This window comes from Gymnogyps californianus, chromosome 13 (assembly GCF_018139145.2).
Source record: "Gymnogyps californianus isolate 813 chromosome 13, ASM1813914v2, whole genome shotgun sequence".
Lineage (NCBI taxonomy): Eukaryota > Metazoa > Chordata > Aves > Accipitriformes > Cathartidae > Gymnogyps > Gymnogyps californianus.
In genome coordinates this window covers 19,697,381-19,809,305 of record NC_059483.1, presented here as the reverse complement: position 1 = coordinate 19,809,305, position 111,925 = coordinate 19,697,381, and the positions used below count along the sequence as shown (strand labels likewise).

Here is a 111,925-nt window from a genome sequence, read left to right as displayed (position 1 = left end):
TTTGTTCCTTGCACTGGGGACATTATGTTTTCAAACATCAACAAGTATGATCTTTGTGAAACTGCACTTTCATGGACTTCCATTCAGTAGCACAAAGATTCAAAGGAAGGTGAATGACACCATAATAAGTCACATAATGACCGGAATAGCTGCAATAAGCACAGACACAAGCGCTCGTCCAAATTCTAAGTGGATCTTTTTTGCCAGCACGTTTTGAAGGGGATATGGTTTGGCCAAGTTGCTGCTGGGGTGTGGGGGGGAAGGGGTTGAATGGGACGAGATGGCACCAAGCTGACCCACAGCAGCACCCCTCACCATGGGTAAAACAGTGCTGGCCCAGGGAACTAACACCATGAAAAAAAGCTTCCCTACAGCAATGGGCAGCTGAGAGGACACGCACCCTCCACACTAACCTCCCAGTGCTCAAACTCTGCCATGTGTGCTCAGGGCCCTGCTGCTGCAGCGCATTCCTCGACGCATGCTCCAGACCAGCCTGGGCATGATGTTGTCCACCGACTGGCGCTGCTTCCCTCCCTGGCACCCGCTTCCCTCCTCCCTTGGGGAGGTGCACGTGCTGCTGGAAGGAGAATAAGTTGTGCTGGTTACTCCCAGCAGAGAGAAAAGGCAGAAGCAGTTGATCGGACGAGGGGTAATGGTTTTAAACTAAAAGAGGGTAGATTCAGACTAGATATAAGCAGTAAATTTTTTACAATGAGGTCATGAAACACTGGCACAGGTTGCCCAGAGAGGTGGTAGATGCCTCATCCCTGGAAACATTCAAGGTCAGGTTGGGCAGGGCTTTGAGTAACCTGATATAGATGAAGATGTCCCTGCTCACTGCAGGGGGGTTGGACTAGATAGCCTTTAAAGGTCTCTTCCAACCCAAACCATTCTATGATTCTATAGCATTTCCAGTTCTGGAGGGGGGATCTACAGCTTGCCATGATTGTGCTGGCACGTATCCAGTGTCTGCTTCTTGCACTGGGGCACACAGGGCCGGCACCGGCCCCGGGAAGCTGAAGTGGATCAGCAACACGAAGACCAACCCAGCTGTACGCAGCGCTGCCACAAGCACTTCTCATCACCTCCAGGAGCACGGTTCTGCTCCAGGCATGTGTTGCTCAGCCCATTTGCAGCCTGGAGGAGGCCAGTCCATCCGGCTGTTAAAGCACACCTCGCCTCCCTGTGGAGCACTTGGGTGTGCTGCAAGGAAGCTGGGGAACGAGAGCATTACATCGCCGGGGGACAGAGTCCCCCATCCCACACAATGGAAGGATGGCCCAGTCCAGAAATGGCAGAGAGCTGCGTAACAGCGTGAAGCTCACTCCCTGGAGCCGCCTCCAGTCATCACCTTACAAACCCCGCTGTTGCAGACAACCCCGGTGAGCAGCTCCCATGCTGCAGGGTGCCTGTCTGCCTACGTACCGCGTGACTTCACATTGCATCATGTCGGGCTTCATCTGGAGGGAAGGAGAAGATCAGTCTGAGGAGCTGGAGTGCCTGCACTGGGGTGGTTTGGATTCCCATCAAGGAGGGGCAGCAAGAGCAGGGTCACCCCAGCGCAGGCAGTGCCCTCGCCCACCAGGGTACAGTCCCACCGAGCAGGGCCGGTGTGGTGGCAGGGGCAGGTCCCACCAACAAGCTGGTGACAAAGCTGCCTGTACCATTGGTCCAAGGTCCATCCAGGAGATGGGGCTGCCTACATCAGCCTGAAGTCCATCCAGGAGAGCAGTCTGGACTCAGCACGGACCTACCTGCAGTACAACTCAGGAGGGGGCTCATGGCCCAGACCTGGGCTTAAATGGAGCCCCCAGCCCAGCAGGCAGCGAGTGAGTGGGTGGGTGGGTGGGTGGGGGTCCAGGTGAGGCCAGTTAGTGCCCCCAGGGCCCCAACACCCTCCTTGGCCCTGCTGGGATCTTGGGCAGCTCCCTTGGGTCCTTCCTATTGCTGGGGCTCAGGAGAGGGGCTGAGCAGCTCTCTAGGCGTAGGGCGGTTAGACAGCAAAGTCCCTTTTCTCCAAAGCCCTGTTGAGGTGTGCCTGCTCTAGTGCATTAATTTGGCTCAGGGGTGCACTTCTGAAACCGATCTCCCAACTTTCCCCACTTTACTGCACTTTGGATTGCGTCCTGGAGCAGTTCTGGAGAGCTCAGGCTTGGGAGAGTGTCAGCTGGATTCCTTTCAGATGAAACCAAATCAAATCTGCTCCAGGAATGCACCTCAAGCTCCCCAGCCACTGATGGGCGTTCAGGCTACAGCATCAGCCCAGAGCTCCTCTGGAGTAAAAAAAAAAACCCTTGTAAATGTATACTACATACATTCAGTCCTTGGATGTATGGGTCTGCTCCCGCCGCACTGTGCTTGTGCATAGCCATCGGAGCCCAAATCCTGCCAGATTTCCCTCTCCATAACATTTCATGTCTTGAGTCGCTTGTGAACCAGAGCTTTCCTTTCGAAATCCCCGCTGCCAGGCGGCAGTGGGACGGTGCCTGCATGCCTCCCATCCCCACACACCCCGCTGCATTTTGGTTTCCCATTTTACAAGAAAAAAAAACCCCAAAAACCGGAGCAAGGCGCGCCCATGGGCCGCTTTACTATCCCACCCTTATTAGCTGTGCCTTGAGTTGCGGGAATGAACTATTCCGGGGAAAAGCCGAATACTTTCCTACGCCTTTCTGCAAGCCCGGCAGCCCCCGGCCACATAAATCCGCTTACCGCTAGATGGCAATTGCTGCTCGCGGATCCCGGGCCGAGCAGCCCCGGCTGCGGGCTGAGCCCAGCGGGACAGAGGGTTCGCCAGCAGCCTGGGCTGGTTTTATGAATGAAGGGCTGCCCCCGGCTGCCTTCCAGCCCCCCCGGCTCCTCCCTGCTGCCTCCAGCCTCCAGGTACCTTTGGGTTTGTTGGGGGCGAGGCGCTGGAGGCTGCTGGGCTGGCAGCAGGGTGGGCTCATCGCTGCTGAGATCCCGCAGGCTCCTTGGCGGGTGAGTAGCCGAGAGATGGTTTTGATTGTTCATAAGCTTGGCAGCCCAAGGCTGGACTAGGCTGCCTCGTTTCTCTCCCCGGGAGAGGCGGCTGGGGTAGCGTTCCCAGTGGGAGCAGCTCAGCCCGGGTGGCTGAAGCAGGTCTGACCCGCTGTAAACTCGTCTGCTTTTATGGTCTGCTTCGTTGCACTTTATATCTGTGTGCAGAGCAACTCATGAGTGACTTGTCTTTTCCCAGCTCCTACAGAGAGAGCGGAGCTTATTCTGCCGCTCAGTTTGCCATAGTATGCAATGAAAAGTTTGTGGTAATAATCTTTTATGGTTATATCTATTAATGCCTTAACTTGGATTCTAGGAGGTTTTATTGCTATGGTAAAGCTCTCTGTCTCCAGAGCTGTTTTTTTCTGGGGCTCCTTGACTTCGATGCTCTGCTTTGCTGCTAAGGTTTAACAGCCCAAAAATCCCATATTGGACAAATTGTCCTAAACGCCTAGCCCATGCTGGGGACTTTTCCACTGCTCAAAGACAGCTTTGTCAGATTTCCCCCACCCCCCAGATAAAAATCAATCATTTGCCTCTGAGCGGTTGTGACAGCCTTGGTCCGAGGAGAAAAAACAGTCTCCCTGGTCCGTGGGGGGAATTGTCCCCTGCTCGGGCTGCATGAAATCTGTCGGGACAGGGAAATGGTACTTCTTCAACCTCCCTCTCTGCAGTGCCTCAGCTCTCAGAAACCTCGAGACATACAATATAGCAGGCAGAAAAGAAGCAGAGCCTGAGAAATGCCGGGTGCTCTCCAAAGGAGTTGTTTAACTAATGATCCTTCTGCTTGGAAGCATTGCAGAGCCTGGATAGGGATGGCTGGGAGTTGGGATGCCTCAAGCGTCTTGAAAGCGATGGGTGGATGTTTCAGCACAATGGGGTTGTGATACTCAGGGTGAGGGTGGGAGGGAGAAGACTAAATGTTTCTTTATGTCTAGAAAAAAATAACAAAGCACTTGACAAACTTAAATTAAGACAAAGAGGGTTATTTCTTCCTATCCTTGAAATAAGACACCTCTGGCATGAATTACAGCTCCTGAAAGTGTGCGGCAGTCCTACACGGCAGCCAGGCAGCCTGGCCAAGGGATGCACTGACCACTGGCAATCATCAGGAGGCACCTAACAGGCAGGGCATAGCTGGGCTTCGGTAAGCCCCAAGCCTCAGGTTGCTGCCATGGCTGCGTTTAGTTAAGCAGTGTATTGCCCATAAGGAACCGCTGCATTCATCCGGCCGCCGAGCACTGGCACGAAATTTCTGCTAAGCTGGAAACCAGCATTTTTTGATGCAGCCGTGTGCCCAAGGGAAGAGGGGAAAGTGCTGTAGGAGAGTTGCTCACAGAATTGCAGCTATCCCGCACACATGCCGGCCACGCGACCCGCGCGCAAGCCGCGGGGAGCTTTCTCTTTGCCAAGTGGAGCGTGTCCCAGCTTTCTGCTGGCCGGGCCTCGCACAGCCTTCAAAGGGAGGGGGGTCTGGCAGCCCCGATGGGTCACTGACTTGACATGATGGGTTGCTGTGACGTATAGATTTCTCCTGCAGAGTTAACAGTATTGAAAATGACAGAGACACAAACACTCCTGTGATTTATGAGCCGGGGATGGGGAAGTCAATCTGAAAGCCAGGGCAGAGATATCAGCTCTATAAGAAATATGGGAAGAATTCATCCCTAATCTAATCTCACCAAATTCCACAAGGATGCAAGACAGGGATCGTTTGCTCCGGTTCCTTAGGTTGAGATTTAAACAGGAAACCCGCAAGGATGTAAGTTGTTCTCCCAAATACCAATGTGCTTGTGCGTGGAGGCCAGAGAGGGGGTGCCACGGTCTGAGCCATCTCGGCTGGCTAGATGAGAGGCAATGCCAGGCTGAGGGGCTGCCAAGCAGCGCTGAGCTCAAGCAGAGGGAGCGGGAGCCAAGCCCGAGGTCCTCGGCAGGACTCACTGCTAACGATGCTCTTTTGCCAAACCAAGCCCTTGAGCCAGCAGGGCTGGCAGATGTTCTCGCCGGTGAGGGTTTCTGGCTGCCTCGCTCTCTGCTGTGCTCCTGTGACACCCTCTCAGGGGCTGTTTACAGCAAGGGTGAAGATTTATTGTAAACCTTGGCTCCCGGACTCTCGGAGCTGCCTCTTCCTCCAAGTTTGGTCTATCCCCACTCCAGCTGGGATTACAGTGAGAGGCGGCTTTGAGAGCATGGGGTAATTAGGTCTTTACAGGCACTCGCTTGCGTAGTTACAAACCTGGTGTTGAAAGCAAAGACAAAGATCAGTCAGCTGAGTAACCCCCTGGCCCTGGGGGCAGCTGGGAATGGCTTTTGGACGGGGAATGGGGGGACATACCCAGCCTCACCTGCCCTCTTTGAGGAGCCCTCCTCTGGGAGGAGGTCTGCTCAGGAGATCCCACTCCACCCTGCTTGGGGTGGCAAGGAGCTCCTGCAGAGGACAGGCTGCAACAGGAAAGAGGGTGAGAACAGCGTTGCCTGGTCTGGACTGGGTCTCCAGCTTTGGTCCTCTCTGCTGCCTGCGAGCCACCCATCGCTTCCACGCCTACTTCTCAATCCTGCCCTGCTCACAGCAGCTGGCTGTACCGTCTCCGACTCTTTTTGCCTGGGGAACTGAAGCACAGAGTGGCAAAATGGCCAGCGTAAGGTTGCAGAGCTGGGCTCACGGCACAGGGGACCAAGTCATTCTGCCTCCCTAAAGACTAGATTATCCCAAATCACAGCCATAAACACCCAGCATCTACTTGTAGCTAGATGCCAAGGAATGACAGTGATTTTGTGGTACCCAGGAGGGAGCACTCCATATTCCTGGCAGAGGTAAGCCTTTATTATTCCCCCATGTGGGCACTGTAGGATATTTGGGCTCTGCCAACTCCACACTCAGTGACCCCACGTTCCCCCCGAACCACCCCCGGCTCCGCTGTGCCTGCAGGCACGCCACGCGCGTGCTGCGGGCCGGCACAACCCAGCTCCGCCAGCGGGATGGCATGGCACGGAGCACAATGGTGGCCAACGTCACTCCCAGTAGACTTGGGAGCCTGCCCAGGATATGGTTTCCCTAAAACAATGCCGCTCACAAGCACACGGCCGTGTGGGGTTATTGTTCTCGTCTCGCGCGCTGGCGAGCTGCCATTTATTGTGCGCAGGAACTACTCTGCTTCTCCCACCGTTGAGTTCAGGTTTATTTCCCTGTTTTCCAGGAGGAGACCACTGATGTCAGCTAATTTGGCCTGAGCACTTTGTAGTGTGAAAAAAAAAAAAAAAAAGGCTTTCGGTTTCAATCTGTCCATTGTCCACTGAGAGAAGAGCTGGTCTTCCCACGGTGCGTGCTCCCACACAGGCGGGTGGTGACAGCTCTGCCACCGTGTGCTGGAGTGACACGCTCGCTCGTGCATGGGTGGTGGTAGAGTCAGGCTTAGTGCTGAGCTGGTCTGTGCTGTAGGAGGATGAACTGCTGTTTGGAGGAAGATGGGACACTTGGGGTCAATCCCTGCCCTGCTACGGTTCCTGTTTGGCCGTGGGCAGGTCACTTCTTAGTCCATCTGTGCCTCAGCTCCACACTGGAATAACGACAGCCACGGTGGCCTTCCACAGCGGGATGCTGTGCAGATGAGTACACGGAGGACTGAGAGGCCTTCACACGCAATAGGGGTTGGGCAGGAAGGGTGTGTCCTGGGAGCAGTGCCTTGGGCGTGGTACGTGGCAGCGGTTGCTTCTGGGCTGCACTGGCCAGCTGGGGATACTGGCAGAGGGAGCCGTGCCGTGAAGAGGTGCCTCCACTCGGGACCATCCACTGGGCTGGGTTATCTCTGCTTTGGCTAGCCGGTTAAACGATTGCAACAAGGGGAGCTGTCTGCCTTCTTAGAGCATGCTGCTGCCAGCAGTCGCCCTGGTTCCCCTCGGCAGCCGACCAGCGGCTGACCTGCCCCAACCCCTGACAGATGTGCCTTCATCTTCAACTCAGCCTGGAGCTGACCTGGTGTCTTCTGGGGAAGAATGAATGAGCAGCCAGCTGGGGTGAACGGCCCGGCGTCCATCCGCAGTGCCTCTGCCGGTCACTGAGCCTAGGAAATACCCTGCACAGAAGCTGCAGCCTTGCTCCAGACAACTCCCTTCGCCACAGCAGAGCTGCTGGGGTGGGGACTGCGAGGTTGCTCAGCCACTCGGGAGCTCACCGCCAGGCAAAGATGTGTCCCTTGGCTCCCCGAGCAGCGTGCCGGAGCGGAGGGCAGCCCATCGAGGAGGCTGCTGGAGCGTGGTGCTCTGCAGGGGTCCAAGGCTTGTAAGCCAGAGAGTTTACCCGGCAATCCAGGCTGTAATTACCGAGGAGCCCAGCCAAGAGGCTCTGAGAAGAAGCAGATAACAGTGCAGGCGCCCTCCATCCTCATTAAAATACTTTCTCCGGCAAAGCCCCCACGCCTGCCCAGCCTGTTCCAATTAGTGCAGTGGGCCAGGGAGAGCAGAGAGCAGGGCTCCCGTTGATGAAAAGAAAACATTGCAGAGCTTTCAAGTGTCGGGGGAGGCGGGCGGCCCCGGCTGGGACAGCGAGAGGCCCTGGGAGTGTGACCGGCAGCTGTGTCACTGGCTGGCAATGGTGAAGCGGATGAGCCGGGTCACTGAGCAGCGGAGCAGGTGCTGCACAGCCAGCTCCCGCCTGGAATGGCCCTGGGATCATAGCTGGGGAAATGCGGTGAAGCCAACAGCTCTCTGAGAGGTGCTGAGCATCTCTGCCCAATAGGTCTGGAGGTGGAAAGTAACAATCCCACTGTGAATGAAGAAAATGCGTGTTACAAATTGTGCAGGTTTGCTGCAAAATGCCTTGGCAACTTAAGGTAGCAATAGGCTCTGGCTTGGGAGTGCTGGAAAAGACTGCAGCCTGCCTGTCCAGGGAGCAGGGATGCTTCTGCGCTCCCCAGGGCTGGTTCTCTCATGAGACACCCCTGGGGATGGAGCCGTCTCCAGCCCTTGGCTCTCTGCTGGGGGACTTCAGAGAGGCCCCCTAGGATGTTGCTACGTGCCCACCAGGACCCTGACCAAGCCCACCACTTCTTTTCCAGGGTCCACCAAAGGACCAGCAGCCCGTGACACTAGGTGATGGCTGAGCCTGCCCAGGTTCGAGCTGGTGACCCAGAGCTGGCAAGCTCTGTATAAAAACCCTGGGTGTCACCCAGCCCCCCTCCCCAGCAGAGGCTTTTCAGCCAGCCTGCGACAAGAAGCATTAGTAAACCTGTTCCTGGCTAGAGTCCATGCTGACTCCTGGCCTGGGAGCCCCTGCCAGGTTTTAGCATGTGTGTGATTCACCCAGATCCAGCTTGGAAAGTCTGAAGCCCAGAGAAGGGCTCCTGAGTGGGGCAGAGCTCCCGAGCCTCCCGAGGGCTGTATTGAATGTCAGGCCATGTGGCGGACAGGTGACACGGGTGGGTTTCAGCCGGCGGGCAGCATCGTGGTATAAATGGCTCTGAGGAATGCGGCGCTGCCTCTGGGGACTCCTGAGGCTTTGGGGAGCTGGCCTGGCAGCGGAGCGGGCAGCACCGAGCCTCTTCGCTACCTTATTTGGGTACTTTTTCTCTAACACGACATCAGAGGGTGGCAAGCCCCTTCCCAAACGTGAAAGAATTTCAAGCTTCTCAATTGCATGAGGAGGCAGGTTGGGAGTTTAATATGCCAAGTCCATCCAGAGTTTAATACACCAAGTTAATCTGGAGTTTAATACGCCAAGTCAGTCCTGGCTGGGCTGAGATGAGCTGTACGGCTGCTGCCCAGCGTCAGACACACTTGCTCCACTCTTATCCCACCTCCCTGACCCTGCGCTTTGTCTGGGGAGGAGCCCAGCCTTCTTCCTCTGAATTGGCCTCTGTGCCGCTGCCAGCTGGCATCCTGGTGTGGTTTGCCCGTGCCGGGAGCCCTGGCCTGGGCAGCATCCCGCAGCTGCTGGCCTGAGCTGGGGCTTGGCAGCAGGACCTCAGCACTGCTCTGTGCTGGGGATGCAGGCACGAAAGCTGTGAACAGAGGTGGGGAAATGTGGCGCTGGTACGCAAGGAGAGAGCCGGAGGGTGTGTAGAGTCCTAAGAAGTCCCTGCCTGCCTAGGTTTTCCCTGAGGTATATTTGCCCAGACTCAGCAGTCCGGTGGCACTGGAAGCTGCCTGTACTCTGGCAGCATTTTAGGTGAGAGCAGAGTTGCAAAGTGCAATTGCGCTGCATCTCCATCTGGCTTTCTCTGCACCCTGGACTTGCTACCTCCCTGGTGCTGCATGCCCTTGGGGTGAATTAGAGGCAGGAATGGTGGAGGTTCCTCAACTGGCACTACCTGGCTCAAGCAGCATGTTCAGGAACACCAAAAAGCCCTGTGGGACTTGCTGCCTGAAAGCACAGGCCAAGCCAGCCCATCACTGTGCCCGTCACCGTGCAGTGAGACAAGCCCGGCTGCTGGGCCACCTTCCCAGCCCAACGCCCGAGAGCCAAGCCAGAGAAGGCTTCACCTCTCTCTCTCAGTAGCAAGGGAAAGGTAGGGGCTGAGCCAGCAGCCCCCCGAGAAAGGGATTAGCAGGATGTTAAGTGAAGCCAGCTCCTTATCCCTTCATAAACAGTTATTAATATCCTGGCCAGCCTTGAGCTTGGTAATTCCCGTTTGCTTTCAAAGGATGCGGTCCCAACCGGAGCATACCTTAAGCTACTGAAACTTCAGGGAGATGAACACTGTTAGAGGAGATGCTGTATTTGCTCTTCCAAATGTAAAGATTTACTAAAGATAAGGAGCTGAGCCTGGCTCCCACCTACCAAGGCCCCAAGCAGAGAGAAAACTCCTGTCTGCACAGCAGGGCAGACAGCTGGGCTCTGCCGGGGTCCGGGGCAGCGCTGACGGGTGGGTTCACAGCCCGGGAAGGACACCGCTTTGTCCATGCAACAGAGGAGGAGGAAAAGGAGCTGCAGAGGCTAAGGTCTGTGTTTGTGCGGCGGCGCAGCTGGCGTGCGCTTAATGTGACATGCCAGGTCTCAGGGACCAGGAATGGTCCCTGACAGGGTCCCTGACCCTGATGCTCTGAAGTGTCACCGCAGGCAGTGAAGTCCCCCTGATACCACCCAGACCACAGAGCTGTCCCTGCCCCATCGCCGTTATCAGCCGGTACCCGTTAGCAAGGAGCCCCCCTGCCTGGCAGGGGTGATGTGCCGAAGGTCCGCGATGTGCCGGCAGCAGCTGGGACTCATTCCTTCCCGCTCGCGGCGCTTGGCACGCTTCGGCAGTGGTGGTTGGCAAGGAAGGGTGATCTGGGGCTAACTGCAATTGTGGGCTTTAATCTCAGGAGGCGGGAGTGTAGGAGGATGTTGGGAGATGTCCCGGCTGGAAGGGAGCCTGCTGGCCAGCCTTGCCATGTAATGGCAGAGAAACACAGGCAAAGCTTGAGCAACCTCAGCCTTCTGCTGCTGTTCAACAATTCCTCCATTCAAACCCCCCAAAATCTGCTCCCCCTCGATCTCTGGGGCTCCGTGTGGGCACGTGTGACCTGTGTTACTGAGGGATTCACTGAAACCCTGCCATTTCTCAGGGCACACCGTGGTGCTGATGCCACCCGAGATCTGGCGCTGGCTTTTGCGGTCCCAACTCTGGTGTCATGCTGCAGGAGCAACACGTCTTCCCCCCACAAACAGCTCAGCACCACAGGCTTCCCCAGTGTTGGTCCTGCCCTGGCCAGGCAGCTCTGGGGGAAGGCAGGGGGGGAGCCGAGGGCCCGCCCCGGTGGCTTTGTCCTCCTGGTTGGAGAAGGACGACAGCTGCCTCTCCCTGCAGCTGCTGGGGCATCCATCATCCTGCGCGGGATGGAGAGGAACAACCAAAGCCCTGGGCTGAGCAGGGAGGGTTTCTGTGCCTGCGTGGGCAGGAAGGGGGGCAGGCAGCACCTTAGGAGGAGGGACAGCCACGGGCAGGGGGGCACGCCAAGGCACACGACCAACAGCTCCAGCTGTGCACGCTCCCTGCACACGTGGCCCCATGTTTGCACGGCACAGACCACGCGGCGTGCACCCAACTAACCTGCAGATGCGCGTGCAGGGACGAGCACCCGGGCTGAGCCGTGGGACGGCACGGGAGAGGAGGAGACTCCCTGATGGCAGGGCACGGCTGTCCTGTCTGCTGGACCTCCTTGCCTGGCTTTGCCCCTCAGTTTCTCTGCCAGGGTGAGACTCCTTTCTCCCGGCTCCCAAAAGTTGCAGAGCGGTACCTGCCCTCCCAGGCAGAGAGGGGACTACCCGCACCCAGGACTTCTGCGGCAGGAGGCAGGACAGTCTCAAGAGCGTGGGGCTCGGGTCTGGGAGCCAGGGCTTGGCTGCTCGGGAGCCTCGGGCAGTGCCAGCCCCATGGAGGGGGTCTCAGCTCCCCAAGGCTCTCCCCTCTCACAGCGAGTTCTAGCACGGCGTTTCCATCCCCCCGCGGGGAGGGTCACTGCGGCTGAATGCTGACACCAGAGTGCAGCCCCTCTCCTCCCCCCTGCTCCTTTCCCTTGAGGTCCCCAGCTGCTGGGGGCCAGTATTTCACCTCCTGCCCATGGCCCGGCCAGCCCCGCAGTGTAACTGAAGAAGGCACTAGGCTGCAAATGGCGTGTGGGGATTAGCTGGGACACAATCGGGGCCTGTGAAAGTGGTGGAGCACATGGCGGGCTGCGCTGGGCAAGGAGGCAGCACGGGGGGCTGCTGTTAGTGCCGCAGGATCGCTGAAGGGCTCGAGTTCAGCATGCTCTTCCCTCTTGGGAGATAACCCGTAGCCTGATAAATCCACTGCCAGGGCCCTTCCCCCTCTGAAATTTGGGCTGTTTTACACTACTCGCGGCATCGCAGCAAACAGGTGTTGTCAGGAGGAAATCGGTGCTTTCACGGGTAAACAATTCCCTCCGATACCCGCATGTCTCAAACAGAAGGGATTTGTCTTTTCCCTGTGCTGCTCAGTCTCCAGCAAGACTTTACAGGGGACTTTGTCTCCAAAGGAAAAATTCAGCATCATGCCATGAAACAGTGACTCTAGATGACAGCCCAGAGCCTTAAACCTCTTGGACTTCTGCAGGTTACTGGTGGAAGGGGAGGGAGGGGAGGGCACAGGGTGACCGCTGGGACCAGGGCATCTGGTGGACTGCTGGCACAAAGTCAGCCCAGCGTCGCAGTGTCACCACCCATGCCACCTACACCAAGGCACTCCTGGTGACTGCCAGCCCCCCGAAACAGGGCTGCAATCACCCACGTCCTTCCCCTCAGGCTCTGTGGTGCCCGGAGTATGAAATCTTAACCCCCAGACGTCCCCTCGCCCAGCAGCCTGCCCTCATCAGCACTTCCCTCTCCAAACTGAGATAGAAATAGTTGCAGCTCCGGACAGTTGATTATTTAAAGCTGTCGGGAGTGTTTAATTTAACCCTGGATTCATCATCCGCAGCTTGTTTCCATCCACTAGACACCCGCGCTCCCCCTCTCAGTGTAAACTCTGCCTCTGCTGAGCTGTTCACCTCCAGGCAGATTTGGGCAGAGGTTTACAGGCAGGGGACGTGACCCTGCTGCATGTTTCCCCCAGTGTCCCTGCTCCAACTGGCACAGCGAGGGATGCCCCCACGCCAAGGGCTGCAGGCACAGCTGGATCGGGAGCTGCTGCTGGGATTTTAGCGGTGTGTCAGGAGACAGATGTGCCGAGTCCCTCACCGCTGCCTGGGCATGACCGGGGGGGAGCTCCGAAGTCTTGGTGAAAGAATGACATATAGAGGATGCCTTTCTTACTGGAAGTTATCCTCCAACAGTTCTTTCTTTCCTTGTCCACTGCAAGCCCCTCCAGCAAGATCCTCACCTTTTCTGACCCTGCATCCAGCTCTGCCAGGGCTCTGCGTTCCTCCTGTGTGTGGCTGTGGCTCCTGCCACCATCAAACCTGCCTTTGGCATCCCCAGGGTGAGGAGACAAAGTGCTGGTGTAACCAAGCCATACATGGGAGCGTGCATGCCTGCCCCACCGCCCCGGCCCATGCTGCAGGCATGTGAAGCATCCCTAAAGCTCGCCCCGTGGCCATGCATGAGCGTGTCCCAGAGGCAGGAGCAGTGCCCTGCCTGCCATCCGCAGAATCCTGACCCACCCTGGCATCCCCTGGAGCTCTGGGTCGTGAAAGTTTCCTCTCAGGGCTGGCTTAGCCCAAACCTAAGCCTAGCACAGGCCCTGCTCCATTTATAGAAAGCTGCAATTAGAGGTCAGCGTTTTCCCGAGTCCTGCAGCAACAGAATGCACATTGGCAAAGAAAAAAAAAAATCCCTCTCAAATCCTAGGCACGTCCTTGCGATGACCCCCGGGATAGCAGTGCTTGCTCAGGCCATGGCCACAAGTCAGCAGGACAGGTCTGGGAGACTCTGCTGCAGATGGCTGAGCTGAAACGGGGAAGCTCGGGGAAGACGGGGAAGAGCTGAAATTGCTGGAGCATCCCCAGCACAGGAAAGCCGCTCGTCACCTCTGCCTGCTGGGAAGGTGTTTGTGGGGGAAGCGAGGGCTGCGCTGCCTGTTAGCAGGTCCCCAGTGTGGCTGGTAGGGTTCCTACCTGGGAACCCCACCTCTCCACAATCAATCTGTCAAGCAATGAGCAATTTAAACCTAGCTAAACCCATCATGTTTGTGGTTTGGGTTTTTTTTTCCCTAGGCAGTGGTTAACCTGTAGAAAAGTCTGCCCAGGAAAGGGGTAGATGTGTTGAGAAAGCAGCCCCAAAAAAGTCTAAAAAGAGACTAAAGATGGCACAGCCACCACCCGGAGGTCACATCCAGGTCCCAGTGTGGTGCCAGGCCTCCTGGGACGGGGGAAGGCTCCAGAGCAGGAGCAGGTTGTGCTGGCCAGAGGGAGAGCAAGGCAGCAGCAAGGGCAGGGAATGGGCAGGAGAGGAGCTGTGCCGAGGGGCTGCACCCCAGCGCGGCGATGGGCTGCTGCCTGCTCCCTGTCTGCTGGGAAGGAGAGAAACCCCAACTCCGCAAGCCCGAAACCTCCTCCCTAAGCAGAGCCGAGTGCTCCTTCTTGTGGAAGGCAGAGACCAAGGCAGTTGGAAAGGCTTGGCTGCACCATCCCTCCTACAGCCCTTCGCCAGAACGGCAGAAATCCCCTGCTCCTTGCACCAAGAGCCTCTGGCCAGGAATGAGCCAAAAAGCTCATTTTAAATCTTTCAGCCATGGGACTGGAAGAACTTGATATGCAGCAAGAGGGGGAGTTAGTCAGAGCTGCCATTTAGGGACATTTATAAGCAGGGAAAAAGCATCTAAACTGCCTGAATTAATTGCTGAGAGCTGGCAGGCCAGCCCCGCTCCCCATGGGAGGTGTGGGAGCTGGCGGACAAGGCCATGAAACCCTCTGCGCCTCTGAGGGCGTGTAAATGTAAGAGAGTCCTTCCAGCCTGCAGCGTCCCGAGCCAACGGATGCTGGTGGCCTTGGAGAGGTCTGCGGTGACCCAGCAATTTGCAGAGCTACCGGCCAGAGTGATGTATCATGTACACACACAGCCACAGCTGATGCTGAAGAGGTCACAAAAGTGGCATTTATGGACAGCGCTCCAAAACGTTAATCCCCCCTTGACTAAGAGGGACAAGATTTAACCCCGAGCTGAGATAAGATGAATATTAGGGACCCCTCACCAGGCTCTGGCCCAACACTGGGGTCTGAGCAGATATTTAGCAGAGGATGCCCAAGCTCTGAGAGCCTGTTGGAGGGTGTACTACTCCCCAAGCACTTGTCGCCTCTTCCCTCATGTCAGTCACCTCCAGGGTGCTCAAATCCAAGCACTCCTGAGTACCACATGCCGTGGGCACACCGGTGTCACACTGCACACCTCCCCTAGGCAGGCTGTAACAGCTGGTCTTCTGAAGTCCCTGGACATGAAACGTTCTGGAGCTCCCGGGTGGCAGCTGGGGCAGCGGGTGAGCAGGTCTCCCAACCATAGCTGCCTTTCCCAGTACCCAAACTGGCCCTGTGAGCACCAGCTGCTCTGCCAGCTCCTGGAGGTGGAGGGTGCAGGGTGTCCCAGTGGGGACCGGCGCGGCTCATGGCAATGGAGATGTTCAGAAATCCTCCTCACCCTACCAGAACCATCGATGACTGCTGAGGCTGCGAGGACAGCCCAGCCAGCGAGACGCCCGCCTCCTTGGGCCCCCGCTTTCCTTCCCAGCCTGGCCGGTTCGGGCTGCACGAGCTCCTCGAGACAAGCCTTGTCTCCCCCCGAGCCCGCGCTCCCCAGGGAGGGCTGGGCCCCAGCCCCCTGGCAGCCTGCAGGTGCTCTGCTCAGATAAACGCTGACGAGGCGCTTGCGGCGGGCGCTGCAGGGTCCCCAGCCTGTGCCTCGCCGCCCTGGCCCGGCATGCCGAGCTCGCTGTGGCTGTGACCTCCCCCCGCAGCAGGCTGCACAGCAGCCCCGGCTCATTTTGCAGCGCTGTGGGTGTGCGGGGGGCTGGCCACTTGCTCTTGGTGGCTCCTCTCTGCCAGGCAGCTGGCCTGACGTCTTCTGGGGGACGAGCTGCCTGCAGACCTGCCGAGCTGTCACTCCCCGTCCCCCGAGCACCCTCCCCAGCCAGGGGCTGGCAGGACGGTGTCCTGACCCGCACGCAGCCCGCCACGGTGCAGCCTTCCCTCTTTTCTGCTTGCAGCTGGCAGTGGAGGTGGCATCTCGGCGCTGGACCATGGTGCTGTGAGAGCAAGCTGTCCTCTCCCTGCTGCCGAGCTCCAGAATGCACGCTGCCCCCGGCTGCAGGCTGCCCCTCGCCGCGCTCCTCCTCTGCCTCCTCCTGCAGCAGCCGGGCAGCAGCAAGGCATGGAAGCAGCACGCCCCGCGCCTTCGCCTCGCCTACAAAGGTAAGGGTGGATTTCCTTGGGGTCTGCACCTTGCTTGGGAGGGCTGGGAGAGCGTCCTGCAGGCAGGGAGTGAAGGGGGCAGGCAGGGCTCAGGGGAGGCAGGCAGTAGCCCCGCGGTTGTGGCTGCAACATCTCCACATGTTGGGCCCTCGGGATGTTTCACGGATGCAGCTCCAAGCACAGCCCCTGAGGATGCTGCACCGGCGCTGCTGGCATCGGAGAAGGGGGCTGAGCAGGGAACGCCCTGCGCTGGTCCAGTGCGACACTGGGACCAGCAGGGATGTCTCCTTCTGCTCAGACTCACTCTGGGCATCTTACGGTGTGTCCTGGGCTGGAGCTGACCTAGGCAGCCCCAGGGGAATGTCCCCTGTCTTCACGCTCACAGTGCAATGGGGACACTGAGCCCCAGGCAGTGCTGCCAGCCCCTTCCCCTGCCTCCCACCAGCACAGTCCTGCCCCACCTCAGCCCTTCTGCCTTTATCCGTCCTTTCCTGCTGAGGAGAGACTGATCCACCGTGCAGATCATTTCCCTGCTGCACTTTAGCCTTCCCCCCTGCATCTGTCTCGTCTGTTTAGATTATGAGCTCTTCAGGGGAGGCACAGTTTGCTCTTCTTGTGCCTGATGCAAAGGGGGCCCTGCTTTCGGTGATCTGAAGGTGCAACAAGAGCAGACTGGCAGGTAGCACAGTACACAGCCCAACAGAGAAGTGCAAAAAGGGAATCTCTAGGGAAAGGGTCTCTGCGGGGGAATGACCTGAGCAGTTAGAGCAGACCCCTGCTAGCCTGGCAGCTGGTCACCCTGCCGTGGACCTGCAGCATGGACTTGGCCAATTTACCTGCTTTCAGCTTCTCCTATGTGAAAAAGAGCAAGCTGCTTTGAAGAACAGGCAGCTCAGCACGTCCCTGGTGCTGCCCTGGACATGGCAGTTGCAGGGCTCAACCAGCCCTTCTCCACACCTGTGAGGTGGCAGTGCAGCTTTCCCCTGGGCATCGCACTCAAAGCTCTGGGGCCATCCTCTTGGCCAGCTCCATCGCCCTGAGAAGCTGCTCTCCGGGCAGGGACAGCCAGCAAGGTGGAAGATGCCCCCAGCTTGTGGCTGGAGAGGGCTGGACCTCCCAGGGACGCAGGATATCCCTGCGGGGAGATGGCCCTGCTGATAGCCCAGCTCGGAAACACGGCGCAGGGTCTGCCTTTCCTTGGAGCTGGAGGAGGCAGAGCAGGGCTGCTAGGGCAGCAGGAGCGCAGAGGGACTGCTGACTTCAAAGCCCTACGGTATGCTGGGGCCAGACATGCCAAAAGCCCTCAAGTCTTGGGCAGAGGCAGAAGAGGAAGCTCCCAGCATCAGGAGGGCTCAAGGACAACGCGAACAATGGCAGGGGATGTGACTCACGGACAGCACGGGGCAGGTTCAAGGACACAATGCCTTGAGAAGTTTAGGTTTAAAAACCCCTAGGAAAAAAAAATAAAAGGAGGCCTTTGAGAGTCTGTCTATGGGATCAGCCTTGCCCTCAGATCCCAGCATGGGGGCGGCAGGCAGGGCCCTCGGCGGGGTGGGGGGAGAAGATGCAAGCAGGCTTGCGAGAAGGAAATGACAGCGCCGAAGGCTGGGAGAGCAAAGGAAGGATGGGGCACGGGGCATGGGGCCAGGAACAACAGCAGCGGCTCCCACCCTGCCGAGGAGGCGAGGAGGAGGTTTATAATAGCACGCTGTGCGAGAGGCAGCGTCCGGGTAAGCTGGGTCAGGCTCGGTCAGCCCTGATGCCGCCCGGAGCTGAGCCTCTCTGTTTTCTGAGGCCATACAGCAGTGCAGCTCTTCAGCGAAACCACAGCACGCCTCCCAGCTCCTCTTACTGTAATGATCCGGGGCAGGCACAGCTAGGAGTTGGCAAATGGGTCTTCTGCCAGCCTTTGATCTGCAGCCAGCCCAGCCGGGCAGGATCCAGAAGCCATCACCATGCAGCAAGTGCTGAGGAGCGCGGGAGGCTGGTGGGTCTCTGGTTATCGGCACGAAAAGCTGCACTGGCACGTCTCTTATCAGCCAACGGCAGTGAGGGGCTGGAGTCTGATTTAGTGCCAAGCTTCCCCTGGGCTTCAGGGATCTCCTCCATGCTCTGTTCTGTCTGATGGCTGGGGGAAGGGGAGAGGACAGCCCTCCGGCACAGCCCGGCTATGACCCCAGGAAGCCCAGGGTCGCCCTGCACTGAGGGTGCTGCAGCTAAGGGGCAGGCGGAGATGATGGATGGGACAAGGCGGTTACAGTGGTCCCGACCATAAAGAAAAACACCGTGGCCTTGGGAGATAATGAACACAAAGGAAAGGATGTTTCTCCGGGCTCACCCGCGCAGCTGCTGCAGAGACCGCCTGGTTCCCTGCCTCAAGGGCCAGGCTTTGGATCAAATGCCTTGTGCGTATAGCTGGACTGGAGGCAAGAAGAGGCTGGTTTGTGCAGAGCAGCTTCCTGCGTACAGGATCTGGATCTACAGCACTCGACGTCCCCTTGGTGAGGGAGCAGAACCGTGCCACAGAGTCAGGCTCACATCCTCGTGGTCACTAACCCTGCCAGAGGTCTCATGGTGCAAGTGCAGGGCAGTGAGTCCTTCCTGGGTCCTCCCACGTACTATCACAGCAGCAGGGAGGGCTCCTCCATCATCCTGCCTGACCTTGTCCTCGGATGGGGCTGGGGCAGGTCAGAAGGTGACCAGCGGGTGACGTTCCCTGGGACCAGCCTTGTCTCCACTCTGCTTAATTACACTCATGTACTGGATGAACCTTTGACCTTCCCTCCCACCCCAACCCCAGTGCCCTGCCTGACATTTCCCCCTGGATCAGGCAGGTCCCGGGGCGTTGGCAGACACAGGAGCGGGGCGATGCGCAGCAGCCCGCTGGGGACCCAGTGGTGACAATGGCCCGCAGGCAGGGACAGGAATTCAGCTGTTAATCCCATTCAGCTGGTGGGAAATGGCTTAGCAATCTGCTTCCCCGTATCCATGGCACCCAGAGGAGAGCCCTTGGGCACCTGAGGGTATCGGGGAGTGAACTGGGGCTGTGCACAATTTTTGTGGGAGCAGGACGAGGGCCAGGGGCTCCCTGACACAGCTGGGAGCAGCTCCTGGCAGAGGAGGATTTGTGTCCCGCAGTAACTGGAGCTCTGACCCCGGAGGAAGGGGAGAAGGAAACGCCAGCTGGGAGCGAGCCTGGCTGCGGCGGCGTGGATCCGGGCAGGGACCCCTGCCTGCTGTCTGTGGCCCAGCAGGTCCTTCCCCCGCAGGGACCAGCGACGTCAGTGGCATTTCCAGCTCGCAGGCGCTGGCCTCGCTTCCCCTCTGCCCTGGAAACGGGGTGGAAGGAAGAGAGATGCAACCTCCTGGGTCAGCCGGTCCCCTTTGAACGGAGCCGTGCCCGTGCCCACGTACACCCCACCTGCGCCCGGGGCCGCACGTCCGCCCACGCTCCCATCCACCCAGCCAGCACTGGCTCCCCTGGAGAGCTTCCCTCCCTCAGTTCCTGGCACACTGCTTCAATCCACATGATTTTGGGTAATTTTTCAGCCTGGGTCTTACAGATCACCCTGGCTTTCCAGCCGCACTCCACCTCCCTCCAGACCCCATCCAGCAGCAGCCCATTTCCATCTCCCTTTCCCACAGCCCTATTTTTGCATCTTTCCCTGCACAGCGCCAAAGCCAAGAGCAGCCTTGCCAGTGTAGCCAGTCTTTACCCTATCCCTAGCCAGATGCCACCACTTTTGAAGAAGAAAACGATGTGTTATGATTTCTGGAAGCTCTAAGGCCCGCCTCGGTGCCGGTCTCCCCTGCCTTGATCCCTGGGAGCAGGCGCTCGCTGGCGTGGCAGCTGCTGCGATCCCGTGTCCGGTGCAGCAGCCGCTCCTGCTGTGCTGGGGGATGCTCGCCCCGGCAGCCAGCCCCAAAACCTGGTGCTGCACGTCACGGACCGATGCGGGCCCTGGGGATGTTGTTTCAGGAGTGGTTAACCAAGAGTCAAGAGCTTATTGTCCCTCTCGCACACCCACGTGTCCGCAACTGTGCCAGAGGGGCCATGCTAGCCGCCCCCGGGCTTCTGCACAGGAGGAGCTACAGCCTGAACAGCAGAGCCTTTCCCGCTGCCCTCTCTGCACTCCCCACAGAGCACGCTGGGTCCATGGCACACTTTCCCCCTCGGCAAGGTGGCTCTTCCCTCCAGCACTGCCAAAGGGGTGCTCTTAAAAGCCCTTTTTCTGAGCCAGTCTAATGCTGGGTTCAGGCTGTGCCTCAGGACATAGGGGGGAAATGTGGGGCAGTGGGTGCAGGGTCGGAGTGGCACCCGGGACACAGCTGGGGACTTCCCTTACAGGCTCCTTAGGCCAGGGACGGACCATCCATCTGTCTGTCTGTCCCGGCGCACCCATCTGCCTGCTCATCCCTGTGCTTGGGGTAAAGCCCAGCAGCCAACAGACCCTTCACAGACTGAAAGGCTTCAGGGTGGGCAGAGGAGAGAGGTGTCCAGACTGGGCTGTGGCGGCTGTGTTTCCATACAGCCTTTCCTTGGAGGGATGCTTTGCCCCAGCAAATAGCCAAACCCCTTTTTATGTAAACTCTCTTGATCTGAAGCCCAGGGAAAACAGGCTGGGAGTTACAGCAGGCAAGTCTCCTCTGTTCTCAGCCCTCTCCCCACGATTTCGGGGTGCAGAGGCTTTGGGGCTCCAAAAGCTCCTCTGGAAGGCAGGCTGGAAGCTGAGCAACCTGGGCTCCTCGGGCTGGACCACTGTCCTGCCCCGTGCCCAGCAAACCAGCCCAGCCCAGGGCAAGGTCAGGGTAGTTTTCCTCTTTGTAGGGGTGACTCACTGTTTCCTCCAGGTAGGCTCATGGGAGGAGGCTTCATGATGAGCTTTAGGGCACTGAGGGTGATGTTTTTCTGCTAAGGCAGTGGCAGGAAAGTTGCATTCCCTTGGGGCAGGGATGGGTAGCCAGAGCTGTCCCAGAGAGGGGGAGCATGGGGCCTCTGGCTGCTTGTTGTGTCGCTCATGGATGGGTTTCTCTTTCTCCTGCCTTTGCTCCTCAGATCTGCTGAAATCCAACAGCTCTCGCCTCTTGCTGGCCTCAGGGGATGGGCTGGATTTCCAAGCCCTCTTGGTGGATGAAGACAGGGCCTGGCTGATGGTGGGAGCAAAAAACCACATCTTCCTGCTCCACCTGGACCATCCCAGCAGAGAGCCCGAGAAGGTCAGTGCTGGGAGGAGGGTGTGAGCGCGACCCTGGCCAGGCTGGCCCCTTCCTCTCCGGGAGCCGCTCCTCGTTCCAGTGCCGGGGTGTGGAGGTGGATGTGCTCAGAGCTGGGCTGCTCTAACGTCACCGGGGACACATTTACACCAGGATGTCTCAATCAGTGGGGTCAACCCATCCTGGCGGTGTTGAGCCCCGCTGGGACAAGCCAACGCTGGGAGGGACAGGGCAGCTTGGCCAGGAGAGGAGACCTGGGTGGAGCCCGGGCACGGATGGAAGGGCAGTGCCCGGAGCCCTGCTATCACACCTAGTCCCTGCTGCTGCTGCAGGAGCTAAAACAACTCCAGCAGCGAGTCCACTAATGTCATCCCAAGACATCCTGCTGGCGGGGTGCGCAGCTCAAGCCCAACAAAAGGAAAGCCCATTAAGGCGCTGCAGCCTGGCGTTCCCACGGGCTGGGATCCAGGAGAGCCTGCCCACCGACTGGGCGTGCCGTGGCCCACCCAGGCTCTGTCCCCACGCCAGATTTGCTCCGAGCCTATTTGGCAGGCTGCCCGCCGAGCTCGGCCGGGCCCTGGTGACCCAGGGGGGTGTCAGACCCATTGCAGAGCAGCCCCACGTCCTCGCCGTGTCCCTGAGCCTGGCAGCACCTTTTGGCTGAGCCCATTCCCACCGGTGCCCATGGGAGCCAGCCGACCCAGGCAGGCGAAGGAAAGCAGGGGCTGCATTGGTGGGCTCTCTGTGTTGCAGATTTTCTGGCCAGCCTCCAGGGAGCAGGTTGAGCATTGCCAGCTGGCGGGGAAGAACGTGGAGGTAAGCAGGGCTGGCACTCCCCGGCTCACGGCCTTTTGCGGTTTGCCATGGATATTAAACACCCACATCACCCCGAAAGGGAGCGTGGGGTCTGCCTGAGACTAGTGTGTTGAGCCAGCTGGAGTTAAGCTCAGCTTACTGGCTGCCGGGGGAGGATCTGGCTGGGCTCCTGCATCCTAAGCAGTCATGCCACGGGGCTGGGTACGAGTGCCCAGACCTGGGCTCCGACCACTAACAACATCTCCTCTTGAGCAGACAGAGTGTGCCAACTTCGTCCGCCTCCTCCAGCCCTTCAACAGGAGCCACGTGTTTGCCTGCGGGACCGGCTCCTACCAACCCGTCTGTGCCTTCATCCAGCTGGGAGCCAGGGGGAAGGTGAGGGACACCCTGGCCAGCCACGTCCCCATTGCAGAAGGTGGCAAGAGACCTCCAGCACGTCCCCGTCCTCTTCCCCAGCGAGTTGGGGGGGAGAGGGCCTCGGAGCCTGGGGAGGGTGGCCGGCCAGCCTAGCACAGCCTCTGATGCCTGCATGGCCTTGCAGCACACGGCAAGAAGCAGCCCTGGCTTGGCAGTGCCAGGGTGCCCCATGGGGACGAGACCAGGTCCTGGCAGCCCCCTTGAGGGACCCGCTCACCGCAGAGCTGAGCACACCAGCCTCCTTCCCACTCTTCTCCACATGCCCAGCTTGTTTCCAGCCTCCCCCTGGGCTGACATCTCCCCTTTGGCTCTGGCAGGGTCCCGGGGCTCCCCCCATGCGGTTGGTGACCCACTCCTTGGAATCGGGGAGAGGACGGTGCCCGTACAGCCCCCACGAACCCTTCACGGGACTCCTCGTCGGTAAGAGGGAGCGGAGAGCAGAGGCAATGCTGGAAGGTGGGAGCGCTGGGAATGGTCTGTGCTGGGAGGCAATGGCAGCGGTGCCTGCACCCCTGCTCTGCTGCACGTGGCTGCGGTCCTGAGCTGGTGCCCGAGCGGGTGCGAGTGAGAGGAGCCATCCCGTAGAGCCCGGTCCTGCCCTGCCTCACCCCGACCTCGCGGTTCCTGCACAGAATCACGAACGCAGGGTGTAGATCGAGCGGCGCACACATGGAGTTGTGTGGTGTTACCAGCCTGCCCGCCTCGTACCAGCGCTGTGGAAGGGCTAGGCGGGCTGGGGGCTAGAAGCCATGCTGGGTCACGGGTCTGGAGGAGGCTCCCAGCCAGGCTGTGCCACCTCCACCCTCCCCGAGACTCTGAGGACACAGGGGAGTCCTGCCAGGGTACCTCCAGCAGTGGCACCCCAACCCACCCACGCCCCCTCTGACCCCACAGATGGGGAGCTGTATTCGGGCACCTCCAGTGACTTCATGGGCAGCAGCGCTGCCTTCTTCCGGACCTGGGTCCACGGGGCCGAGCAGAGCTACATCCGGACAGAGCAGAACCAAGACCACTGGCTGCACGGTAGGAGCGGGGGGACCCACGGGTTGCGGGGGGCTCTGCTGCCTGCTGGGGGGAGGCTGGGGCCAGCACTGGGTCCAGAGCTCAGCGGTCTGGCCGCCTTCTCCTCTCCGGGGGGAAGCACTGATGAAGCCTCTGGTGGGACCCATGCTCCAGCACGCACTCTGCAGCCTCAGCACCAGGAATGGGGCTCTGCCTTCCGGGTAGCAGGGTCTCCATGGGGCACCCTGCGTACCTTCAGCATCTCACACTGCTCCCAAGGGCTTTCAAGAGCAGTACAACAGGGTCAGGTCAGGGCACAGGGCCATGTTTTGCTGTTCCTTCCCCCTGCAGAGCCCGCGTTTGTCGGCGCCTACGCCATCCCTGATACCTACAACCCACACGACGACAAGGTCTACATCTTCTTCCGTGAAACGGCCATGGAAGCTGGGCAATGGGAGAGGCGGCACATCCATGCCAGGGTGGCCCGGGTCTGCAAGGTCAGTCACCCAAAGACCAGCATGCCGTGGCTGGGTGTCCCACCAGGTGGGCTTTTACCTCCTCTGGGCCAAGGGGCATCCCAAGCAGGGGCCAACAGCAGGACATGAGGGTGTCACCGCACACCTACCACAGAGCAGAGGGCTCAGGGCTGGGGGTGTCCTGCTGCGGGGACGGAGGAGCGCGCGGTGGCGGGGGAGGCTCGGAGAGGCTGGACTGAGCCCGGCTCTTGGTGCCCGGCAGAACGACGTCGGCGGGAAGCGCAGCCTCATCAACCGCTGGAGCACGTTCCTCAAGGCCCGCCTGGTGTGTTCCATCCCTGGGCCCCAGGGCACCGAGACCCACTTCGACCAGCTCGGTGAGCGCACAGCCCGGTCTGCAGCCGGGAGCAACACTGCTCTGCCACGGCTGCTCCTTCCAGTATGCCCCAGGGAGGTGGGCATGGCATCGAGGATGCCTGCCTGCATCCCCTGGACTGGCGCTCCAGCTCTGGGTGCCTCACCTCCACCCCTCTCTTTGCAGAGGATGTTTTCCTCCTGCGCACCCGAGACCCCCAGAACCCCCTTGTCTTCGGCCTCTTCACGGTCTCCAGGTGAGCAGGGCTCTGGCTAGCCCCTGCGTGGGACAGTCCAGCCCCCCCAGCCCCTCGCCAGTGCTGCCCCACAGGGAGCCCTTGGGGGGGAGAAGGGCAGGACCAGCACCCAGCTGGCAGAGGAAGGGCCACCGGCCATTTCACTGCTTTCCCTGCTGCTGGTTCACCAGCCCATCTGCCAAACCACCAGGTTTGGCATCAACACAGCCAGCGGTCCCCCAGGCTGGACTGGCTGTGCCAATGGTTTCCTGTCACCCCCTGGGTGCTGTGCACAACTCTGGGGCTGACAGGGAACAGCGTGGGCTCAGGGGTGCGGGCATGCATACGTCTGGTCCCCATGGAGCAGTAGGGACACTGACAGCCCCGTGCTCCCCCCGCAGCGGTGTCTTCAGCGGCTCTGCCGTCTGCATCTACTCCATGGCTGCCGTGAGAGCTGCCTTCAGCGGTCCCTTTGCACACAAGGAGGGATTCGACTACCGCTGGGTAGAATACAAGGGCCGCGTCCCCTATCCCCGTCCCGGCACGGTAAGGGGCTGGGGAGCAGGGTGGGGGGCAGTGGGACAGGCTGGCCTGGCCCTAATGCAGCCCCCCGTGTTGCCACGCAGTGCCCCAGCGAGACGTACGACCCCCTCCTGCAGTCCACCAAGGACTTCCCCGACGAGGTGATCAGCTTCATGCGCACCCACCAGCTGATGTGGGAGCCTGTGTACCCGCAGGGCCGCCAGCCCGTCCTGGTGAGGGTCAACGTACCTTACCGGCTGCGGCAGCTCCTGGTGCACAGGCTGGAGACAGAGAGCCGGCACTACGACGTGCTCTTCCTCGGCACAGGTGGGAACTCACCCCAGCTCTGGGGACGCTGTCACCACAGGGCAGCCTGTATGGCACACCGGTCCTGCCAGCTTGGGTGGCTCTGAGCCCTGACAGCTCCTTCTCCCGCTGCGTTCACAGATGAAGGTAAAGTCCTGAAGGTGGGGCTGGCCGGTGGGGTGAGCCGTGGCACAGAGGTGATCAGCCTGGAGGAGATCAGCGTCACTAAGGTACGAGAGGCCAGGGCTGGACCACGGTGGCTGGACCACGCAGCCTCCCCTCGCCCCGTGGCATCCTCCCTGCAAGCTCCTGCAGCAAGTCACTGGCCTCTATCAGGGAGGTCCCTCGCCTCCCTGCTGGTGGCTCCCACCTGCCCTGACCAGCAGGCGATGCTGTTAGCATGGAGGGGAGTCAGGGGGACCGGAGCCAAGTCATGTCCCCATCCAGTCCCTGGGGGGCATGGGGGTGGCACACCGGAGCCCGACCTACAATGGGAGGGCTGAGGCCAGGTTTGAAAGCACGGCTGCCGGGCAGGGCTGCCCTGGGCTGCCCACACCGAGCAGGGCCAGCTCAGGCTGCTTGCATGGACAAGGTGGAGCTGGGACCAGGGACCTGGGCCATGTCCCCAGCACCCTGCCACCCTGGGGTCCCAGCCCCACTGGCAGGCTGGGGCACCCAGGAGGGACCAACACCGCTGCAGCACCCTCTCCTTCCCCTCCAGGTGCCCTCTCCCATCCTGGACATGAAGTTATCACCAAAGCGGGTGAGTCCTCCCTCCTGCTTCTTCCTAAAGCAGCCAAGGGACAGGGCACAGAGGGCAGCTGGCCCCAGCCCCTCTGCCTGGGTCCCTTGGCCACAGGGCTTGCACACTTAGGCAATGGGCTCCTGCCACGGCAGTCTGGGGGTGGCAGGCTCTGCCCCGCACTCCCCCTGTCTCCCAGTGCCTCCACCCCTGCATGGGGCAGGGAGCTCTGTTCCCCGGCTAGCCCCGGTCTCCAGCCGTGGGTACTGACTGCCACTGTTCTGCTTGCCCGAGCAGCAGGAGCTGTTTGTGAGCAGCACCCATGGGCTGCTTCAGCTCTCCCTGTACCGCTGCGAGCTCTATGGCAAAACCTGCACCGACTGTTGCCTGGCCAGGGACCCCTACTGCACCTGGGACAGCAAGACCTGCGCCCCTCACCTGCTCACTGAGAAGAGGTGAGCGTCCACCTGGGCCAGCCCTGCTGTCCCCCTGCAAAGGGATGGCATTCGGAGCAGGGAAGGGCAAGCCACTGGCCCTGGAGGCTTTACCTGTCAGCCCAGACCCCTACTGGCACCCTGCCGGGCAGCGCCCCAGCCCTCCCCAGTCCCCCCAGCCCTCCCCTTTCCCCTGGGTGCTCTGCCATGGAGGGGTCCCACAGCCCGGGGTGGATGCCACCCCACAGCCCTGTCTGCTCTCCCACAGGCGTGCCCGCTGCCAGGATGTGCTAAAGTCTGACCTGCTCAGCCAGTGCCAGGACACCGCAGAGGGTGAGCGCCAGCCCCAGCCCCTCTGAGGAGCCCCAGTGCAGGCAGCCAGCTCTGCCTGGGGGCCAGCAATGCCCCGGAGGGTGGGTGGCATGGTGCTGGGAAACCAGTGCTCGCCAGCTGCACCAGCACCGTCCGCCGCAGACCCTGTGCTGCCCACCATATGCTGGATGCTCCGTGCTGCCCTCCCTCCCTGCCTGTCACACAGCTCCCACGCAGGGTACTCACCCCTTCCCCTGTCGCGTCCCCCATGCAGGGACCGCTGCCATGGAGAAGCTAGTTTTTGGGGTGGAGAAGAACTCAACCTTCCTTGAGTGCCTGGCACGCTCCCCGCAGACGACCGTCCGGTGGCTGGTGCGGCACGGCGAGGAGACGGGCCTGAGTGAGGTATGGGGGACAGGGCGACAGGGACGGGGCGCAGGGGTGGCTCAGTCCCCAGAGACTGACCCACAGTGCTCTGCCTTTCCCCCAGGTCAGGAACAACGGCCATTTCTCGGTGCTGGAGCAAGGGCTGCTGATCCGCCAGCTGGCGAGGGAGGACGCGGGCACATACGAGTGCCAGGCGGTGGAGCACTCCTTCTCCCGGCCCCTCACCAGATACAGCCTCCGCGTCATCAGGCATGAGGCCATGGAGGTGCCACCTTACAAACGGAACAAGGGCCCCGAGCTAGGAGGGACCCACCAGAGCCCCCGGCCCCGGATTGACCTGCACCCGGGCTACAAGGGCTTCCCGCGGGCCCTGGGGGCACCGGGCACCAGCCTGGATGTCTATTGCAACGCCCTGCGGCACCAGGAAAGGCAGCGGCAGAAAGCCTGGCACCAGAAGTGGCAGCACCCGTCCCCGGACAGCAAGAACGGCCGGGTGCGGAGGCACCCCCAGCCCCTGTGAGGGGGGCAGAGGGAGCTGGGGCCGCCCACAGCTCCCTTCCCGGTCTCTCCAGGGCCCTTCTCGCACGCGGGCATCAGCTTTGAGACACCTCTCAGCTTCCCGTGCAGAAAATGCCTCGCTGTTACTACCTCAAACCCTGCCAGTCCCTGCTGCCTCTCCGTGCGCCCCACCAAGCATGCCGGGGTGAGGGCACGCAGCCCACACCGGCTCTCCGAGACTCAAAGATATTTACGCCCTGCAGAATATTTATTCTCCTTGTTTTCCCCTGGCCCTTAATGACAATCGTTATCAGCAGCAATAATAAGCACAGAGGACAGAGAAAGGAAACAGCCAGCTCTCACAAATGGTTCCCTGACACCCAGCAGCATCCAGCCCTGCCATGGACACCCGTGCACCCAGCTTCCCTCCCCTCCGGAGGCAGCGGGCTCCTCACTGCAGCCCCAGCAGCACGGTGCCCCGGCGGGGTGCTCACCCGGGTGGCTGCGGAGGTGTCAGCAGAGCCCAAATGCCGCTGAAGGCAGCGGGGCACGGCTGCTTGCTGAGCCTGGGCTCTGGCAGTGGGGCACCTGGGGTCTGCAGAGATGCCCATGGCCAGCTCAGCTCCGATCCACTTCAAACCACACCGCTTTTTTAAATTTTGACATTTATTTTACCAAAAAAAGAGAGAAACAACAGGCAGTTATACCAACTTACAATTTATTATTTTTTTAAAAAATGACATGAAACACAAGTAAAAATAAATACATCATATAAACAACAAATTGTTCAAAGTCTCTGTTCTGGGAGATCAGGCGAGCACATCCCGTTTGACAGAGAGAAGAGGGAAGCACATGATCATGCGTGGGGCCAACCGACCAACCCACCCTGCTAGCGATACTCCTCTTTCCAACCACAAAAAGACAGGCCACAAACTAAGGCGGTAGTAAAAAAGAAAAGAAAAGAAAAAAAAAAAAAAAGAACCCCAAACCAACAGAAAACCCAAAATGAGACTCAGTGATGGATTCCTTCAGGCTCCTGTGGATCTGCCAGAGACTCCAGCTCCGAGCCGGGTGCAACCAAGGTGGGAGCCACAAAGCAGCCGCAGGTAGCGGGCGGTGGTGGTGGTCCAGGAGGCGGCAAAGGTTGCTCTCCCTCACTCACACCGTTGTCCCTTCGAAGGGAGTGCTTGCTCTGAGTTGCAAGGAGCCATCATCTCACTGTAATCTAGCTGGACTACGTTCCCCTTTTAACCTCTGCCCCCACCCCAGCCCTCCCCCCGGTCCTTCCAAGACTGGATTAACAAAATTCATCCCAGAGTGGTGAGAAACACCAGTTGTGAAGGTATTTGCTGTACTTGTCCCTGTTGGCCTGGAAGCCACCCACAAACCAACAGCAATTCTCTTGCATTCAGCCATTTACTGACATCATTAAGCCAAAATATACATTATTTCTAGCGAAGCCCCTGTGGAAATCCCATCCTTTGCTTGCCGGAATATTTGCTTTCTGTGAGTATCTGCATCCACCCCACCAACCTCCCAGGCACTCCGGGGGGCCAATGTGCAGCAGATCCTGCCCAAGATGGGCCAGGCTGGGCTGCGTTGCCCCCACCCCGCAGCCCCCCATGATACCCTGAGAGCCACGCCAGCGGAGGGGCAACAAGACCACCAAGACCGGGGCACACAGCAGCCACAGCCCTCCCCATGCCCGCGGCATTATGTCCCGCAGCGGTACCCAGCCTTCGCCCGACTGTCCCCAGGAGTGGAAACCTCCCACCTCAGGGAAGGGCTGAGGGCTGGGTGCCGATGCGGAGGGCCGCTGGCTGTGCCCGAGGCCCCTGCGGCTCTGCCCCAGCCTCGGGGCTGTGCTCAGAAATCTTCCTTAGTGTCCAAAAACCTCAGCAGAGAGTCCTGCACTGCTGTCCTCAGTGTCACCCGCAGCCCCGCCACGCACTGGCAGCTGTTCCGTCAGGTCATTTGGAGACAGAAATTCAGTAGCAAAAGAAAAATTTAACCCGTGCAGGGAAAGTCCCTGTTTCAGGCTCAGGAAAACCAAGACGGGACCCTCTGCAGCAGAACCAGGTGCTGAAGAGGAGAAAAGTCTGGGGAGGGCAGATGAGGGGGAGAGGGAGTCCCACGGGAGAGGAGTTTTAGGGCTCAGAGAGGTCCCCCACTCGGAAAGCCCCTGGATAACCCGCATGCCCTCACGGCTTCTGTGGGGTGGAGGAAATCCTTCCCACAGCACCGTGGGAGAGCAGGTGCCTCCGGTCACCTTGGAGCAGCCCCAGTCGCTGCCAGCCCCCACGGGAGCCCCATGGTCAGGGCGTCTCGGCTGTGTCTGCAAACCACCTCTCAGCCGAGGCTCTGACGGGGCCCAGGGGACCCGGCCCCTGGTTAAGGGGGTGCTCACGGCTGGTACACCACCCCGCCGTGCTCAGGGAGGGCGGCTGGGGCTCCCCTCAGGCACGCCTGGGCACCGTGCTGCAGCTGCCCGGAGCCACGGATGTTTGCCAGCGAGAGGAAGCCCGTCGCAGCGGGTCGCATCCGGGGGCAGCCGCACCACGGGAGGGTGGCGAGGCGTCTCCAAGCTGCCATGGCCACGCAGGAGCCAGGAAAGACCTCGCCCCGGTGCCAGGAGGTTAACGGCCAGCCTGTGGCACAAAGCGTGCGCCCTGCGGCAGCTGAGCACCAGCTGCCTCCAGCTCCTACGGCCACAGGGCTTGGGCTATGCCGGTGAACCATGGGAGGACATCAGACAGCAGCATGGGGATGCACCAGGGCCTGCTCAGGAAGCCCCGAGTGCTCTCCTGGAGAGGCAGGGAGCAGAGAAAATGGTGTGCAGTCACAGGTAACCGCATCCAGAGCCACAGTGCCAACTGCCCCCAGCCGAATCTTCATGCCTTGTCCCCGCACAGAGCCACAGAAAAGCCCCGCTCAGAGAGGACTTGGGAGGGTCCCAAGTCCCGGATGAACCCACTACCCTGACCACCACCAGTGAGGACTGGGGCTGCGGCAGGGCTCTGGTGAGGGTCTGCTCACGCTCCGGCCTCCCACACGCGCCCGCAGGTCTCAACACTTGCTACTCTCGACAAGGAAAGCCCTTGCCTAGGTCCATTCCCCAAATCCACCGGAAAACTGACAGCCTCACAGGGACGCAACGGACATCTGGGCAAGCGCGTCATACAATCAGTGTCACAGGGTTGTGCATGAGGTGGACACAGAGAGCACAGGAGGGCATGACTCACAGATGCAGCACTGTCAAGTCTTTGGAGAAACTTGCATGAACACCACCAGTTAATTTGCTTTGTTACTTTTGTGGGGGGGTTTGATTTTTATTTCCATGGTGCATCCAAAGACAAGTTGTCCAGCAGTTTGCTCAGAACCCCTCGGTTTTCAACTCCTAGGATATGTTAAAGAAGAAAGCACTATTTTAATGTTTGTTTTTTTAAAAAAATAATTAAAATAATTTGCATAGCTAAACTGTTGATCTAAGGCTTCTATGAATGGTGTGGTTATGTTTGACAGACAATGTCCATTAAACAGAGAAAGACACTAGGAAAGCCCCATAACATTTTTTATTATGTTTTTGTAACACATGCGTGCACACACCTCCCTCTCTCTCTCTCTCTCAGGAAGGGAGATCCCCATCTTCCAGTGCCCCTTTGATGGAGGATGTCAGGACATCCTGCCCTTTCCTACACCTAGTTGGTCCCAGCAAACACCAGTGACTGCAGCTTCCACAGCCGGAGAGGTTCCCTACAAGCTACCACCGGTCCAAGGTCCCGGCCACACTCCAGGGACATCCCACACAGGCGAGCACATCTCCTGCCTGGTGACACCCAGCTGTGACACAGAGGTTCGTGGATTTCAAATCTCCATCCTAACGCGTTCACACAGTCACACACACCAAGTCCAGCTGCGCTTGGGTAGCCCAGCCTCTCCTTAGGAGCCCTAGCACTGAGGCGAGCAGCCAGCGTGTTTGCTGTCGGGGCCAGGGCCAGCCGCTGCACGCGTGTGGCAGAGCAGGGCTGGGCCGGGCCGAGTGCTGCTCCCTGCATGGGGAAAGGTGCTTCCCCGGCAGGAACTCTGCCTTCCCAACTCCGCATGCCTCACAGCCCTCCTCCTCCTCACTGGGAATGAGTGCAGGAGGCTTCCACACGTGCTCCTCCACCTGCCCCAACACGACGAGAGGACTCCATCCTCCCTCCCGCTGCTGCAGAACAGCCGGAGCAGCTCCTCCCTGCTCTGGCACGATCCTCCGATGGGGCACATCCAGCCAACACGACACGGGTCAGCTACAGGCAACCTCCGCAGCTGGCCCTGCTTCTAGGCTATGCTTTGGTCAACCAGCTGCTTCTCCCCACACAGACAACCCAACAAGCAACCACTGCATGATGGAGGCCAGCATTTTATTTTTTTTTTTAATATGGAAATTAATTTAAAAGTAGAAAGAAAGAGTCCCCCAAACAATAAATATTACGCCTTCATGAAATAAATTAATGTAGAGGTTCTGTGCAGGGGGAAGTTGCTCCAATCACAGATTCAAAAGCAACCGGCACTGGGTCCAGTGTCCCCTCCCAACCTTCTCCACTGCTGGCACAGTGGAGAAGCAGCAGCGGGCCCACCTACCCTGGATCTCCTGGGCCACGGCGGGGCGAGACGTGGCTTTCACACAGCCTGGCAGGGCTGCGGAGCCGGGGAAGTCACCAGGATTCCCCTCCAATGGCCGCGGAGACGTCTGGGATTGCTCCACTCATCTGGCACACAGAACCACAGGACCAACCTACCTTGGACGGGGCCCTCCAGAAGGGCCCGGGGGAGTCCCCCGCCAGAGCCCTGCCCTCCTTGCGGCGGCAGGAGCCTGCCTGGAGCCCTCACACTAGTTTCATGTGAATTTGAAGAGGATGACAAATTGTTTGTGGGGTGTTTTGTTTCTTTTTTTCTTTTTTCTTTACATCAATCCCCCCCCACCCCCGCCCCAACATACACGACGTAGAAGCCCCCCACTCCCTCCCCACTAAAAACGCTTCGTCCCCAACCTCTGCTGGAGTCGCTCCCCCGGCCCACACCTCCCGGAGTGAGAGAAGTTCACAGATAAGGCAGTTCGTGTGAGAGGGAGCTCAGCCCTGCCAGCGGTCAAGCCCGTGCCTCCAGGCCTGAGAAGGGCAGTGACTCGCAACACCAAGCCTCCCCCTTCCAGACAAGACAGAGAACAGAGACAGACAGACAGAGCATGGGAGGGAGGCACTCCTACGGTTTGCATTGCTGCTTCCCTCCTCCCCTGGCTCTTGCTCCCCCGGCCCTTGCAGGTCCACTCTATAACCCTCCCATCCCCCAGCCCCTAATACATTTCAGATCCTTGACAGCTAAAAAACAACAAAACAAAACGAAAAGAACAAAACAACCCCCACGCCACACCCTTTGCATCCTTCTCCACCGGCTGCCGTGGCCCAGAGGGGAAATCCTGACTCCCAAAAAGGTCCTGCAACTTTTGCCTCCTGGCAGAGCTGAGACCGAGCAGGAGCTGGGCCCATTATTTCCCTGTGATCTCTATAACATCGTCGTCTTTGTCCTCGTCATTAGAGCTGCATCCCACCTCTGGAACCTCCTGGGGTTCAAACTGAGGCACCTGGGACCGAAGGAGGCCCCCGGCCGGGTAGCCCGAGTGAGGGGACATGTAGCCAGGGTAGGCAGATGCCATGCTCCTGGGAAGGCTGCTAGGCAAGACGGGGGCTGGGAAAGGAGCAAACATCCTGGGCTCGGGCAGGAGTGACTGCGTGAAGGGAAGCGAGTAATTGGGCAGCACCCCCGTCAGAGAAGGGTTTAGCATGAAAGAGGGGACGCTGGCGGTGGCTGAGGTAGCAGCAGAAGAGCTGGCGGTGCCGGCTGTCAGCAGAGGGTCAGTAGTCACAGGGAACACCAGAGGGTCTGGGAGTAAATTGGACAGCTGGTAATAAGAGGAGCCAGTGCCCATGTACAAGGAGTTTCCTTGTTGGGAGGCAAATGGATGGGTTAGGTTGTGGTTTAAAGAGACAGGAGGCATGGCGAACCCACCAGAGACGGGGTACCCGTGTTCGTACGGCTGCACGGACGATGGCAGCTGGCGCTTCTTCTGCTGCCTGCGGGCTTGCTCCTCCGGAGCCGACGGCGAGGTCGACTTGCGCTTGTTGCCCCGTAAGTCTAACACCGAGTGGGCATCGACGTGCTGGCTGGTGGCCGGCAGGGCTGAAGACACGGAGGGAGCCATGCAGTGAACCCCCACACGCTGCTCGGCTCCTCGGGCTGCTAAGCTGGGCGCGTTGTCCGTGCGGGCAGGGTGGCCTTGTGCTGCGTTGGTGCTGGGAGAGCTGTGCCGGGACTCCCGGGCAGCCGCTGCCTCCGCGTACTGCTGCAGCTCGCTGATGATCTCGGGGCTGTCAGGGGATATGGGCCGAGTGAGCTCCTCCGCGCTGGGGAGCTGCGGTGATGAGGCACTGTGTCTGCCATTGCTTGTGGACTCCAGTGAAGAGCTCTGGGAGCCTGGAAACAAGGAGATGGAGCAGGTGAGAAAGACAACCTTGGAGAAAAACCTGGGGGCCAAGAGGCAACAGTGGAAAGGAAGGTGGGGATATCACGGGGAGATTGTGGGGTCAGCTGTGAACACAGGCGTGATGGAACGCGGCCAGGGAACACCGCCCCAGACCCTCGGGTAGGAAAGCACGTGAGCAAGCCCCGCACAGAGCTCACAAGCCCCCCTACCTGAGGCAGCTGTCCGACGGTCTTCACTGCTCTTTGGCTTCCCAGTGGTCCGGATAGCAAAAATCCGCCCGTCGCTGGTCCGGATATACGTCCCTGGAACAGAGGCAGAACAACTTCATTCATGGTTTCCAGGCTCAGCTTAGGACCCTGGATCCGTGAGCCCGCGATGCTGCCTGGGCAGGAATAGGACAGCAGTGCTGCATAAGGCCAACCCACAGATCATGCAGGGAGATCAGTGGGGGGCTTCTGCCCCCTTCCTCACTCCTCACTTCCACCCCTTCAGCTTTCCTGGGTTGGAGTTCACCCCCTCCCAATGTGCTGCCAGCGAAAAATGTGGAACTTCATGCTTGGGACTAAGTTTGCTCTGGGAACACCAGGAAGTGTTTGGCTGCCCCAGTACACGCAGTGGGCGTTGTGAGAATGAGACACCCAGCCACAAAGTTCAACAGCTCCTCTCAGAGGCAGGAGCAGCCACAGCTGCAATAGCCCTGAAGCATCAGCTACAACAGCACACCCAAAGCATGGGCTGCAACAGAGCCACTGCAAAGTCGAGATCTTCTCCCCTTCTTGTTTCTTTTCCTCTCAAGGGACTGATTCATGCTTTTACATCCTTTTCTTTGCTAATTAGCATTGGCTAGGACCCTATCCACAAGTCTTACCAAGACAGAGAGACTTACCTTTTGTCCCTCGGATGATGTGGATGCTCTCACCAGCACTGATTCTTGCCTGTACATCAGTGGATGTGTTTGTACCCGGAATCACAATATCTGGCAGTGGGGGAACAAACAGAACAGTGTCTGTGAAATTACATGCCAGCCACAGTCAGGAGTGGGGAAATGCACCACCAAACCCCTTTGCTTGCAGTGCAGTTGTCTCTCCATGCGCCGTGCTAGAAACAAGCCCTGGATTTATTTCTGAGCAGCACAGGAAGTCAGCAGAGGCTGCAAGAATCAAAAGCCACGCTGCTCTGGCACAGTAACTCCCCTATCCCAACACAGACAATTGGCAACAGTATTGCAGGCCCTCTCACGAGGAGTTCACTCCCAACAACCCACCAGGCCCATGCCCCTTGCACACCTGCAGGGAAAGTCCTCCAGGTACAGGGGAACCACTCAAATGCAGAGAGGCAGTATCAGCGGCTCTGATGCCCGTCTGCCCACAGCCCATGTGGGCATCAACAACTCACTCTGTTCCTCAATTCACCATGGGCATCACAACTCAACTCACTGTGAGCAGCAGCAACTCACCTGTGGTGGTGACAATCTTCTGCACAAAGACACCAGCTCGCTGTAGATAGTTGATGGGGAAGTTGACAGCGGGGTTGGAACTTGAGGTCGATCCTGCACTGCCCATGGGGACATGCCGGGGCATCATAGGAATGGGGGTGGATTGAACTGGGCGGACGCTTGCCACCGGCTTGTCCTCACCCTTGAGGGCGGGTCGCCTAGTGAGGGAAGAGGGAGGAAAGTGCAGTGCCCCCACTGACAGGGCTAAGCGTTCTCTGCCCCCTCATTTCATGTCTACAGCACGGGAAGAAGGGGAAGAGGCAGGTACTCACCAGTTCCTCTGGCTAAAGGCAGGGATGCTCGTCAGACTCTGGTCACTGGCTGGGTAATACTGTGCGTAGGACGGCCGGGTGTAGGGGACGGATGCTCGCTTTTCCTCCTCATAGCTCTTCTTGGCTGCTTTCTTCTCTGCCTTGGTCAGCTTGTGCTCCTTCCGGTCGATCAGCAGTGATTCATGCTGAAAAGGCTCCTGCAACCCCACAGCACTGAGGTTGTGACACCAACACACCACAAGAGGGAACCAACATGCCCCAAATGGCAGCCACCTGGTCCCTGCATCAGCGCTGCCTCCATCCCAGGCTGGAGCAGGGAAGAGGGGAGTTGGGAGGCAGAGCTGGTCATGGCGAAGCATGTGTGGGGCAACGCTGTGGGCAAGGCTCAGCCTGAAGAGTCAGCTAAGCCATCGCTCACCATTGCTAAGCCTGCCTGGCCAAGGCCATCGCTTACCATGAGCACACAGCAAAACCCACAAGCCTGGGCGAAGAGCGCAAGCACGGAGCCTGCCAAGGCGTCACCCAGCCAGCAGAGTCCCATGGCACCCAGCCACAGGCCCACTCTGCAGCACCACCCTACCAGTAAAACTCTTCACAACACAGGCAAGTGCTGGCTGTCAGCTTTGTTTTAAAGCCACCCCCAGGAAGAGAGCTGGCAGCAAGCTGGGATATGCCACTGCCGCTTTGCCGTCCAGCACCAAGTTGAAGAAAGGGGTGCCCTACAACCTGCCCCCAAATCTGTCCAGGACAGGTGTGACTCTAAATGTGTAGAAGATATTGCAGGGAAGGGCAGGGCTCTTAGGGCCCTCTCTAGAGGATTTTTTACCTATTCCTACCAGCACACAGATGTGTCCTTCTTGGCACCATGTCCCCATCACACAGCCAGACTCCTCCAGACCTCCTCCTGCCTGTGCAGTGCTGTGCCAGCAAGAAAGCAGGTTGGTCTTACCTTGGTGATGAGGTGAGGATACTTGAGACAGGCTAATTGTAGAACAGACTCCTTCATCTTGCTTGGATTGAGGGAGAGCTGAGCAGGGTCGGATTCCTCTTCCACAAAATGCAGCAGGTTCTCCACCTCCCGTCGGGTGAAGTTCAGCACAGGGTTCAGATCATCCACCACCCGATCTGGAAAAGAGAGGGAACGGAGTGAGCGGAGAAGGGAAGAGATGGGTAGGGCTGCCTGCTGTCCTTCCTACACTCCTGTCCTAACAGAGCTCCCTCCTTGCAGTCTGCACAGTCCTCAGAAGCCTTCTGTAAATGTCAGGGCAGGGAGAAAAATCATCAGCCATGTTCAGAGATGAGCCTGTTTGACCAAGTCACGCTGACAAATGCCTTGTGCTCCAGACTGCACAGCATTGCAGCGCAGGTCACTGAGCTCCTGTCATGCAGGAACATGAAGCTAGCTACAGATGGTCCGCCACGTCACATCGCAAAGCTGAAAACATACAAGCCCTGGGACAGACCTGCAGCCACATCAGTACATGCCCTCCCACAAATCCCACCAAAAAGGCTCAAGTTGATAACCAGGTGCTGAAATTTGCAGAACTCTGTTGAGAAAAGCTCAGAAAAGCAGGCACAGTCCCTCCCTCACAAGAGCCTGAAAGTTTTCCTCGGACGTTCCTTCCTGCACACAGGGCAAATGGGAGCACATGGAGAAAACATGTATATCCAGGACTCCCCTGGGAGCCAAGCCAGCTGCCAGGGGACTCCACCTCGAGTGCAAGACAGCATACTGAGCTGATCATGCTAGGCTGCTGCCTCTGGAGTTGGGTTTCGAGACAAAGAAGGACACAGGCAGCAGAACTCTTTGGGTCACCACAACCCTCGCTGCATGCTGTACGAGAGCAGCTTGACAGCTGGCACAAGCCAGCACAAAAGATACTTTTGGTACAAGGGCAGGTCAGAACGGAATGAATTAATTATTCTTGGCTCCTAAGTAAGCACTATCAGTCAAAGGTATCAATATATATTTTAACGTTGCTATTTTTCCTCTCTTGCTGCTGGAGAAATGGAGGTACAGAGCTATTTAATAAGTAATGCCCAGTTTAAGACAAGTAATGCCCAGGGCACAGGGGAAAACAGGATGACCATCCCTCAAGTCTCCAGTCTCTTGTAGCAGCCAGGAGAGCAGCAGGGAAGGTAAATAGCACTGCACTGGACTGGTAGCACAACCCTGCTGCAGGATGCTATCTCTACAACCCCTACTGCTCTGCCATTAATTTCTTATGGGATCTCATATCACTGCCAACTCGTAAACATCAAACATAGCCCTAGGATAGTGTCCCTGTCACTTCTTTGGCTGTCTGACTTTCAACCTTAAAAAACGAAGTTACGAAAACCACAGAAACAGGACTTAAAGGAGCTAAAAGGAGTGAAAGCCAAGAGTGGAGTGCCGTGTCCATCCACACTTACCTGACATGCCCTGCTTGGAGATCTGACGGTCATAGATCTTCTTCTCAAGGGTATAATCAGAAACCAGTCTGTAAATGTGGCACGGCTTCTTCTGCCCATAGCGGTACACTCGGCACACGGCCTGGGCGTCATGGCATGGGTTCCAAGAAGCATCAAACACCACCACTCTGTTTGCTCCAATGAGGTTGACACCCAAACACCCAGCACTGGAAATTAAAGGCAAATTTCAAATTGCTGCCTTGGCCAATTTTCAAAGTCCTAGACAGGGACAGCCATCATAGCCAAGAGTCCATGAGGTGTCTATGGAAAGTTCCCTCCAGTCATACAGGCAACTTCAAACCCATGTTTGGTTTCCAAGACTGTTGTTAAGTTGTTGCAGAGGACTAAGGCTAAAATCCTACACCCCTAGGAATTCAGAAGCAGATGGCACTATCATCCCATAGTGTCTTGAGAGCACGTTACAAAGGAAGTTAAGAACTGAAAAACCATGTGCATACAGAGCATCAGTGTGAGTCCTCCACTGTGCCTTTCTGCTCCAGCCAACTTACCGTGTGGACAAAAGGAAGAGCCAAACAGAGGTGTTGCTGGGGTCATTGAACTGGTTAATCAGTCGTTCCCTTTCCGAGGCAGAGGTGCTGCCATCCAGTCCTGAGAAGGAAATTAAGGACACATTTAAAAGCTCTGTATGTTTGGGGGAATCCCATCAGAACAAAACCACTTCCCAAACACTGAGCTTTGGCACTGGTTCCCAACCAGTTCTAGGTCTTCCTCAAGTCATGCACTCCAGGACTTCAACAGGACCACTCTGTACCTCTAATTTACCCAGCCAGGCAGGTGCAATGCAGCCAGCCAGGTTGGGATTTGTTCAACTGAAAGATCAAGCAAAACATTACTCAAGCTTGGCAAGGCCAAGACTGGGAGTGCTACAACCTACCTAGCCCATTGAGGCTCCGTATTAGGCAAGACAGACAGCAAGCAAGAGCAGCAGGCACAAAGGCCTCACGTATGCTGGAAGCGTGAGGAACCAAGAGAAAGCAAAATTGTGAAAGCCTTTGGCAAAACCCCATAGACTGGATGTGAGCACAGAGAGTACTGATCTAAAGGAGTGCAGGGGGGTGTCACGTCTCTGTTCCTGGGCAGCAGCTTGCTTCTGGCAGCTCTGCAAAAATCAGGAACACCATAACCACCGCTCCTCTCAGTCCTGGCCTGTAAAGTAGCCACACAAAGCAACAACCCATGCCAGAACAAGATTTAAAGCTGGGGAAGAGGGGAGGAGGAATTCACAGCCCCGAGCTAGTGAAAGCATTCCACAGTGATTCTGGTTTGGGAAGCAAGATCTAGAAAATAGCCAAACAGGAAGCAAAAAGTATCTTTTACAACTTAAAAAAGCACTAGCGTGTAAGTGAGATGTTAAAGATGTCTAACATCTTCTGAGTAAGATGTCAAAAGGAGGATTTAGAAATTATCAGTTAGTTGCTATCAAACTGACACTGTCTTCCCAAGCAACTAAAGTAAGAACAATCTGAAAGAGACTTCATGAGAGGAATGCTTCAGAAGAGCATTTTCACACCCAGGGACAACTACAAGAAGATGGTGGGTGACTTTCAGGCATTAGTCCGTCACAGAGGATCAAACAGTGTCACACCAAAAGAGAGGAGGATTGGCTGCACTCACTGTAATAGTTGATGTTTCGGACCCAGTTGTGAACTCCTCCGTCTGAGCCTGGAGGACTCGGCATTGGTCTCTTTGCCAAAAACTCTTCAATGACGGATAACGTGGACAAGCTCTGGCTGCAAAACCAAGATCTCTGTTCAGGAGAAAGCCCCCACAGCAGCAAAAGTGGAGCATCAGAACTCTTCCCAAACCATGACAGCATTGACGGTTGTCAAACCCTGTTTGTGGCAGCACACCTCTCACTAGTAAACTTGATAGTGGCAGAAGTATAAAATCCATGGAGGAAAACCAGGATCTAATACAACAAAGGAGAAAAGGGGAACTGCCACACCACTCACCCTGTGTAACAACCTCCTAGTACTAGGAGGGGTTCAACTACTCCAGCATTTAGTGACTGTAGGATCAGCTGTTGACACTTTGCTTACCTGAAGACCAAGATCTTGTCTCCAAGCTTCACACTTTCCTCAATTAGGTGGAACAGTAACACCATCTTGGGTGAGTTCTCCAAGACTCCCGTCTGGTAATTACACAAGATGTCTTTGGCCTACCGAGAAACGGGAGACTATTACAGGTGGAGTTGGTCATTCCCTGTTTAGTTCAACAATCCTGTCTCAAGGTGAGAGAAATAAGTCATTGCAGAGAGGTTATATACATCCAGCCAGGTTGAGGTGACAATGTTACTCCCAACTACTGCTGCCACCTCCCATTTCAGAAGCTCCAAATGAAAAACTTCTTGGAGTACGGATGAATGAGCATCCTCTTAACCTCTCATGACTACCTACTCTGTCTCAAGACCTCTCCTCCAGCCCACTAGATTTACCACCATCTTATTTAGATTAAACTTCACCCTAACACCTTTTTTAGAATAATAAGTCCACAGCCTGTTTGGTCAGACTAAAACAATGGTATAAAAGAGTGCTGCCTGCACTCCTGCCTCATGAGAGTCCCCAAACCCCTACCCAGCGTCATGCAGACAAGCTTATCAAGATACTCCGTGGTAGAGAAAACGTAAGAGAAATCCCCAACTCTTAAAACAGAGGAGTCTTTTCTTTGCTCTACTTCAGAAAACTGCCCTAACAAAAAGAGGTACAGTCTTTCAGAGTAAGTATCTAGCCTATGTTTATCATAACTCTCCAAATGAAGAGTTCTCCAGCAGCGGTACTCACCCACTCATAAGTAACGACCTGATTTGCTCTCTCCTGAAAAGGGTTGAAGCCAACGCTCTGAAGGAACTTGCTATTGGTAGCTTCTCCAATTGGTGATGCCAATGCATTGCTCTCTGTTTTGACTTTAATTCCCTGAGGCTGGCAGCGGGAATTAGTACTTGCTGTGCCAAGGTCATCCACATCCAAATCCTGCTCGTTTGCCAGATTCTCCTTTTGCAGAGCTTCATACAACACATCTGGATGGTTCCAGATCTGAAGGGGTAAGAAAAGAAAGTGGTTAGGCCTGCGCTGGCCTGCTGCTTGCCCATGATTGTGGACTGAAAGCCGCCACAGCTATTCAAAGGAAAGAACTAATACTTCGATCATCTCCTCACCATCCCCACATGGAACTGTAAGGCACTGCAGAGAAAACCAGTCTGACTGCATTAAGGTAGTGAAAATAGAAAACATGACTCTGCCATGACACAAGGTACAAACCATCTTAACCAAGGCTCTCCTGACTTTAAAACTGCCCAATTCTCTCCTTGAGAACAAAACAGAAGGCCACTGTGCACTCCACACAGCACAAACGCAGAGGAAGCTGCTTGTTTGCATTGCAGCAGGTAAATGTTTAAGGTATCAGCCCAGTACTGATGGCTGGTGGTTCAGCTGATTGCTGCAGGTTTCTTGCACAAATTTGAAAAAGACGTTTAACATCCCTGCACCCCCGTTCTGGAAGTGGGGATTAACAATGCTGCTGGGCCATTGCAGGGCACTCTGGGGAGAGAAGATGTGCCTGGCCAACCACACTTTTACCTCCTGTTTTGACTCATATTCCTGCCTTTCCCTTACATACTAGAATATTTCTTTGCATCTCCTGCCAAAACCTACCTTACAACAGACACAGAAAGCTTTCAGTGGGTTCAGTCCCAGCCAGCCACTGTTGCCTGCATCTCGGAACCGGTTCATGAACTCTGTATAAAGGGCCCGCTGGATCTTTGATAGACGTACCAAAATGACGTGTTCTTCCTTAGATGGGAGCTGAACCTTCAGCACATTGTGCCCTCGCCTGTGGAGGAAATAAAGAGAGATAAATAGAGGGAAGGGAATTTCCCCATCTGATGTCTCTGTGGCTGCCTGTAGGGTAAGATTTTGACTTCTTGCCCACCTGGCTGCAGGGAGAAAGACCTCTAGTTGCATGCTTCTGTAATGCACGACACTTCTGAGATACTCTCCCTGCAGCCAAATACCAACTGTAAGCACAGTTACAGAGATCTCAAATGTTACAATCTTCTAGCACAGGTCACAGTGTTAAGAGGGTGATGAAAGTCCTGTTTTCCATGGCAGTTGAAAAACAGAAGACCCAAGGTCTCTTTTTAGCCCTGCCAATGACTAATATGCTCCATCCAAATCACTGGTCCAGCATCTTAGAACCCTCATCTGAGAAACAAAGCTGATTTGTTTCCAGAGTGGTGGAGACACTGTCACTTTTCATAACTGAGGGTTCATGAAACACTTTCAGATCCTTGGGTAGAGGATGCCAAAAAGCGCACATCCAAATTAACTATTAAGACATCAAAATAAACCTGCAGTCACTCTGGTGCAGTTAGAGGTGTTGTTCTCCATTATCAGAGTCCGTGGTACCAAAGCAAACCAACTTTATTTCAACCCCCAAGGCAAAACAGAGCCATAAGGACCACTTTGCAGTTGACAGATTGAACAAGACAGAGATTCTGAGAGAAATATGGAGCTGCTAACCTAAGAATCTCCTCTGTGGTCTTCTCTGTATCCCTAAGATCCTCCCACAAAGACAGATAAGGTACCTGTTTAAAACTCAAGCCTAAGAAGCTGGATCAATGGGCTGAGGCCAATTGTATGAGATTCAACAAGGCTAAGTGGCGGGTCCTGCACTTGGGTCAGTGCAACAACCCCATGCAACGCTACAGGTGTGGGGAAGAGTGGCTGGAAAGCTGCCCAGCAGAAAAGGACCTGGGGGTGTTGGTTGACAGCTGGCTGAATATGAGCCGGCAGTGTGCCCAGGTGGCCAAGAAGGCCAAGAGCATCCTGGCTTGTATCAGAAATAGTGTGGCCAGCAGGACTAGGGAAATGATCGTCCCCCTGTACTTGGCACTGGTGAGGCCGCACCTCGAATACTGTGTTCATTTTTGGGCCCCTCGCTACAAGACAGACATTGAGGTGCTGGAGCGCATCCAAAGAGGAGCAATGAAGCTGGTGAAGGGTCTAGAGCACAAGTCCTGTGAGGAGCGGCTGAGGGAACTGGGGCTGTTTAGTCTGGAGAAAAGGCTGAGGGGAGATCTTATTGCTCTCCACAACTACCTGAAAGGAGATTGTAGTGAGGTGGGTGTTGGTCTCTTCCCAGGTAACAAGTGATAGGATGAGAAGAAACGGCCTCAAGTTGCACCAGGGGAGGTTTAGATTGGATATTAGGAAAAATTTCTTCACCGAAAGGGTTGTCAAGCACTGGAACAGGCTGCCCAGGGAAGTGGTTGAGTCACCATCTCTGGAGGTATTTGAAAGACGTGTAGATTTGGTGCTTAGGGACATGGTTTAGCGGTGGACTTGATAGTGTTAGGTTAACAGTTGGACTTGATGATCTTAAGTGTCTTTTCAACCTAAATGATTCTATAAGGAAGCAAGACTAGCTGTACTGCATAAACTCAGCAAACAAGCAGGCTAATTTGGGAAGAAGGAGCTGTTTGCACAGACTACACTGTTAAGAACTCCTTGTGGACTCACCGCTGCACAAAGCCTTCCAGCAGGCTATGCAGGACATGACTGCGATACCTCATGAGACGGACATCTTGAGGGGTGCTGTCAATACACTGCCCATTCAGGATAGGGCGCTCAAACATGTTGCTGAATTCCTGCCGTGAGCCTAGAAAGTCAGGTCGGACAAAGTCTACCATGCACCAATACTCAATGAGGTTGTTCTGGAGCGGGTAGCCAGTCAGCACCACCCGCCGGCGGGAGCGGATGTTCTTCAGGGCCTGCGAAGTGCTGGCATGGCAGTTCTTTATCCGGTGTCCCTCATCACAAATAACCACATCTGGGCCAGGGCGAGACAAAGCTTTCTCAATCCCTGAGGACAAGGAACATTAAGTGTTAGTTAGAGATGAATAAGACAAAGTTCTGGTTGTATATGGTCACCAACTTCACAAAAAGAAAAAGAGGGGTAGTTCTGAAAGACAAAAAAAGCAGTATTCATGGGTGGCAGAGAGTAAGGCTGATTCAGGAAATAAAATGTGACCAGACACTAGCTCCGATTTAGCATAATGTGGTAACGATCAGACATAACTGTCCCTTGATTTCTGCTCAATGACCTGCATTACATCAAGTTGGGTGTCTTGCATTAGATCAGACTGGCAAATCTCACACAGACAAACCCCCAAGTTCAGTGTCCTGACTTCCATGCTTACTTGCAGCTATTGCAAGAAACAAAAGACTCAAAGCTCAACAACCTTCAGTCTCCAAAGACACAATCCTGCCCAGCAAAGTTTGATCACATCAGCGATGCTAAAAGCAAGTTATAGGTTGTTTCCCTGTGCTGCCAAAGTTGATAGCCAGCTGGACAACAGGATCACATTCTCTCTCGCGGACTGGCCTCCCACCTTTCAGAAGCTCTTGCTGCCGGTCTTCCTCATCCAAGTCAATAATGACAGGGCCAGCTTGTTTCTTTGTTTTCTTCTTCCTGCCAGTGGCAAAGGACTTCTTCAGTGAGAGGAGACGGTACATCTCATATCCCATCAGCAGCACACCACCTTCTATCACCCAGTCATTCACCACCTTTGCACGCGCAGCTGTTGTCCTGCAAAACAAACAAACAAATCAACCAAACAAACTGTAAACTTTCTCTCCAGTTTCAGCTTGAACCACTGGATTGGAGTCTGCTGGGAAAAAAGACTCATTCAATTAATTGAAGCACTTTCTCGCATCAAACCAGAGACAGGAATACAAGGAAGTTTCTTTAGGAGACGATCTGGTACGGAGGAAAAGAAAAAAGCCTTTTTATGTGCCATGGGTAGCAGGGTTGAGAATGACAAATCCTTAAAGGAACTGAGCTGTAGAAGTTTGTCATGTACAAAAGCATATCAAACTTGAGAGCATCCTTTTTAAAGAGCTGTTGAGGATACTGCCTCTGCAAAAACCATTTTCAGAACAAGCTGCTAATGCACGTGGTTGTAATCGTCTAGTCGTTTATCCCTTGTTGTTGTCTCTTCCAATGCTAGTGTCCCTCAATTATTCCTTCCCTGCTAGCCTACTTAGAATTGGTTCAGATCAAGACGCTGTCCTCGCTCAATCCACCCAGAGCACATCAGATCCCATCCAATAGTAAACACATGCCTGGAGTAGCATCAGCAGATTCAAAGTACATTCCACCCAGAAGGTGAAGACCTCAACAGATAAGTGTATAAGCCGATGAACTGAGAGTTCCCTAGGACCACTACACTGTCCTGATCCATGCAAGAAAAATGACCCAGAAAGAAGCAGAGATTCACGAGCCAAGAATACACTCCACACCAGGCTGTAACTGCAATCACTGATCTCTTCTTTCTGGACAAGGAGGTTTTGTATAACTTGCCAGAATCCCTCAAGGACAACACAATTCACAGAAAGTCACAGTGTCAGGTAGAGGAATCCCTAAGTGTGTGAAAAATCTCAGGGGAAAAAAACAACCCACATTTAAAATACAAGAGACACGTGGTATAGGGGGCACATGCCTCAGGAATCCCAGGACACTGACAGAACTAGCAGTGTACCACCAGAAACAAACCATAGCACTTCTGCTCCTCTCTCTAGAAGTAGCTCTGTCTCTGGAACTGGGTTCTGGATCTCAGCATACATGGAAGAACAGAAAGGTGCGTCAGCAGTGTGAGAAGGAAGTATAAGATATAAATATTGAATGAAAGAGACAGTAAATCTCTCACAGGTACCAAAATCCTCCCCTCAAGACAGCATCCACAACAAATGCAGAGTGGGAAAGATCTGGGAGCTGAGGGCACAGAATTAGCCCAAACTAAACAGTCTGCAACAGCAATTCTGATAACAGTTCCGTAAGACGCAGTCCAAGAGCTTAAAAGGGCTTTTACTGGCACCTACTTGTGTTCATCATTCAGGATGTGGACTTTGAAGGTGCGGGGCTGGACCTCTTTGGAGTTATAATCAGCAGGAAGGTTTTCAGGTGCTGGGAGCCACATGTTGAATTCTGCTAGCCAGTTTTGGAGCGTATTCACCTGAAAAAGTTAGCCATGGAAGGATTAAAAACCCAGTTGAGTCACTTGGGATTTTAAGAGCGAAAATGAGAATAGGGAATGACACCCAGCTGTGCCCAGACAGAAGGAGCAGACCACAGCAGGGAAACTCAGGGACACAGGGAATGAAAGAGGGAGAAGAGCAGCAAGGGTATGACAGAGCTTGACGTGTGACGGGACACTAATTGATCTTCTCTACGCAAAGAAAGAAGTAGTGCAAGGAAGCCCCTCAGCCAGCCCTTCACGTGGCTACTTACAGGACAATGGCAAGAACAGTCTTTGCCTCCGTGTGCCGAAAAAGTACGTCCAAGAAAGAGATGACCTGTATGGTCTTGCCCAGGCCCATGCTATGTGCTAAAATACATCCAAAGCCACTGCTGGTTTTAAATCTCTCCAAGGACTCGACCAAGTTGTCATACAGGAATCGGATTCCACCAATCTAGACAGAAAAGTAGAAAAGGTATTAGAATGGTGGAAGAAAAAAACAAGATGGGTATGTATTTACAGAGTGGCAAGCACATTAGGATTGCATAAACCATGAAAATATAAAGGGGATGTTTCAAGTTCACTACAGTAGTCTAATCTAGGGAAGGCTCAGAAAGTCAATATTTTTAGATACTCATAAAAATTCCTGAGAATATAACAATAACTCAAAATTCATTTGTAGCCAGAGAATCTGAATTGGGGTTGATTAGTTTGTTTATAAATATAATTCTATTTTTAAAATGTTCATCTAAATATACAAAGGTCTGATGATAACAATAGCCAAAGTTATACATAGCCCTGGCCTTCCTTTAATTTGTCCTTATCATTTGACTGTCCACAACAGCCACCACCACAACCAGACTGGTCACAGAGCTCACCAAAGAAGTTCTGCTGAGATTACAAGGCAAGCTTGCCTGAACTCATTGCATTTTCGAGGCTAATAAAGCCTACCTGATGAGGTTTTACTGCACGTGCAAGCTGGGGAGCCAGGAAAATGTCCTCCTCATTTGGTGGATGATTTATGTTGACAATGACTTGCCCCAGAGCATCTGACTGATTTAAGGCATCATTCACATGAGAGCCACTGCTCTCTTCACTGCCATCCTCCTCCCCTTCATTGCCAGAGTCACTGCTGTCCACAATTTGCAGGGCATCATCCTCTCCTGAACTCAGCTCAATCACTTCTGTAAGTAACCAAAACAGGAGAGAATAAGGGTAAAGGTTAACTTGACATCAGGGTTTATCATGCATGGAAAAAAAATCGTGTAAGGAAAATAAGATTAGCACCTTTTGCAACTCCACACTGGCCAAATGACCTACTCTGAACAAGCAGGCACAATACAGGCACATATCAGGCCTCTCAGATCAGCATATAAAAGCATGAGTTTCCCTGAGTTTCCCTATGTTTCAGAGAACATTAATTTGGGCTGATCCAAACAGAACATGAGACAGTTTCTGTAAGTGTTTTATGTTCTCTTAATTCCCAAACCCAGTGTCCTGGTTTCGGCTGGGATAGAGTTAATTTTCTTCTTAGTAGCTGGTACAGTGCTGTGTTTTGGATTTAGTGTGAGAATACTGTTGATAACACACTGATGTTTTAGTTGTTGCTAAGTAGCACTTATCTTAAGTTAAGGATTTTTCAGTTTCCCATGCTCTGCCAGCAAGCAGGTGTGCAAGAAGCTGGGGGGACAGGTGGCCAAGTGGCCAGGACAGCTGACCCGAACTAGCCAAAGGGATATTCCATACCACAGAACATCATGCCCAGTATATAAACTGGGGGGAGTTGGCCAGGAGGGGCGGATCGCTGCTTGGGCATCGGTCAGCAGGTGGAGAGCAATTGCATTGTGCATAACTTTTTTTTTTTCCCCCCTCTTTTTTTTGTTATATTCCTTTTCATTACTATTATTATATTTCATTATTATTATTGTTAGTATTATATTTTACTTTAGTTATTGAACCATTCTTATCTCAACCCATGAGTTTTACCTTCTTTCCTGATTCTCCTCCGCATCCCACTGGGAGCGGGGTCGGGGGGAAGTGAGGGAGCGGCTGCATGGTGCTTAGCTGCTGGCTGGGGTTAAACCACGACACCCAGACATGCATTTTATCTGTTGATACAATGTCTAAGGATCACCAAGGAAATCAGGCAGAAGTACTCTACTGGAGTGGTAATAAAGGAGTCAGGTTAGATCCATTTGGGACAGGGGACACAAAAACCACTTTCAGTTGCAGATCTGAATACTTAGGATGCTCCTTTTATACACAGCAGATGATGCCGCATCTCCTGTAAGCATTCTTCAGCAGAGCACTAAGCAAAATTAAGTGCATTTATAAAGCAGAAGTAAACACAAGTTCACAAGAGTGCCTGATAGGCCATTTTATAAATGTCAGTTTAGAACTCAAAGGCCAGAACTGGCCATATATTTGGAAACCAACAGGCCTACAAAAATCTGAAGTGATTCACTACTGGAGCATCTGACTAGATGAAAACAGGAGACTTGTGGCTAAATAAACAGCATATTGTGAAAAGACCAGGCTGAGGCAATCGGTCACTTACCATCTTTAATGCTATTCTTTCCTTTAGCATCATCTTCACTGCCACTGCTGGTACTATCTAGGCAGATCACTTCCTCAGCCAGGACCTGAGGGGGGAGCTGGGTAGCCTCTGCTGTTCTGAAAACGATGTCCCCTACAAACATAAATTACAAACAATAAGTAATTCATAATAATGGGGAAGGAGACAAAACTGTTCAGAAACCAGACAGTATTTCCTTCCACTTTTGCTCCCATAACTTAGCCCTGGAATTTCCCATAACAGACTCTCACTGTCTACAATACTGCTATGACTCAGCTTCCTGGGTCACAATCTCCTCCTTTCTCAATATGCCGAAACAATAGCCCATTGCTGATGGCACCCTCTCTACTGCATGCCCTGGCTGGTGCAAACTGACCATGCAACATGCTAAAGTCCCTTTTTCTTTCTTATTCTCTTTTTGGGGGGGTCTCAGAAGTAAAAGCTGTTTTTCTTCCAGCAAAGAAAGTACCAGCTGCTGAAGGGATGATGACTGCCCTTTGTCAGTAGGGACACTGTAATAATTACATCCCACATATCATAAACAACTTTTGCTGATCAAGACCATTTGTATGTTTAAGTATTGCCATGTGGGGAGAGAGGCTAGCTAACAGGGCCAAATAAGCACCGCTGCAGTGACTCAGCAAGCAACAACGTTCTTCTGGGGCTGCAACCTACTCTGCAACAGTTAAAGTGTTTTAAATAGCTCTTATTCCTTCCCCTCCATGTAAAAATGTTTTGAACACTTGCACTTAAGGGAGAATATACATTCTCTCAAGAGGCAAAGTCAACTCAAGAACTTCTTACCCCCGACACAACTTCCAACTGCACTTCTCTGCCCTTTACACCAGTCTGAGAGGCTGTGCTATAAACTAGATCACTGAAGTGATCCAGGTTAGAAGACAACGCAAGATGACAAATTCACCGGAAGACAAGGGTAATGCTTAACCATTTATACTGCCTGCTATTTCACTGCTTGCTGAAACATGCAAGAAAGGACAAGGTTACATCATGAACATACGTGCATCCAGTCTAACATCATGAACATATGTACACCCAGTCTATTGTTCCACTATCCCTAGTAGCAGACCCATGCATTACCAGACCATTCACAGTACAAATATGATCTGGACCAAGGACATCATATTTCTGTCAAGTCCGTTGGTTTAAGCTTCCATACCAGCTGGAAAGACAAGAGACACCTGTTCCAGCATCCTGCTTACACACAATTAACTTGTCAAAATATCTTCAACAAAAGTTACCTGGCACCTTTCACCATGCAGCCACAGCATCTTGATTCAGAACTAGCTCAGAAGTGGAACTGACTGCACTGAACCAACAAGGGGTTTGGAACTGCCGTTTCAGAAGTTTACACTTGAAAGTCTAAGTGCAGCACAGAATCATAGAATGGTTTGGGTTGGAAGGGACCTTTAAAGGTTATCTAGTCCAACTCCCCTGCAATGAGCAGGGACATCTTCAACTAGATCAGGTTGCTCAGAGCCCCGTCCAACCTGACCTTGAATGTTTCCAGGGATGGGGTATCTACCACCTCTCAGGGCAACCTGTGCCAGTGTTTCACCACCCTCATCATAAATAATTTCTTCCTTATATCTAGTCTGAATCTACCTTCTTTTAGTTTAAAACCATTACTCCTTGTCCTATCATGGACAAGCATGACACTACCTTCTTCTTCATTCAGCTTCTATCCTTAAAAATCTTGCTTCGGGTGGCATCTCCCGCTGCTTACCAGGAAGAAACTCTAGGGGTACGGTTGGTATAGTGGCTGGATAATCCTTCCGCTGCTGCTCTAGCCGTTTCCTTCTCTCCAACTCTTCCTGCTGGGCTGCTTTTGTCACGGCTTCCAGTTGGTCCTCACGCAACAGCTTCCTGAACACAGGAGCAAACAGAGAAACGTGATTTGGTTACACTCAAACAATTTCTTCCAAAAATGTGAATGGCTGTACAGCTGGCTCAAAAGACGATTGACAAGCTCCAGGTAGTCTGTCAGCTACACAGACTAGGAACATCATTGCCAAAAGCCATAGACAAATTCTACAGCTATTTCAAGACTGTGCTTCCCAGCTACAGGTAACACTACTATTAGTCAAGGAAAAGACAAAAGTTTGACAGAAGCAAAATAATGAAAGGAGGAAAAATGTGAGGGCGTAAGTATATACTTAAACTAGGTTATCATAGACTAGTTCTTCTATCTGAAAGGATGTTATTTATTGCTATGCAGTTTATAAACAGAAAATGCAAAAAGTCATGCAAAGAAGATACATGGGAAGAATAGGCATCAATTCCCCCACAAAAAGTCATCACCCTGATTCTCCTCTGACACAGTACTTTCAGGAACTAGGACCTCTAATGGCTTTAACAATTGTTTCAAAGGATGCTTTCAAAGCACCTTACATTTACGGGTAATTTTCTTTACTTCCAAAAGTTACTTTCCCCCCCCTTCAGTTTCACATGTGCATCCCTGGAAATGAAGGCTCTTTTGCCAGAGGAGAGGTGCAGTACAAGCAGTGGTAAAATCCAGCTCCCTCAAACTAGCCTTTAAATCCACCCAACCCCACACTGCAGGGACATCTCCTCCATCCTAATGGAGTCTCAGTTTCCAAGGCCTACTCAATGCTTATTCCTTCGGCTTTAAGAAAATCAATCTGCACAAGCTTAAATATGAACCAAAGACCACCAGCACATTACATACAGTGCAAAAGAGCCACTTGCTGCCACAGGAGTTCCTGCTCCATTATGACTCCTCTGAGCATTTTAGATCCCCTTGAACAAAATTTCATAGTGAATTACCACCTCACAACCTGTCCCAGAATATATGTGGTGACTTACACAATCAAACAATTACTGCTTTATAAAATCCAGGTGAAATTGATTTCCAACATTTCAGTCACCAGTCACAGCATCAGCATTTCTGCCAACAAGTACCCAGGACAGTAGAGGGACAGACTATATTTTAGGCTGTTTGCAATAGGATCCTCATCAGCAGATATCCAAAACTGGATATTTACTTAATGGTGGTACTGTTTTTCAGTTACATGTCTTAAAAGCCAGCAGCAAATACACAATTTTTGCAATATATTCCATAACCAAATATTCGCTCTTCTGAAATACCAAACAAGTCTGCACCCACATGCAGCACTCCAGTCTGAGATCATACTACTCCCACTGGTGAAATCCTAAGGTTTTGGAAAAGAAAAGCCATCTGGTTTGCCAGCAGTGGCAAAATGTAGCTCAGAAGCAAGGTCCAGAGATTCTGTTTTTACCCAAAGGGCTATATAGGACCCTAGTTCTTTCTGTCCTCCTGCTGCTTACCTTATGTTCCTCCGCATGTGAGACGGTTTCTGAGCCCTCTTCTTTTTGGTGTCCTCAGAGGCCAGGCTCTTGTGCTGGTTCTGCAAGAGTCGCTCTGCCCGCTCACTCTGAGATGAGGTAGTTGAAGTAGAGCGCTGCCATTCTCCATCCTCCGTGTGTTCAACATGGTCACCGCTGAACACAGCTTCCTGGGGTTGGTCTGAAAAGACAAGGAGGTAATGACATGAGAACAACTGTGCCAGGCTGGCAGCTGGCTTTTACATGAGCATTCATCAGGATTTGAGCTGAATGGGAACCAACAATCCCTATTCTCACTCGTTTGCAAGCATGTTCTCTGAGGGTCAAAACTGGGGTCCTTTTCGACAGCCACTCAAAGAGTGTTAAAAAGTTTTACAGTGAATGGTCTGTTCCCAGTGAAAGCCAAGACTAAACCACTCAACACAGCCCAAAAGTGTCCTGACAAGAAAACAAGGCAAAATTATTTCAGTCCACGTAGAGCACTTGCTGCCCCTAAGGGCCTGTTTTCCTACAGGGGCCCAAAGAGCCCTGATTAAAACAAGGAACTCAAACCTCTTTTTCTTTGTTTCAAAGCATTCAAGTGGAGCAGAAATTTCCATTTAGACAACACCTGTGTAACCATGTTCCAAGTCAACAGAACATACCATGCAAGAGGTTATCTGGTTGAAACACTGGGCCATGGCTTAGCAGGCAGCTCAGTGGTTTTATCACCGGGCTCCACTCTCATGATTTAAATGGTAACTTCTGGCAAGCTTTTTTAAAAACAAAAAGTAAGTGGCAATATTCTTTCTACTTTATAAATCACACACATTCCTTTTTCTCTGCATTCTCCTATTTTCAGACTTCCATTAGTGGCTGATTTCAGTCTTAAAGCACTATGTGAAATGACACCTTGTTCTATGTGACATTTTGCTCTTCAACAGGCTGCCAGTGACCAAGCTAATGCTTGCAGAGCACAGAAAGGAAATGTTTCTGTTCAAAAGCTTCCCTTGAAGTAAACTGTTTCTGACAAGCCTTGTAATAGCTTCTTTGAAGCATCTTGTCTCCTTGTGTCAGACAAAGAGATACCCTGAACCTCATCTCATAATCAGCTTTCTTGCTTATACTGTGTATCTGAGCTAATGACTGAACTGCAATGACACTTAGACAGAACTTTGAAGGAAAGAAGGAAAAAAGACATCAGTGCAAAAGAATGTGGCAGATGAAGTAATACAGAACCAACAAGCATCACATTGTGACTCCGTGGGATCTGGAGACAAAGAACATCCCTTCTCAAAAAGCTGGGAGCTTAAATGAAGGATGCTTCAGTACAGCACATTGCATGTACAGGCACCTGTACAGCTGCCACGTTAATATGTCTATTAAATTAAGCTTACCACCAGTATCACCTCTTAAAAATCAAGATGACGAGAACTAGATTCACACCTTGGTCAAAAGCACCAACTTTGCAAGCTTCCTCTCCAGACATCCCACCAGACCTGCCCCACCATTTGCTCGAAGTCTATGTCAGAATCCATTTAGGACTTCAGGGCTCACCCCACCATGGACTAATAGCAGCAGAGCAGCTCAAACATTTGGGTGAACATCAGTCCCAGCAAGTCCTACACATACTGGAAAAACAGGTATCCACAACTTATGGGATGAAACAGATCTCATGATGAATGCAAGAAAGAGTTATGTTGCATGTGAAGATAAAGGCAAAGGGGATCGCTGCTACAATCACGGTAGTTCTCCTACCACAGGCAAGGTCGTGGAGCCCTGTCCTCCCACCATGCCTCCTTAAACTTACAAGCTCAGATATCACGCATCACATTCACTTGCAGAGAACTGTGTTGGGAATAAACCCAGTTTCCCAGGCTTCCCAGACAACAGCTCTGCTATTTGAGCTACAGACACATTTTAGTCACATTACCTGCAATTCTTCAGCACTGTTTCCTTCCCCCCACCCCTCTCGACTCCTGGTTATATAACTAGATCAAAAGATTGGATGAAATAGGGCAAAGGGAAGCAGGGAGGCTGCACACGTGATCACATGCTCCCCGATGAGTCATTAAAGCAGTGACTATCCCGGAGACAAACACTGCCATGGTTACACTGCTGCCATCGCACCCTGGGCCCAGGGGACCTTGACAAGGCATCAGAGAGCACAAAGTCATGCTTGTTCGGAAGAGGAAGCATTTCTCTCCCCACACCCCAGCAATTACCCACGTCACCTCCTTTGGCAGCGACTCTGCCACCTGCACCATGCCAGGAAAGGGTGCCTTCAGGACGAGGGTGATGCTAACAAAATCCAAAGGCTCAGCAACCCAAAGGCGAGGCCATTACGTGTCTCCCCTGTATGTTTTCATATTTGTTGTGCTATCCCTATGTAGACCTATTCCACCTCTGCATTTTACCTTTTCTTTCCTCTTAATCATATGTAATACAAGCTCTGGTGAAACCTACACACAGCTGGATCAGACAGTTTTTTCGTAAATATAATTCTCATCTGACCAGAAGCCTGAAGCCCAAAATCTGATTATAAATTTGGTCCTGCACTGAGTACAGGCCCCCATCCGCCACAGCCACGTCTGCTCAGGCTGGTGTTTGTCCTGCCAATACAAGTTCTGAGGTGAGGAACACAATCTGTGCCTCAGCCCACATTCCTGACACATACGCATCTAGATACTGAGATCTCTTCCACAGTAGCGACAGTACCAAACATCACACTGATTCAGCTGCAGTGGGATTCAGAGGACAGCCAGCTTCCCAAGGCTGGTCCCATCCTTGCCACTACAATAAAGTTGCTTTTCACAAAGCTTAACTAACACAATGATAAAATCACAAGTCTAGCCATGCAGCAGCTCCCACCACACCTGTGACATGAGCTGGCAGTTACTAGCAGGAATTGTTTTGTTGCTGTTTTGTATTAAACTCCTGATTGTGTACACAGCCTAAATCTTACCGCATATGAAAATTGAGGCTCCTCACTGCAGCCACGTGGCTGAGCTCCAGCACAGTGAGCTCCAAGCTGTGTAACTGGGACCCACACCGGGACAGAAATGCATTAGGAAACAATAACTACACACACAAGAACCTATTTTGTACAAGAACAGGTTTGGTCTTTGGGTTCGAGGGAGTGTGGGAACAGCCTCGTTGAACAGGTCCCATCAGGTAATCAATGGAATAATTCCTGCCCCAATTTTGCCAAGCCTACATCTACAACAGAAATGCAATTATGGTTTTGTAACAGGAGCTCAACACGCTACGCTGACATGGCTATACAAGTAGCTTTTTACACAATACAAAAATTCATCAGCCATGTTTGCATGTTGACAACTGCCTGATCATGCTTAAGCTGTTAACGCACTCTAGGAAGACCTGGGCAGTTATCCACATTGCCTCAATGAGAAAAATGTTGCCACCAGCCCATGGGTAACAACTCAGCGTAGCCTTGCACAGGGAGATCAGCCACATATGCCCAAGCACAGCTGGGCAAAAGAGCAGGCCCAACTCCGCTCAGCAGAAGACAGCCATGGGTCAGTCATGGTCGCCGATGAGGATGTAAACCCATCCCACACTTACACACTGTGGGCATTGAGAATCAGCTGGAACACCAACTGCTGGGTTCACACCAGCTCTGTTGCATGTTTTGCACTGCGCTCACCAGAAGAGGCACCAGATCTACAAAGTGGGCTTCCTGAGGGTAGTGGTGGATAGCATCGATGCAGACAGTGAGCTTGTCAAGCAGCTGCTCCTTCAGGTGGGCTACAGCTCTCCGTCTGAGAGGTCCCCAGGCAGTTCCCACTGGACCTCGGTTACAGACACCGGCACACACCCAGGCACTCTGTCCTGCAAGGTACCCTGAACGCCAAGAGGGGCATGACTATCCTTTCTCATGCACTTTAGAGGTTTAAAACGTGCCTGCACTATCAAAACCCAATAGACCTGATTACAGCACGGCTCTGGTTTGTGCTGCAGACCAGGGGTTGCCAGTTTTCTTTGCTCAATAAGCAGCAGCAATCACCGCCCCCAGCTATACATATAAGCAGGGGGAGGTGTTTGGCTTCTCGACCGACACTTGCGTATTACGGTTTAGAAGTCTCTGTAAAGAAAAAGAGTCGTGACTGCTCTGTATAACTCTGCTTCAGATGCTCCCTATGTGGTGTGACTGCCAGAGCTGCCCCTAAACACCGCACACAGGTGTGACTCATGATGCATAACATAGCAAAAGATTTGTCCCACAGTCGGGCACTTCCTATTGCACCCAAGCTTATAAAGTTCACCTCATCACCTCCTTCTTGCAGAATACTCTCAAACTTCCTTTAAAACAGCATGGGGTGCAGCCTGGAGAATATTCTCTAGCATCTTCGATTCAGCAGTGAATTGCTCTCGACACACACAGCCTGCTCTGCAAAGAGGCTCAGGTTGCTGTGAAGTGTCATGAAGCAGCAGGTACATTTTTTTGAGGTGTGAGATTTCTGTGACTAACAGAGTCTCCTCCTGACACCAAGGTGTGTGAGAAACAGCGTTATAGCTGCATCCAATCTCCATGCTCCAAGGCAAACCTCAGTAAGTCCAAGTGTCTGCGCACACACAAGTAAACATCCACAGCTCAGCTCTAGCAACAGTTCAACACTCCTAGGAGTACAGAACTTGCTGTTCAGGATAAGACCCGAGGGTCCCCTGCCTGAAGCCGCTGCACAAGAAGGTCCAAGAGACCCCTCAGTGGACAAAATGCTGTAAGATCGTTACTTCCTTGCCTCCTCAGTTACCAGCTAGCTAACATGGCTAGGTGGGGGTACACCCTCCTCCTGGGAGGCCAACTTCTCTGCCAGGGTAACTCCAACGACTCTGAGGAAGGCATACCACTGAAAACTAGACACTTGTTTATTTCTAGAATCATTTCACTATGGAAACTCAGATTACCAAATAGCACTATTTTGCTGAGTCTTTGGGCCTTATTTCCTACCCTAAGGACAGGGATGTGCATGCATGGTGAGGAAGGTAGCTGCACGCAGAGCAGCGAGGAGTTAATTCTTGCTTTGGGACCTCTCTTTTGTCCTGCACACAGAGCAAGGAGCAGTTAAATATTATTGCAGGCATTCTGGAAACTTCCATGTAGTTTGTGAGCAATAGCTTGTGAGAGACTAGCTAGTACTAGCTAGTACTACTACAGCCGGTACTGAGCTGTCAAAGCAAGAATGGGAGGAGCACTGAGGGATGGCACAAGAAAGACTAATTGCGCAGCTCCAGCTGCAACACTCGCAGTCACTGACACACTGAACTACAACTGTGCCAAAGGCTAGAGAAGCGACTCTGCAGAGCAAGCCCGACTGCAAAGGCACTGACAGCCTGGAAGATGTTCTCTGGGGTTATGTGATGTTTTCCCAGTGCACTGGAGAGGTGTGTAGGTGATGCCAGAGTTCAACTCGACTTGGCACCTGAAGAACAGCACTTTAACTGTGGCACAGCAATCATCTCAGAGGCTGGCAACAGCCAGAGTGCTCTGGCTCATCCTGTATTCAGCTGTGGAATATAAATTAAATATTTTCAGAATATTCTTTTTCTGTATGCAACTGGTGCAGCTGTTGCATGGATGCCGTGCAAGAAGGGAGGAGAGGTATCTGCACAGAGCACCCTCTCATAGAGGCGGCATTACAAAAACACTTGAGCACCCCAAGGCTGGAGGCAGGAAATTCCTTGTGAAACCTCTCAAGGACGGCATAGGCGAAAGCAAGGGGGAAGCTCGGACTCCCTTCCTCCAGGCCCTACCTGTTGCAACGTCCAGGAGAGCCACAAAGCCCCCTCCCAGGGCTTGACACACATCAATGCCTTGTTCCTTCCTCCCCAAGCACCGGGAAAGCCACCCTGCAGGGGGGACGGAGGGGCACGCAGCCCCTCCGGGACTCGGGGCCGTAGCTACTCCCTGCAGCCGCTATCAGGGCAGCTAATTAGCAACAAGACTTTGTTCTCCTCAGAAAATAATCGGGCTCAGTCTTCAACGGCAGGACGCCCCTCCCAGCCACAACTGCTTAACAAAGCCCTAATTATGTAAGCATTGTATAACCCGGCACACCTACCCCCCCGCGCCGCAGCACCCGCTTGGCCGCGCTCCCCGCCAGCATGCCGGGGCCCAGCGCACCAGGGCCTCTCGGCCCTCTCCAGCCGCGAGCGGCCGCCCACTCTCTGACAACATGAGAGCCACCACCGAGCCGGGATCAGCCTTTTGTCTACACCGGTAGTTTCTTGCATGCATGGGGTACTCCTGTGCTTGTCTGGGTGCCCCTCGTGGACGTCCTCTCCTCGCCAGGGCCACGGCTGCAGGGAGCTCCCAGGCCAGGCGTGCTGCGCCCCGGCCAAGAGGGCAGCCACGCTGTGCACCTCGGGCAGCGGGACCTGCAGCCCCCAGCCCCTCGCTGGATGCTGTCCCCGCTCGACTCCAGCGAAACGCAGCCCACTGATCAGAGGAATGACCGATTTCCACCATTGCTCTCGCCCCAGCTCTGCTGCCGGCTGCAACGGTTGGTGTCCTGCTGAGTCACAGCCACGGTACTACGAGACACAAAGGCATCTTTCGGGCTGAGCCTGCCCAGCCCCAGAGCTTGCCTGCTCCCTGGGGAAGCTTCTCTCGCCTGTCAAATGGCACTTACATCAGCTCTAACATCTTCATTCCCCTTGCTGGTTTATCTAGGAGTTAACCACCTCAGTCAGGTCTGTCATTCATACTTGTCACTGTAACCAGATACAGAGACTGTCATATTGGTATAACAAAGAGCGCTGCTTGAAGTCTGAGTAACACATTTTTCATTTCTCTAGGTATCTGCAAAGCGATCAGTCGCTGTGAGTTCAAGACACCTACATGAAATCTGCAGATTTCTGGTGAGAGATGGCAGGCTGCTTCCATCCCCAGCCCAGGACCAGAGGACGGACAGGAGAGACGTGATACGAGCTCTGAAGAAAATACCACCAGCACAGGCTCTGTGGGCCAGAGCACAGGGATGGAGCCAGACCAGGAACACACAAAAGCCAAACCCATCTCTAGACTCCTTCTTGGGCAGGAAGTAAGCCCCAATCAATGGAAAACTTTAAAAGATAAATTATAAGGCAGCCCTGCCCTTCTTTTTTTCCTTCAGAGGTCTTTCAGCATATCAGTTACTCATGAGGTTATGCTGCAGAATAAAACTCCTTTCTTGGCCTGAAAGAATCCCTCAGGAACAACAGGCAAGCAGAATTGAAGGGCAGGAGCAAGGAAGATACTACCCAAAAACCAAAGGGAAAGGAAGCAGCCAAGAAGTGCTGAGAGGCAAACTGCAACATCAAACAGCCAACTCTGGTGACAGACAATGTATCTTCTAGCGCTGGGGTTATGCAAGCAGAACCAGGCCCCAAATACCCAAGAGCTCTTGCTCTGGCCAGGCCTCAATGCTGCGGATGCTGAGACCTGGGTTACATAAACACCAAAGAGCACTTATATAACCATTGTATGGCACGGGCTTGCAGCCACCGGCACCCCGTGCCACCGGAGCGCGGCAGGTAGCTGCTCCGGCCAGCCCTGCGCTAGGGCAGCTGCACCCTGCCCCTCTGGGACCTCGCCCCCATCCCTGCACAAGCCCCCGAAATGCAGCCCAGGAGGGGTGCCCGTCAGGTTGTCCTCCCTCTCGCAGGCGTCACAGAGGAAAGGTTGACGCTTACTCCGGAGCACGGGGCAATCTCATGTCCGTTTCCAGCTCCACAACACTCAAAGGAGGGTTGTGAAATTGCAAATCAAACATTTTCATAGTGCTTTGAGATGGCAGGAACTGGAGAAATACAGAACACTGCTACCTGGCATCCCTCTTCTAGATATATAATCAAAATTACTTTTCCCAATAGAAGTCCTCAAACTTAAAATGTAAACTGCCTCCTCCTCACGAGCCCCCCCTCTCTCACGCAGACACTGCGGGCATTAGTCAAGACAGGGAAACAAAGCCAGGAAACGCACCCGTTAAGGCAGCGAGTGAAGCAGGGATGGGTTACATTTGTCCTTTAGCTGGGGGTGTGCAAGAGCAACCGAGTTACATAAAACTACTGCACCGGAGTCAGGAAGTGTTTCAGGCTCGAGTGCTGGGAAGTTTTCAACAAGCTGCGTGTAGCAGGGAACTGAAACCTCCCCTTTCTGGTTATCCCAGTTAACTAGTAACCCTGAATATAGTTTTGCCAGCCAGATTACAAAAATTACCATAGGGATCTAAACCACAAGTAACCAGATTTAACCGCCAGACCTTATTTATTTTCACAACAGTTCAAAACTTAAAAAAAAAAAAAAAGAAAAATCTGGTCTATTCTATTAAGGTGGATAAATATTGATTTAAGTAACAAAGACAAATTTCCCCTCCAAACTTCAGAAAATAGATGCATACGGGGGCTTGACATGTTCCCAGTACAGTGATTCCAGCTGGCTACTACCATGACTCTTCTAGGGATAAATTTCAGGGACTAAGAAAAGAGGACGAGTAGGGGAGCAAGCATTCTGCATTATGCAATGATTACATAAGCATTAGTTTACACTAGGTAGCTGGGAGTTGTGGTATTAGCTTTATACCAGGATACCCTGAGAGCAATGAGAAATAATAAAGAAGGGATTATTGCTGCCACACGCTTCCAAGGCCACCAAAATGGCAAACAAACAATGAGCACAAGCCGAACTTTAATCTCGGCCTCAAGCCCTCACCATAGCTTCATTCAGGACCTGTTAACAGGGAGGGGGGAAGAAGTCAGCTGATACTCACTCCTAATTTAAAAGAGCAGCATGGGAAATAATCCCAGCATAAAGCATCCTTCAGCATCTGAGTGCTCATTTGTTGTTGCTTATGATGGCAATGGTATAAGAGGAGAGATTCCAAAATTATAATACCTGGCATTTGCACTCTAGTTCAGTGTCAAAGGAGTTCACAAGCATAACACAGTCCTCACAATAACCTGTGAAACATCCTCCTGTCCATCTTGCAGAGGAGGAAACTAAGGCAGAGAAATCAGGTAGGCATCAGTGCTGAGTTACTCCCAAGTTGTTGGCTCCCTGTCCTATGCTCTGACCAACCGGCTCTCTTTCCTCTCCTTAAATATAATTTCCTACTTGGAAAAACAAAACATAGTTGTGGATTTTTTTAGAACTGTAACAAAGCACAGAACTTCAGCTGCATTCCCTTTTTCTGCTTCAGTCACTGAAGTAATTTCAGAGGAATTTTTAAGGACTCTATTTAATGAGGGAGGTATCACTTGGGAGAAAAATGCAAATTGTTGAGTTTGAGCCTGTGTGCCACCACATTCCACTGGCACTTCTCCCATCAAGTGCAGCCAGAAAAGTGACCGAGAGCACTCGAGAAAGCTAGTAAGACCAGAATGAAATACTGTCACTCAAAGAACAATCTGTTTCTAGTTTTCCTTTTCAAAATATTGGTGCTGCTTTGTGTGCTGCTAAAGGAGTTTGACAAAGGGCTGCAAAGTTGTTCATGGCAATCAGACTCACAGAAATTGAAGCCACGATGTCACAAGGACACCTCCATCCAAAATATGTAACACCCCAAAAGCTAAGCACATTACAGCCTGGGAAAAAAGCAAGCACCAGTTCCTTCATAAGATTGCTAAAATTACAACTGCCTCTATGGTCAAAAAAGAAGCATATGTGTATATGGGGAGGAGACAGGGCTCTTTAAATAAGAGGCATTTTTCTTGTAGGGCAACAGGGGGATAGGTAGTATACTGCAACAAACCTTGATTTACTAGCTGGTGGGTGCTACCATAAAAATAATTAAAATCCTCTCTAACTTTCCAGAAACATTTATAAAATAATAAACAGATAGCACAGTACTGCATATACAAGTGCTTGCTACTTTGAAGACCCCAAAGAAGCATTCAGGCACCTAGAGTGAGAAAAAGCCATGTAAACCAGAAAGAAAAAGAAATACTGACCAGTGGTTGAAGCACAAAGGCAGGGAACGACATGATGTGTCAGTTCTGCCCCAGACCCACTCTGTGACCTTGTGCAGTTTTATCATCCTCTCTGGGGACAAGAACGCTATGGAGAAGTGGCACGGAGACCCTCCTGGATCCACGAGCCAGAGCACAACCACGTTAGATCAGTTACAAACGCTTCCTCAGAGACAATTTTCCCACTGGTAGAGCAGACTGTGATAAACCTTGCCCCAGACTTTATCACTTGACGAGCGATGCTGTAAAAAGAGGAGTTCATTTGCACCCTTGCTCTCTTACGGTTGTACATATGACCCCAAAATACCTTTCCACCCAAAATTTTTGGAAGGCCTCTAACCTTGCATTCTCCCTCCATCTATGATCTACAGTCTCGTTTCCAAAAGCATCTTCCCCTCCCATCTTCTCTTTTTATACCTATTATCTAGACTGAGTTATATAAGCCACTTGTATCACCCAGATTCCTCATTTATCCAAACTCATTTTATGTCGCAATTCCTTTCTCTTCTCAGTTCACACTCTCCCAGAATTAGCTTCTTTATCCTGACACCACAACCAGAGAAATAAGAAAGCAAGAAAAGATGGATTTTTTTTTTTTTTTTTTTTTTGCTAGAATCCACCCCTCCCACTAATGGACAACAAATACTGCATGGCTTATTTCCATAAAAACTCCTCATGAAGACCACACTGCACTGGACTCCTATAATAAACCAGGAACCCAGAGCTGGAATTCCTGGGGACCATTTTTCACCAGCCTATTAAGTTCATAGCGTGAACTTTGGAGGTATTTGCCACATGAACAAGGTGGAAGAAGCTTGGTGTCCCTGAGTACCTGACCTCAAAGTAACAAGTTAAATCACAAATTTAGAAAGTTCTTCAAAACTGAACAAAGTTTTTTCTCCAACAGACAACGTCCTCTCACCAGCAAGCAAACTAAGTGGCAGCCATCCCAAAACTGTAAACTCATGTTACGGTTTCACCAGCATCTTCCATTTGATGGAGAGGGGAAGAGCCAAGTAGCTCTTAGTCTATTAGGCACTAATTAGGGGATCTGGAGCAAGCACCAACAGCTCTGCCTGGTGCCCGCACTGTTGCCCGGTCAGCAAGTCACCAGATATTTCACTGACAAAAGAAGCTCTCAAAACTCTTATCGAGTAGGCTGTTGGGGGAAAGTATACACAAAAAGTTGAAGGTGGTGGGGGAGAGGACACTGAATGTAAAAGCATACTGATATTAACAGCTGCCTCCTCTCTTGCTAAAAATTACTTTAGCAGCTTTACAATATGACAGCAGCAGAAACAATAACAGCCAGACCCAGAATGTCACAGCACCAAAGTCTTCAGAATTAAAAGCACAAAGAAAGAGTGAGCTTCCTTCTCATATCCCCTCCATCAAACCAACAAGCACTGCAAGACTCTGAAAATCCAACCATTTCCATCCCCGGCCAGGTAGGGAGCAAATTAAAACCTGAGCCCCTGAGTCTCGGTTCCTGATGCACTTTGCTAGCCACTGAGTAGGGTGCTCCTGCGCAGGGGAGGGAGAATGAACGGTCTGTAACAGGAAAGCAAGAGGGAACAGAAAACAGGGCGGGGGGAAAACCAAACAAAAAGACACAAAAAAACCAACCTGTGTCCTACCTGGAAACTGCTGAGACTCATCCAAGAGTAACATGCTGCTCAGTGCACTGAGGCAAGACCTCTGCCCGCAACTCTGCCCCAATACTTGTTCAATGTGGCCGCACGCTCTCAGCCCCTCTGCTATTCTTGTCTCAGGGTCTTCAGGACAAAAGTTTCCAGTCACTCCCGACAACTCGTTATCTCTGCCCACAGCCCAGCGAACACTAAATCCACTCTCACTGGCTGTTCAGTTCGCAAGCGGGAAATGTCTCCTGATAAAACAGTCCAGGGTACAGGCAGGGAAACCTGCACTTACGGTTTCTGAAAATAACTTTGGTAAATAGCTCCTAGTGCTTGAATCCACCCAGCCAGTGTGACGGGAATCAGTACGCATATATCCTCCCTGCACCCAGCCGAGACGGACCAGGGTCACTGTTATATAACTAGTTAAATATGCCTCGTGTTCAGCCTAAATAAAAATTGTCACTATCTCCTCCCCTGCCTGGAGAGTCAAACAACACAGCCCTGCCCGAGGTAGCTGCTGCTCCACTGGGGACCGATGCCTGGAGCTGCGCTGTCCGGCCGGTTTGGCTTCGGTACGTGTTCCCGATCAGTGGGAGCAACCTCAGTTACGCCTGGGAAAAGAGTTTTAAAAGAGAGAAGAAGAGCAGGGAGGCTGAGTGGGTGTGTACGGGGGAGGTCTCTCTCCTCTCTTTCCTCTCGAGTGGCAGAGCTGCATGCCGTTCAGATCGGATCAGATCCCATTCACTCAGCCCGTGATCCAGTTCAACTAGTGGCAGAGACCAAGACTGAGAATAAAATAAAAATCCTTACATAACCATTCAGGCTCTGGCGGGGCCCCGCACAAGGGGAATCCCAACAGACAACAGGACGTTCAGAGCAGGGGACACACGGGACCGTAACCCCGCTTCCAAGTTTCACAGCACAAAAGGAAAAGAGGGGGGGAATGAGTTGCAAAAATAAGTACAGCCTTTTTGGCTTTGAAAATAATCTTGGTATCTGTGATTTTATGAACTGTTTGCATGATGCCTGCTACCTTCCAAGAAACCTGGACAACCAAGGCTGAAACCTGCGTAATTCAATGCGAGCTGGTAACCTGTTTGCACAATAATAGGCGAAAGAGCATCCTGTTTGCTTCGTTAAATCAGCAGCTCGTGCAGCACTGCTAATCCGCAGAAGGCTCTCAGTGCAGCAAATGGACTATGAATGAGATTTCCCAGTTTTTAGGAAACAAGCTGTCAGAACTTGTGATGTGCAAGCTTATTCTAAGCGAGCCTTCTTCCCCATCATCCATCTGCACCAGAAGGACAGGTACAGGAGAGAATAAGTACGTTAAAGCTGTGGTTGAACCCCTAAAGGCTAGCCATCATGCCTAACCTTCTTCAGTGCTACAGAGACTTTTTCCATGCCCGATTCCCTTCACAAGCATACCCAATGCCAGTAGCAAACAGCAAACCTGGGCTGAGAGACACATAATGAAATCAGCTCACTCCTAGCGAGCATTTGTCCATGTAACAAAGTCAACTCTTTGCTTGAAACAACTGGCAAGTGAGAGTTGGGAAAACCAGGACAGGCACAAGAAGCCTGAAGCAGGCTGTGTCTGAACAGCCCTGGCACAGATCTGCAGGACTCCAGGACAATGAGCTGCACTCATAACAGTTAAAGGTTGATCTAAAGGTCTGCAAACACAGCCAGGGCAGAGCCCAGTTACCCTTTGTGCGATGCCAGCCATTTTTATTAGACCTTTCATTTGAGAGGGTGGTAGGTCGCTGTGAATGCTTGCTACCATCAAAATATCCTCATTGCTTCAGGTTACATCACAACTTTGAAACAAACCCAAGGTGTTATTTTCATAATTAGAGCCATATAAATTTTACCAAAGAAAAGATGAACTGTATTAAAATTAAGAGGCTCAGTAACAAGACAGCCTTTCACCTATGTCACAGATTCAAATAGCCTTGCTGGTACACAAGAACATACAGTGTTTATCAAGGGGGAAAAGAGGGACAAATATATTAAGAAAAGTACATAGCTGAGGATCTTGCCGCAGGCCTTATAAGGACTTTGTAGGGCTGGAATAAATAACCAAACATGATCTCAGCATCTGACCTAACAGATTTATGAAACTGGGAAGAAAGATTTAAAGACAAATATTTGTGTAAATACAATTGGGTACTTTCCAAGGCATGCTTATTACAGCAATCAAGCACAAGGAAAATGGAAGTTCAATACACTGGGGGAAACAGGCGACCTATACCTGTCCTTCTGCACACAGCAATAGAAAGGGAATTTCTTTCTTCACCTTAGCGTGCAAAATGGAAAGGAATTTTTCTAGCTTTTCTACTCACAACAGCCTACTGGTGAGGCCATCACTGTTAGCCATGATAAATACATATTCACACAGCCAAGAATTAGATCTGCCAGAAACAGACAGTTTATAAAATGATCTCCTCATGGAAGGTAATCTTGTTTTAGATAAGCCCATTTATTGAATACCTTTTCTGTGAGGCCAGCCTTGCCAGTAAGGAAGAATGTTCTCCCTCCCCTACAGGGTCTGAAATCTTACCTAGCTGTCATACCTCACCTACCTCATGCTCAAACCACAAGCTCTTTGCAATTGCATGACTGTGCTATACATCAGAAGAGGCTTCTCAAGAAACTGTTGTCACTTGAGGTTCCCTTGCAAACAACATAGGAGATTCCCCTGTTAAAAAAAAAAAATCACTATGAAGTCTGTATTTTCATAGAATATCAAGATAAACGCCCTTCAGAACATGGTTTTTATTCAACTGACAAGTCTTTTCAGCAGCAATGTCAGCATCCCTGAACACTGCAAATTCATAAGGGTTAAAACTCACACCTAAATCTGCCTACACACAGAAGAAGCTCGATCGTAAAGTTTTTCAGGACACTAGCTCCTCTGTATAGCAGAGAACATTGGAGATGGGGGGTGGGAGGAAGTCAAACTAAACTCAGTTCAACTAAAAAGTTTCAATAAAATATCCCAAAACATATCACAAGTGACTCTCCTTCCCCATCCCTTCAAGCTGGAGTAGCTCCTTCCTCATCCTTTCAAGCTGGAGTAGCTCCTTCCTCATCCCGTGCCTGTCCTCTACCTTGAACCTGGTTCTCTCAACCCACTGCTCCCCTTGCCGAGCTCTGCAGGCCGAGCAGCTCTGGGACTGCCCAACGTTGACCTGATCCAAGCCCACCAGGTGCAGCACGGGTGAGAAGCACCCGATCCATAAGGTGCCACCATGCTCTTGGTCCCTGTAAGCTAGGGTGGTTCCCTTCTCTTCAATGACTGCCCTCTGTGCTGGTCACCCTCATCGCCGCCCTGCAGAACAGAAGAGACCTTCCTTGCCCATCCTCAACTGCTCCACGTTGCCTGTGCAGTCCCTTCCCCATCCTACAGCTTTCTCACAGGCGTGCTCCACATCCACCAGCTGGTTCTGCACACCCCACTGATCTCCAACAAGTAGAGAAGCTGCCTACAAATCCAAATTATTTTTAAGTTATTAAACACAAACTAGGCTTGACAGCCAAATTTCACTCTTGATTATCAGCTGCTAGTAGCACATACAAATATCATTAAGGCCACTTTCCCCGTCCTGTTTTCCATGTAGTTTTAGTAACATGGAAAACACACAAGAATATCAGGTTTGAATTCGTTATGGTATAAGACGGTGTTTATCAACCTAAAACCGTTCAGACGGAATCAAACTCGAACTCCACAACACTATTTGTTGGCAACTGAGTATTGCTGAGCTTTGAGAATCATTTGCTTTTTAAACAAACACTGCACTGTAAACAAAAACTCTTTCTGAGTAAGATCTAAACCAACCATGGAAAACCAGGAGTCTTTCCATTGACTTCAGTGAGTTTTGGACTGAACCGTAAGGCATAAAATTTGACCAATCTGTTTCTTCTCATTTTATTTGTATTTATATAAATCTTGGTTTATTTTCTTTCCCACACTCATCTAAATCATAACGGGGGGGGGGGGGGGGGGGGGGGGGGGGGGAAGTTGTACATAATGTAACAAAAATCTAATCACACAAAATACAGGTAGGGATGAAATGCAGTGCCTTCTGCAAATGCTTTTCAGACTGTCACCGTGGCAAAACATATACTGCTTCAGACTTCATTCCCAGGCTTTCAAAGGTTGTTTAAATGTATTGAAGAAAACAAGCTGTTATTAGACAAGATGTAATGATTTTAAGTCGAAGGCTTTATATCATAGATATTTATCATCACCTTAATCAAAGCTAAATCCATTAAGTTACAATCCCAGTTATATTCAAGAAACTGATTCTCATCTCTTCCTATAACTTGCTACATTTCTGCTGCGGAGGATGACACAATGTATTTGTGCAACATAGAAGAGTAATTTTGTACAACTTTAATTTCATTCCAGTTTTCATCTAAGTGCAAATTTGACATAAACCACAAGCTAAGAGTACACAAAAGTGCCATTTTAAAATTGCTTCCAATAGTTCAAGTATTTAAATATTTTATGTAGATGAAGATTACCTACAGATGTTTTAATTGCAAAATTTGTTTTGACAGAGATTTAAACGAGAAGTTTCTGTTCACCTAGCCCAAAAAGATTTTATCTTGTAGCTTTCTCCTGTCTCATTCCTATTTGCATATTTGCAAGTGAAAATAATGTCTTCTGACTCCTACTTAGAATTTTTTTGAGATCGAGTCAGTGAACTGCATGTTGAAGAAAATGTAAACAGGCCATTTTCAACATCTGTAGTACAAACTACTGTTATTAAAATAAAAAACGGGTATTGCACCTAAAAACTTTGATCCAAACAATGAGCCAGACACTTCTGCAGTGTTGCAGTTTTCTATAAAGCCTAAGCAGGAAATTAAAACGACAAATAAAGCAAATAACTGTGATGTTATATTGTGTTTTAAAATCTGAAGAATACTTCTAATTTAATTAAAGCAGTTCCCCTCCTTCCAAACTTGCTGCTGCTTCTTGGCTAAAAATATTACACTTGTACAACATACAGCTACATGCACATTTTATTTAACCAGTCATTAAAAACAGCACAATACCAGATAAATTAAGGAAAAATGAAAATAAGGACCCCTTGCATAGTTAAAACTCAAATGCAAAACAGAGAAGTGTTTCACCTAGTATATTTGAAAATAAAAGGGGCGCTGCCTAAAATGTAAAGCAGAGGATTTTCACTTTGGCTTCATCACACTCATCAGGCAACCTTGGCAAAGTCACTTTGCCACTCCTTACCTGTTCAAGAGGGAAAATACCAAACTACAAATTTGCTAATTAGTTTCCTTGTGATTTCATCGTGGTTTCAGAAGTTGCAGAGGATGGAGTATGGTATCTATTAGCAATGACTAGATGCAGTACAAAGCTGACTATTGAAAATGTACATGGGGAAAAAGGTACCAAACGTGGCAGAGAAGTAAGTGTGACTGTGCTTCGTTAGAGATTCTCTGGCTGCTTTGTGAAAAGAGAAAAGCAAGTTTTTGGCCAATAAAGCACAACCCCCATATCCTGCAGGAAGAAACAAGATACTTCTCCTCTCCATGGAAGACTTGGAGCAATTCTTTGTTCAGCTAATAACTGCTCGCTCATTGACCCTGCTCCCCGTGCATTCACGCTACTCTCATGTTTGTGGCAGCTTTAAGAAAAGAGAGCATGTAGCTACAGGTAAAAAGACATTTGAAAAAATCCATATACATATATATAGAAAATGCAGAGCCATGGACGTGGGCTGTTCTTGAACTGCATGGAAGAATTTCTATTTTGTATTCCATCACACGCAATAGATCAAAGGGAAGGAGGAAGAAAAGAGGAAAAAAACCATAGCCAGTTATAATACCACATCATTTCATGAGATCAACCAGTCCCTGCGCCCAATCGGCAGGTCTGAAGGAAGCAGAGCTCTGGCGTCATCACCTCCTTTTAAAGAAGTAAAGCAAGTCATTACTCCAGGTTATATAACACTTAGACTATGCCAGACTTTGTGCCACCCTCTCAAAAAGGAAGCTGCTGTCAGAGGGCCTGGGAGGGGGGCAGAGGAGTCATGAACGTTTCCACTTGGAGCTTCCCCCTGCTTAGGACAAGCAGAGGAGACCAGGAAAGAGTCCGCACTTTCGGACAGAGCAGGCAGACGGCGAAAGGCTCAGCGACTGACCTGCAACATCGTCAGTCTGTAATTCCCTGCGAAGGGGGCTGGGGGGACAGCACTCCTCAGGATCTCATCCTTCCTTCCCACAGCAGCCGTCAAGCCACATCTCACCCCGCTGAGAATAAGCTAGTTCACAGGGTTAGTTAAAATGCTGGAATCAGTCAATAAAACCCCCACAAACCCCAGGCACCACTCCTCCCACGCTCCTCTCCATTCCTGTTACCTTCCTCTATTCCTCCCAGATTTATGGGCAAACAGCCTGTAGACAAGGGACTTCCACCTGCCTCTATCACCCTCCAACAACTGAAACTGCCCGAACACAAACAAAACGCCCAGCAAGGCAATCTGCAGCTTCGGGTTCGGCTGAAAGGGAGCTAACAAAGTGTACAGTACTGGCTGTTCCCAGCAAAGCACCCAAGAGGATTTTTTTTTTTAATGTCACCATTTAGTGAGTCCAGTAAAGCCACTTCAAGGGAGCTGGGTGCCTGCCACAGGGTCTGCACGAGCATTAGCAGCTCCCATACAACGTGCTGAGTACGCAGACACTTGCTAGCTGGGCAGGTCCAAACCCCTCAGACTGCACACAGAAACACCATTTGTTCTGAAAGACAGACTGCACTACAGAGAAACAACCAGAATAAAAATAACGGGTAAAACATGCGGCCTTCTGTAACGAAGCAAAGTTCCCAGAGAAATCAGTGGGGCTTTTGCCTAAATGACAGGCAAACCTTCTTCCCTGCAATTTCAGTGTAACTTTTCTGTATTACCCAGTAACCAGCATTGCTAAAACTGCAAATGCTAGTATCCAATCTCTTTTCACCTTTGATACTAACTATATCTTTTGTATTTTATTCAGCTGGATTGTGGAAACATAGAAGGCAGACAGCTCCTAACTTTCTGGGTCTTAGGAAACCAACACAAGTCTCGAACGTAAGATTTGTGGAGGCAGTGAGTGTATGCTTAACAGACACAAAGCAGCTTCGGAGATGCTCTTATCCCTTTCAGGAACTGAGAAAACAATGAAAACCCCTCAACTTCTTAGTTACAGCAAGTCACCTGAGAAATGCATCCAATATCTGTAAGTTAGACACATGTTTGCTGACTGAGTTATCCACAACCAGCTGACTTGAGGTTGAGCCCCACAGTCTGCACTTGTATGATAAAGCGTATTTAAATGCTCTGATCCATAAGGATCATTTTCTAAGGTAATGCAGTTTCCCATAACAATTCGATAAAGTTTAAACACATGCCAATATGCAGGATATTAATTCACAAGTAAATTCTTTCAGATGTAGCGATTACTTTTGTACCTCTATGATACCATATATGCCATCCTCTTTGCATGCAATTATTGGCTTGGAAGACAGTCTACAAAAAGTCACTACAAGCGTTAAAATCTACCTGGTTGTTTAAGAACAGCAAAGTGCACAGTGGTACATGGAAGTTCAAGTTTGGCTTCCCAGGCTTACAAAGATCAGGGCCATTATGGCGGCGACAAACGTACTCTTGAGAAGAGGTTTGCTTCCCCAGGATATGCCCTTCTAGCTTCCTTAGAAATAGTACTGGTGGACTCTAGAGGGAGGAGCTGCATCCAGCCACAAGTAACCAAAATAAAAGACTCAAGATAGGAAAGTCCATCAAGAAGGAAAAAATGGAAAGGTGTCAATCACCATTCCTCCCTTCCCCCCAAGAAATCCACCTTGCACTCTGCAAACAGTAACTTGCAGATTAAATTATAGGATTATTACTTACTGGCACCCCACCACTGGCATACGGACACACAGAATACAGTGGAGCTTAAAATTAAAGGAACCCTCATGATCGTCTTCAGTGCTTTTCTAGATTTAGGGAAGTCCTGTCTTTTGTTTTTTTCCACACCTTTTTCTTCGACTCATCCACTTTCAATCAACAAAAAGAGCCTCCTCTCCACTCCATGCTTATTCTGACAGGCCTGCACCTTTCCTTAACCCCTGCCACCAGCCTCCGGCTAAACAAGGACAAGAGATCAAAGCACATGTATCACCAGTCTGACACAGAAAGCGAGAAGCAATCAAGTCCACTGTGCCCATGTACTGCAGCAGATGGAAGCATCCCATTAAAGGGTTCCTCAAAGAGCAGCTATAGTCTCTGAGGCTGCCTTGACCTTGGGATGCCCATCTACCTCAATACCACCCGAAGACACAGCTGTGAAAAGCTGCTTTCTAAAAGGAGTTGAAAGATTAAGGGAATAAGTATGTATTTGCTCCTCCTCCTCTTAAGGAATGCATTTCATTTTCTAGTAGATAGGGAGGACAACTTAAAAACATTGTTTCCTAAGAGAAAACAGTGTGCAGTCTGGTCAAAAGTAGAAGACAAAAAGATTTCAGGTTGCTGGGACTAATCTCCATTTACCAATACAAGCAGGACCATCCAATTCAAGTAAAAAGTGCACGCAAATTACTTTCTTACAGCAGCTCCCCTCTTTTTTCCCCCAGCAGTATGGGCCCTTCTAAATCTGGATATAAAATGATATAGAATAGGATATCATTTAGTAGGGTATTATTCAGGAGACTATCTCCACACTCTTCCTCTGCCTCTCAGTTTCATACAGGTGAGTATAACATGGCCTAATTTATACGAATAAGTTCAGATGAAAAGCAAAAATTCATGTATATGAGCAGGAGGAGCCTGCTAAATGAACAGATTTATACCAAAGACTTTCCTCTCTTCCCCTGTAAGGACAGAAATTTGCCCTATTCCCAACCCCACACATCCAGCTGGGGACTCAAACACACACCAGTTTTTTTTGTTCCAGCACTTTGTTGGGGAGAAGAAAAGATGGAATAACTTTGGGGTGGGAAGCACATGAATAACACGATCTCCCAAAATGAGCAGCAGTTCCCTGCACCTCTAGGATGCATTCACGTATCGTTCAAAAAAATATTAACCCACATGACTTTAAAATCACTTTTGCAAAATAATTTCAGCTTTAATAACTCCAGGTGCTAATGAACTTTCTAGTATGGTGTTAACTACTGATTTTTCCCATCAGGTTAGACAAGGAAATTCTCCAGGCAGCTACAAATCAATTTCACTTTCAATGTAATTGCACCCCTTGCTGCATGCACCATGATGATGAGCCACAAAGTGCCACAAAGGAACATCACATTAAACAAAATCCATTCTTGCTATAATTTCATGCCAACATTTTTTTCCCCCAACCACCAACTGAAAATTGTACGCAAAGCTGATCTAGCAGTACCCCTTTAAATAAACAGGTCTTCCTCTAGCAAGAGTTCAAGGAAAGCAAAGATCTTTTCAAATCTGAATCGACAGTGGCTGTCATCTGAAGTCAAGTACTCCTGCCTTGGTATCTTGGGAAACTCAAAACTGTGAGTATGAAGTGGCACACTCAAGTTCAAACAAAAAGCAGCCATTGAAATACATTCTGGATCATGCTCCAAAAATAACAGATAACTGTTTGAATCCATTGTAATAGTATCAAATGTCATAGACAGGGATAAGCACAGTTTTAAGAGGCTAGGGTGAGGAAAAGGGTGTCTCTTTCCCCTCACTAACCTCCTGTGCCAATCTTTCAGAGGTTCTGAGACTTGGCCCTGGTGCCTTCACCCTACTAAGAAGCTGCAGTGCAAAAGAGCACAGGCACTTGTGTGTCCTCCACTCTCCTGGGACTTGTGATTCTGTACCACCAACACAGCTGTGCTCCTCAGTCACTCCTCTTTAAGGGTCCGTATGTCCACAGAAACCCCACACAAAGCAGTTTTGTTTTGCTCCAGCACTTTGACAGGGAGGAGGAGGAACAGTATGAGTCTGAGGTGGGAAGAGGCAGCGCAGACTGCCTCCATCTTCTCCTGTTCTCCACTAGTCAAACAGAGATGCCATGGAGCTAGCACGCCCCCAGCCCTGTGGAAAAAAAAGAGGGGATAGGAAAGGAGAAAACAGGCAAAGGGGACAACACAGGGCAGAAGACAAGGGCAATTGCGTGGAGATTGTCATATCACAATAGTAGCATCTAATATGCTATTATTTGATGTTGCCTGGTATATCTGTACATTAAGAATTGCAGTACTACCGTGGTACTGGAAAATTGTCCGCTGCTATACCCCAGAAGTACTGATTCCAATCCCTGTCTGCTGTACCACACACCCTGTAACGCAAACACAACTAGTAGCCTTTGAGAACAGTGTCTGAATGCCTGTGCGCATTAAGGCATCTTTCAGAGAACTGAAACAAGCAGCTATTCACACTTTTACCCCTGAACTACACTTAAAAGAAGTACTTAACCCATATACTCAGAGGTAAGAAAACAAGCAACTTGCCATCACTATTAATAGCAGAATTACAGCAATATGTATGAGTAAGAGATAACAAATTCCAGAGACTTCAATCAGAATAATCCAAAGACATTCAGAAAGTGGAAAAACAGAGCACTACAGTGGGATTCGTTCAAACATTCAACAGCTTTCCTCGGGAAAGCTCTGAGGTATGAACAGTCCCTGCATTTGAAATGATCTGTAAAACCCATATTGGAGGTTTGTTTCCCCTTGCTCAAATTAGCTTTTATTCCTATGGAGTTCTATACAGCCCTGAGCAACTACCAGGATCAGAGAAAAAGTGCAGGACTTGAAACAGCCCTTTATCTCTACAGTCATCAGTACATCACATTTCTAGAGAAAAGGATTTAGGGAGTTAACGAAAAAAGTTCTTAGCAGTCACGCACCGATATCACAGAATCAAACATGATAAAACAAGTGCTGCTACCCACAAGTGATGAGAAAACAGATGCAGTGGGCAGGGATGACAAGGCTGGAAAAGCAGTGAAAGCCTCCAGCTAGGACTGAAGCGTGCTGCTAGGATGGGTGTGCAGTCTGGCAGCCACTGGGAAGGGGTTGTAACTGTCAGGGTAGGTACATCCTGGAAGAAGTGCTCTAGAAAAAAAGACTAAAGCCATAAGAGCTCCTACACATGATGATAAGGTTCATTAACTGACCACTACCAAAGAAATGTACAAAGGATGCAAGCTATGTGGTTATTAACTCTCACTTATTCAGAAGCATTCAGAAAACTAGCCTTCTGCGCTCTTTTTCTTCCTTGAGGGCAGGGGGAGAAGGTTTAAGAACTGCTTTCATCGAGACTGAAAGTTTCTACCATAAAAGTCCAAACTAAAGTAAACTCTAGACCATCTATGGGACCACGTATACTAAATGCAAACAAAACTGAACAGAAATGAGAAAAACTGCACCAAAACTGAAGATAGCACTCTTAATTACCAGAATGTAAAGAGAACTCCAAGAAAATTCTGAAACTGAAACCACCACAAGTATTAATTCCACATACAACATATATCAAAAAGACAAAAACAGATTAAACATGCAAAACACAAGTCACTGCTAAGTCTGAGACTATACTATCCACCATCAACAGATGTGGATAACATTACATTAACCCTGGAAAGTTCTTAAGTAATTTGAGTCACCATCAAAACATGGAAAACCTACATTCCTACAACAAAGCCACTACTTTGCAAGCAAGCAGTAAAACTGTTAGTTTTATAATTGTTATAATTACTATTATTTAAAACAAGTAATCAGTTTCAGTTTGGAGAAAACATGTGCAGCCTGTCGCCCTTCCAAGGAAATAACCGTGAAGGATTAATTATCTTCTAAATTTTGTAGCACTAGAAATGTGCAAGAGCCCATCCACAAGGCAAAGATCCCCTCAGGATCCCCAGTGGAACATCTACAGAACAACCACAATACCAGGAGGGGAGGAGAACAGCACAGCTGGAAGCAGGGAGAACAAAGTTTTAACAGAAATTATTAAAATTAAGCTTTTAAAAAGCTTCATAGTATAAACATTAGAGCACTTCCTTCCTTCTTGTGAATAAAAGTAACTGTCTATTCCTAAGATGATTTTTATGAACGAGGGTCATTACAAAAAGACAGGACTATAAACATCAGATGGGCAAAATAAAACGATCCTCTTAATTCTGAAGTTAGCTATATTTCATAGGCCAAATAGCAGGAGACTGGTTTTATATTAGATCTAAGGTAATATAGATGTCAAATGACATTTCTGAGGCAGTTTGTAGCTGTGAAGAGATATCAGGAAAAGCAGAGTGGACACCTCCACAGAAAACAATAATTATACAGCTAAGCACACAGAAAGCACCCTGATATTCTGGCAGACAGAATTAAAGCTGAAACAATCTGAAACCTCAGAGGCAATCTAGCTTTGCTCAGATTGTGTAAGACAGTTTTTCCTGTACCTAATGAACAACTATAAAAGCATTTTATGTTAGTTATATGTAAATTGTCTTTTTATTCTTCCTCATTATTTCCTACATTTGTTAAAATTTATTTTTAATAAGTCACTAAAGAAATATAAAGCATAAACATGTTTCTAGTGTTTTAAGATGAAAATAAACAGCTGTCATTAACCGTTAGCCATGTTCTGATATACCTACATTAATTTTGTTTGCTTTGGAAAGAATAATCCTGACAAACAATTATGAGTATTCAGCCACAATAATATAGATGTAAATGATAAAATACATAGGTCTATGATAAAACAACCATGGGGAATGACCCATTTGGACATGACATACAGCCACTCCTCTCTGTTAATAAAAGTTTGTCTACAACGTCACGCTTCCTACTGCTCTGCTGGGTGCAGGTTCCCGTGAACAAAGTGACAAGGTCACCACCAGTCTCTTTGAGACAAAGTAATCTGTGGACCCATAACTCTATCTCCTGGGAATTCCCTTGTTTCTTACCCGAACTACACTTGGAATGGAACTTCCACTTCCATTTCTGCTACTTTCTCATTAGAAAAAGCCATCACGTGAATAAAACCAGAGGAATAAAATTCATTTGTGTAAACATTTTATAAGCATTTTAAATCAAAACAGCATCTTCTAGTAGCACGTGGCTGAAAGACTATAAAAAAACCCCAACACAACACTTGAGGACAACAACTTTGAAACCAAAAATACTTCAGTAACTAGAAGAAGAGAGAAGTATCTGTCTTTAACACATTCTACGCTAAGCAAAGGAAGACTATTCTCAGTAGGTTTAAATAGGTGCATTCAAAAATCTGCACACCCATTGAAATGATTAAAAAAATCACAATTTTAAAGGAAGCAAATACAGCATCCGCTTAGGCTGGGGCTGTAGTTTTACGATACAAGGAGTTTGGTGGCAAATACAGCACAGGGAATTGTCACTTGAGCCATGCACTCCTGTCTACGTGCCCTAGAACACCAGCCATTTTGCTGGACCAACAAACATATTTCTAGGATCACGCCATGAACCAGAACAGTTACCTAATCTTGCTTAAATGTAACCTGCACAGCAGAGGTCCACAAACAGCTACATTGGTCCTAACTGAAGAGGAGACTGGGGTAGTTATAACTAGGTGAGGACAGAAGGTGACAACTTACTTAGTCAGCACTGCCACCTTTCATATTGTAAAACAAACAAACAAAACCAAACCCAACCTGTATGCTGTCAGAAAAGAACATTTTCCAGTTGATAAAGATGATTATTGTAAGTGAGCAATAATTGCCCATAGCATCCATTAAATTGTTTACCTATGGGCAAGGCAGTGATGTAAATATATTTAATTTCACCAGATTCTTTTAATAATACAAGTAATTGTAAATTGATTTATTTACTTCTATATATAATTGCTTCTCCAGAATCTGTAGCTATTTTAAAAAATTTTATCCTCCTTACAATTTATGTTTGTGGCTTGTTTTCATGATGGAAAATTTTTTTGGCCAGGAGTCCAAATTTAACCTACTTTAAATCCCTATTTAAACCAAACACTCACATAAGCACTTCTCCCTACCAAGTGCTGGACAAATCCTAACCCTTATGCTATCTACCAAGGTGTCACTCACCAAAATCAGTAACACCAGTTTTGTACAACAAATGTATGCAGAAATTCACAACCCCATTCACTTACCACTCTCATCAAGTAAGTCCTCCTCGTCATCCCCATCATTGTCCTCCTCCATCGCCTCCTCCTCATCTTCCTCCTCCTCCTCTTCCATATCCTCCTGCTCCAAGTCCGGGTCCAGGTCCGGATCACTCCCTGAGATTGACTCGTCTGACATGATTCCCAGTGGTGCTCCTTGTGCATTACCTGCTCATGTTCTACCGTGAGGCAGCCCTGCAAGAAAAGAAAAGAGGTGCATAATGAGCCCAGTAAATCCCAACCTTTGAGCCTCAAGGCTCAAAATCATAGCAGGATTACTGCATATAAAAACACAAATCTGCCATCAGTCTTTTAAATAACAGTTATATCAGACTGTGCACAAAATCCTGTGTAGAAAATGGATGCCATAAGCAATGTATCATCATGATATAGGCCCAGCATTATAGAATCAATATCAGAGCCAATATATTAACTAATCACTCAAAAAACCACGTCTTTCTTGGTATCCTTGACATGTACACAGCAGAAAGTTTCCTAGTATTAGTGTCTAATTATATAAAGATGCAAAAATAAATAAATTCTGTGAACAATTTGAGAATGCTACCATCCAAACACAAAGCACAGAAAAAAGGATCAGTCTCAGAATCCCATCTGGATACCTGTTACCCTGATCCCTGCAAACATCATCGCAGTATGCAGACCGTGGGTCGCAGACAGAAACCACCCTTCTGACTTAGCTGTACCTGCTGTGAAGGTCACCCAGCCGCACATTACAGCCTGTCTGAAGTGTCCGTTCCAACCAACAGAACACAGACAGTTACCTTAATAATGGTACGGACAGAAGACAACAAAGATCCAGTTTTTAAAGGTTGTACATCCCTTTGTAAAGCAGGGTAAGAAGAAAAGTAAACACAAAGGAAGGACGGATCAGAGAGAATTTGCATTTCCTTTCTCTAAAGGACAAAAACGGGAGCTGGCTGTGCTTAACTCCTCTGTTACGCTACTCCAGCGCATCACAGCAGAAATCATGGTACAAAACAATAATAAAGCCTAAAGAGAGAGCCAGGGCAATCACGAAGTCACAAGTTTATCTGTTCAGATCATGCACTGTCACTTCTGGACAGTGATGGGTACTCCTGGGTCCTCCTGTTCCATACACAAAGAATTATCATAAAGGAGCTGTGTAAGATGGATGAAAAGAAACACACACAACCAAGAAAGGAAAATAAAGAAGGCATCTTGATCTCAAGGAACATAAAGCAAAGGATGTGTTCAAAAGTCAAGCCTCAGAAGAATTACTACCCACACATTCCCCAGAAATCTTTAAAGACAGACGAGGGAAACATGTCCTCGTCACTCATTTTCCACTGCCCCCTACTTACACCACATTTCCAGTGTAAACTATAAAATGTTTGAGAACTAATCAGCCACTTAAAAAAAAAGAAATTTCTAAGCAGATAAGGCAACATACATATCTACAAATACTTCAAGAAACAGAAAAATTTCATTTTCAGCTGTGTTTCAGCAGTAACTAGATGAGCCTAGAAACTTGAAGGTTAAAGACACAACTCAACACCCCTGTAGCAGGGCTGAAAATCTAACTGTCAAGTATGCTGAATTATTCCAGCTGAAGTCATCAGTTCCTGCTTTGCTCTCTCAGCTCCTCAATAACATTGAAGAGTGTCTGAAAGCAAATAAACACATGGGAAGAACAGGCTTTGCGGAGATTGGTATTGGAATAGGAAGCCTTTCACCACTAGGTCCCAGGAGCACTTTACCACCAGGCAGAGACAATTGAAGTCCCTACACTATTACACGTGTCACACAAAATAAGTTGGCTTAGCCAAACTGATGGTAGAAAAGGCCAAAATCTAAATTAGCTCAAGTGGAACTGTGCCACTTTACACAAGCCAAGGAGATTGATTCAGCTTCTGTGGTCTGCTGGTAGGCAGGTACCGAGCCCCGGTGCTGTCAGCCTGCTGCAACACAGCGGACCCTGGGCACTGCAAGGTCTGGGACTGCCTACTTTCTGAGGTCTGGTGACTTCAGTCAAGGACTGCAGACACAAAGCAATCTATTATCAGAAGTTTTTCCTGACAAATGCTGTGCTAAAGTCTATGTGTATTTCAAAACAGTGGCTTATTTTTACTTTTAAATAGCAACAATGTTCCCTTCCAGCTGATATTCAGCCCTAAGGAAAACAAACATTGTTTTACTCTTTACAGGTTGTACTCAAACCTGTAACTGTAAAGCTGCATGTGTTTCCTTACATTTCAGCAGGAGATGGTCAGTAGTGTTACCTTTGTGGGTCTCCGCTGGTCACCTGGAATTTCAAGGGGATTTATTTATTCCCATGTTGTCCATACGGTGTTATAAAGCACCTTGCATGCTATCTGCTGGAAACCATATCAACAGAAGCATATTAAAACATTTCCCTGTTTTACTACCCCAGCAAAATAAGCACCAACCAAAAAAACCCCACAAAAAACAAAACCCCAAACCAAACAAAAAAACAAACCAACCAACAAACAACAACCCTTTCCCCTCCCCCCCCCCCCCCAAAAAAAAAAAATACAAACACTACTGACATGGTAGGAATGAATTCTCACTGACAAATGGGAAAAGCAGAAGTGCTGTAATGCCACTAAGCACTCCAGGTCAAAGAATGACACATGATACAGTTTCTCCCATCAGTATCCTCCTGTGTGTCATCTCTCATGTTTCATCGTTTGTCGCAGAACCTTAAAAAAAAAAAACCCACCAGAAAACACTTTCTGAAAATTGTTTAAAGGAAAGGATATGGGTCCTTGTATTTCTATAAATAAAATCAAACCCAGTGGAGAGCAGCTATCTCTCAGACTGGAGTAGAAAAGGGCTCTAATCTAAGCTTTATTTTTTTTTATCAGTAAGTACATGTTCTTTATAAGCTAACTCTTGACACCCGTTCAGCAGCCCCAGCCATATGCAGGAGAGTTAAACAGAAGCTTTCAAAAAGACTTAATTAAATCTTGCAGAAGCTGAGTGAAACAAAGATGGTTAACTCCTCTGTGCCTATTGTCATGCTGCTGTCTTCCTCCCTCCCATCCTCCTCCTCGGCTCTGGCAGCTCCGCAGCCTGTTCTCCATTGCATAAGCCCCGGGTCTTGGGAGGGCTCCCACCCTCCCTGGTGGCACCGGGAGCACGCAGCAGGGACACGGCACGACAGGCAGGTAGGCATTACACAGCCGTGAGACTGCTCTCGTTTCTCACACCGATCTGACCCAGTTCGGAGCCTTCCACCAAGGGGAATTACACAACAGGGCCAGATTGTAGCTGTCGCTACTGTTTTATGGCTGAGTTACTCCAACCTGCCCCATCTCTTGCCTTTGCACACAAAGGCGCACTGTGCTCAACATTTAATCGCTGTAGGAAGGACGCTCTGCAAGAGATAAACAGATTACCTTCAACTAATCAAAGTTACCGTTTGTCTGGACTTTCCGGCTGTCTCACATTAGATCAACCAGCGAGCCTCCTGCCCTGCCGCAAAAAGGGAAGCTGCGCCCCGAGCAGCACTCCATAAAGAGGGTTACCAGCACCAAGAAATACAAACCAAACCTGCTGCACCACAGTTTACAACAGAAAGCCAGAAGTCCATACAGTACAGTGCCCAGTTCAATACATGGTGAGGCCGCTGAGAAAACGAGGTGGGGTATTAGGTGAAAACACTTCGAAAAATTCCTCTTGCTTACTCAGGGAGGAGAAAAGAACTGTCATGTTTATCCTACCCAGGAAGTTAAACCCTGCAATCAACTGCACATCAAATTAACATCCAAGACAGCATCTCTCATGTATTATGTCCTGTCTTTCAACAAAGACAAAAATAGTTCTGAAGTTTTTTGGGCTTTGCTTTTTTAAGGTAGAACATTTCAGATAGTAAGTAAATGCCATGTGGCGATGGCTGCCTCCTCCTCAGCCTGCACAGAAAGGAGGCCCAGTTCTGGATGAGGAAACTTCAAGGGCTTGCAAATTTGGACACATTTCTGTTGTCCTCATGTTTTTCTTTCACTCTGCAAAGGTTTAGAATCACCATTTCTTCTTACGTATGAAGTTGAGAGAGAAATGTGAAAACACACTTTTTCCCTTCGAAGTGACAGTTTTTCACCACAGGGTCACGCATGCCATGAGCCAAACTATCACATGAAACAGCAAACAATCATGGGATCTGGTGACTTTGCCCATTTCTGTACATCATCATCACTTTCATCAGAGGACTCAGCAGCACTATAAAAACTAAACTATTATTTAATTAACTATTACAAATACAAACAAGTAAAAAGGAAGGATGCAGAACAGGGCAGACTGGAGTCCTTCCCCACCTGAGCAAGGAGGAGCAGGATTCCCCTGTACCTCCAGGAAGCCACAGAAGCCAAAGTGGCTTTACAGAAGCTCTTTGCTGCTATGACACAAATGATTTAGGCACAGGACATGCTCATTCCTGAGTACACACCCATCCCATACAAATCCCTTCAGAAAGGGCAGGTTTAACACTAATGCTACTACGGTGCTGAATAGTAAAGAGGATTCCATCACCTCCTCAACCTCCAGCCAAGTGCAATATCTGGGACTCATCAAGATTTGTCCCTTAAAGCCTGTTTTGTAACCAAGACTTCACATTGGTCATTATGGTGCCTGGCCACAGAAACAGGATCAAGCATGCTGGCAAATCACAAGAGGATTTGCACAGACAGTTTAATAAAACCAGGTATTTAAAAAAGTCAGTGCTGCATAACGCTCTTCACATGTTTTATGGTAATAATAATTTCCTTTAACTTTTTTCTTTTTTGTTTGGCAGCAAAACAGCTAAGTGGTTGGTTGGTTGGGGCCGTAAGATTCCTCTTACGCACTCAGCTCACACACAAACTCCTCAAACTGGATACATACGAAGGTAACTGCTGGCTCCTCAGGAGAAATCTCATCTTTTTACTAGATCGCTGCTAGCACAGTTTTCGTACCTTATAGGTAGCCTTCAGTAACTATTGGAAAATTATTATAAAGCATACAGATGGATCACTAAAGAAGTCACGAGCTTAAGCTTCTCTCTACGACAAAAAAAATCTTGTAACAGTTTGCAAGTAATAACTTGCAATGTTATTGCAAAATAACAATGAATACTTTTCTGTTCAATTTAAATATCTGCTAAGAAATAAACCTGAGATCAGTGGGTTTGGACAGTTTGAGTCTAACAAACAGAACTTCTCTAATTTACGTTATGTAACATATTAACGTCTCTATTTTACATTATCACGTAAAAAACTGGGGGGGAGGGAATCACTTAAAAGGATAAGTATTTTCTCAAAAAAGAGCCAACAGTGTTACTGACCAATACTAGTCTAGCAGATCCCCTATATGTTTTTAACAAAGCAAACTTAAGTGTTTACTGAAAAATCAACAAGAACTTCTTTCCCCCAGTGATAACCCCCACAAATTGCATTTAAAGTCATCCTTAATTGATTACTTCGTGATTTAAAACCCTTCTTCCTCTGCAGTCTGAGACTGTTACGACTCGAGCAATACAGTTTTTCAGCTGTGACTCATGGATAACTGGTGGCCACACACTGCTAGCTGGGAAGGAAGAAAACAATTCTCCTCCTTCATTTCCTGTTGTTCAAATCACAACAAAACTAAGTGGCATTGATCCCCTCTCTAAGTAATGTGTTTACTGCAGGAATATTAAACTGAAGAAAGGGAAAAGAAGCAGCCTGTAAAATCATAAATCGGAGAGCATCTGCTTGCCCTGGACCACCCTTCTGAGGAAGGCAAAGTGTGCTTTACCCCACCCCATGTAAACATAGGCACAACGCATCTAGTCTTCGCCCACATTTGATGCGAGTATTAAGGAGCCCACTGTGATTTGTGGGAAGTAGGAATTGAGAGGAAAAAATAACAGAGTGCTTTAAAAAACACTTCCATATATCAGTTTTGGCAGAGTTGCAGGACCTGCTCTTTTATTCTCTCTAGATTAACAATCTTCTTCCTAAAAGGCACCACAATACTAAAAACAGCCTGAAACTGGTTGTTCCCTGACAAAAAAAACAACAAAGCTGCTGCAAGAAGGAGTGGGAGAAAGCAAAAAAAAAAACCAACCTAAAACCAACCCATAAAGAAAGAAAAGGGAGAGTTAATCCTTCCCCTCTGCTGACATGACAGTGCTGGAATGGAGAATGTGACAATGAACGTTACATAAGGCCTGGCTCCCACTGCGATCCTGAACAAAAAGAGCTAGCGCCAGTCAATGGCAGCATCTGCAGATCGTTACACAACCTGGACTGGTGGCAGCGGCACACATCGGCGTCATCCATCAACTGCTGTGGGAACCTCCTGCCACAGGGTCCTTTCTCTCCTGCGTTTCAGAAGGGATGCGGGTACACCCTACTGCCGACAGTGTCAACGTTTTGTAACCTTTAAAGAAAAAAATTGAATGCTCTTCATAAGATGTCAGCGCTCACTTCCACACAGACTTTGTGAGGCACTGACAAGCTCTTTACCTCTGGACAGAGCCAGCAGAAATGGGCAAACTATTTTTGTGTTTGTATATATGGACGTATATAATTATTTGCCTAAACAATGTTGCATTGCTTTTAAAAGCAATTTTATTTAATCATATTAAAGCAGAAATTGGCTTCCCATAAATCAAGTCTTTCCTTTGAAATACTTGAGATGTCCTCACCAGTGAACCACCCTATCTAGAAGAGCATTTTGTTTTGTATTGCATAAAAGTTCAGCCTATCTGAGGTAAGCAGCATGTGATCGGTTTTGCTTCCAGTAATTACTGATATTCATTTGGATTAACACCATCACAAATGAACAAAAATTTTGTCTCTTACTTCACAGAATCTCCATTTATGTCTGGCAACTTCTGTATAAATGGCACTTGCATTTCCTGCTAAAGAAAACGTTGAGAAAAGGAAACTTTCCTTCCCTGATCACTGTTTCTGCTTTCAAAGCAAACAGCATTTCAACATAAAAGCCACTTTCAAGTGTGCTTTTTACAGGTTTTGCCCATGGTGCTATAGCTATAGAAAAACAACCAGTACCTGTGAGAGGAGTAAAATCCTGAGAAAAGATTTCAAATGATGGGGAAGACTCAACAGTAGGGCATAGCATGTCGGAATTCCAAATTATATTCAATACATTTTACATAGATTAATTTGGGGCAAATGTGCCTACCCTGCATTAATGACAACCATTCTCAAATTCCAAAAGATAGATTTTAAAAGTCAGCTCATGGGAGAGGTATGCCAAGCCTTCTCTTTGTGAGTACCAAAACTATGTCAAGACGTGAGCCAGTTCCCACAAGCAAGGAAGATCCAGATAACTGAAAGATCCCTCTAGGAGTTTAAGCTCTTGTTACACATAGGTGACAGAGAAGAAGTTATGTAATAAATCAAGAATAAATTACATAAACAGAAGCAGTGGAACAGAGAGGAGCGAAAAGGCAAAGAGCTAATCCCCTCTCAAGTAACGATCAGTCACTGTCACTCTACGAAGACAAGCTATGGCTTTAGTCATTGAGATATGCTAACACTATGGCTTACCTCCTTGAAGAGTATCCCACAGAAACAGACTGATATAGCTCACAAACAATGTTTTCATCTTTCAGAATGAGGAAAATTGCATGTTTTCCCAATGCTGAAAGGCCTTGTTGATCTATCCTGTTTTCTCAGTATTGCCCCGTCCACACACTCTTCTTTCTTTGCCTCCCAGAGAAGCACATTTCATTACAGGGGAATGATTCACCGCCTTTGACTGTGTCTCTGCTCAGGAAACAAGCTTTCCCATCAGCAGCAGTCCAGGGCAACCCACCATCCCCTATGAGACAGACACCAGTCACATTGCACGCTGTCATCAACAGATCACAAAGTAAACACAACTTAACTCTTCCTTTGGTCATGTCTACATTTCACTACAAAGAGTTGCAGAGGTCTGGGAGTTTGTTTTCGATGCCTCATCTTTCTTCCTCTTCTGAACTGGACTTAAAACCTGAGGTTCTGGTTTATAGAGTTTTTAGAAAAAGGAAGAATTCAACATGGTTTTGCTCCTCTTTATTCCCTACCCTGCCTCCAGCAATAATTACACTAGCGACGAGAAAGCATTACTTATGCCACCTACAGTTTACCAAAGAAACTTGAACACAAGCGAAAAAAGAAAGAAGAAAACCAAAAAATCCTGAAGTAGGAGGAAATGGAAATAAACAGTTTTGAACTCGTATGATATGAAGATGACAATTAGCATATGTTAGACCCAAGTTGTTCCAGTCTGTCAAGCAATCAGACATTAAACTAATTTTTATTGGATTCCACTGTAGATTAAAAATCCATTAAAGGATTAAAAACTGTCAGAAACATGGGTTTCTTTCAGAGTCATTCCCTCCAACAGCGCATTCTACTTGCACAGTGCTGGAAAAACACATTAAGTGCCACTTACAAAGGTCACTTTTCTGCTGGTTTTGAGAACAACATCACCAAACCTGTTGACCTTTGCCCTTCCGACTAAACAGGTCAAAATAAAACACTCACACCGATCCTTATGTATCCTGCACAAATACATTTGTTTTCATAACACTTAAGATTGACACTATAGGCAGCTCACATGGAAAGCAACTGGATGAAATAGCCTCCCGTGGTTTTGTCCTTAGTAATGGAAGCGCCACTTTGGTTGCGTTTTGCTGGCTCAAAACCTCCCAATGGTTTGGACAGGCCTGCAAGGGAAAAGAATGCAGCTTACTGCCTCTCACCATACAGTAGAAACAGTCCAATACACTGTTCAGTGGATCATTTGCATACACTCACAAAAACCACCCCAGTTAGAGATAATAAGTATTATTTTACAAAAGAAACTGAGCTATGAGTCTCATGATATACATATTACATTTTTAGCTTATAAAATTGTGAGTTTATGACTCTACATACTTGAGCTTACTTTCAAAAGAGCTTTAAAAGCAGCACAATGCAAGTTTGGCTAAGGAGATACGCAAATATTAACAGAAAGATAATATACCCTGCGGGTGACCATACCCTTTTGGTAAACATACCCAACTGTCCAGTCCCAACGTATGTTAAACAGGACATTAACTACCATTACGAACGGGCACAAGCATATCCAATGCTAAGACAGGAAGGTGCAACTGAAAAGGGACATATTAGCAAATTATTAAAAAACACTGTATGGTGAATAAGCACCACCACAGTCATCTACAGAAGTAGCTGCTGGCTACTAGACACGACTCTTTTAGAGCAAAAATGTCAGTGTCTCCCAAAGGTATAAATTCACTTAACTTTCATAAATGCTAGGAATGTCTTTTGTAGTACTTGTTCTTACTGAAGAGACAATACTGTATATATATTCATACCCATGCAGAATCCAAATGTTATGTTTCCAAGATTCAGAAGCAGAATGATAAAGAGCATTCAGCTGTGATCTTCAAAAAAACATAACCTTTTGGGTATTCTTTCTCTCAAAGTTAAGTGCAAGTTTCAGTCAACTGCTTTCCCCAAGTGACCACTTTTTCTATCAAAGCTCATTTAGTGTTTGCAAATGCTGCTTGACTGGCAACCGTAGCCAGCGAGCAAGTACGGAAGGAACTGCAGGCAAGCCAGTTCTAGCGTCCTGTTGACATGTTACCATCCCAAGCGAAGGGGACCATATGTTGTAAGAAGTCGACATCCCTATGCTCAGCTGCTGATATCTCCCAAAATATAACAAGAACGGAATTTATTGTCCCATCTCTATTTTTCCTGCTCTCCTCTTGAATTATTAGTTGGATTATTGAATTATTAGTCTTGAATCAAGGTTGCCAAGTCATTTTACTGAAACTACCCATTTGTCTAATTGTAGGAATTCTTGATCATTATTGATTTGGGCTGAACTCAGAAATTTGAATAGTAACTATAAGTCTTCTTTTGATGGGAGTTCTTGGGTACAATTAATAGCATTCTTTAACAGAGAAAACTAGTTACATGGCACTTCCAGAGCATATTTACTGGGAATGCTGTAAAATCTCACTCAATTTCATTCATAGTTCTCTCTCTGTTAAGAATGAAGGAGGCAAATGATAAAAGTTAAAGACTCTCTAGAGGATGCACCTTCTCATCACCATAAAAGTATACATATATTCACAAAAAGGTTCCACACTAGCAGCAGAGGCTAACAACTCTGTATCTCATTCTGTTAAAATAAGCATTTCACTGACCAGAAGTATTGATTTAGTTGAAATATGAGATCTCCTTTCTTGTTTTTCATGAGTGCTATGGTAAGTACAGGAGGAAGAAAAAGGCACCTCTAAATTTTTTTTTTAAGGGAGAGTCAGAAAAAAAAATTTTCTTAGAGAGTCTGCATGACTAAGCAGATCACCCATTTCCTCAGTGTTCTCTACTCATTATCTGGGTCTTATTTCTCTCAAGTAGTTAACTATTGTCATTATAGAATAAACAAATTCAGATCACATAATAAAGATCTTAGCTACTCACATTCCTTGGAGAACAGGATGTGAAGTTACAGTGGACAGAAACTTAAAAATGCTGGCTAGGGTAAATTTTACTATGCATTGTCCAGAGTTAAGAGCTTCCCCCCCCAAAAAACCCCCAGCTTCCCCAGGAAATTCTCCTCCAGAGATAACAGGACCACATCCCAGGATTGAGGGAAAATCAGAAAAAAATCTCTTCTGGGATAACAGCTTTCCCCCAAATATCTCGTCTCAAAAGCAGGTAACTTCTTCAACTCCAGATCTTCTCTGTTCTATGCAATAGTCATCTTGCCATCCAGTTTTCAAGGCAACCGCTTTACCCTGTTTAGAGCTTGCGGTACATCTCACGCACTAAGTGTTGAAAGGCACTCATTTTGTAAGGTTTATTTTTTGATCCTGTTCCCCTGATTTGTTGACACCTATGGACAAGAAACTTAAAACCCAACCAATGACACCACTCCTACAACAACTTCTTGATTTAAGAAAACATTCTTTGTTCCTGCTATCTCCCACACCCCAACATCCCCTGCAAAAACAATCTGACTTTTCTTATTTCCTATGCCCGGAAGCTTGTGTTTGGTTGCTGAGGTGCACTCCATAACCCTGGCACTTTTTTTAAGGACGGAATATACAACTCTTGCACTGCTTCTGGAAAGGAGAAGCCACAGTCAGCCGCCTTTTCACACAAGTGTTAAGTAGCGATGCTGCAAAAGTAATCTAAACCTCTGGACACTTACATTACACTACGAATGCTGTTTCTTTCACTTTTATCAGCAAGCGATGCAAATAATAAATGCAAAGACTAAATAAAAGAGAGTGATAAACAGAAGATGGCAACCACAACCTGATGCTAATCCCACCAATTAGAGAGACAGTGACATGCCCTGACATTGACAGACAGTTTTCAGATTTCACAGGCACCAGAAGGGTAATAAACATTTGGCCTTGATTAAATTACCCATTTTCCCTCTTGCTGATTGCAGCTTCTCAGGCCTCGGACACCCTCTCTGCAGCAGCTGCTCTTTCCCACTAGCACACCACTCCCGTATTGTGCCAGCATAACTATCTGCGTGGCTGGACAGCAAACTGATTCAGCTGAAAAACAACCTGGAAGTAAAATTCAGTTCTCAAATGTAATTTACTACAAAGTTGCACGAACAGCTGTGCAGGCACAAAGGAAAAAAACAGTCAGAGGGTGGGAACAAGCAGCCCTGGGTATGGCCTGATTGAGCTAGCATCACTGTCCGCAGGGCCATGGTCTTAGCAGCCAGAAGGCTGCTCCAGTACAGGGGACGGTGAGCATTTTGATTTGAGAAAGTGAGATGGTCTTGTGACAAAGGACCTTACCTTCATTACAAACACCAATCAAAAGGATGGTGCATGTATCCGAGGTGAGACATGAACATTCTCTTACTTAATCCTCTCAATTGTCTCTTTCTTTAAATAGTCATGGCATCACTATGTGGTTTGTGTGGAGAGGTATCTATTTCTGAAGTCCATTTTGCTGGTTTTTTAATTGAAAAAATCAATGCAATTGCCACTCACATGGAAAAAGTACCATAAATTATATCATGCAGTTAGACATCCTTGATGTGCACATCTCTGTCCCCATAGCAAATACTTTTAAACTGCCCAGAGCTCAAAGAAAAATACCGATAGACCTCCTCATGCAAGTCCTTAGCATTTAACATATTTAATGATAGTCTCTATGAACAGGTCCTTGCAATTACATGTGCGTACTAGCATTAAAGGTGCAAAGAAAGGATAAGGCTCTGTTCTGGGGAGCAGGAAGATAAGCTGCCCTGACCTAGAGAAACTGGTAACTAGCAATGACAGAAATTTCTCCAGGTCAGGGCAGGTCCTCTCCTAAATGCACTCAAGCAGGACTCGTGAAAGGAACACCTCTACATGGTGACAAAGGGAAGTGATGCAATCTGCACCATGACAACAAATGGGTAATTTCTTTAACTTCATGAAGAGGAATTTGCTTTGGCCATGATGCCCTTGCCTGAGATCAAGGGCTAATTTTTAGTACCTGAATAAAAGAAAATCACTTCTTTCAGCCCTCTACCTTTCTTTTTTTCATGTTGTGTCTTATTATGTCTGGGATAAGCAGATATTCCTGGGCTGCCCTAGAACACAGACCTTTCCCCGAGATCTTCAGGGAATCAGTATTTTATTTCATTCTTGATCTCAGAAACCTTTGCTTTGCTGCCAATCTACACTACACTTCGCTGCCTGCTTAAAAAGCACAGCTCCTGGCATACACTGCTTTCTCCACTTGAGGACGAACCCTCCCACAAGAGCAGGGCCCCCCAACCCATCCTATGCAACCAAGGGCCACTGTGGAGTTCTGGCCATAAATACATACTGGTATACATAGCCTCTCACGCATGTTCCCTGCTTGTTCTGTGCTCATTTCACTCAGGGCTTGAACTTCACCGAAACTGCTCAAGGGGGCATAACCATCTTTGCCATGAAGTCCTAAAAGCCTTCTCTCATCCCTTCTCCTGCTAGGAATGAAGTTGCCACTCCAGAAACTGCTACTCTCAGTCTCCATTTCTGACCCAGGCCACAGGTAATCCCTTCCACATTTTACAACCTCATACTAAATAATGTCACAGACAAGTGAAGATATGGGTGAGGAGAGAAGAGACAGGTCCGCTCAGCAGCCCTGAGAAAGATACCTGTCTGGTATAGGATGTAGGAGGAGTTCCAGCACAGTAGGACAAAACGAAGTAGAAAAAAATGGAATCTTTATCTCCTAAGTTCTACAATCCTTCCCCCATCCCCAAAATCTCATCCAGACTCCTGGACAATTAGCTCTGTTCAACCTCAATCTTTCCTGCCATAAATGAGGAGAGAGGTGGAGTTATCTGATAATACTCATGGGGAGCAGCAGCATGAAACTGATGGGATTTCACAGAGGAACAGCCAAAAATTGTTTGCTTCCCCTCTGCCCCATCCTTTTTTATTGTGCTTTTTTATTTTCTATGACAGTAAACACAAAGCAAAAAGCCACCCATGAAGAAAACAAAAACTAGAATCTGTAAGAGTTCAAAAAGCCCATTAAAGGGTAGGCTTGAGTTTCTTTTGGCTAGCATATAACCAACACAACCTAGCTAACCTGAAGCCTAAAGACAGTAAAAAATGAAGGCAAGATAGCAATATTATTTTTATTCAAGGAAAAGACATCAGAAATTTCAACTTTCAAATCCATTTTCTGTAAGGTAAAGGTGAGGGGTTTTTTATTAAGTTGAAAAAAAATACAAGTTTAAGTTTAAAAGGAAGATTCTTTATTTCTGGAAATCTAGAAAGAATGTCTGTATTCAAAATGGGGTTTTTTTGTACCAGTTTGGAGTTTCCTTAAGGAAATCAGCAAAATATATTAGCTAACCTGTAGCTTCTTCATTTTCATCTCTCACTCTACTCCAGTTCTTGTGGTGCAATTTTTCCACAATAATAACAGTTGTAGTTAAAGCAGCAAGGCTTGAAAAACTAGAGAATTCCATTAAAAGTACATGACAGTATATTTTAAGGAAAACTGTATTCCAAAATATTTAAAAACTGAAAGAGACCAGCAACAGGTTTAGAAATAGAAGGATCATTACTTTCAGAACCATTCTAGTTCACAATGATTACCTTTAAGAGAAAAAAAAAAGAGAAAGAAGCCTCAAGTTTAAGCTTTGTGTCCTCCCAAGTCTTGTCTGCTGTGGAGGCTGACAGCCCTCCAGAATGACATACAGAGCTCAAAAATGTTGTCTAGACTGTGATTATAACTCATCATTGCTGCCTTGCTCTTGCCAATCACCAACATCTCAGCGCTACACGAGTTGTATAAACTCTCCAAAGCCTGCATTAAGGCATGAGACCCCAGGCCAGATGCAAGACTCCACCAGCCCTTCAGTGATGCAGCTGCCTACAACAGCCACAGGCAAGGAGAAAAATGCACACGTGGGGAAGGACTTTCTAACTTAAAACACTCCTAGAACAGAAGCAACTGTAAAGAGAAGCCAGAAGATCATTTTAAAAAAAAAAAGAAAAAAAGGAGTCATTGCAAGACTGCAAGTAAAGAAACTGTTCACTTATAACCACTTCTGTCTCTCTTCACTGCCTTCTCTTTGTCAGCAAAATGGGTCAGACAAGATAACAGTAAAGAGAGCAAGAGATACAGAAGGAAAGAGACATTCCCTCCAAGAGGCAAGGAAATTCAAAGATTAAAATATAAACAAAAGGATTTTATCTCTAAGTCTTCCTGCACAGGACAGCCCAAGAGTGCAAAGAAAAGAATACAAGACCTTGCCTGTCTTGATGAAATAATAATATAAGCAATAGAGTGGGAAAGGTAGCATTTGGCTGGAAAATGCTCCGAAGAGGTAACTTCTTCCAGCAGGACAGTCTCTTTCAGAGATAAGAAAGCCATTTGCTATAGCACCTACCCTTCCCCAAAACCAGAGCTACTGAACATACATATTATTACATCTGATGCTTGCTGGAAACATCTTTTCTGCACAAGAGCTGTTCAGTGTACGCACCCATTTCCTACCGAAGTCAAGGGAGCACCTGGGGAAAAGGCCATCTAGCAGCAATCTGCCACAAGTAAAGCATCCATCTCCTGCAGGCTGTATTTCCCATGGCCCTTCCTCCGTCACATGACTGGCATGCACTCGTCCTGTGATGGGGGAAAAGATCAAGATGTCTGGAAAGGCGCCTACCAGGAGTAAGCTGCTGTCACGACCATCACACTCCCAGAAGGGTTTAAGAAAACATCCCAAACCAACTGTCCTGATGGGCCACTGAGAACCCACAGACAATCAATCATCTCCGTAATGGCCAAGGCAGGAGAGGACTCACAGCTTTTTTTTCCTCTCTACGTCCTTCACCACTTTGGCAGATAGGACACAACAGAAACCATTCCTTTTGGTGGACAAGAAACACACTGATTTCATACTGGCAGAGAAACACAAGACACTGCATCTTTATGCATTCACACTCAAAACTACCCCTGCCACCATGAGCACGTGCAATTTCTTCCCCCAATGAAAAAGTAATTTTTACAGAAGGTAATGACTTAGCCCCCAACACTGACAATATAAAGTTTACCTCTTGCTGCTGGTGAGTAGACTTCTTAAGAGCACATTATCGGATTTTTGCGGAAAAAGACTGGGGCAGATATTCCAATTTGTTCAGGAAATGAAACAGTCATCCCTGTCCTTCCCCATCATCAAAAATGACAGTGCTTCCCCAAAAAAGAGATCACAAACATTTGATTTCATTTAAGTATATGGTTCATATGAGCACTTTTATTCCCTTGACAGAAAATGTATACTTAATAGATTTAAAGGAGTGCTATAAATGAACAACTATCATAATCAGATCATTTGACTAACTCCAGTTTGGGCAAGAAGAGAGACCTAGTCTGAACACGACTGGGCAAGATCTGTTTGGCATGTGCAAATACTCCTGCACTTGTATGGTGGCACATGCACTCGTACATTTATAAGTACAGGTACAGTGTACATGTGCAAATACTCCTCATGCATATCTTTCAACCGATATTTCATCCTGACTTGATGACTTGGAGAGATGGAGACATTCTAATTTCCCTTAATAGTTGCAAGCATATTCCTAATGCCTTCAGTGGTTAATCACATTCATTTTAACAATCTGTGCATTTTTCCTAATCTGAAATAATCTTTTTAACTTCCAGGCACTGGCTGCTATCATATCTTTTTCCACTAAGCTAAAGAGCCCTTTGGTACACAGCCTTCTTTTGCCCAAAGAAAATTGAGAAACTTCTAAATACCTCACAATAAGCTAAATCAATTGAGCACTTTAAGAAAAAGTTTTATAATGAGTGACTTCGCAACAACATCTTCATTGCTTTTGAATATCTCTTTAAAAACACTAACATTAAACCTGGTCAAAATATTCCCAAACTGATTTCACCTCTCTGTCTTTATTCAGTATTTCCTGTTATTATGGATGCACATTAGTGCTAAGAAAGTAATCAGCTTGTCTTAGTAGCACTCATATCTACGGTGTTACTCTGAGGACTCACATATTGCCATACATCTGCTCTGCTCCTGCCGTCCTTCCCAAGGTCACCGGTTTCTGGAAGCACACTTCTTTATTCTAGACCTACAGCCTCCAGTCCTTCCTACAACATGCATAACTGTGCTCCAGCTCTATAAAAACATATTTGGCCATATCAGACCCAGTTACCCAAACAGTCCAGAGGACACTGTACAGCTGCCATTCCTTCTTCATGCTTCACCACTCAGTGCAACCTTTACATAGTCCAGAAATTTGACCAGCTGTAATTTCATGTTTTCTTCCAGACCACTGATAAAAATACTACAAAGCCCTGGACCTACTGTAAATCCCTGAAAAATCCTCCATTCATGTTCTGTTTCCCACATCTACTATTTTTAATCTAGGTTTTGACTCACTGACCATACATGAAACTGTATCTGTTGAAAAAGATTCACTTTTCAACAAAACCCTCATTGATTATCATTAGAGGAGGCATGGGAATATAATTATCACACAAACCCCATACGTAAGTATATGTTTGATACAAGAGCTTTAATTACAATTTTTTGATCTTCCAGATCACTGGCACTCACCAGCCATGTAGCAGTTTCCTTTATTTCACTAATTTTGAGTAAATCCTACCACCAGCCCTCCTCAATCGATTCCTCTTTGAGTAACATCCCATTTCCCAAGTTGACTCAGCAGGCTGTGTGAGCACCTCCACCCCACAATCCCTTTCCAGGCTATCAGGTTCACAGATTTTGTTTGGTTTGGGGTTTGGTTGGTTGGTTGTTGTTGTATTAGCCTTTGGGTGCAACACACAGCTAGAGCAATTCACGTGAAATCAATATACTTTAACAACCTATTTATTCTGGATTCAACAACTCCAAATACAATAACCCCCACTTAATTGATGCTGATATCCTGGATAAGACTGAGTTTCTCAGAGACTGGAGAAAATCTTTGATGAATTATCATGTCTCTAAAACGGTATTTCCACAGTTCTGATGGACTAGAAAAGCTTTCTTCGCAAGCAAAAATTTTAGGTAAAAATTTTCATTGCCAAGGGAAGAAAGTACAAGTTAAGATTATGTTACCTCCACCATGTTTCAATTATTTCCCATACTGTGCTTGCCCTACAAACTCGCTGTACCTGATCAGCTGTATTGGCTAAGTAACAGAAAGGTTCTGTAGTTTCTGTGAATCAATTCTGCCCTTGTATAGCTCCAGTTCTTTGCTAATTAGATCAAGCTAGCTTTCCACAGAGAATGCGAGAGTAAAGTTATCTGCCTGTAATCTGCCAAATCACTACAAAACCTCTTTAATTGCTTTTACAAGTTTAGTGCCTCTCTTAAGGCTCTCTTATGTAAAGCATGTTGTTTTGCATGTTAGGCCTCGATCAAAGTCCTCCTCATGTTCAGCTAAGTTTCAATGTATTTGTAACACAAGAAAGCATGTGGGTATATTGAGCTTTTCCAACTTTGATTTACTACTTATCTGCCAGCAAAAGTCCACCAGTGTAGAACCAATTACAGTGGCAGAAGAGAGCTTCTGTTAATAAGCTTAATTCTTGGCTAGAAATTTCAGTTATAGCAGTAGAAAGTGTTTTGTGCCAGTGTATTGCATCTACTAAGGCTTCTACCAGTACCACTGCGCGTGCACATGTAGCGGAGGACAGAGTCATATCAGGTCATATCAGCAAGAAGCTGGTTCATCTCATCAACTCTCCTCCTTTTCAAATACATGTTCAAGAAGCTAATGGTAACTGTACTTCACAGCTCAAAAACTCCTCCTAGGATTTAGGACAGTAGTAAAGGGCACTGTTTATAAGGTTTGAACGCTGTACTCCGTGTTTATACTACAAGCCATACTGATAGCATCTAACATTTCTTCAGCCTTGTTTTGAAGCAACTGGCTAAAAGTCTTCCCCTTAAGATTTCTGCGTGCTTGAATGGTATCTTCAGTCATGAAGTTATTCAGCACTTTTCTCGAGCACAGAATCAATACTTCCTCCAGACAGGTGCATACCAGCCTTTATGTCTTTTCTGATGTTTGAATAATCAACTCTCACTAATACCTAAGTTGGTTCCTTCTTCCTTTCTTTGTTTCTGCATTCAAACTTGCAGATACACCTGCAGAATAGCAGCTTTGGGACAAGCTGACAGGCCACCACAGAGTGCTTCAAATCACTGCTCCTACTTGCACATTTTAGAGCATGCTGAAAATGCTGTTATTTAATTTAAGTGATGTAATACTTACTTTTTTCCCCCCTCCTTCAAGTGAGTTCTAGTTACCTTCAAAATGCCACAAGATTTTTGGAGGTGTCAGACTGACCCCAACTCCAGCATTACCACTGAGCAAGAACAAGATTTAAATTATCACAGCTGCTCTGAGATTACAATAGCACTGAATTAGTCTCGCTTGCAGGACTAAACTGACATTCTGCTATTCCACTTCAGACAGAAAATTGAGTCAATAGTATGTCTGACCTTCAGGAATTTCCAAAAGCCTATTTTCTATGCTTTGAGGTATTTTTCAAAGCAACAATTCTTGATAAGTTTTGTATCTGCATGGCTGAAAGCAATATACACTTTTTCACCCCCCTTTTTTTTCCCCCCAAAACTTGTTTCAACTTCGGATATACTAATTTTGTTAGCAAATATGTACAATTAGCATTTGCTGGTTACCACATATAAAATATTGATCAGTAACTTTCTTAGTACTACTTAGAATGAGAAGTCACCAGCTAGCTAGTTTAAAAGAACGATGACTTAAAAAAAAACAAAAACAAAACAACAAAATACCACCACCATATTCTCAGAAGTCCAACCAGCTTCTAAAGGTGACTGTTCAACAATTTTTCCCCTCTCATGGCTACCTGTAATTCCACCTTCTTCCTTCTCACGGTATGTAATGACACTTGATTTCATCAACTAATTCTGCCCCTTTCTCAAACAACAAATGGTGTTACTTTATCATTCCCCTTCATCTTTAAGACTCTGTTTCTTAATAAGGATAAAACTCTAGAAACTAAACTTAAGGTTTCTAAAAGTTAAAAAGAAAAGAAATTTTCATTCATTGTTTCAAATTACCTAAATATCAGATTCTACACAAGCTATTCTACAAGTCCGAACCTAAATATTGACTTCTACTTCTTCTGTGTTGGTGCAAGTACTTAATAAACGCTGATTTGGGGGGCAGGGGGAAACCACAGCTCTCTATAAATTCTTTTATTCTTATATAGCTTAAAATGTTGCTTAAACACAACAAATTCCTGTCTTCCAATGAGCATTCTCTGAAACAAACCCAGCTGTAATTAACTCAACATACTTGACAATCAGGAAAATATTATGTAGAAATTATTTTGTGTAAACAGAAAACACACGTCTCAAAATATATAGATACTGTACCAAGTATCTAGGAATATCAAACGGTACTTAACCTCTGCAGGAACTAAGTTCTCCAGAATTAAGTTTAAAATAAGAAACTTTCTTAGCAGAGAATATTTATTCTACAGGGCATTATCTCCCAAAAACTTCTAAGCACCTGAAGGAAATAAGTTCAAAGAAATTAAATGAACATAATTGCACTGCAACTAACTGCATTCTTAAAAATACTGCATCTAAATGTTTCATTTAACTCACACCCATAAACAACACTATTTGAAAACACACTTCCTACGTTATTACATTCTGGATTTGAATTTGATCAAATGGGATTCAACTCAATCCTCATGGGAAAAGTCTCGCTCCACTGCCACTCCCTTCCTAGCCTAGTAACCTTATACATCTCAAAGAGGTATTTGAAACAACGAAATTTTGAGAAACAAAGTCAAGGCAACGCAACAGGCAGACCTGCTGGCTGGGAGGCACAACCAGTCAAGGTATGTGTGACCGTAGAAGAGTTAGGAAAGGCCAGGCAGTCAACAGTCACTGCTAGCGACAACTGGAACATGTGGGAAAGGATGGAAAAACTACTGTTCAGTGCTGCAGAAGGTGTAATTTGATACATGTGTGTATACATACACACATATATGTATACACACATACACATTAACGAGGCTCTTTTCAGAGATGCATGGCAGGAAGACGAGACAACAGTTTCTGCGTGTGTATACAAATACATACATGCACATACATGTATACGTACACACAAACACAAAATGTAACACATGGTGGACAGCAGGCTAAACATGAGTCAGCAGTGTGCCCTGGCAGTGATGCAAGCTAACAACGTGCTGGGCTGTATCAGCCTGCCCGATCAAGGGAAGTGACCACTCCCTTTCACTTGGCACTTTTCAGACCCATTTGAAACACCATGTGCATTTTTGGACACCCCCAGTACAAGAAAGACACAGATAAACCAGAATGAGTTCGGTGGAGGGCTACCAAGATACTCAGGGGGATAGAGCACTTGCTGTGTGAAGAGAGGCTGAGAGATGGGGTTGTCCAGACCGGAGAAGAAAAGGCTTTGGGGAGCTGACAGCAGATCTCCCATACCTACACGGAGGTTATGAAGAAGATGGAACGCTGTGCACAGGCTCTGCACAGAGGCATGCAGCAGGCGAACACGAGACAAACTGCAACAGGGGAGGTTGTGACCTGACATAAAGAAAAGGTTTTTCCCTGTGAGGACAGTCAAGCACTGGAACAGGGATGCAGACAGTGATGAATCTTTGTCTTTGGAGGGTTTAAGACCTGAATGAACAAAGCCCTGGTCTGAACTTGGTGTTGATCCCACTTTGAGCTGCAGGTTGGACTAGACACCTCCTGAGGCCCCTTCCAACCTGAATTACTCTATGACATCAACTTGGGTCCCAGAGAACACCATAACGGCCTGTTACAATTTTCTATGCCAGATTATATCTTTCAAATCTCCACTAAAACACAACCACTATTGAGATGAGACAGAAAACATGTTGTTTGGTTCTTCTCCTCAAAAGAGCACATGATGTTCCCGTCCAGGATCTGCAATACTCTCAAATATCAAAATTGGAATTTCAAGAGATCTCAGGGATGCAGGAATTACCAGTCACCCAGCTGTAGTACAAGTGGAACACAGTGGCTAAACATTCAGCTTTTTTGGGGGGGGGGGGAGAAGGTGGTATTCAGTCTGAGGCAGTGTTAACCCAGAAAACATCATACATCCACAACAGCTCTTCCTTAAAGCAGCAACTGCATTTTTCTTGGAAATTTCACATTCAGCACCTACCGTTAATGAGCCTATATTCTGACGCTGACAAGGTCACAGGATAAGAAGCTATGTTGTTCACTCTGTATGTTCAGGATGTATAGCTATCACACACCTGGGGAAAGAAGCCTCACTTAGCGAACCAAGGCCAGGCCAGAGCTCCCATCAGAAGCACCCGCAGTGGTCTAAGAGTGCTGTTTTGTTTTCGTCCCTCTGCTGGGTGCTACTGCCCCTAGAGCAGAACTACCAAAACAAAGGCTGTTTATTCTAAACTAATTGATTTTGCATTGAAGCAGACAGAGAGTGCTCACAAGGTCCATTACTCTAAGTCAGGGAGGGGAGTTACCACCTTCGACCAGGCAGCAGGAACATCTTAAACCAATACAGAAGTTTCTGCAGCGATTTCCTACCGGCTAAGTGATTATTCACTAGGCACGATGCTTGGATAACCATACAAAGAATATCCAACAAAGAATATCCAATGTTGAGAAAGTTAAAAAGAAAAGCAAATGTGATCATTAGCATCCTATTAGCATAAAAAAGGGAAAAGAGAGCTCCATTATTTCCTTTTAAAGATTTTATTTTTGCGATAAAAATTCCCTACCTGCATATAGACTAAAATGATGTACTAAGAACTTTCTAAGGCACCAGTTTTGTACAAATCGATGAAGGGCCAGGAGGGGAAATCAATGGAGTTTACGAGTGTCTCACAAACGCGAGCACCGAAACGTCCAGTTACCAACGTAACCACCAGCAAAAGTAGCCCATAAACTATTCCGTGGAGGGAGCAAGTTAAAAAGCAGTGAGACAGGATCAAGCGAGAAGACGTAACAGCTCAACACACCGAGCCTTCTCCCTCCAAAGCTCACCAACAAGTCTCACAGACACTAAATTATTATTTGCTTGTCTGTTTACCAGTCCTACAGATCACTGCTGTTCAGTCACAGCAGAAGTGTGACAACCACTGTACACTGGCACAGCCAGGCTCCGTCAGGCCCCTCTGGCTCAGTACCCCCCTTCCAGCACAGGCTGACGCCCGAGGAGCCACGACACCCCACGGGAGGCAAGTGCAGCCCCCGCAGGTGGCCCGCCCACGCCCCCCAAAATCAGAAACTCGCTTAGGCCCCGAAACGCGGCGTGCACCGACCGAAACTCGGCGGGATGCTGAGGGAGGCGAGCCGCGCTGCTCTGCCGGCCCCGAAGCCCGGGCTCGGCGGTCCCCGGGCCGGCCGCCCCGCTCCCACGGTACCCGGCGGGGCCCGGCTGCAGCCTCAGCCCGACCCGCGCCCCCAGGCTCACCCCGGCAGCCGCGCAGCCCCCGGCTCCCTCGCACCGCCCCCCCCGGGCCCGGCGGCGCTGCCCCGCTGCTCCCCAAGAGCCGGGGCCGTTGCCCCGCCACCCTCCCGCCCCCGGGCCCAGCGGCCGCAACATCCCCCCGGCCCCCTCAGACCGGGTGGCTGTTTCCCCGCCGCCCCCGGGGCCCGGCACCCGTTGCCCCGCCACCCCCCCCCCCAGCCCGGGTGTCCGCTCGCCCACCGCCATAGCCCCCCCGGGCCGGGCGGCCGTCGCCCCACGCCGCTGCCCACACACCCCCGGCGGGGCGGGGCGGGCGGCCGCGGGCCTCCGCCGGCGCGCCCCTTCCCGGCCCGCTCCCATTGTGGCGGCGGCGCCCCCACCGCGCCGCGCCGCTGAGCTCTCACCTCGGCGGGGGGCGGGGGGGCTGCGGGCCGCGGCGGGCCCCGGGAGCTGGCGGCCGCCCGCCCGCCTCCGTCCCGGCCTCGGCGCTCAGCCGCCGCTCGGGGGCCGCATCACCCAGCGTCCGGCCCCCCCCCCCCGCCACCCCCCGCCGGAGCAGCCGCAGGATCCCCCGGGCAGCAACAGGCGCCTCCGCCGCAAAGGTTCCGCAGGGCGGAGAAAGGTTCCCCCTCGCCCCAGAGGGCGGGAAGGCGGCGGCAGCCGCGCGGCGCGGACGGGGCGCCCCGGCCCTGAGGGGGCCCCGCTCCCCTCGGCGGCCGTCAGGGCCCGCTTGCCGCGGGACGGGGCTGCTCCGCGCCGCCAAGGCCCGCCCGCCCGCCCGCCGCAGTCCCGCGGGCCCCATCCCCCGCCCGGGCAGGCCCGGGAGCGGGGCCGACGGTCCCGGCGGCCCACCTAGGGGCTGGAACGGGTAACGGCGGGAGCCGCGCCCCGGCGGCGCGGCCGGGGGACGCGGGGCCTCCCCGGCCGCCTCGCTCACCGGCGGGAGCCTCGGCTGCTTCTGCCGGTGCCATCGGCTGTGAGGAGAGTTACTGCACGGAGCGTGGGGGTAACCCACCCCCTCCCGCGAGATGCTGTTAATTAGCCACAGGGTCCCATGGTAATTAAGGTTGAGGGGCCTCAGGGGGTCTCTCCTCCAGCCTCCCCCTCAAGGCAGGGACAATACAGAGCTCAGCTCTGGGCCTTGTCCCGTCGGGTCTTAAAGCCCTCCGTGTATGACATTCCGTCAGCCTCTGAGCCCCCGCTCCAGCGCCGGACTTCCTCGCAGGAGAGAACTTTTCCCTCACATCCAGGCTGATACAAGACCCACTTATGTTTACAACCACTGTTTCTCATTCTCCTGACACGAACCTGGCTCTGCCGCCTCCATACCCTCCCCACAGGTACTGGACAACCACCACTGAGTCTGCCCAAACCCTTCTACCGCTCAACCCACCCACTTCTCTCAGCCCCTTATCCCCAACCCCTTCACAGCCTCCACAGGACTCGCTTAAATTTGCCTCTTTCACATCTCGGGGGCGTCCAAAACCACACACAGCATTTCAGGTGTGATCTAATGAGTGCTGAGTAAAAGGGGAGCTCATCGCTCACCTCCACCGGCTGGCCGTGGTCCCACGGACAGACAGCCCAGCATGCCGATAGCCTTCATTGCTGCCAGATCACACTGCTGACACCGCACTGAGAGCATGCTGCTCATCCTGTACAGCAGCAGGAGCCTGGTGTTTCCTTTTGTTAAAGGGAAGAAAAAGAACAAGACGAGCAGAGAAAGTGCCTGTCTGGTTCCCCAGGCCAGTACTCAATATCCAGAGCATGAAAAGTAAAAGCAGGAGGCTGGTATCTGACTCTGGATATGTAGTGGCAGCCTGGGCATGATCAGTGTAACTCAACCCTTAGTCCTTCAGGGGTCTCCTGGATTTGAGGGAAGCCGGAGCTGATCCAGAATAAAAGGACCATAACACTACAGAGCCATCTCACAAACAGTGTGCCCCAGGGACTTTGCAAAGGCATGAGGTATCACAGAAAGCCTTCACCCTCCTCCCCACCTAGACACATCCAAATCCTCCATGGGACCTTCTTCTGTTAAACCTGATGTGAAATTCCAGGGCTTCCTTCCCTGCCCCAGCCTGTCACACAGAGGAGACATTCAGAGAGAGGGATGACAGCAGAGGCCTCAGAGGCAGAGTGGAACAAGTGCAAGTTAAAGCAGGCAGAAGAGCCCCCAGCAGAGCAGTGAGGAGTTCTTATTGGCTTTTATTCCACATTACAACATTGAAAAAATGTCACACTTCAGGCATTTGCTCCACAGAAGGATTGACAAGCACAGTTCGGCTAAGGATGGCTGCTTCAAGGGCCATTCCTGTAAGCACTCCAGCAGCTAGCATCTTCTCCTTATTTCTATGAAGTTAACTACGGCAGCTAAAACAGACCTAGAAAATTATTCTTGGCTTCTATAGATGTACAACCAATATCTTTCAAAGTCAATGAACCTTTGCGATCGGACATCCGTGTTATCCGGTGGATGTGTTGGGCTGGGCACAAGAGAGCTGCCTGTACAGCCCCACTGCAGTGTTTGCCCCTTCACACAACTCCACATCACTCGTGCTTTCTCAGCAGGTAGCTCACAGTGCAGCCTCAGGACACCCACATTCACCACACTGAAGCAGACGCCACCAGGAACTCACACCACCACCAACGTTCAGTCCAAGCAGCAAGTGTGAGTTACCACTGCTGGTTTGCAACACTGAGGCTGGAGTTACACCATCCAGGTAGAACTGGGGTAGAAAGCTGAGATGTTATTCCTCAAGGAAACTTAAGTACCCTCAAGTCCCACCACACATGGCAGCTCTGGCTCCTTAAACAGGTACCAGCTATCCTTTACCATCACTGTGGAAGATCAGGTTGAAGGAGCAACCCTTCCCAGAGGAAGCAAATTAAGAAATGGTCTGAAATCTTCCAGGTGGAATCAGTGGTTCCCACCCAACTTGAGTGGAGCAGCCGTCCACACAAGCCTCCAAGTCCCTTCACAGCCTTTCACACATACATCAACCACCACCAGAAGTGCTATACAGACAACAAATTGACATGGTTACTCGGGCCAGTGGCTGATTGTTCATCACAGCAGTGTGCCCTCTGGCCTTCCCTCACATCCTTTGCCTTGCGTGAATACTACCGGGCACCTGCAGCAGGCGTTGCTCCGAGCTGGGCAGGCACCCAAGCATGGGGAAATTCCCTTAGCTGGGTGTTAGGAAACACCAAAGCAAAGGGATGTGGAGCACTCCTCCTCCTTTGCCAGACTCCTGCTCTAGCCTGCAGCAGTTATGCCAGTCTCAGCGCTGACACAGAATCCCTGGCTTTTGCAAACCCAGCCAGTGCACAGGCCCAAGGGGAGACCCATAAGATCTGTAGAGCAGGTGATTTTGACCTGGTCTTCTCATGACACAGCTGCACACCATTGGGATGTGTGTGCACGGAACTTTGGCACATGTGAGCAGCAACAGACGATTTCCTACCAGGGTCCCAGGCTTCCTCCAGCACCCCGCTGCACCAGCTCTCCTTTAGAGATCCCTGCACATCCAGGGAACAGCGGAGCCTCATCTCTAGGGATAAATAGAGCTGACTGATATCCTACAACTGGGCCCCTGAAGAGCAAGGCAGACGTTATCTTAACAGAGGAAAGGCCTTCAGATTTCAAAGCAACAGCTTCAACTTCTATGTCTTTAAATGCTCATATCATTTACACTCTGAATGGGGTTCTTGGGCAGTATCAGTTACATGGATTAGGAGCTGTAGAGGACATTAGTACAATTCCTCTTCCTGAGGTTTTTACAGCTTAATGGACAGGAAGTGTTGCTGGTGAGCCTCCAGCTTCTGACGCTCCAACCAGAATCTCCCCCAAAGCTCCCCATCTTCCCTTTGTGCTTTTTTCTGTCCTAGAATCACTCTCAATTAACAGTACAAAAATAGAAACGATGTCATCCATCCCTCCTAAGCTGCACATGCATTATTCATCAACATGCCCTAATTGATTCTCTCATAACCATGAGCACTTCTGCACTTGGCTATGTTGTTCTTGTCCAGCAGAGCACAATTTATGAAGTTTTATGCCACTTGGAAAAGGCACTTTCAGAGTGTTACCTTTCGCAGCTTTTCTGATCAGAGCCTAAGTTAGGTCTCAATACATAGAGTGATAAGTCCTCAGTTTTGTGTCCAGACAAAAGTGTCCAACAGGTAACTCCGCTGCACTGATGCTCAGTGTCCTGACTGAGAGGTCAGTACTGCTCTAGATACTCTGGGCCCTCTTCCCACAGCAGGGTCTTTAAAAGACGTGAAAGGCAGGATTTGGGAAGGTCTCCGCACCTCTGAATAAATGCTCTGGAATGTGTAATCCGCAAAACACGTAGGGAGTTGAAATGCCCTTGCAAAAACTTTCCATGAAAGTTATAGAAGCATCTCCTAAACCTACTTGCCTTGCCATAGGGGACAAGGCTCTGTGAAGGCTGCCTCTAGAGCAGGGGAAAAATACATATTCCATCAGGAGGATAACTCAGCTTTGCCTTCAGCGCCCTGACACTAGAATACCTCTGGATTCTTCCATCCTAAGATCTGTCCAAGAGTTCTGGAAACAGAAAGCCTCTGATGGGATTCTTGGAAACAGAGCAGATACTATCAAGGTGCAGTCCACAGACACAGTCAAAGGAGCAGGTCTGAATTTCACTCTACAACCCAAGCAGGTGGGAGTCAGCATATGACAGCCCATTCAAAGCAACTAATAAATCACGAACCTCATCACTGGCACAAGTGTGTTGGGTTTGATGGGACCACAAATCACAGCAATTGTTTCTCAAGTACGCTGGTGACAGCATTACAACTGCTACAGCACAATTCCTACTGCTGGTGGACATGCCCTTTCTTAGATCCTTCTCTTTCAAGTGTTGCGTCTAACCTGTGTTGCTTTACCTGACATGAAGGAGGTATAGTCATCAGTGTGCCATGGTGAGACTACTCGTACTTCCTGGAGACCTTCCCTGGCCAGCGGTGCTACACAGCGCTCTGCATCACACCACCATTCACCTGCTTAACCACATCTGTGTTGCCTCCTTTTCCGCATGCCTTTACTTGTCTCTGATTTTCCCCATTTCTTCATTTGGTGCTTGCTCTGGATGCTGTTCCCTGTTCCCTTTGCTTGCTGCTGCACCATCCCACTGTGGAAGAAAGGAATGTCCCTCACTCACAGCAGGCGCATCCAAACTGCAGGATGGGAAACCTGCAGGCACTGCCAAGCTGTTTCCATCCTGAGACGAGGACTCAAGCAGTCATGCAGAAGGAAGGAAAGTGAAAAATCAGAAACAGAAGTTAACTCTATTTCTAACATCACACTTAATGTAACATTAAGCTTTGCGCTGAAGGACTTGGTCAAGGAGTTACCAGGGAGCCTCATCTTAGAGGAGCCTGTTAAGTTTATGGTGGTTCAGCTTCACGGACATTTAACCAGCATCATGATATTCAGCTTGGATTTCACTTGCACCTCAACACTCAGTCTGCAGCCTTCTCCTTTCCCCACTAGAAGGGGCTAAGAACCAGACGCTGGAGCACAGAAACAAGTGAGCTTCGTTATGGACAAGTTAAAGGCAATCCTCATTACATGAAACAACTCGAACGCTTCCTCTGCATGTTAAGCTCTGCACTAGCCCAATCCAGAAGAGATTCAGTGTCATTACAGAGCAAGATGTCTCTGCTTGGAGAGCAGGCATTTAGTTTGTTTTCTTAACTCTATGGCAAGCTGCTTTGGGAAGGATTACAGTACTGAAATGCTGTAATGCCATTGCATAACAGCACAGCACTGCTCACTTGAGACACTTCAGTCTTCAACACCCCATTCTCAAACACTGGGCAACAGACTTGGGTGCAGCCACCTGGAGAAGGCAGCAGGAAGGTAAAACAAGGCACGACCTCTTCTAGAGGAAGGTGGAAAGGTTTACAATTTCAAGTCAGGAAAGGGAACAGCAAAGATGTAATGATATACAGAGTAACGGGAGGGAGTGTGGGCAAGACAGTGTGCTTTGCTCATAGGAGAGGCAGAGGTGTATTTAAAGAAACAGAAGTAACAAGTTTAAGAACTAATACAAGGCAACACCTTATCAGAAGGGGTCACACAGCTGCTCCCAGCAATCCCTACAGCAGGGTACCTGGCTAAAGCAGGGCTCACCCTGCTTAGCCACCTACTACAAGGACAAGGACTGGGAGGCCAGCAGTGAAGCCCACAAAGACCTGCAGTGCTCAGGCCTCCCATGGGGGGGGCAAAGTGAAACCTGCAACTCCAGCACATCTACATGCATCACTGAGTTACCTGTGAAGGCCCATTAGCAAATTCACAGCAAGGTCAAAAACATTTTGAAGTTACATAGTTTTCTTCTTGCTTTGCTTAGCCAGAACCACATACTGTGGTGCAACTGAGAAGTAAGCAAGCAAAATACAGTCTTACAACAAGGCATTACCAGATTCTTGTTTGCTTCTAAGCCCAGGCTGAGAAACCAGACACCTTCACACTCCCTCCTAGGTTCAGCTGACTCCTTTTAAACCCTCCTTCTAAGCCAGTTGGTTACAGCAGGTGCAGCAAGGTGAGCATAACAACATCCACCCCCACAATGCACTGACCCTTTCCTGGCCAGCATGGGCTTTCTGCATCCCAGGACATTTCACTCACCTAGGACAAGAGGAGGCCACAGGGTAAAAAATCACCTCCTCACCTTCCTTAGTGGAAAATAAACCCAGTGGCTGGTCAGGACTGCCCTGCTCCCAGCGGTGCTTTGGAAGCTACAAGGAGAAGGCACCAAGGGGTTATGTCTTTCCAGCAGACAGCTCTTGGCTTGTTCTTACAGGAGGTACAACCGACTTTTATGCCACTCCAAAGAGACAAGGCAACCTCCTTCCGCCAAGAGACAAGCTGGGTCACAGAGCTATGGGAGGCTGGTGTTTGCTTTGCTTTTCCCTTCCCTATAGCCAGCTCTAGTTTTCTGTCATTAGCTGCGGGGCAGAAAAGATGACACAATCCGTGTCATGTCAACACGAATAGGTTTTCACCGCCACTCCTCTGCCAAGACCTCCTTTCTAATGCTACAGTAAGCTTTCTCCTGGGGAATTAACTTTGATAACACTCCATACAAGGGGGTTTTCCCCTGTGTGATAACACTGTCCCTGTGTTGGGCTGCAGATGTCAGGGCCCTACTGGGCCTTAATGGCCCTGACCAGCCTCACCTGGGCCTTCCACTCACACCCCCCTGCCCATTGGCACGGGGGCTCTATTTAAACTCAACCCTGGGCACTTAGCCTTAGGCTGTGCCCAATTCTGGTTGGTGTTACTGAGTGTGGTCTGTAGACTTGCTTCTTAGCTTAACTTTGGCTCTGCCTTATCACCATAAGCTTGCCTGATGATCTGGGTTCTTGGTTGATACTGACGGCTGTTCTTCAGCTTGCCTGGCTCTTCTGACTTGGGTGTCGTGGTATGAGCACTGACTGGTGAGATGCCTGCCCTGCTGTTCCTGGGGATCCCCTTGGCTCCCAGTTTCTTGTCCCTTTAAGAGCAGCAGGTATTTACTATTGATAGAGAAGTGAGGGACTACTTCTCAGTCCCTGCTTTTCTCCCTGTTGTTGAAGCTGTTGGCCTCTACCCTCAGATTGTCTGTTGATGAAGACCCTGGGGCTTTACCATGACTATGGGCTGCATATGAATGATGCTGATCAGTAGGATTGCTATAGGCCAGCTAGAAACAGCGAGGTTTTTTATTTTGCTCATTTCACAACTGCACTTTAATTGTTTATCCTGAAATTTGTCCTCACAGATAAGGATGGCAAAGGAAGGAGTTTGCTTTGGGAGGGGAGAAGGATATGTGCAATTAAATGACTAATAATAAAACACTTTTTGGTTTTGAGCAGATATACAACAGGCAGAAGGACTATGGGTGGATTATCAAGGTTTGGGAAGAGGATTTGGTGCACTTTTCATATTAATGCTGATAAGACCTACGTTTGTTTCTTCATTCTGTAGACTCATCCAGGGTTTACTACTAATCTGCAGCCAGAAAACAAGATAGCTAGCTTTTCTCTTTGCTTTTCAGTATGCTTTCCACTCTCTTCTTTGTTCTTCATGTGGGAGCTAATCCTTTGTTCATTAGAACACCTGTAATCACTGCAAATTCTTTGATTTAAGCAGCCCATATGTAGGGATTAGTGTTGATTTTACTTTTTATTTATTAGCAGTAATGCTTCCTTTTTAGTATTGTAATCCTGAGGCAATGCATCCTGTGAGACTCCCTGGTCATACACATGACTGCTTGTTCAGGCAATGAAGTGTTAGTGTCACCAGGGGCTGCTTCTTTCCTGACACTCCACTGGTATCTATGGTTGTGTCCCACCTGGAGCCCTGCAGCCATTGCCCACTATCCACCATGCAGAGCCTGTTGTACTAGAGGGGTTTCCTCAGCACCCTGTACACTGCAGTTGGGATTTTAATGCTTTAAACTCCGTACAACTAAATGCAAGCCATAGCATCTCCTGATTTGTACCTACATGTTCTTTGTTGCTACTCTGATGTCCTCCCCTGTTTTATTACCAGTAGACATTAGTTGCATTTCTTGTGATGCTAAAACATTGGCGGAGTTGAAGATGAATGTAATCATACTAATGGCAAAAATTGATGTGCTTAAAATCCACAATTTATTATGCTCTATCATCCCAGCATCTCCTGTCTTTGGGAAGGGATCTTCACAGCAGTTATTCCTGCTTCCTCACTCAGTGGGAATATACTGGTGTGATTCAGTGCCCTATGCAGACTCTGTCCTCCTGTGGTGGGTGGTATCTGAATTTTGGAATAATCTAACATCACTGTAGTCTGCTTTTCCCCCACAATAGGTGATTTTACTCATTTGAAAAACAACCCCTAAACAACAACCATTTAAACTACATTAAAGAGCATTTCTCCCTTTCCTTGACTCCTCTGGCTTTACAGTTGTTTCTGAGGTTCAGGAGCTTAAGGAAGTATCTCTGTTTGAAAAGCACATTTTCATTCCTGAAAGGCTCTCAATCTCTGGGGCATGCTTTAACAAAATAGTTTTGATGGTGGATGTATTTAAGTAGGGAAATTATGGAACTGTATGTATGAAGGGGGTAATCTTGGGGCTGCCTGTATGCATAAAATGTCCTGATGCATAAAATGGCAAGCAACATTAACATGTTATTTCTTTACTTGCATGGCTGGAGCCTGGGCAGGTGAATGACCTTCCTTGCTCAAATGCAACATGACCTGCCCAGCCAGGCCATTGGCAGGAAGGAGGGGAGAACAATGCAATCAAGACGCTGGGCAATTATTTTTGGTAACTTACTGTTTACAGATCAGAATAGCAGTTAAGGTGACAACATACCTGTTGGAAGAGCTTTGGGAACTGTACAGCACTCCCTTTCAGGTACTACCAAAGGGTTATGAAACAGCAAGTGGTTGCCTTTTCATAGTCCAGGGACTGGGACGTGTGTTCAGCATGTGGGGGAACAGGACTCAGATCCTTCCCTTTCTCCAGCTTCTAGTAGAGGAAGCAGCCTCTGGGATTCCCCTCATCAACCTATGTGATGACGCAGCACAGGAGCCATGTAGGTTTCCAAATGTAGCCTTTCTGACTTGCAGTTGTACTGTGCTACTTCTTTGCTCCCCTCTACCCACCTTCCTCATCTACATGGCACTGGTGAGAACAAAAGTGGAGAGTAAATTAAGCCATACAGTTTATATTACTGTCTGCACCCTGGTCTAGACTACACAAAGGATGACTTTGAAAAAGATTAACTTGCTGAAGTTAATTGGCACTAGGAGGGGGAAGGTATTAGTAACAGTTTTATTTTCAGTTTATTTCCAAGCATCCGAAATAACTATACAAAAAAGGCAAATTAATCAGCAAAGCGTCCCCACTGCAGCCAAGCTGCACACACCCGTGGTGGGGGATTGTTACAGATGGCTGAGCCTGGAAACACTGCATAGCAACCAGAATTATGTGAAGTATTAGGAGAAAATTAAAGAAAAACCACAAAAGAAGAGACAGAAGAAGCCACAGAATGACTGGAACTGTAGCTGCAGAGGGTTAGAAATCAGCCAAGTAACAGGAGTGAAATTTACCCAGACAAGTTTGCATATACCTGCCAACAGGTTCCATGGACACAGCGACCCCGGTGTGCTTTGACATGGAGTCACAAATGGACAGGATGTGGGGCAGAGGACTGCAGCAGGAGGTGACAGCCCTGGTCACTCCTTTGCACAGCCACTTGCTCCACAGGAGTGAAAAGCAGTGGGCAGAGAAGGTTTTTGCACTGATACAGACTCCTGGAAGACCACCAGACAGCGAAGGTGTTTCTGAACACGTGTGCCATGCTCTCAGCTCTGCTGAGAGATGAGCTGGAGGCAGGGACTCTGGCTCTCAGTGTGCTTTGATGTTATCAGATCTGTGCACCTCTCAGGACTTTACAGAAGAATTTCAGAGCTCTTCAGCTGTTTCAGGCTGGAGATACATTCCACAGCAAACAAACTTGTTTTTCTTAGTCATCTTTCATTTTCTTAGTCATATTCAACTAGTCCACACCCTGGGTTTAAAATTGCTTGCATACAGTCTGGGTGTAGAGCTAGGCAGGAATGGATTGCTCCCAGCTGGTGCCTGCATGGGAAGGAGACTGCTGAATTCCCAAGAGAGGTTTAGGACACAAGTGTTCCCAGCAGTTCCCCACTGTCAAGTGATCAGAGATGGGATGAGAGGCCCTGAGCAGAACTTGCAGACCTGCATGCTGTGACTGTGGCAGAAACACAGGGTGAAGTGGCTAATTTCTCGTAGAGTCACTCCAGAAAACACAGCTCAGGGATGAGGATGCTGCATCTGACACTTATGTGGGGGAGAGGGGAGCCACAGCCCTCCCTCTAGCAAACTTCCCTCAGCCAGCTGCGAATCCCTCC

General features: G+C 49.4%; 2 protein-coding genes across 2 annotated transcripts; one reads left to right on the top strand and one right to left on the bottom strand.

Moving 5' to 3' along the window:
* The first annotated feature begins 2,941 nt into the window (after positions 1-2,941).
* SEMA3F (semaphorin 3F) lies at positions 2,942-28,487 on the top strand. The gene is made up of 18 exons (XM_050904441.1): positions 2,942-2,979; positions 15,648-15,852; positions 20,909-21,069; positions 21,820-21,882; positions 22,138-22,257; positions 22,617-22,719; positions 23,194-23,322; positions 23,653-23,798; positions 24,040-24,154; positions 24,319-24,388; positions 24,769-24,913; positions 24,994-25,216; positions 25,337-25,425; positions 25,917-25,958; positions 26,235-26,392; positions 26,640-26,704; positions 26,958-27,088; positions 27,174-28,487. The coding sequence occupies exons 2-18, from the start codon at positions 15,729-15,731 to the stop codon at positions 27,588-27,590; spliced, it is 2,301 nt and encodes a 766-aa protein (XP_050760398.1). The 5' UTR covers positions 2,942-2,979; positions 15,648-15,728; the 3' UTR covers positions 27,591-28,487.
* Positions 28,488-32,908: 4,421 nt separating this feature from the next.
* RAD54L2 (RAD54 like 2) lies at positions 32,909-86,689 on the bottom strand. The gene is made up of 23 exons (XM_050904499.1): positions 86,592-86,689; positions 77,994-78,197; positions 62,450-62,457; positions 52,250-52,437; positions 50,667-50,806; positions 48,905-49,036; positions 47,299-47,531; positions 46,625-46,801; positions 46,211-46,344; positions 44,722-44,918; positions 43,850-44,192; positions 41,984-42,161; positions 41,114-41,365; positions 40,373-40,491; positions 39,948-40,063; positions 38,822-38,921; positions 38,274-38,479; positions 36,811-36,986; positions 35,862-36,058; positions 35,551-35,747; positions 34,981-35,070; positions 34,304-34,396; positions 32,909-34,084 (listed from the first exon to the last, which is right to left on the bottom strand). The coding sequence occupies exons 2-23, from the start codon at positions 78,139-78,141 to the stop codon at positions 33,099-33,101; spliced, it is 4,410 nt and encodes a 1,469-aa protein (XP_050760456.1). The 5' UTR covers positions 78,142-78,197; positions 86,592-86,689; the 3' UTR covers positions 32,909-33,098.
* Positions 86,690-111,925: the final 25,236 nt, after the last annotated feature.

Coding starts and splice junctions, on each gene's coding strand:
- SEMA3F (XM_050904441.1), top strand. CDS start 15,729: ATGCACGCTGCCCCCGGCTGCAGGCTGCCCCTCGCCGCGCTCCTCCTC. Junction 15,853..20,908: donor CCTTCGCCTCGCCTACAAAG/GTAAGGGTGGAT, acceptor TTTGCTCCTCAG/ATCTGCTGAAATCCAACAGC. Junction 23,799..24,039: donor GGGTGGCCCGGGTCTGCAAG/GTCAGTCACCCA, acceptor GGTGCCCGGCAG/AACGACGTCGGCGGGAAGCG.
- RAD54L2 (XM_050904499.1), bottom strand. CDS start 78,141: ATGTCAGACGAGTCAATCTCAGGGAGTGATCCGGACCTGGACCCGGAC. Junction 50,807..52,249: donor CACATGCGGAGGAACATAAG/GTAAGCAGCAGG, acceptor TCCTGTGTTCAG/GAAGCTGTTGCGTGAGGACC. Junction 47,532..48,904: donor AAAGAATAGCATTAAAGATG/GTAAGTGACCGA, acceptor GGTTACTTACAG/AAGTGATTGAGCTGAGTTCA.